Raw genomic sequence first — 120,784 nt, forward strand, 5'->3', positions numbered from 1 at the left:
CACGCTGCGGGGGAAATGGGCGATCCTGGGAACAAAATACAGTAAGTTGTCACAGACGCCCAGCTATCAGACACAGGTAAACGTACAGAAATGCAGGAGGAACTGATCCCGCCGAGATGACCACTGCTGGACACAGGATGCCTTTGCTGACCTCGGTCATTTTATTCAAATATGTGTGCGGTTTGGAGCTGTATGTAAAACCTCTGACACTGCTGTAGACATACCAGGTGGTGAATTAAACTGATAACATTTCGGATGGAGCGGTCTCTGTTTGGAAGGGCGCTCAGTATGTTTGCGATGTTGGAGTTCTGGTAGAGTATGCGTAGTATGGAAGTGTTTTGTTTACACATTTAAGGAAGGAATTCAGGTTTTCTTATTTTTCTATGTTTAAATGTAAGCAATAAATACTGTGTGTATCCACATGTGAGATAGACAGGTTTCCTAAACAAACACCAAACACAGGTCAGTGGAGGCATTATTTTATTTGGCCATTAATCTTTTCTCATAACTGTAACATCACAACAGATAGCATTCTCACAACAGCACATCCACAAACACAGTCTCTGTCATTACCACCATCACCACCACCGCCACCACCTCCAACACCATTCACCATCATCACCAACCCCAATTGATGCTGTCGACAGAATGACAGAAGTTTCAGGATGGACATGAGACCAGAATGGGACACTGCACAATGTATAGGACAGGACATCATGGGGTGAAAACCACAGGGGATTGTGGGACAGACGGCAGCTCACGGAACAGCCCCCCTCCACCACACCACCCAATTTCCAGACCCTAAACTCCACTCCCAGAACAAACACTACAGCGATGGCTGCCGGTCTTCAGGTGGATTCATTTGGCATGTTCGAAGGCAGGTTTCAACACGTCCAAGCAAACATCCACCAGAATTCTGAGACCACCTGAGATTCTTCCAGCAAAAACTGTCCAGAGTTTTCAACTGTTCGGAAACAATCAAAATGGTAGCACTTACAGATTGAGAAACTAATGAAGAAATGATTCGGTTTTTCAGTCTGGAAGGGCTTTGCCTCAGTAAAGAGATTGAAAGCACACTGTAAAGATTTCCGTAATAAGAAATAAACAGACGAAGAACACTGGAAAATATACACGGCCACGTAATGACACAGCAGATCAAAATGCTCGCGCTGCTGTAGGTGGCGGAAGAGACTAAGAGATTGTACAGAGAGGCACAGACATGTCAGAACTGCATTCTCTGAGCAGAGCTTCCAGTAGATACTTTTCCTGAAAATAATGATATCTTCCAGTGGAAATTCAGGAGCCACTTTGATCTGTCCAAATGCCATCGCATAATTGCTCTACCTGCTTTTGAGGCTTGGTGTTACTCTGTCCAGGCAGAAAGGCTGTGGAAGTCTGCCATACCTGTTTATAAATGAGCTTTAACAATGGAAGGTGCAGTAACATCAGCTGCTGCCTCCTGAGCTCATCACACCCAGACACTGTAACATTATTAATGAGGTGGACGGGGCCATTAACTCCACCACACATGAAAGGGGGAGGGACTAACGGTGGGTGTTTCACCCTGATAAAGTGCTGTTCAAGAGTATGGATGGGTTTGGGATTGAATGCTGAGCAGAGCAGCCAGTATCCCTGCAGGGCCAACGCATCGCCCAGGGTGAGCAAGGGTTCAGTCAGCTGGGATTTGTGCTCCCATCGCTCTCTAGCGACCCCTCTGGCGGACCCCCAGGGGTCTGCTTGCTAAAGCTGTGGATGAAGTGCCTTTCTCCGACTCGTGTCTGTGTATTGACGTGTGGGCTGCGGTGTGAAAAGAAGCAGCTGGCAACATGAAGCGCTTTGGAGAAGAGAGAGAGCGCTTGTGTGCACTCCTGAATCGGCCACAGGGCGACATGCAGGTGACTGTATGCAATTGGCCAATCCGAACTGGGAGAACAGTCATTAAACACAAACTAAAATGCAAAAATACCGTATGTTCAGCAAATTAAGTTTAAAGAATCATTAAAAAAAGGGTATATCACAAAAGAAAAATCAAGCCCGATGACAAAAGCATAAAGCCTGATTCACAAACATCCAGAGCAGGAGTCCATGGTCCCAACAGCTAGATGCCTGAACAGGAGACGGCAGCAGGAAGGTATGTCACATCGCGCAGTTCCTGAAGGATAAACACAAACTGGACCAGCAAGCCAAGAGCAGTGAATCCAACATGTACTGAACCACAAACCTGCCAACACCCCTTCCACACACAGAAAAAGACCAGCATGTAAAGTGGGATGATTGAGGAGGACAGAGGATGCATGAGTGAGTGACAGATGTCGGGGGTCGGCCTTAGCACACTGGGGTGATGTTCAGGTGCCAGCTAAGGCCGAGATGGGTGTGCGGGTCAGGCCAGCACAGCATTCACACACCAGGACGGTTAAAAGCACACAGTGCAATGAGCACCCCGATCCCTCACACAGACATTAAACAGAGCCAGCTCCCACAATGCACCTCACCCAGCCTCTCCCACACCTGAGTCCCATCTACTGCCTTTCCCGTCGTCGTTTCTTTGCGTAGGGGAACGCCGCTCAGCCCCTGAGTGGCGGGCGTTCCCGGGGGTCTCTATAGGCGCACGGTGTTGATCCTCAGGGGCTGAACGTTCTTTCCGTTGGCATGGCTCTGTCCCGGGCTGAAGTAGGGGTAGAGCCTGGCGGGGAAGCGCTCCCTGTAGGTGTACAGCCAGGACATGTCATCGGCATTGTAGAAGACCAGCAGGCCTCGGGGGTAGTCCAGGTACACGCCCACCTTCTCCAGCTTGCTCTTGACGTTGAGGCGGGTCCAGGGCTCGGTGCAGGCGCTGTACTGGTTGCCGTCGTGCATGACGATGCAGTAGAAGCCGCGGCCGGGCTGGATCTGGATGCTGCCCTTGCGGGCCACCGTCTCGCTGGCCACGCCCATCATCCACTGGGTCTTCTCCGACACCATCACCTCCCAGTAGTGCACGCCGCCGCCGAAGCCCTCGGCCCCCAGCACCGACACCTCCACGTCGAAGCGGCGCGGCGAGTCCTGCAGCGGCTGCGGGTGCAGGTTCCCGTACGCCACGATGGTGCAGTCGTCCGACAGGATGAGGCGCTGGTGGGCCGTCAGCGGGTCCAGCGTCAGGGAGGCAGGCACTGAGGGGGGGAGACCGAGGCGGGGTCAGGCGCGGGGCGGCCGCTCTACCGCTACCAACGAGCTCATACACCCCATCCTCCAAAGCACATCGCTACTATTTTATATTCATGAAGGGCTGAGAAACTCTCATCCAGCCTTCGGACAAAAATCTGAGCTTCTGAGACTGAGGAGAGGACATGAAACATCTGTGGTGTGAACTTCTGAATATATGTGCAAAGGTAAAGTTTAAGTATATATCCTCTGAAGCTCTGACCCCACAGACACTGAGGAAATTAGGGAAAACCAGGCCCTTTCATTATAAAATTTAAAGCCCTGTTACTCAAATCACGGTCCTCAAGGGCCTTGAAGTGCTGGTTTTCTACCTTCCCTTTCCTTGGGAGTCAGGTGTGAAGATAGTCTAGCCAATCAGTAGCACTAATTGTTCAGTTAATTACCAGGGAGAAAAGAAAATGTGGGCCAGATCTGGATATGAGGCCTACTCCGGTGTGTGTGTGATAACTGCTGGAACTTGGATCTGCAGCCTCTGCTGCGCCAGTGATCCAGTAAACTGCAAGCCGCTCGAGGGCACACGGTACCTGGGGTTATGTCCTGGAACAGAGACTTCCAGATATTGTACTGCAGGGGTCCCATGTACTTGGAGGTGGGGAAGTCTTCATAGGTGAGGTTGGTCTCATGAATTTTCCCTTTTATTCTGAGGGTAAAGTAACAGTGAGTGAGCAGCACCCTCTGCATGCATAGGCCTTTATTATTCACACCCACACCATTTAACTGTAACCCAAACCCTAACCCTGCACGCTGCTCTGCCACACCCAACGCTTCTGTCCCGCCCGGCCCCGCCCCACGGTACCTCTCGGAGGTGAGGGCGACGCCCTCCAGGAAGTCATGGCGACCGGACTCGTTGAGGCGCTCCTGCAGGATCTGGATGCCCTCCTTGACGTCGCGCAGCTGCTGGCTGTAGCGCTGGATCTTGTGCTCGATGTCGGCGAGCGTGCGCACCGTGTCCGCCTCCAGCTCCTCCAGCATGCTCTTCTGCCGCTCCCGCAGGAAGCGGTGCAGCCGCTCGAACGCCTCGCCAATCGTCGCCCGCAGGCTCTTCGCCGACAGCTGCGGGGGGGCGGGGGGGGGGGGGGAGAGAGGAGTGAGGCTGACCAACGCATGTTGTATCCCCATGGCGCCCGAGTCCCAGGCTGAGGGGATGACACCCAGACACTGATCTGCAAGGTGGGGTGCGTTGGAGTGGTGGGGTGGGGTCAGGTTGGGGCCATGGCTCAGAGGGGTAATTATGATGCAGAGTGACAGGAGTTGGCAAGAGAGCTATAACACAGAACCGTAGAGAGTCATCACGCACAGAACTGTGGAGTGTTTACGCACAGAACTGTAGAGACCCTTTACACACAGAACTGTGCAGAGTCTTTACACACGGAACTGTGCAGAGTCTTTACACACAGAACTGTAGAGACCCTTTACACACAGAACTGTAGAGACCCTTTACACACAGAACTGTAGAGACCCTTTACGCACAAAACTGTAGAAACCCTTTACACACAGAACTGTGTAGAGTCTTTGCACACAGAACTGTGTAGAGTCTTTACACACAGAACTGTAGAGACCCTTTACACACAGAACTGTAGAGACCCTTTACACACAGAGCTGTGGAGAGTCATTGCACACAGAACTGTAGGGATATTTGTGAAGTTCCTTCATGGCAAACAATTTCAACCACTTTAAATGCCCCAATATATTGTGATACAGACAATGGCCACACCCAACTACACTACACACAGATCACACCCACACCCAACTATGCTACACAATTACACCACACAAGTTCAGTTGGGGGGGGGGGGGGGGAGTAGGTGAAAAGAGGAAAGGAACTAGACTGGGAGGCCTCTGAATTGTGTCATTTCAGAAGATGACAGCCTCTAAAAGCTTTTACTCCGACGTGATATAGCAGAGCCGGCTTTCCTCAACTAAACACTCTGACTGCTAAACACAAATATCCCCACATCCTCTCAGTCTCAACACAGCGCTGATAGTCCTGCCTAACCAGGGCCACAGCCTCTGTGTTTCTAAAGGTGTTTCTGCAGTGTCAGTGCTGTCAGAGTCAGTCAGCTTCAATGGACAGCGCCGGTCCCCTAACGTCTCAGTTGTGGACGTTATAAAATACATAATATACAGTTCTACAAATTAATGCATTAATCGGTATGTGCAGAAAAAGCTTAAGAATTAAGAGTAAATTTGCTATTTACTAATAAGACTACACCCAAACACCTCAGAAAATTCACCCCATTTTTTGAAATGTATGCCGTTATGTTTACTGTAGTAGTAATTTATCTAACTTGATTATTTTTCTTCATATAGAAAACTAATGTTCACAAATCCGGTCTGTTGATTTTGCATTGTACAAAACGCATTCAGAGTTTCACAGACATCTCCGACACGATACACACAGACTGCATTGAACTATGGGAGCTTGGGAAGCATGAAAACAGCTGTGAACACTGTTTCAAGGTAAAGCTAAAATGACAGGAAGACTTAACATGCTGCCTCCTTGATTGACAGAGGACAAGAACCTGTCCATTTTTATATGACAAGCGGCTGAGAGGATGAAGGCTGGTGCATATATTCTATTCATATTAAACATGAGTGAGGTTCTTCCTGACTAAATTGTCAGGAGCATGAATCTAACTTTTAGTAGTGCCGTTATAAAGCAGGAATGCAGTAATTTCAGGGGTGAAAGTCTACTCCCAAGAGAGACATCAAGCGCAAGAATTGCAGACTTGATTGACAACTGGTCAACAACCCTATTGGACATTAAAGTAAGTTCTACAAACCTACACGTAATCAGGTTGTAGGGCTGGGTGCAAGTGCTAGAGAGAGTCAGGGTGAAGGAGCTGAGGTCAAGAGGTGGATCTTCAGACTGCATCAGAACATAGCCAATGTCTCTGCTGTAGGAAGCTTATTCTCCCATGAAGCAGCCAGAACAGAGAGCAGACGTAACCAGGAAGTGCAGTCTCAGAGAGAGGGAGGAGCTAGAAGGAGGGGTCTGGCTGGTGTGGACTTCCTGTGCACTTATCATGCCCTGGGTATTTGTATTATCATCTGCAAACAGTAGAAACACCCTCCCCCCTTTCATTTAACCCCTTGGCATGTACTCCATAAAGAGCAAAGTTTAAATGTTCACCTGCTCCCATTATCTATGCTGTAGAGTGAAACCCATGGTCTCAGCTGCTTCTGTGCTGTTCAGTTTGGGATGCAGTCCAGAGTCCAGCAGGAAGGAGGGGGGTTTACAGAGTGCCTCTGTTTGCACTGAGGGCTGCATGTTACCATTTACCACAGCCACCGTCGAGGGGGGGGGGAGGGGGGGCTGAACTGGGTACGTTGTCCCAGGCCCTGGAAGAGGGAGGCCCTAATGGTCCGTGAACTAGGGGGAAAATATTGTCTTGGGCCCTTCACCTGCCAGCCTTTATTCAGCCCATGTTCTGAGTATGTGCCATTTAGGCCCATAGGGTCTGCCACAACAAGACTAAGGAAATAGTGCTGTTTGGGGTGGAGGGCGTGCATCTCCTGACTCTTTTCATGATATCTTGGGGGTCTGTGAGCAGCTTGATGTAGGGTGCAACTGTATGAGCTATGCCTGTGAGAATTACAATGTGGGAGGGGCCAGCTCTTATCCAGGTATCTATGGGTAGTATGATATGGGAGGGGCCAGCTCTTACCTTGGTCTCTGTGAGTTGTCTCTGGAGCAGCTGCAAGGCTTCTGTGTGTCCCACCTCACTGTCCTGGAGGCTGGCCAGCTGTTCCTTCATCTCCCTCTACAGAACACACATAGGAGTATAATGATTAGACACAAGCACCCTTCAGTACTGTGTACACCCTGCAGAAAAGTAATATCAATTTCCTTTCAGCAAAAGGAATGAGAGAATGAAGAGTCTTAGATAAAAACCAATTAAAAATCATAACCGGAACCTGAAACAAACCGTCTCTCTACACCCACATCAGAACCAGAACCAGAACCAGGCCACCTCTCTACACCCACATCAGAACCAGAACCTGAACCAGGCCACCTCTCTACACCCTCATCTGAACCAGAACCTGAAGCAGAACCGGGCCACTTTGTTTTCAGTCTATTTTGCACCAGTCATCAATGCTGCTCCAAGACGATACAATTCATATTCAGAATGCATTTCAGTGATGCTCCCAGCTCAGTCACAGTTTAATAAGTAATGTACTGTATGAACTCAAGCAAAACAAAACTATTTCAGCAACTTCCCAAGATAAAATGCTGTTCTTTAAGGCTCACTGTACAAAAGCACTGACACGATTTCCTCAACAAAAGCAGATCTGGTCCTGAACTTCAAGTCCTCAAAATCCAGGGAGGATATAGCCTACGTTATTCTCAGAGCAACTCGATTGAACTTTTATTCGTTTATTCTAACTTTTTAATTCATTAACAAGTGTATCCATGAAGACTCTGTTGAGAAACATGGATTGGAGAACTGGGACAAACTCTCATAAGTATCAAAAATAAGTGTGACTTGTATTGTTGCTAGGAGACCCAGGTGATGTTCATGCGCATGCATATTTATATGCTTCGCGGATATACACATTTCTTTTTTCCATCTTCTCTGCCCAAACGGGAGGGTGAGAATCACACCATGCTTCCTGATTTTTATGCAATGTAACGTAGGTTACTTATTAGCATTAACGTCAGTACACTAACCATTTTTAACACATTCCCACGCTAATTGTATCTCAGAAGTTGAATGAATGCATAAATTAATATTTATAGTCACAGCTAAAAATTAAGATCTCTTGTGTCATCTTTATCTCTTAGTCACAGTCTGTGCGTCAGCAATGTGCCTGAAGCTTTACTCAAGTCTGTCGCAAACAGAAGCCCTGTCTCATTTAACCGCCATTTTCATATAAATTAGTTGTCATCATCGACCTCAAAAGACTCAAAAGATCAGTCGAGGGTGAAAGCTGCTTGATTTTTGTACTTAAAACATGCTGTCCTAACACATACACTTCCAGAAAAAGTGCTCTCAATGAAGTCTGTAGTCATTACCCCTTTAGTCATAATATTCAGCTTTTTTATGAGGAATATTAATGTCCAAAAAGGCTTTATGAAACACCCAGAGACAAATCAGCAAGCTCAGCGCAAGGATTACTCCGACTCTTCAACCTTCTTTATCTTCATAACAGAGTTTTCATTAATGTGATTACTGTTTGTTGCCGCCTCACATTCTAAAGAACGACAGTAAACATGCGACAACGCGACCGCGTCTCGGGACCGGCCGGTGTCAGCGCTGAGTCACATGTTCAGGACGCCAGTCCGTGCGAAGAGGAGCAGAACTCCCCCCCCCCCCCCCCCATAGGGGCCATTTGGATGTGGGCGGAGCTGAAGCCGCCGTGTAGCGTGATGGCCATCGGCTCCGGCCGTTATGAACCGCTCACTTTTATCACCCTTTGATTGGTGTGAGCCCTTAATGAGCCCTTAGTGGCTTTCAGGAAAGAGAGGAGGCATTAGTGCCGAGTCAGCTAAAAAAACACCATAAAAACCAACATTTCAGTAAATCTGCTTAGTGCTTGTGTATGTGCGTGCATATTGTGTGTGTGTGTGAGAGTGAGTGTGTACACGTGTGTCTGTGTGTGTGTGTGTGAGAGTGAGTGTGTGTGTGAGAGTGTGAGTGTGAGTTTGTGTGTGCACGCTTGTATCTACACAGGCAAAATCTCCCAGTTGACTCCAAATATCCTGTCAATATGTAAAACGGCAACCAGCTGTAACCCCTGCGCACGCCCCAGTCCATCTCAGCCCTGACCCTTTCCCAAGATGCACTGGGGCAGGGGCGGAGTCTGCAGCCAGGCGATTCTAAACCGCAGAATGCGCATGGTGCCTGCCGGCTTCCCGCTGGCTGCAGGGCCGCGCGTTCAACCCCAGTCCGAAGTGCGGAATCTGCGCCTGCCTCTTCGGGAGCGTACGCGCTCCTGCAGGTTTGGAGCAGCCCCGTCTCCAGGACGTACCCCGCTCAGCTGCCGGCTGCGCCGCCGGCCAGGAGCCATTACCGCCCCGCCGCGGCGCCCATGGAGGGATGCAGCAAACGGCATCGTCCAGACAACGGAACAAATGCTCAAGCGTCAGAAAAGCCGCCGGCTGACAGCCGTGAAAGGGGGAGATTCCCACGGACCAGCAGGGACCCGCAGACCGATCCCCGGCTCAGCTGATGCTCCACCCAGCGCAACCGCACGCGCTCAGTCAAAGCCTTATGCCTTTTACGCTACATAGAGAGCACACGCGTGCCCCGCGCCAACTTTCCTCCGGGAGCGCTAGTGTCGATGTCGCCGATCGGACGATGATTCCTACAGGTAGGCGAGCGGTTTCGCTTCCTCACACCCTCACTGAAGTGTATCCCCGTTTATTTTATTTTTTTTTACATCCCAGCCACCGAATGGTACGTCACGACTTGAAGACACTGCTCCTACCGACTGCGCGAAGCCACAGAAAACCCTCAGTTAAAGCAGTTACATCCTTAGCAGAGTTTTAGATTTTGCGTAATAATAATATATCCTTAAATCAGGTTTACACTGAAAGTCTAGAGAGCATAACACTAAATTATAATATTTGTGTTTTTAAAAAATGAAAAACTTTATTGGCAAAAGTTCCACCGGCAAGCTCAATACATCCACCCACACGAGCTTCACCCTGATGTTACAGATTGGTACTTGTGGCTTGATCTGTTTCGCATCGGTGTCATGATTCTCCTCAGGATGGAGATGGAGGCTGAAAATCGGGCCACAGGAGAATCGTAGGCGATGACGTCACGTTTACAGCCCCCTGCTGCAGTGTCACTGCGAAGGATTACAGGAGTCAGTGTGATACCGGTATCGATCAGCACACAACAGCAAGGGCAGGCTTTCACTCCACTGAGCTCCTGACACGCTGTGAGGAAGGGCAGAATACACAGGAGCAAGAGCAGAATACAGGCCGACCCACACGCACCTCCACCATACACACACACGCACAGACACACACACCTCCACCATATACACACACTCATGCCTGCCCACACACTGGCTTCATTAACATCATGGATTCCAACGTCACTGGGTCATGACTGCCTCTGTCACCAGCACTCACTGTCTAGAAGCACGAGGCAAGCGCATTGGAGTGGGATGGGGCTGGGGCTAGTTAAAAAGACAGGAAGCCTGCCTGTGAGAACCTCTCTAATTGAGCGCTGTCTGCAGGGGGCAGTGGTGGGATTAAAGCTGCGTCTCAGCAGCCAGGATTATAGAGCGGGGCCCTAACAGGATTACCCCCAGACAACAGAGACCATACTGCTGAGACCCCAAAACACGTTAAGAAAAATCCCTCAGGGAAAAAAACTCTGAACAGTCTGGCACCACCGACATGAATTTCACAGACTTCACTGAGAAGCGTGTTCCTGTCAGTTAAACTGTAGGACGATTAGAAGGCCAGTTTTACTAATTTGACACTCAATAAACACTCTCTCAACAACTCACACAAAGGATGTCACCTCCCACAGCGCAGTGTCCCATCAACACTCTGGGGAAACTCGCTCAACTGCACTTTGTCTAGAAGCAGGAGTGCCCCCTACAGGTCCACCGGAAAATACTTCCAGAAGAAATCTGGACTCTATAGGTCACCTCCCGCTCATGTACTGTCCAAGCACGGCCCTGTGTAGCTGTGGCCAGGAGGCAGGATAAGGCTACAGAGTGGCGCAACTGCTAACGATCCCTTAAAATTCACATTCTTTTCTGATCCATGGCAGACATTCGTTTTGGCCATTTCATTCCATCGAACGCTCAGACATAAATGCTAAAATCAGGACTGGGCACAAACTGGGGATAAAATAAAATGGCACGTTCTCCTATTGTGATTCCGCCTGCAAATCCAGGCGATTTCTCACTGACTTATCTTTCCGAGTCACTGACCTAACCGACCCCGATACTAAGCCCAGAGTTACCTCAGCGGTGACCCGAGCGTGACTTTCGCCTTCTGCCTCCGACCTGACAGCAGATGAAAGGCGGACGCGGCGACGCGGATCAGAGAGGTCAGAAGAGGCCGGCGGCCATGAGTGGGAGCGGTAAACCGGCGCAGATGTTGGGATGGTGGGATTCTGGGTTTAAATCCCGCCGGACTAATTTACATAACGACCCGGCCGGCATGGTAACAAACTAAACCTCATCGAGACTCTGCACACCGGGCGGGAATCCAAACGGTGGAGTGAACGCGGACACGTGGGTGCAGCACGTAATTCGCCATTCCCATATCTCATACCGGCATTCCCAAAACTCTGTATCACGCGGGGTCACCTGGACCTCCTGTTCACAAGCAGCGTGGTAGTGAGAGGAGGCTCCACAGGGAACAGCGTGCACAGCGTCTCTCTCCAGGTGTGACAGCGGAGGGAGGCACAAACATTAACTCCAGACGGCCATCTTACACCCACTCTCTATTGAAATGGAAATACCTTCTGAAGGTTTTAACGGCTTAATGCATGGTGGCCTTTAAGGAGTACTGTATTTTCAGATTCACGCTTCACCATCTAAAATATTTAACCAACCGAATCGGGGAAAAAGGCTTTGATCCACTTTGTTCTCTTGAACATAAAGAGGCCACAAAAAAATCTTAATTAATCCACTCTAGTGACTAAATACAGTATTTATAAAATAGATTTTTTCATGTCTTAATTCACATGCGCAATCTCCACACTGAAAAAAATATCATTTGTATAAAATAAATATTTCACACGCGGAGAATACGCAGTATCCTGATTATGCAGCACATTAATCAGACATGACGTCACATAAATTAGTGGGGGGGGGGGGGGGGGGGGGCGGGGAATTGGCATTTGATTGAATTGCTTACATAAGCCAGACATTAAAAAGAGCGTGGCTGAGATTAAAACAGCATGCCATATCAACGTCAAACAGGCAGAAACACCCCCCCCCCCCCCCCAAATTTAACGTTTTAACGGACCAGCATCCAACAGCTTATCCTGCAATATGAGATTATAAGAGAACTCCTCACACTTTAAATGACTTCATACCACATAGAAGGGTTTATAAAATTTATTTTGAATCTGTAAGCCAAAAAAGGACAACAAACATGGCGAAGGACAGGAAAAGCTTTCGAGGAGAGACCGTGCGGCTGACTCCCAGCCTATCAAATCCGCGCGCGCAGACAGGGGTTTGACTCTTAGCCGTCACGCTTTCTGCACTGTGATAAGCCTCTGGGCGCTCCTGAACAGCGATAAAATGTTAAAGGAGGGCAAACTTCCCACTCTCCTCCAAAAAAATTGAGAAAAAAAAAACTAAATAACTAAAAAATGATGGTGCTTTGCCCAATTAAAAACATTTTAAAAGAGTGTAATGAAGCAAAGCATGTGTTGCTCTGAAAGCGGTTCGGCACCTTCAGGAAAGTACCACTCAGAAGAAAAAAAAAAAAGAAGTCTAATGTGAACACGGGACAACCCTGTTTGCGGTTCTGTATGGCAACACCTGAGCTCTGCTCAACGGCATCAAGAATAGACTCTCACAAGGAGTCAGGAAGACGTTAGGAAGAATTATTTTCACACAGAGAGCGGTCAGTGTGTGGAATAGCCTGCCAGGTCGCGTAGTAGAGGCAGAAACTCAGGGGATTTTCAAGACTAGGCTTGATACGGTGTTAGAAACTATCGAGTCTATAGGTAATAAGAGCATTAAAATAAGGAAATGACAAGCAGGGTTGGGCTGAATGTCCTGGTGTTGCGTTGCGTTGCGTTGCGTTGCGTTGCGGTGCGGTGCGGTGTGGTTTGGTTTGGTGATGGGACCAAAGAAGGCACAGTAGCCTCTAACAGCTGCCTCAACCTGCCAAACTCAAATTAGAGAGTGGCTAACATGGCTGCTGGCACAGAGACCCAGGTCTCAGCCACGTTCTGAAAATGCAAATGTTTCTACAAAAACGCAGGGCAGTTGTCCGGTTTAAAAAATCAATGACTTAACTTTTAACATTACTCATGTTTTAATATACATGTTTCTTACAGGCTATAGCAAAGCTCAACAAAGATCAGGCTACATTAGGGTGGATCATATGTCAGCTATGATCCACTATTATATTTTTCAAAATGCTGTTGATTGGCTTTGCATAGGACCAAATTAAATGGGCAAAACTTGCCCCACTAACTGATAAATGTATCTGAGCCATAAGCTTCTTTGAAGACACTTGTCTCAGTAGCTTGTTTGGAACCCCTGCAATGCTCTGTACTCACCCTACCTTCAGACTAGCCCTGCAGAAACTTAAAAAGGGCAGTTTAATTCCATGGCTGTTAATTTATAAGGTGTGACATTTTCAGTTGTGAGAACCAGGCTGAGGTTCAATAGGAAGCCCTGCTGTGACGGAGGGAGCACGGAGAGAGCCAATGAAAAACAGCCAGAGGGTCTGATGGTGACTGAGCACTAATGAAAAACAGCCAGAGGGTCTGATGGTGACTGAGCACCAATGAAAAGCAGACTGTGGCTTTGATGGTGACTGAGCACCAATGAAAAACAGACACCGGATTTGATGGCAATTGAACACCATCAAACACACTAACATCAAGTTAACCATGTGTGTGTGTACATTTAACATTTTTTCTGTTGCCCTTTTCATAGTCAAACAAAAAGTTTTCCTACCCACAGGGAGAGAGGCAGAGATAGATGAGTGTGATACATGTGCACATGCACACCCACACCCCAGCCCCACCCCCCACATCACCAGATCCTGCCCCATTGATAATTAAACATGATTACATCCATGTGTGGGCCCTCCTACACAATTTTATAATCTAGGCTAAATCCCCTTAATGAGCAGCACGTGTGTTTCAGAGCTAGCATGGCATGGCTGGGGGATAGCTGGTGGTCATCTTGAAATGAACTTGGGAGCCAATGAGATTGAGAGGGGGCAGAGGACAAAAGGAGCATGCACTATTTATATTTCCCTATATATTTCTTAACAAAATTCTGACTCAACTGGAACCAAACGTAACGATTATTTATTTTCTTGAATTAAAAAGGAAGTTGCTTTAAAAACAACCAACGCTACAGGTTAGAAATTTTGCAAATAATGTCATGAACCATTAAAAGCAATATTTATCTGCTTCCCTGCATTCCACATTTGTTGTATCCACCTTTGACTTCAATTTTTCTAAATGTACACATACATACAATTTAGCTGATGCGTTTCCATGGCAACGGTGGTACTTTAACATGGCTTGCCTTTGAAGAGGAAGGGAACAGGTATTCAGAGGCTGGAACTGCAATCCCCCATAGGCATGACACTGCACGTCTAGGGGCTTAAATAAAACACAGCAGTGCGACAGCAACGCACTCTGTCAAATTTAAATATGCAGTGATGAGTGTACTATGAATGGGCTGACAGTTCACTTCACATATTTGCTTTGCATTTAAATCAATGCATTTTCAAATCAAATCACATGGCGCTGTTCTTAAACTGTCTGGATGACAGTGAACAGCAGCAGTCTGGTTTTGTGTGTTAAAGATTCAGATGGAAATGAATAACATGCTTTTTTTAATGATTACCAAGCTCTCTGCATTTGCCTACTGAGAACCAGGAAACAAGTAATCTTCTCCTTGTCTGAGATAATTGCTTGAGTACAGTGAGCAGGGGGCAAAGGGACTGGCCGAGAAATGTGGAAATGAGAGCCAGTGGTTAAAGGGGTTTGACCGCCCTTCTGGACAGTGTCTGGATTCCTGGCTGGCTACCAAAGCTGCTGTTGCCAAATTAAAAAAAAGCTAAGTAAGGAATGAGCTTACAAGCTGGTGCCCTGACGGGCAGGGGGTGGGTGGTGGACTGTATGTTGCCTCAGGACTGGACTGGGTGGGTGGAGGGTCCATATCTTTGCCCCGTTCCCCTCCCATCTCTTAAAGCGTGTGTGTGTGCTCTAAGACACCCGCATGCTCTGTGACACACACATGCCTGTGAGATGCATGTGCATTATACAGGAGTGCACAACTAACCACTCTGCAGCACTGCTGACTTTGCCAGCCTGTAGCAACCAATGAAATGTAGTCTCAGAAATATATCACCAAACCCCCCCCCCCCCCCCCCCACCAAAAAAGCAAAAACAAGAGACCATGAAAGACACTAAACTCTCCAATTTTCTGTACTATGACACACTGCCCCCAGATGTCTGCTGTATTCAAGTAAACATACTTACCCTGAGATACATATACAATGAGGCAATGGAAACAAACAGTATTGAACTCAACGGCCATGGAAGGTCTAAAAAAAAAAAATCTGAAATAGTACGTATGTTGGTCAAAATGTGGAAACAGCCTGGAATCAACACGAGAAATGGAGGAAACACAAGTTGGAAAAGCGTACGAGAGTACAGTACGAGTTCCTCCGTGTGGCTGAAGAAGCCACTCCCTCTACGAGAGCCCTGTTTCCCGTCCTCAGGATCTCACTGGGCACGCTGCAGAATCTTGCCTCAAAGTCCTAACCTTTCTAAGTGTTTCTCCCAGTCGCAGTCCTAAACGTCAGCCAGGAAAACTGGTCTGCCCCTTCCCCGTTTGAGCAACTCCAGACACCAGCGCCGGGGGCAGCAATTTGGCCAATTAAGAAAAACCCCCACCTTACCGCAGCTGTGTGCTCCAAAAGGCCCTGAAAAGCCACTTCAGGTCTTTCATGCTATTGTTCTTAGGGGAAGCTCGATGACTGAAACCTGCTCAGAAAGGGTGCGCGCATTTCACTTAACACAAAGGCAGCCAAGAAGAAACAACACTGAAGGAGGAGACGATGACAATGAGGAGTGAGATCCTGTAGGCCAGCACTAAAACTCAGGCATTTTAATAAGCCAATTAATAATTAACCAACCGATTAGCCCTTCACAGGGATCCGATGACTTCAGCATCAACCCACGCCAAGGCTACAGGGCAGCTTCTGTCCTGACTGACCCAACAACAAAAGACAAAAACGCATCGCTTCAACACAGTAAACACAAGGGCCTTAGGAGAAACTTCAGACGGCAGGCCTTGCAGCCCAGCAAGGGCCAGTGCTGGGTTATTATTCATTTACAGCGCGTCCTGCACGACGGCAACAATACAGCTCAAGAATAAATGCGGCGCATTTAAGATATTGCACCCATAAGAATAAGTTAGAGCCTGACCCGCACAACCCGCCTGAATATAATTAAAACGGCGCAGCGGTGGGCACAACCTTTAGCGCTGCCCGAGATAACATTTTTCACCGCTGCAGAAAATAGGCAATAAACGCTCTCCTTTGTGAGGCGGAGGCAGAAGGCAAACTTTTAACTGCGTGCTGGAGGAAAATACAGAGCGCTGATCTGCTAATTACCGCCTGTGTCCCTGGGTTTGTGTCTTCTTGACGCCTGTTTGTTTCTCCCTCCCTTTCGTTCCATGCTTCAATATGCACGCAATATTTTTCTCATGCCCTTTAGCAATAAACGGAGCGTACGTCTTCAATCGCGTTCTTTCTCTCTCTCTCACACACAGGCACACGCACACAAACGCACGCATGCACACACACACACACACACACACACACACACACAGCATTTTACAAATGCGCATATTCTTTTACTCAGGAGGAGGTGTGTCAATGTTTGTCCAATGCTGTTTCACCATCATTAAGACCACCACAAAACATGGGAAAGCAACATGTAATATGCACGGATACAAACCCCATGCAATACATAATTTAAGGTGCATTTTGTGTATGGGGCTGGAAATGTTTCCCTTTTATAAAAATTCCCTGCGGTTGTGCTTACGCAACAGTATAAAGTTCTAGGGAAATAAGAGAACTCGCAAAAAAAAGTCTGTTCTCAATAATCCACAGACTGCAAAAATAACGACCTCAGATAAGCGGGGAGGCCGAGAGGCACGGGCCGATTTATCACCCGGAGCACAGCCGCAGACCAGCAACTACGGAGCCCCAGAGACGAGGCAGCTCATTTCACACCAGGCCAGACCAACATCTCTAAATAACATCCATCAAAACTACCAAGGTTATCCAATAACATCCACGGGCTTCAGCAATGTATTAATATCCCTAATGTGCATTAAACGATAGCAAATATTAACCGGCTTGTTTTGGCAATGCCCGATTGTTATGCTGAGGTAAAAAGCAATAACAAACAGAGGATATGCAAATGGCTTTTTATGAAATGCAAAGTTGATGGATGAGCTGGACAGTGAAGCCAATCACAGGCAGCTTCCCTGGGCGTCTGTCCTTGTGCAATAACACTGTCTCCAGCAGCTCCTTTTTTCGCACGCACGTGCACACTCTTGTTTATGCTCCGCTCCTTCACTGACTACAATTGTATCCCATAATCCTTTGATGTCAAACAGGTTCTTGGAGTGCAACTGTGGCATAATGCAGCAATCCTAGAAGGGAAAGTTTGAGTACAAACTTGAAGTTGGCTTGACTAGTAGAAGGAGTAAATAGACTAATGTTAACCAAGCAGCCTAAATTAAATGAAAACACATCTAGCTCTGTTATAAATATGAACAGACTTTTGTAAATACACCATATGACCAAAAGTATCTGGACACCCCTCAGTCTGGGGCTGTTTTTTATGGTTTGGGCTGAGCACCTTAGTTCCAGTGAAGGCAAATCTTAATGCTACCGCATACAATCACATTCTAGATGATTCTGTGCTTCCCCAACAGTTTTGGGAAGGCCCTTTCCCCCGGGCACACAGTGAGGTCCATATAGAAACTGTTTTGTTGAGAGCGGTGTTGAAGAACTTGACTGGCCTGCATACAGCCCTGAATTCAACCCCATCCAACACCTTTGGGATCAATTAGAAAGCCAAGCCAGGCCTAATCGCCCAATCAGTGCCTGACCTCACTAATGCTCTTCTGGCGGAATGGAAGCAAATCCCTGCAATGCTCCAACATCTAGTATAAAGCCTTCCCCGAAGAATGGAGGTTGTTATAGCAGAAAAGGGTGGACCAACCCATAATTTTGAACGAAATGCTGGATGTCAAGTGTCCACATACTTTTGGCCATATAGTGTATCTTGCAAGAATGAACATAATGTTGAATGCAGAAATACACGTATAACTAACAGAAAATGAACTAATATTAAATTGGGTTAAACTTGCATCAACATTATTCACCTTGCCAGAGATTTTGTCCGTTAGAAGCTTTGCAGGAGAGACAGTCTGTAACTGTGGCAGCAGCAGCGGCCGATTGTGACGTGTCGCTCACATTCTGAGCGTTCCACCAACGTTAATCAATGGGTAATTTTTCAATATAACAAATAATATTTGAGCTATTGACACAAAAAGCACAAGCTACGCACAGCGTACAGGAGGAGCAACGTGCAGAAAACTGATAAGAGAATAAGAGTAATAAGAGTAAGAAGAACTAATAAGGAGTACAGGAAGTTGGCTTTTTCAAGCCCACTTAATTACTTTTAAGTTGCCTACAGGTTTATTAGCGGCTGTCAGTGAGAAATGAGGCTGCTCTGTAAGAGCTGTTGGCAAAGACTGGCCCTTGAGGTGAGTGCATTTGAGTACATTAGAAAAGTGCATGGGCTCAGCTGCAATGCTTTCTGCGTGAGTACAGATCACTCAGTGGGGACACGAGACATACGTAGAATCGGGGACTTCAAATGGGAGAGAAACAAGTAAAGCAGAGAGGGGAAAAAGAAAGAGAGAAAGAGAGTGTGAAGGAGAGAAAGAGATGATAAGTACGGCTGATGAATACGCGCTCCAAAAGATCACTTGGTGATCCAAATGATGTCTGTTGCCAATCGTTTGACATTCTGGTGTTGACTCACTCCTTTGAATTGGAATGATTTTCCTGAACCGTTCCATCGTTCGCGGTTGAAGGCGCAGCTGATGGTGAGTGACTCACAGCTGCAGTGCTGGTTATGCAGACGGGGGGGCACCGAACAGGGCGTGCAGAACAGGAGCCGCTTCTCCAGCAGAGCACTCCTCTGTTCCCCTCACTGACGGAGAGTGGTGCTCGCGTGCCCATCCGTTTAGGACCAGAGAAATACATGACCGCCCTACATCAGCCCTCTTCTGTATTCTGTGCAGTTATAAAGCGTACTGTAGTCGCAGTGCTGTTAAATCTCATGTATTTAAATTCTGCATTGAAAGGAATCCCTTCTCATCCTATCACCTGCAGAGCAGACACAGAAGCTTAGCTGCCCCGAAAGTTCACCTGCCGTTTCAAAAGATACTCCCGATTCTAATTTCCCCAGAGCAGGAAAGGAAGGGAGACGCAGAAATGCCCCTAACGCTTCCAAAAGGACATTCGGCAAATGTAACGTGCGTGCCGAAAATGTGTGTCAGCCAATGGCCTTCCTGTTTCGACCGAGCCAATCAGCAAAGCTGAGAAATTCTCAGAGACCTGAGTGGAGGACTGAGAGAGCTAGTCACAGCGTTGAGGCTTGCTGTCCATCACAGGCAGTGAGATGTTAGTGGGAGTCTCCTCTGCGCAGTGGGCTGTCCCAACAAAATACACCTTAAATGCTCAGTAGGCTAAACTCCAAGAAAATGGGCTGATTTTACTTTACATAGTGCTGACAGCTCACAGTGACGCTGCTGTATTTCCTCAGTTGAAAGGCTTGGTGGACTGCTCCAAAGCAATCAGCCATTTTCAAGCGTCAACAAGTTTCAGAAGAAAACCAACACAAACAGGGTGAGCTTTAGTCTGTGAAGCAGGACCAAGCAATGATTCTTCAGCAGGGACCTGGTGATGTCACGCCGTGGACATGTTGTGGTCGCGCTGAGGTCGCAGAGAGTCTGCAGAACAGCGCAGTGGCTTCCCAGCTCGGGGCGCCAACCACAGCAGAAGCTTCTTCTGTAATGACCTCAAGCACTCCCACTCCTGTTCCCAGTGGCAACCGGACCGCGCAGATCGCGGTCACGAGCGCGGGCACAGCTGCCTCCTCATCCTTCCCCCTGTTAAAACCCCTCCCGCAGCCCACACACACACGTGTCCACCCCCACTTTCCCCCTGAACATACACAAACACACACATACACGCACCCCGCCCGTCCTCATAATCCACATCATTACATCACTACTGGCCATTAAGGTCAGTTCTTTGTATCCAACATCTTGTGAGAGAACAGTGTATTGCTGTGGTATTTGTTCCAGTACCATAGTGACCGGTTGCCGTGGTGCTCGTTCCTGCAGTATTCTACGAGGGTGCCTGCGGTGTTTGCTCCAGCGCCGCGCAGCGACTGTCGCAGTATTACTTTATTCAGAGCAGCCTGTCCCATTACGGGCTGCGTTTCGGTGAGCGCTCGCTGCACAGAGTGTGCCGCGCGCTGCCCTGAGCGCCCGTGGCTGATCTGCGATCGCGCTCGCCAGCTGTTCCGCGGGCCCCAGTGCACTGTGGGAGCTGCTGGGTGCAGTAGACGCGGTTACATAAGCCCTTTAAGTGGCGCGCGTCAGTCTCTGATCTCTGCCCATTAAGACCGCACTTTAGGGATCACGGCCCATCGCGAGTGCGAAGTGACCGCCCTTTGACTCCGCCCACTCCCGTAAATGTATATCAGACCGCAGCTATGCGTACCGGCCTTAGAACTCAAGAACCTTCAGCTCTGAGGCAGTTTACGCAAGATCCTATTTCACCGCTGTCCTATAATATCGAGTCACGTTCAGAGCCCCAGCTCTGCCATTAGTGCCCTTCATAGCTCAGTTTGTTCAGTAGCGTAGCGGGCGAGCGCAGCGCACAAAACCACTGCAGCATTGCTACCTGACCCGTTCGACATTTGCATGGGACGTTCTTTCCACCCCTTTTGCCAAATGAATAAATGCAATGTCAATGCAAACGGTGATCAGTAAAACGCATGGACCCAGACTGTAAATGTACGCCGGGGGGAGACATTTTCTCATAATAATTCATCTTCTCCTCGCGGCCCGTGTTACAGTTCAACTGTACGCAACTTCAAAACTAAGGGGTCACAATGGACCATTGGCATGGGGAGGAGGTTCAGACAGACTCTGCTCCCAGTGGGAAAAAAGCCCCCCCCCTCCCCCCCCCCCCCCCCAGACACCACGCAGGCGTACATACACAAACACTCCAAACTGTGTGCGGTCTTCGCAGGGCCACTCCTGTGTTTTGGGAGATCACTCATTTTCTCTGAGGAGCGTGTATGCGTCTGTGGCTTTTATAGGATCTTTTAAATTCAGATGTTATTGTATTCACTCGGCACGCGCTTACATTGCAAGCATTTTTTTCGGCCATGCAGAACAAACATCCATCCCCTTTTCCAAATATTCTCCAACAGAAACGACTTCAGCTCAGGGCTCCATGTTGTGTAATCTTTTTTGTCACGGCAAATTAAATGTCCCTGGACCAGCGCGTTATGAACCAAATTAGTTCTCAGTTCCATTCAAATCAAGCCATGTAAAACTCGAGCCGTCTTCTCGCTTAATTGTTTCTGGGACAGCTTACTGTCTGAGTTTCATCTTGAGACATGAAATAAAAAGAGCTGCAGAAAAAAAGCCCCGCCCACTGACGTGTCACCGTGGTCACAGTGGGGTGGACCAGCCCTGCAGGCTAGCGGCCACGGCCAGAACAGCCTTCAACCGAGACACGGGAGGGCGGTTAACCTGCGTGACAGAATCTGAGCAGATGCTCAATTATGACAACCTCAATTGCAACATCCACTTCAGTGACCGATGAACTTAAAAACACTGTGCAAGAAATATATCGCCAGAACTGAAGGGAAATGTAGTTCTGCACATGTGAATCGCATTCTTCACTAGCAGCGTAAGACCAAAGAAATCTGCCAGAACATCGCCAGGGAAGACCCCTTCTTAAACATCTTTCCTGTAAAAAATAACTGACTCCAATGGATCGCCCTATCGCATTGTTAGCCTAACGCAATCAAACATTTCAGACTTGTGCCAGTTTCAGTTCCAGTCCTGTAGGAAAGCACATCGCCCCCCCTCCTCCATTTTCCTGAGCTTTATTTAGTCAAAAGAGCTAAAAGGATGAAGGGAGGGGGAACTATAGTTCCATTAGGGAACACCTTTCTCTTTGAATGTGCTGACTGAAGACATACTGCATTCCACAGGTTTTCATAAGGATTGAAACCCAACCACAATATAATCACATGGAATTCTAAAAGAAACACGCTCACAGGAAAGGTTTAAAAAATGAATCAAAATATGTATATATTATTAAGTAAATCTTTACACCCATTTCCTTTCGCCAACAGCACACCCAGACATTTGGCACAGAAGTGCACCGGTAAGCCCAATTCACTTTACACAATAATACACAGGCCTGCCCATTCAATCCCACAGAAGGAGCTTTTCTTCATAGGGGAACCACTTTCATCTGCACATGAGAGCAACAGTGGAACGCCCAGGGAAATTACTTCCACTGATCTCCACTTCCTGTGCTGCGGGGCTGCTGGGTGGCTCATCCCGTTAAGACACTGTACCACTGCATGGATGAGCCCCACGGCTGGAACTGAATCGAGACTGGACCACACGGGGCGGCCATAACTCCTAGCAGTACCGCCCAGGTAAGGTGGGTTTTCGGTAGGCAGGACCACCCGCGCACCTTGCTAGCGGTATCCAGCATCACATGAGCGACACGTTCACTCGGTAGAAAAAATAACCACAGCGACCATGTCCCCTCGAGCTGCGTGGCAAGGGTGACGGTTTACGGCAAATTAAATCAAGTCCTGACACCGACTTGAGTGATAATTATGCCACGGGTTTACGGCACAGGGAAAGCGGTAATGGGAAAACCAGGACTGACGTAAACCAGAACCACGCCCGACATCTCTTTGAGCCCTAAAGTGCGCACAGCACACATTAGTGAAGTCTCTCCAACCAAACTGTCTGATAAATGTAACACCAGCACCAATTAACACAGCAGTGAGGTTAAACCTCTGAAGCTGTTCACACTCACAGCATGCAGAGTTTCTGGCCTGCTCACCCCATCTACAACTGTGATTACATCAGCGACTGGCCAGATACAAGGCAGCAGACAGACAAGTGAGTGAAAGCAAAACTAATCCGTGTAAGGCTTCAAACCTCCTAGAAATACGAGAAAAATAGAACTATGGACTCCATAGAGGGAAACTCTCGGTGGCAACAGTATGTATGGTGTGGAAGCCCATTGGCAATAATGGAAGAATTCTTTCTTTCAGGCCAACGGGAAAACGCTTACTGTTTCTCTTCTAAACAGGTTCTAAATGCAGAGCCTGTTCAGATGCCGGTGATCCTTATCACCGCGCTTGCAATCAGGATGTTTGGGACATTTATGTTTGTCACCCACGAAAGACAACTCAGGATCAAACATAAAAAACATAAGTAAAATACTAAAACAAACGTTTACTGTTTTCTCCTAAGCAGTTGAGTTCTCATGTAGCCTAGCTGAAAGGACACTTATTCGCGCGCAGACACAAACATACACACACACACACACACACACACACACACACTCTCTCTCTCTCAAGCTCATCTCTTATCCTCTCCGCATCCCTTGCCCTGTTTACACCTGACTCAATGTGCTGTACAAATGAATCACAGCTTTGTCGTCAAAACAAACATGCTGTTTCTCCCCACGTCTCTACAATAGTAACATTTACATGTTCACACACATATTAGCCTACCTCAACCATTTTTAACCTAGACAAAATTCATATAGTTATGTTGGTTGATATAATCGACCACGTGAAAATGCATAATTTAGGACACCAATACGTTTCAACAGAACTGCTCCATATATCATTTTTGTATAGATGCATGGCAATGCATGGTAAATTGGGAATTCTCTGGGTCGCATACGAGGTTACTGTAATTCACTGATAATGGCAAAGCAGCACCAATTTCTTGTCCCACAGGCAAAAAACTTGGATTAACGTTATCAGCAAAAGAACGATTTGGGTTGTCGCGGATTAGCACAGAGGAGCAGGCAAAGAGGGAGGCCCACCTGTATTTCTTCGAAGGCCTCGTCCACCGTGGTGACCTGGTGCTGCTCATGCAGCGCGGGTTCGTCACAGAAGAAGCACACGAGGCTCTTGTCGCTCAGGCAGAAGAGCTTCACCTTCTCGTGGTCCTTGCAGGGGTAGGGGCTCCGCTGTGCGTTAAGGATGGCGTCCAACGGGAAAGCGGAGTATCTCTCCACGATGTTAGACAGCTTCAGGCTGGGAGAGAGCAACGGGTCGGCAAAGGTTCGGCGGCACTCTGGGCAGTCGCGGACGCCGTGGTGCTCCTGTCGGCTCCAGTGTTCCGTGATACACTTTCGACAGAAGTAATGCTCGCACCCGAAACTTACTGGGTCTTGGTAAATACTCAGGCAAATTGAACACAGGAGCTCGTCCTTCAGACAACAAGCCATTTGCGGGAATAAAGACCAAATAGAACCAAATTATAACGTAAGTAATTTTAAGTTCCAATAAGATATTTAGATGCAACTATGCTATTGTACTACAGCACCCTGTAAATGTATTTCTTTGGTTAAATATTATTAAGACTGCCGTTTTACTGGCATGGACAGTGAAATGGGCCAGGAGATCCTGTGCTGAACCACATTGGTTTAAATATATTAGAGGTAATTATCCATCTGTGCTCAAGGGGATTCGGTCTTCCTGCAGGAAATAAGAAAGATAAAAGTAATAAGCATACAAATCCTGTCCTCTGGGGCAATTTAACAGTTTTGTGATGGTGGGGAATTTGAATGCGCAACTGCAACAGACGGCGACGCCGACTCCCTACAGTGTATAGAACTTATTTCATGTGGTTGCCTAGGGTGTACCAACATAAACATATGCTGAAGACCACCCTCCAAAGCGCCCATGGCATGTGCAAGACTAAATAAAATGGATCAATTTATAATGAAGCATGACTGTCAGATTTAAAAAGCAAGATGTAATTACAATAGTGATGGGACAAAGAGGTAGTTTCGGCGCATTCATAATTTTTTTCAGCTAACCGGCTAAAGGAACATTTAGAATACAACAGCACGTTGGCTAGCGTTCTCTCTTCCTCTATTAAAATAAGTCTTGATTGAACAAAATTACATTTTTGTATTGTCTTTTAGCACGAGAACTAAAAGTGATGTAAAACAAAAAATGTAATCAAATCATCAAGGACATTTAAAAGTCACAGAAAATATCATCTATCACGGACATCAAATTTACTGACCTGCAGTTCCTCTTGTTGAGCACCTTGCCCGCAACCAGATCTGCTTCGGTCACAGCTACCTAGCTAATCAGCCCAGATATTAGCTATCTTAAACCTGCCACTGTTCTCATTCCTTCTGAAAACAATTTTGTCGTTTTTGCTTCTTTATTTTACAGTGCTATTTTGTTTCAGTTGCTCAGTTAGTTTGTTCTATTTTCAAAGCTGTTCGCTTATTTTTTTTTCTTTCAATTATTTCTGTCCAGCACTGCAACGTCCACGGAATCCAATCGGCTGCTTCACTCCGAAACCTGCCTCAATCCAGGAAGAAAAAGAGCAGGGCGATGGAGCAAACCAACTAAACACCTGCAGCCTCTGCGGGGAGGGGAACGAAAAATGTCTCAACTAGTATCGAAGTCGAAACTTTCTTTTGTCACAAAGACAACGAATCTATTTAATGTATTTGTATAAATGTCTTGTGCGTTTTAAACTAGACAAACTAATATATGGGTGAGGAAATTTCCGCTTTTGAATAAATCGACGAACTGAAGGTACCCTAATGAATGATGGAACAGTCTGGACCTCCACATTTCCCCATTGTTTGTTCGGCTTTACGCTGTATGCCTTAGATGCAGGTCACTGTTGATGTCGACGTAGAATTGCCGAGGAAAGTCATGCATTTGTATTTGTAATTATTCGCATATGTGCATTTTAATCCACATTAATTTTCAGGTTACTAGGCTATACGAAGCAGCTAGATGAACACCAGTGCCGATTAAAAAATACCATTGAAGCTCTATAAAAATGTCACAATAAGATAAAACAGAAATGTCATCGTGTCACAAATCGATTATATATGTTCGATAAAAAACAAAACACGCACACACGTACACAAGTCCCGGATTGCTTGTGCGGTTATTTTATCTGTTACTGAAATCACGTTTCTAACCTTTCCTGCGGGGAGGGGGACGGTTCCCAGCGCCTGCCCATTTTGCCCGAAGTGCTCGATGTGCCCCATTCATTTCATAATAAAATAACATCTGTCTTATTATTGTTACTGTCATTCATTTTCATTAATTCATTTTGTTAATATATATTCTGTGTAATAACTGGTGTCTTAAAACAGTTTATCTCGATTGAGGCGCCCATTTCTTTGTTTGAGCACCTGCCCCTCAAAAAGACTGCATGGCCCTGCTTTTCAGTCATTACATTTTTTTTGGTATGCTTTGAGTTCTAGGGCGCTTACTGAGCACTTTAAAAGCGAGAACTCTTGTGAAAATACTCAACTTGATAAGCGCACAATTAAAATACTCTTATTTGGAGTGAAAGTAAACATATTCATGACATTGGGATCACAAAGTGTCATTCAGACTTAATTTACCATACCAAAGCTTGTGTGTTAGTGTCTACGCACACTGCTCTCGAATCACACCCAAGTACAGTTTCTTTTTTACGTAGCCTACAGCTGACACCGACCTATCGAGCCAACTGCCTGAATAATTCACAGCGTCCAAAAACTAAACTACAGCTAGGCTACAATACAGTAACATATGTTACGTTCAAGAATTGGGAATTCAGTTCCAGTTTTGAAGGTACTGGTTTTTCTGTGTATCAGTCTTACTGAACAGAGATCCTGTTTGCTAAACAGTGCAGATTCCACTGTAAGACTGAAGTTAAGCAATCCAATTGAAAATCTCTTTGGAAAAAAGCCGAATGGACTGTAGCTGTAAAATTGTATTGCCTGTGGTTCAATACAAAGCGAATAAGCATCTGCTCAAAGAGCATCTTCACAAAACCTCACAGACCTCACAGCAGGATCGTGAGAGCATTTAGGAAATGTCTTTAGAGAAGTTGAAATAACCTGAGTGAATTCAATTAACATTCCTGGAAATTAAATGCAAATTGCTTCAATAAAATTAACAATCTTGAGATTTTGCAAGCTGGCAGAAAGACATTGAGGTTAATGTACACTGTTTAGAGGCACAAAACACTGCTGATCGTGTATAGGTTGTCTTACAGAGAGCATTACATTTAGCATTGGTCTGAAACTTGGAAAAATTGTAATAACAGGAGATCAGTAATCACAGTTTTGGTTTATTGAAAATGCAAAATGATTTTGCTTAGATTCACTGTCATGGAAAATGTACTTAATCAACAAGAAAATACATCTTGATAAAGGTTTTACATTTCTATTTTTGTTTTTATCTCTTATAATATTGTTATAATGTACAGTATCAAAGATTTCAAGAAGACGCTTGAAAGATGACATAAACACATCTTATCTGTTGAGAGCTAATACTTGCTGCTGTCCTTGATATGAATGTTGCCATGTAAATACATTCTCAGAAAGGTCACTGGAAGAGGAAGTTCCTGTCAGCTTGAATGCAAGTAACATTTTGCTGTGTAATAATCATCAAACTATCATTAAAGTGGACTTATATCTCAGCAGCCAAAGTAAATAGTTTTCAGAGAATATATATGGTACATTATAGATTCTCAATTTTGCTCAATGGAAACATGATCAATTAATTATTTGTGAACAATTTTATGTGAAAGCATGGTAGATCAGTCCACTGAAACTGAATGGTGTATTGTTGACTGTGAATGTTGCAATGTATGTATATGATGACAGTTATTGGATGATATCAGATAGTACTGTATATGTTATGTTTTAAATCCATGTTGTAAATTTTGAATGATTTGTTCTCACTGTGTACCAGGTCCAAAATGAAATTGCTGCTAGAGAGCTAATACATTAATATTATATTGAATTGTAACTGAGGGGATTATTGTGATTTCCCTGCTTGTTCATTTTCACCTGAACCAGTCCTCCTGAAAAAGTCACACTGCTTTTCTCAGATTCAGGTGCATATGCCATTCACAATACATATACTCTAAAAACAGCACTCTCAGCATGAACATCAGTGCACATCGATCATTGCTCAGGAAGAGTATTAACTGACTGTTAACTATTACTTTTACCCTATGTCTCCCTCTGCTGGATTGAGTATACCAATGCAAATGTAAACCAAGGAATCTAAACTGGCACCGCTCACAAACTTCAAACATGTCCATTTTCACACAGAAATCTATCAGATCAGTGTTGGTTCATTTTTCGCTGAGTAAAGCCAGCACTAGCGGGTGGGCAGTACAGGAAGCAAAACCATGCATGACACAGGAAAGCTGGGAATAACAATCATGCCATGAATTACAAGCTGAATAGAAATTTCCATTTACTTCGATAGTACAAATTGCGAAAATGCCTAAGAAATTTAACATGAGAGTTTGAAACTAAATGACACATCAGAATGGAAAAACAACAAAACAGACAATAGCTAAAAAAACATGGTGCATGCAGTCACACAGATTATCTCTCTTTCTTTACATAACGAGGACAGCAACCAATGGCAACGACAGCCTATTGGATACACCTGCCACAACAGCACCCACTGGATACTGGCACTCAGGGGACACAAATCAGTTATCATAGGGCACAAAAAGCCAAGGAGAGTGCAAGAGAGTACCTAATATAATTTTTAAAGTGTTTTTTTCCCCCACAGGTACAGTACAGTTACAGTATCGGATACAATTTAAATAAGAAATTAATGAATTAAAAGAGTACACTACTGCTTACATGTGTTCGTGGAAACTTCCTGAAATTTATTGTATCTCTTCTGAAGCTCAACATACGAGCATTAAACAAATCAGAGAGACAAAGAGTGGCAGGACAACAAGAGACCACTGCAGTTCCATGCACAAATACTTGTGTAAATAACAGACGGCACACAAACATCTCTCTGGGGAAACAAGGGTTTTCTCTTTGTTTATGTCATCACCAAGCACTTGAACAAACACACTGGACTAAGTACAGAGAATCTGCACATTTACAGAGGTAGGGGCTATCCAACCTGTAACTTTCCTGGGCCTTCGGTCCCCACTGAAGGCCAATATGTTGTGTCTGCCCTTGGGAATAACAGCTGAGACTGCATAAGCGCAGAGAGACTTCAACAACCCCCATTCATTACCCAGCTCAAACAATAAAAACTTCCAAACTCAAGCACTGAATCATTTTTTATGTCATTTAGGTATGTGATAAGAAGAAACCTTGCAAGCATTGTCAAAGCAAAACAAAATTATACATGACAATTACATCATAAAATACCACCAAAAATGTCCATGATGCATTTACTATTATTAGAGAAGAAAAATACACACTCCAAAAAGCTCTAGGCATAAGGTGCAAAAATCTTATAAGAGAATCTTACTGAAAAATCACAATATTACTTCTGCCCCAAAGATGAAGTGATATGTTTATGTTAACCATTTATATGAAACATTTGACCATTAATGTTTCAACCCCTTGTTCTGATTTCCCCATTCTAGAGTTACCTGTCTGGAAAGGCTTTTAGTCACCTGACCAAGATGACCCCCAATAGCTAAACTTCTTCAGACATGTGCCTCACAGAATTGATATTAGATCTATATTGGTAGAATATATGATATGTGATAATACAGAATATATGTGGAGTCTGACCCCCGGGTTTTCGGCAAGGTTATACATTCTCCAACAATTTATACGTGTTTTTTACACAAATTATTTTATAATAGAGGCATGCACACATCCAAAATTTAGGTAAAAAAAGAATAATACAAAATAAGCAATCCCAGCACACAATCCCAAGTGATATGCTTAGGTAAATATGTGAGCAGTGACAATGTTTCGACTAAATTGGTCTTCGTCAGGTAAGGGTTGTCACATGAGCACATCTGTATAAACAGACAATAGTGACACCTCAGCAACACCTCCTTAATCAATTCAGGATTATGTAACAGTACTTGTAGGACAGCAGTCACAGGATGTCAGTAATCCTAAGAAGTTACACACTGGTAATTAAATACTTGGAATTTACAAATGATACAAAAAGTTAAAAATTGTAAATTTAAGTAACAATACATTTTTCCATGTAGGAAGTTCTACACTTGTCAAATGCTTTCTTACATTCAAATATACCTGTTACATTATAGCTCAAGATAATTGTGGAGGGGTGGTGTGGTTAGGGCGCCATCTGCAGGCGGAGATGAAGTGGGCATAGCTGGACTGTAACCACAGCTATTGGCAATTTCAGTAATTGCTAACTCTTTATGTGCTTCTGTTGGCAGCGAGACCGGGGGCTGGAATGAGGTGCACGTGGGAACTATATATGATGTTCCCTTCTCCTATTTGGTATAAAGCCCATGTGTGTCTGAACCAGAGAACTGTGTGGTTTGTGGGGAGAGGAACAACAGAACCTGTTACAATAATTTAATAGGTGTACATACACTTGTCATAGCTCATGGAGTATCATAAATAAAGTTAAAAAGAATACCAATAATATTAAATGCTTAGACTAAGACCATCCAAGTGGCCTTAGTCTACATCCAAGGCATTGTCACTGATAAGCCTAAATATCACTTAGGATCATAAAAGAACATGATTTACACTCATACACACAGACAGAAGCTTCAACACAAGACACACAAAGACAGACTGGTGAGGAACACTATGGATATTGTTATCATGATGATAGAAACTACCAAGAGGTGGGACCAGCTTGTGGTCCAAATGGAAACCCCTTACATTACTTATTGCTTTGAATAGTTCTGAGTCTGATGCTCACAGATGTTGCCTGGTAGTGTTGTAAGAGACTTTGTGCTGTGCTGATGCACCAAGAAATACTCAGCATGAGAACCAAAGAAGCCAGGTCATTTTAGTTGCGATATCAGAGATTACTGGCAAGCTAGGTTTTCTATGGTAATGTTAGTTCAACTTGTCAGGAAACAGTAGGAGGGGACAAGCCAGATGAACCATCGCATTAAGGGAAACTGCAGAAATCTTCATGCAAATTCAATTGCAAGTGCATCTCTGGTCACACCATCCACAAAAACTCCCTTTCTCTAAACTTATGCCTGTTTTGCGAAGACACACACGCACATGCACACACGCACACACAGACACACACAGACACACACACACACACACACACACACACACTCATTCAAACCATAATAAATCCTTCAGACACATACTCATGCTCTCAATGAGGAAAACTGAAGAATTAAAACAATCCAATTTAAATCTTTAATATGTATAAATATGTACATGTTCCCGACAAAGCTACAACAGGGCACAAAATAAAAATAAACTACTTCTATGCAACAATTTTCAATGATGGTAACACTATCGGTTGTAAATACACAAATGTGTGAACTTTCAAGAGGATATTTGAGGTTGTGCCAAAATGGTGCAGATCTTCTCCTGTATGTGCGTGCATGTGAGGTAATCACCATATCTGTTCTCGCAGTTCACTTTAAATGTCCTCTCCTAATTTCGAATGAACCTAATCAGTGGTGCAGCCCACACTTCTCAGGAACTGTAAGCGTGTAAGAAAAAGACTATTGTGTTGGACACTGAAAAATGACTGGGTGTGTCCTTGTACGTGTTTGTGTATGAGTGTGTGTGTGCGTGTGTGTGTATGAGTGTGTGTGTGGTTGTGTGTGTATGAGTGTGTGTGTACGTGTTTGTGTATGAGTGTGTGTGTGCGTGTGTGTGTGTGGTTGTGTGTGTATGAGTGTGTGTGTACGTGTTTGTGTATGAGTGTGTGTGTGCGTGTGTGTGTGCAGAGTGAAGATGCTGCTCTGTGAAGGAGCTCTGCTGCCCCTGAGCTGGCAGGAAGTGACACATAGAGACATGCTGCCCTTGTATGCTGTCCTGTCTCCACACATCTGTGACTTTGCACAAGGGGAATTTCAGTGAGCTAACTTTTTGGGTGACTTATTGTTTTAAACAGCATTAAAATTAGCCTTATGGGCTCATTTTAATGAACCCGTATCACCCTGTTTCTCATCATAAACACATTCACATGCACATCCCTGCTGTTTTTCAAAGTTTTTCTCTCCCATTTTATTTATGAAGCATTTTATGAATGCAGTTTATCATCTCCACCGTTTTCCTCCTTTTCTCAGTGGCAGTTCTGTTCCCCCACTGCTCCATTGCCCTCTCTGTGGGCTCACTTGCCAGTGGCTGGGACCGGGTAGCTCAGTCCCTTCCCCTCCTCCTCCTGTACGCACACTGTCTCTGGGAGCTCCGAGGGGCCCTGCTCCTGGTGAGGGGTGCCGAGGTGGGCCGACGCCTCCCCCGGGGGCTTCTCCTCCTCTCTCTGCTCTGCTGTGTTTGCACCAAGAACCACCATTCCGGGAGAGTAGATGTATATAGATCCTGAGGGAGAACGCGACAACCATAAAAAACCATTTACCAGCATTTACACATGTATTTGCTTAGCAGCAGTTACCTAATGCAACATACACATTTTAAATGTTTTAGACAACATTCATTTCTACCACAAGGAGGTAGGAGGTTCAAAGCAGTCCAGGGTAAGTACTCGGCTCAATGGTACGACAGCAGTTTCCCACATGGGATTTGAACAACATCTGAGTTACAACATAAGCCAGGCTGTTTAACTGCTACACAACACTGGTGCTGCACACATACAAAACATTTAAAAAGAAGAAAAACAAGATCCATAGGTGGTAAAAACAAGAAAAAATATTAAAACAAATTAAACAGAATGCAAACACAGTCAAATTAATATGGATTAATACAGTTTCCAAGTACAGATCACTATGTATTGTGCCTGTGAAACTGTGAAACAAAACATAATTAAAAAAAAAAATTATGGCAAAAAATAGGTATCTTGGAAGAAGAGAAAATGTATTTTGGTATACTATAAGAAAGATATGTAGAGCAGTATATACTATTTTATATAATTAATAAATATTGATGACCTGTCAAACTGTGGGATTTGTACTGTATGTCTCTCATATTCAGTCCTCCAGTCCGATTAATGACAACAGCAAGAGACTGAAATCTCAGATTCTATAGGACAGCCAGATGGCCAACTCAATATTCTCATCACACATTAAGTTAGGTTTTATACTGCAGAAGCTGAAATGCTGCAGTTTGGTGCTCATGGATATTCATGAAGGGGCATGATAAAGAAAAAAACTGGTGGCAAAAGGTGCACAGTTCTTTACATGCTTCTCTATTCATTGAGCCTATTACAGTAAGAGAAATAAACGGAACCAAAAGTAAGGAAGCAGAGAGGATGGATGGAATCTGACCAACTGGTTACCATAGACACTCTGTTGAAACATCCAGCAGACTCAAATTATATGTCCTGAACTTCCTTTCCCCTCCCATGCACATCTGATCTTTTGTCCTGAAAAGGACAGAGCTACTGGGCCTCAGAGATGATGGAAACCACAGCTAAAGGGAACCTGGTCCACCAAGATAATGTAACCCAGCCACACAGATGAAGGGTCATAGAAATCATAGAAAAACAGAGTGAAGGCCACCTCATTGTTACATTACATTACATTACATTACAGGCATTTGGCAGACGCTCTTATCCAGAGCGACGTACAACAAAGTGTATAACCATAACCAGGAACAAGTATGACGAAACCCCTAGAGAGAAGGTGTTGTGTGCTTAACACTGCATTAACTCTATTCCTACAAACCAGTGAGTTACAGCCTGGAGTGATGAGTCTTGCTGGGCGGGGTAGTTCAGGGTAACTGTTTGTACAGGGTTATACACTGGAAATATCAGCACAGCTGTGGCCTGTCAATGTGTGTAGTATGAGCAATGGGGGCCCACACTCACCCACAGTGTTGCTGACACTGTCTCCACTGCCGCTGTGATCCATTGCGACCTGCTGTTTGGGTGGGCCCACCGGCTGTGCCCGCCCCGTCTCACTACCCAGAAGCCCTTGGGACATATCGGAAAAATACCCTCCCTCTGTGTCTTCCTTCCTCCCTTGCTCCTGCAACTGGACACAGTACGATTACTCTGTCACGTTCTAAAAGATGGTAAAAAATGAATGGACAGCAGTTTAAGCCATTCCAGGTCTTACCATAAGTAAGTTACCTCACTGTCAAAATGCAATTCCTAGTGCACAACCCATCATATAATAAGACCTTGACTGGCCCAAACTGCTGCACATCATTTACCATTATTTTCATCTCAGCAATTTAATGTGAGCTTAATTTGTAGAGTATTTTCATTCGGTATGCATGCTACACCATGATGTTCCTCTAGCTTAATTTCTGTATCTCTTGTAATGATTCTTTTTGGTTTCTCAGTAGAATCTCTGGCCCTAGATCTTGTATTCGTTAACCAAGGGTTTGTGATGTGTGTCCTTGATTTTCTTTTGTTTGTAGTGTGTTTATTTTTCGCATGAGTGTGCACCTCTGTGATGTTTTGAAAAATGGTTTGCTGGTTTCATCTGAAAGAAATTGCATCCTGATTATCTACCTACTTCTAGAAATAATGCTTTTATTACCAGTTAGTACTGATATAGTGTTTTTTTTTTAAATTTTAACATGTGATTTGGTGAAAGGTGAAGCAAAAGTATCACTTATTTTCCACAATAGGAAAGTACTCACATGTTTCAGAAATGGCCAACCTGAAAAAAAGATCACATTTTTTTTAAAGCTCCATGATGCTACACCACTAACACTGCTAGGTCATTTTCACATTTTCACATTTTCACATTTTACAATAACTGGAAACCAGATTTGTTTAAAGCCCTGTCAATTTTATTTTGAGAAAAATGAAACGTATAACAGAGGAAACACCTGCAGACATTCCTCTCATTTTTAGTGATAAATAATATTTTCCTGGTTGAAAACTACTTGAGTCTTCAAAAAACTTTTCAAAGCCAATAATTCAGTCTGTAGTTCAGTGACTGTATGTAAGTGCAGCATGATCAAGTGTGTTACAGTCCACAGTACAGTGCTCAGTGTGCCTGCAACTAAGATTCAGTGCATCAGAGTCAGTGGTTCAGTGCATCAAGATGTCAGTGCTTCAGTGTATCAGTGCAAAAGTGTCAGTGCACCAGTGCGTTACTGCGCCTGCCTCACCTTTCCTCTTCAGCACATGCTTTTTGTGCCACACGCAGCACACCAGAAGCATGGCAGCTGCCAACAAAACAGCCACCAGGACCACTGAAGAGGAGGCTATGCCCGGGGAGAGAGGTGATTAGTGGGATCAGTGATTATAAAATAAATACAAAAATACATTAAACAAATCACTCCCATGAATCCAATAAATAATTTATTTACGTATATATTGATTCATTTATTTGAGTATATTGCTCAGTACTTATTCATTTTACTATTATTAAGTTATAAGGTTTAGTTTGTAATTGTATTGTCCATACTACTGTAGTATCACCTTGGTAACATTTGAATATTATAATAATAATAATAATAATAATAATAATAATAATAATAATAATAATAATAATAATAATAATAATAATAATTGAATTGAATTTGAATTGAAATCAAAGCTCTGTTGAATTATAAAGCTTTTATAAACAGCAGTGCATGTGCCAAAGAGGTTCAGTTTGCATTTGTATTTGGCAGGGAATAATGTATAGTCTCTGAGAAAAACTCCTTCAAAGACAATTCACATCTGTGACACAAGATTACAATGTATTTTCCACCGGTGGTCTTGTGTTTTAGAGGGTTGAAGGTGGGTGTATGATACAGTTCACGATTAAAAAAAAAAAATTATGGGAAGAGAAGCTCAGAAATCATCTAGTGTTGAACTTTGGCAAAGTGAAAATGAGGAACAACTGTGAAGTTAGGATTTAAGAAGCTGGTCTAATATGTGCCAAAGGGTGCTGATCAGCATTCAACTACCTTGAATTTAGTGTTTCATTTAAATGAAGTAGGAAGCTACTGTTTTCTCATTTCACACTAGGAAGGTCAATCTGTGACAAATTCAACATTCAGAAATTGAACTGGATTAAAATAATCTTTTACATTTAACTTTAAAATAGCAGGATACTTTTTCATGTGCACAGTTTGGTTTGCAGGGCAAGCAAAATACTTCCAGAGAAAAGAGTAGTATATTCATAAACTTGTGAGTCATACTTGAGAGGAATTGTTTACAAAACGGCTAGTTTCATTTCAGTCAATCAGAACAGAGAAAGAGAACAAGAAAGAAAGAGAGAGAGGGGCAATGGAAAAGGAGTGGGATAGAAGGATAGGGAGCAGAGTGAAAGAGAGTGAAAGGCTACATTTATGAAAATTATTTTTGAATATCTCTTACACTCTTCAAATCTTCCATTGACGGAGCTGGGGGCAGCAGTTGTGCGGGGCATGGTTAGGCTGGTGTTCTGGGGTTTGTCGGTGGTGACAGGGAGAGGAATGGTTTGCTCAGAGGTAGAGAACTGTGTGGTTTCAGCATTGCCAACGGTGGGATTAATGTGAGGGCTGAGGTACAGGATGGGATCGGCACACCGCTGGTCCTGGGTGGGTGTACCACTTACATTCACAGCCAGTCCGCGACCAGCGCAACTGAAAGAAACATAGACAAGCACGTACACATTAAAATGCATTTGCATACACACAAACACGTTTAATCCAACCCTCATGACAGACAGCATTTATAATGTTCAGCTCATGATGGCCCTCGCTTCAGCAGTGGAGGGTGGTAAGAAATAACATTCTTGGTTTTTGACTCTGAATGTTGCTGTCCTGTAGTGCATTTCCCGGACGTAGTCTTGTTCAAGCACTGTACTTATCATCCTTATTTACAATTACATGTAATTGCATTCTATTGTGTAAAGCTGCTACAGTAAAGCATGTGCAATGCTGCTACAGTAAAGCATGCCACTCATATAGTTTAACATTAACATTTATATTTACATTGAGTAACTTTACCTGTGAACTGTTGCTGCACTGACCCTCTCTATGCACTGTCGATTGAGTGTAAGATTTACAATTAAATAACTATGTTAAAATTATTCTGTATTATAACAACTATATTGTAACACTTTAACATACCATTCTCTGTGCAATGTTGCTGCAAAGTAGCATACTCACTCAGTGTATGGCCGACAGGACTCTTCCATAGATATTTCGCTGGAGAAGGTTTGAGCAGGGCAGGGCTTACACCTCCTGCAGCTGAACTGTGCCTTGCTCTCGCAGAAGAAGCCCCTGTCACAATGGCAGACTCGATTCTGGGTGGGGCCACAGGGAATTATCTCCTTAAGATAACCTGTTGGTGTACACAGATATACCAAGAGGGCACACGTGTTCAAGTGTTTCAAGCACTGAAGGACCAATCTCAACTGCTGAAGGACAGACAGAGATTCACTTGCAGTATTCAATGAAACGGCTACAAACTTGTTGTAGGAAATGTTGGTACAGGTTTATGGGGCACTGGGACTCCTTTTAGGAATATAACATGAAATATATAGGGGCTCTGGAATAGTTTCATAGAAGGGCAATGAAATTGGTTCCTGGTATGAAAGATAAAAGTTACAAGGAAAGACTTAAGATGCTTAATCTCTTAAAGCTTAGTAAAATGAGACTTAGGGGCAATTTGATTGGGGCTATTAAATTCATAAAAAGGATTAACAAAGTGAACTGCAAGAGATTCTTCAGGTTGAGTTCTGTTGGTAGAACAAGGAGGCATAAATGGAAAAAGATTAATTCTCCACAGACATTAGGAAGCATTTTTTCACACAGAGGGCAGTCACTGTGTGGAATTGCTAGCCAGGTCATGTAGTAGATGCAGAAACTGAGGGTTTTGACGACCAGACTTGATGTGGTGCAAGACATCCAGTTCGTAGGTAAACCAAGCACTAGGTACACTTTAGAGGCAGGAAAATTGTGAGCATTGTTGAGCTAAATGGCCGGTTCTCGTCATTATGTTATGTAATATTACAGCGTGTTATGTTATGTTATGAGATATAGCAGTCTGACACAGAAAACAATGTAAAACATATTGATGAGCAGTGGTATTTGTCTGTGAGTGGCCAGCTGCATTAGCACTCAGTAGCAGGGTGGGGTTCGTTAGCCGCAGCAGTTCTGGTTACCTGAACATTTTTCTGTGCAGCGCGCACACAAAGTAAGCCCGCTCTTCACCACCCAGTAGTGGTCCTGAAGACAGCGGACACAAACACAGTTTTTCAGGCCAAAACCTGCAGAGACAGACGTGGAGTAAGGACCTTGCCGCTCATCTCAAGATAAAAAAAGCCCTTTACAATGGAAATAGCTTCAGCGCATAACTTCTGGACTTCTTGCCCTAGGCCACCTTCCCATTACTGTGCAGTGACTGTGTTCTCATCTTGCTTAATGTTCATGGCCTCGCTGTTCCATTTCAAGCTTGCCTGTGCCATGTTACAGTATTTACCAGAAGCTTCTCCAGACGGAGACAATCATACAATGAGTAACAAATAGTCGGCTCACAAAATCTGCCCCTGAGTGCCATGCCAGTTGGTCCTCAACAGATTTAGCCGGAGGCCTTCTCCCACATTTCCACATGCAGTATTCTGATAGGTCATCAGTAGGGCCACCAGTTTGTCTCAGCTCGTTTTCTCACATTGTACTAGAGCTGGAGGTCATGATAGCCTTTTTCAAGCCCCTTCTCAAACCATTATCCCATTTTCACCACTTCAATAATCTAGTTTGATAAAGTAATTGCCACTAATTAAGCACAAATGATGATGGACAGCAGAGGTTACTAATGTCTGTCACTTGTTAAATCCAATTTGATTGCTACAGTGGAAATGCTGCAATATTTTTAAATGTTGTACAGGGACATGATAGATTTTGTTAGAAGCAGTGGGAAATGCCCACATTAAAAATGAGAGCAGTTATATAACATTTACCTTGTACAAAAAATTTAAATAAAAAAATGAATTCATGATTTGTCTAATTAACTAATCGTGGTCTTCAATCAAGACTAAGTAGAATCAGGTGTCTTTGTGCTTAATTATTTTCATACATTCGTCTTAATTAGAAATTCAACTGCACAATTACTTGACTATGCCATTGGAGTGCCTATGGGGACCCCTGGAGGATGGGATGCCAAATGCAGGCCCCCAGAAATTCTGCAGCAGTCTGAACAAACCAGTGGGCACAGAGCGTGTGCTGCTTATTTGGTCGCCCCTGTCGCTCAATCCTCATTTTCCATTACCTTAAATCGTATTTGGATTACATTTGTTTATGATTGTATCCAAAGCAACCGCCTGCCCAATATTGCAATAAAGCCTGATTTTCATCTGGTTTGGAGCCATGCCTTTTCTTTCCCTTGAATGGGGAGAGACCGGTGTCGTGTGTTAGCGCTCCGCATTCTTAAAGGGCTTCATTCACTTGTCCTTCCTGACTGTAACTGCTGTGTAGTGCATTGGCCAACAGGCAGACGACTCTGGTGTGAAAAGGGAAACCCCTCTCTGCCGTTCTCTGACTGAGAGGTGACAGGCCACCAGTAAAAAAAACCCATCTGTGTCTATAAGCTGGAGTTTCCTGCCTGTAAACCACTTCCTGTTGTCCTGGTTTTATGATCTATTGCAGAGTATTGTCTTTGTTCTTTTTTTACCCTTTCACTGAAACAAAGCTGAACCTCCCTCTGAGCCAGCTATATAGTTGAAGACATACTTCACAGACTTTGATTTTTCACACGAGAGTCAACTTTTGTTTACTACTCCTGCATATTCCCATCCTCTTGTGGCCCTGTTTGGCAGTGGTGCTCAATCCAAGTTCCGGAGAGCCACAGGGTTTGTTGGTTTTGTTTCCTCCTGAAAATAAACTGACAAGTCGGACCCCTTGAAAGCAAGTAAGGACAGTCTCTATTCACCTGCTTTAATTGATCAATTAATTTCTGACCAACAAGGACAACCCACAGACCCTTTGGCTTTCCAAAGCCAGGGTTGAGAACCACTGCTATATGACATTAAACTGCAAAGGACAAAGTAAAGCTGGAGGAAGAGAAACAGGTGCAGTGTTTCACCTTGGCCACATGATGGAGGACTGGGGCAGCTGCTTAATGAGGCCGAACACACCTGAGTGAGAGAAAAAGAAGGGGAGAGCACAAGAGATGAGACAGGGGGAAACAAACAGGCAGTTATCCAATGGTCTGCATCTTCCCTGCCGAATCATAATATTAATACCTACAGTAATGAGTGGCAGAAGGACGGAGGCTAAGGAGGTCATCACAGTATTTACTAATACATTACTGATACCTCGCAGCTTGCTTTCTCTCTCTTCCAGTGTTTCGGCACTGTGTGCAACCTTCACAGAGTGGATTACTCTGCAAGCAGATAAGCTATCCTGTAAGCATGCCGATCGTTGATCCATTGTTGGAAACTGGTGGATGTGATTGGTGAGTAGGTCTGCACATTTAAACCAGATCAAAACTGGAATAATTTTGTAGCAAACCACATCAACAACACCACAACGTTTTTCCCTTTTTAAAAAATAAATTTGGTTTGGTACCATTTACAAGAAGTGATTGGTCAAACTGAAAAGCCACCAAAGCCACATTAGACAGAAGACATCACTCCTGTCTTTGACCCCAGCCTACACATCCAGATATTTATCGCAACACTGGACCAATGGAAAGTTCCAGTAAACTCAAAAATATCTATCATACAAAGGGCACTTTACACAGAAATTATTACATATCTATGTAATAAAGCAAAAATTTCATAAAGTGGTAAAAAAAATGTGTGAAAGATAATAAAAGGCAAAAGAAAACATTCACACAAACCCATTTTGGCTGGCTGGTACAGGTTATTTGGAAAAACACCGATTACAAAATACATGCACAATAAACAGAAAAATGACAGGAATACCAAAGGCATTTTGTATCTGTGTGTCAAAGAACAACAGATACTGGTGGATAATGACAAGGATTCTATGACAACGTGTGTGACAGGAGAGGGAGTGCAACTGTTACATACTGTATTCATGAAAATCACAGAATCTTAATTTCCACACTTGTGAGACGTTCAGTTAGTTATTAGTCCTGGCTTGAGTGGGCGGCAGTTTCAGAACTACACTGCCTGACAGAGTGAGGTTTCTGTGCCTTAGGCCCAGTAAAATGTCATTTAAAATCCAAACGGTGTTCTGCTGGAAAACATCTAAATCGAAACTGCGACAGAAAGACACAAGAAACTGGACTTCGTGGTACAGATATGCGTATGGCTGGGTTTCAGTACAGTCCCAGGACCAGAGGCAGAGAGATAAAATGTGTATAGAGATGACACAGCGCTCATTCTGAGTGAGTAACTGACAGGAAGTAGACTAACAGGGACTTCCACAAAAGGTGGGGCAGAATTTAGTGTTAATGTTTCTGAGTGTGGCTTACCCGTAACCACTGCTCCTGTCCCAGACTGACCCAGAAGGCATCTAATGACCTTAAAACATTGGATTATGGTTTTTTTCATTGTATTTTTGTTGCAACAAAGGAAGAGTGGATGCCACAACTTATGAATTTGAAGGCTGCATAGACATTCATTAAAATATGATGTTGCAATGTGCCATAAAATAAATTTAAAAACTGCTGCAATCAGACAATGTCAAAAAGAGAACCAAGCCAAAAGTTTGTTGTAGATTGCCAAAACACTATTATATAAAAAAATCCCTTTTTAGCATGTATATGACAAAACCAATGACAGAAATCCAGGCAATCACAACAAACAAGCTTTCATTCTCAATATTCACATAGCACAATAACAAAAACTCCCATCTAGAAAAAATAGCAACAAAACATTTGTTTACAGCCCTCATATGCTTCAAAACTAAGGTTAAAGTATGACTATCGAATGTCATCCAAAACAGTCAATCCTTGCAATCCCACAGCATTGCATTGCAACAAAAATGTGATAAACACTTTTTTTTATTATTCCTTTTTGCAACATCAAACCAACGTTAGTTGTTTGGTTGTATTTGCAACAATTATTAAACCCAAATACACAACCAAAAATACCCGAGGGGAAGTCTTGTTATCAATTTGTGAAAATCTGTGGTATTCACTGGCAGGGAAAGTACACCTTGTTTTGGAAAACTACATTGCTGAAATCAAAATCTTTGATTAGTTTTGAGATCTGCCAGAAGAACCGATATAGATTGTATTTGTTTTTCAGTTTACAATAAAAAAAAACAGAGCACAAGACAGAGTATAACAGTTCAGATGTATGCAGTATTACATATACTGTATGCATGAGTTTTCACGCAGATTTGCATATGCATGCATGCAAGTGATGCTCTTTTCTGAATTACTGTATCTTAAACTGTGCAGTTATAATGTAACACACATCAGAGGTAATGGAGCAACCCACTCCTGATTAATACTCCGTAATTCACCATTGATATTTCTCATACGCGTGATATTACTTTGTTACTGCACGTTAGTAATGGAGGGGGAGAACAAACATAAAACGAACCTCGCAACAAGAGGTTCGTTTCATTCCTACATTCTAGTAATTTCAGGTTTTCCGTAAAGCGAGCTTTTCAAGAATGAATGAAATATAACTAATATTAACATATTTATTCTGTTCAGAAGAGGACCAAATGGATTTTTTTTTTTGTCCCAAAGAATAAAAGTTTGTGACGTCCTCTATTGACAGCAGATATCACCCAAAATCCAGTTGGACAGGCAGTAGTATTTCCGAAGGACAACAAATTATTTCCATACCTACATTCAAAGACACAAGCTGAAAAGTGAACTCCCACCATGACTCCCACGCGACACACAGACAATGATGCGTAGTCCCGGTGACAGACCCCAATAACGTCAGCGCGCTTCCCAAGCCCTTCAACTCACTCACACGCACACAAAAAACTTCTCCTTACTCACCGGAACGAAAAGACCAAGCAGAGTTAAAGAGGCGAGAACACAGCGATACCATTCCATTTTATAAGGAATGATGGGGATAGGTTAGTTATTTTTGAAGTAGTTTAAATTTAAAATACTGTAAACATAAAACGCCATACGCATGTTTCAGAAAGATGTGCACATTGCCTAATTGACACATGTATAGTTCCAGGAATGCGATGAGCTCTTGTAGCTGTGGTTGTGTGAAATGCGTCCATGCGCTGAGTGGTGTTAAATAGTTCTGTGCGTAGGAGTTTCGATATAACAGACAAAGGATATTTCGGCTGCACATACTACCTTGTAGACTAGCAAAACAAGTTACCATTGGGCGTGAAATTGAGAATAACCTATAATTACGAAATGTTAATATTTCCCGCACATAGTTACCGTTTAGGAAGAAAAGACAAAACATTTCTAAACTCAAGTATGCCAAATGTAAGAAAGATAGGATAAAGATTGGTTTGATCACATATGCTGCTGATAACGTTTCCACAGCGTAGAATCGTAGGTTGTTGTGAATATAAACATCCCAACTGTGCTTGAGGTCCAAGTAGGATTTTAAGAAATGTTTGGCAGTTGTAATAACCATAATTAATCAGGACAGGTAATTATTTAACTTTGTTTTACACACAGACAAATAAAATTAGATTAAGAAGAAATGTTATTGATCTGGTGCGACTGAAAAATTGGCTCAGAGATTTGGTGTTGGTTAAACTATAGAAAAAAATTTGAAAGGCAGAAGATCATAAAATAGGCAAATGCAGCACACCTAATAACAAGTTGGCTATATTTTATATGTATAACAAAGCTTTTTCCCAGTTTTGAAAGCAGGCATATTAATTAGCAGTGCTCATGGCTATAACCTCCTGCTATGGATTTGAGAGTGCAGGTAAACATGTCCTCTCCTCCATGGCATACTGTCACACCGCTGTCTGAAGTTTGGTTGGAGGAAGAGTTTTTACACACAGCTGAGGCCGCACAATGGACGCTTGATCCCCCTGCCAGCCAGCAAGACTAGACATAGTTGACAGAAACTCAGGTTTGACAACTGGACAGCGGGACCAATCCATGTTGTAGAACAGTACCTTAACAGGATAAGCCACACCGTAGCCTCAGGATTTATATATCACATTGTTTACATGTGCATCAAAGGCATCTTTTAAACCAGGTGGAAAAAAAAAATAAAAAATACATCCTAAAGCATCAAGTACCATATGAGCCCTCTGTTTATGAAGCAGGACAGATGGTGATTTGGGGTTAGATGCACATGCTATTTATCCAGATGAGCGTTCATTACACATCATAGTTTGACTAGAAATACAAATAATTGTAATGTGTAAAATGTTTTAACAAAAAGAATATTAACTACATTAATGACTGGCAACACAGGTTGTCCTAACACACGTTGGCACTTTCCGTTTGTAGAGTACAGTGCTGATATTTCATTTTGTTATGAAAGAAATGATGAATGGATCTAACATTACAGTAAAAGGCAAAGAAACTACACAAAGCAGGATTCTCAAAATGTACACTCCCAGAAATGTGTTTAGATATGCAGGACAAAAGAAAGGAATTACTCTCCAAGGCAACACGCAGTATCTATGTAGACAGGTTGTTTCTCACTCCCCTGACAATTTTCTCAAAACAAGCTCTCTTTAAATCATGCACAGCAAATTTAAGGCGTGGTTCAGTCACTAAGAATTATGCACCCAAATTCACATTGATCAAACATTGATTTTAGTTTCATAATTGTAGAGAAAGGTCAGGACAGGTTGAAGTAGGAGTCATTTGTTCATCACAGCAGTTACTGATGATTTGAAAACACAACATTTCTAGTAGTAGATAGAAGTATCTGCTTCAGTTGACCAATAGTAGCGGGTTTATTATTTATATCACTACTGAGCACCTCACAGGAGGTAAGACAGCATGCAATCACGAGGAAGAATAGGATGGAGGGGACTGTCCTTAGCCCAGTCCTTATTCGCTCAATGACATGTATGTAAGCTTCATAACACACCAAAAACATAACCCATGTTGATTAGATGCAAGAAATTAGAATAGTTATAGTTTAGAACCTTTAGTTAAAAACCAGACAGCAAATGACAATGCGATCATGTAGGACCTTTTAGATTTTATAGATGTCCAGTTTTTACATTACCACTCATTATTCAGGTTCACACGCACAAACATTTCCTCCTCTCAGTGCCACTTTCCACTTTCATAATTTGACATGACAAAAATTGGGTTTAGCAAACAATAGCAAAAGATAAATATTTTACAGAAACAATCAAGATCTTAACCATACAATATCTTTGGAGCATTTCCTAAATCCCATAATTTTACTTGTGTTAGAAGATGGCTTCCATTGCTCAGATTTCATAAGCATTATCAGTGTGTCCTCAATGATGTCGCAATTACGACCTTTGCCGTCAGGCCTGTCTGACAGTCTTGCAGGTGATGGGTAAGGGATGCTGTGCGGTTAAAATTCAATTTGGCGATCTCTCATGGCTGCAGTTTACAGTTTCGTTTGGAATGCCCTCAGTACACAGGGTGGGCAGCTCTGCGTGTTTTCGTCTGTTTGGGAGCAAGACGTGGGAAGCGGTAACCGGCCAAGCGTGTCGCATCAATGAGCTCTTCAGAGCGCTGGCCCAGTGTCACTCGAGAGACAGGGACATCCTGAAAACACAAAAACTATTTCAGGCAGGTGTACACGCACAGCATTCACTGAAATGCGCACAGACACCCCTGCCACATTGCCACTTCAAATTTGTAATACTGACATTTACAATCTTTTATTTTACGACATGGTTCCCTCGCAGGATGTTAAATAGTGCTGCAGTTTTTAAGACGTTCACAAATTTGACAAATCGGCCATGTAAGGGATGTCGTCAGTTATGCGTCCTGTGATGCATATTAGTTTAAGAAATGAAACGTTTAACTGAACATGTTTTTCTGTGATTTACCACCACCGCTGACACGCAAACAAGTGGCTGTTTTCTTTCTAATGTGAGCAGAGGAAAGGTAAAAATGTCACAGCAGCAAAGAAAAGGTTACAGAACAGTGAGATGCAGCTGAATGTGTGGCCTTCTGCCACCTGCCTGCACAGCTTCCCTCAAAAGAGCACAAACAGACCTTATGCATGTCTGCTCCGTCCTCATTTCCGTTAAAAAGGATAGCACTCATATTTATGCACTGATTTATACAAAAATATAACGGTTTGTGACTGAGACACATCGAGTTTTACTTATTTATGTACGTTCACTTGCATGCAGTAAATGATTGCTTTACAGTTTGGTGCTGATATACACTGTATGACCAAAAGTATCTGGACACCCCTTGGTCAAGAGCTGTTCGTGGTTTTGACTCGGCCCCTTATTTCCAGTAGCATTTCCAAGGCAAATCGTAATGCTACAGCATACAATCACATTCTAGACGATTCTTTGCTTCCCCAACAGTTTGGGTAAGGCCCTTTCCAGTTTCAGTATGACAATGCCATGAGCACACAGCAAGATCCATATAGAAACGGTTTTGTCAAGAACAGTGTGGCCTGCACAGAGCCCTGACTTAAACCCCATCCAACACCTTTGGAATCAACTGGAAAGCCAACTGCAAGCCAGGACTAATTGCCCAATCAGTGCCCAACCTCAACTATTGCTCTAATTCTGGCTGAATGGAAGCAAATGCCTGCAGAAATGCTGCAAACATCTAGTAGAAGTCTTCTTCCCAGAAGAGTAGAGGTTGTTATAGCAGCAAAGGGTGGACCAACTCCAAATTAATGCCCATAATTTTGCTTGAGATGTTGTATGTCAGGTGTCCACATACTTTCAGCCATGAGGTGTATAATAAATGGCACACTGACATAATTATAGGTGCATCTGAAGGGACCAGTGACTGTGTAAGTGCTCCAGCCCAAAATTCAGAAGTCACCACTTTCTGATGACAAGAGAAATGTGTTAAGTAAGCACAGTGTTGGGTCTCACGGGTGGCTGCTTTGACTGTGCAGCAGGCGGCTGCTTGGGCTGCGCAGTGGGGATAGCCGTGGAGTGGTCCGTCTTCAGACAGCTGCGCAGATCCAGGCTGCTGAACTGCGGGGCTTCAGCTAGGGCCACGTTGGACCAGCCCGACATGCAGTGCTATAGAGACACAGGTCACATGGTCACTGCTACAATTACCGTTCCTACAGTCAGTCACTTTTGGTTGGCATGGTAAAAATTCAACAGCAACAAGTCAATTTAAGACTCCACTGGATATCCTGGAAACCGGTTTTCTAGCACTTTATCTATAGTAGATTACCGGTAGTAACCCAATGGTCAGCCCAAATTTGCTCCCATTTTCTCACATTCCTTACACTAGGAGGTAAAGGTTTCTAGTTTCTATTGCTATCTTACAGTTCTAGTTTCTAGTGCTATATTACAATTTTTGCACATTACAGTAGTGTTCTCTGACTGAGCGTCCATTGCCATGAGTATTGTCCCGAGTCAGACTGGAACTTTTGAGCTTAAGAGAGACCTGAACTCAGGTAACTCCAAACATATCCCATACGTCTCTCCACCTGTACCGCTTGTAAAGGGGTAGATACAATCAGCCATGTAGACAGGCAGGTTAAATGAGGGCGAGGACAAACACCGAAAAGCGGAAACCTGCACACTACCGAGAGCATACTGACATTTAATGAATCATCTTCACTGAAACCATCTGTAGAACAGCGTGTTAAGGAAAAGATGCGGCAGATAGGCAGACGGTGTGCTGTTTTTCTCAGAAGTCAGGGGCAGGCAGGTCAGGCTCACCGAAGGCAAACCCAGGCTGTCGGACGGGTCGAAGCTCAGCCGGCGGTGAGCTCCGTAACAATGCGCCGGCAGGAGTGCGGATCGGGGGATGCTCACCCTGTGATAAAAACGCAAAAAACGCAACCCTTTGCTGCTATACCAACCTCCACTCTTCTGGGAAGAAGACCGGCAAGAGAAACGAGAAGCCACTTCACTAAAATGCACAACACGCACTTCACTGAGACACACAACACACACTTCACTAAAACACACAATACGCACTACACTAAAACAGAAGACAGATTGACAATGATTAAGTGACGGCAAATGAAGTGTTAGTGATGTTACAAGAGATTCCCAGATAGCAAGGGCCAGAATCAGCCAAGAACTGGCCCAGAGTTGGAGTGACAGGTGTGTTATCCAATGAAGACTGTATCAGGTGCAGTGACAGGTGTGTTATCTAATGAAGACTGTATCAGGTGCAGTGACAGGTGTGTTATCTAATGAAGACTGTATCAGGTGCAGTGACAGGTGTGTTATCTAATGAAGACTGTATCAGGTGCAATGACAGGTGTGCTATCTAATGAAGGCTGTATCAGGTGCAGTGACAGGTGTGTTATCCAATGAAGACTGTATCAGGTGCAATGACAGGTGTGTTATCTAATGAAGACTGTATCAGGTGCAGTGACAGGTGTGTTATCTAATGAAGACTGTATCAGGTGCAGTGACAGGTGTGTTATCTAATGAAGACTGTATCAGGTGCAGTGACAGGTGTGTTATCTAATGAAGACTGTATCAGGTGCAGTGACAGGTGTGTTATCTAATGAAGACTGTATCAGGTGCAATGACAGGTGTGTTATCTAATGAAGACTGTATCAGGTGCAATGACAGGTGTGTTATCTAATGAAGACTGTATCAGGTGCAGTGACAGGTGTGTTATCTAATGAAGACTGTATCAGGTGCAGTGTGAGTTGCGTTACCTGATGAAGGCTGGCTCAGAGGTCGGGTGGTGGGATTTTGGAACCTTGCACACAGGACACGCAGTCTGGGGATCCAGAGGGGCAGGGAACAGGCGGCTGTTGATTCTGTAGCAGAACGTGCCTATAAGACAACACAAGGGACTAACTGCACAAACGCAGCTCATTGGCAAATCAGCAGTCAGCTCAATTGAACAAACAAGCCCCTACAAACTCACAGACAGGCTAACAAGCAAGCACTAACATGCACACACACAAGCACGCACACACACACACACACACAAACATGCACACATGCACGCACTCACACGCACACATAAACATACACTGGTGCACGTCCTCAGGGAGCTGTGCCTTCATTTCTTCTGTTGATAGGGAAAGGTTGTGAGGTGAAAGGTCATCTTCCCCTACTCTGTGAACACAAGCACAGAAATGGTACAGAGGGAAAAGATGATGGGTTGCATTTAAATAGCACTTTCCATAATCTCCATATGCTTCACAGTAGGGGGGGGGGGGGGTCACTTCAACCACAGTTGAAATGTACAGCCCCACCAGGTAACGTATGGCATCCATTTTGTGCCAGAATGCCAGAACCACAACTCAGCTGGAGGTGGACAGGAAGAGAATTATTAAGCTACTTATACTTGGGGATGATTAGGCTGGAGATGGAAATCAAGCAAGGCCGTGGGGGAAACCCATGGGGAATATATGGGGAAACCCATATTCTTTGAAGTTCCATGGGATCTAAATATGCGCAACAAAAACACATTCATAATTACTGCCATGTTTTATTAACATAATGTCACTAAATAAATCTGTTCTCATTTTGTTAACAACAGCAGTAATAGCACCATGAAATTGATGCAATGCTGCATCTGAACTTAGGCTAAATGTATTGCAGTCAAACTCAAACAAAAAAATAGATACAGTGGTATTCTCTAATACTGCCAAATTATTCTAAACATAGAGCCAAAAATTCCCCTGCATCTAGGTAACTTTCAAAATGTAGCCTAAATGAACTGTTTCACTCACATTATTTAGGGATTTGGGAGCAAATGCATAGCAACATCAATATTGTTTGATAAACCTTTCCAGTGCTACATAATTACTTCAGTTTTTAATTAATTAATTAATTTTTAACGCAAGCACTACTCTGAAAAGTTATGTCTGCCACTGCTTCTTGTTCATAAATCTGGTGAGGAGGAGGAACTGACTTGTTGTCAAGAAAAACCGTTTAGTTTTATCCTAAACACACAAATTCACTTTCTGTTCACATGTGAAATTAACGCTATGCCATGGGGGGGTTGGTTCTGACCCTGTGCTCTGGCTGTGGACACACTCCTCCCTGTTGACTTGGCGGAAGTTGCGCAGCTCTGTGAAAAACTGCTCCGAGCGCTCAGTCAGAGAAGTCTCCACATCCAACAGGCCTGAAGAGGAAGGTGAGAGGTCAAACAGATTCAAAATAAACACACGCCTGCAGCAGCAGATACATGAATCATGGCATCTCCAGCACCTTAAACAGGGTTTTCACATTTAGTTATGCAACCGGCAGAAGGGTTTGAGAGTTCTTTTAAGGTCCCCGAGTCATGTTTCCGACCATAAATAATTATACATAAAATTGAAATATCAGTGTCCCTGAATGAGTGTCCCAGATTCTGTTCTTTCAACACCAAATCACAACCATGAGAATGTGGATTCTGATCGAGGATCGGGTTCTGAGAACATCATTTACATAAAAGGTAGTTGAACATAAACATCAACTAAAAAAAGCATCTAAAGCTTATCTACCAGTTTTGTCATTTTAAGGAAACCTAAAGTCCTTACTGTTACTGCATAAAGCAAAGGAGTGCAGGAACCCGAAATTAGTCATAAGGAGATATAGTGTTGACGTTGCAAATAGAACTTTCATAAAATAGGGATGGAAAAGTTCATCTCAAGAACTGAGGGGCAGAAGAAAGATGAGAAAAAAATTTTCATTAATTAAAAAAAAAAAAAAGAGAGAATAAAAATATTTTTCAGCATTCAAAACACATACAAGTAACAACAATGGCACTGTGAACACTATGCTCCTTCAGTCACGGTAGTTCATTGGTCAGATAAAGGCCGCAGTTTATCAGTCATTTTTTTTTTAATAAATAAATTTGGCATCTCAAAACCCACCTGAATTTGTAATGTCCAATTCACAAACTATGTATCAGTGTGCTCATACACGCCCCCTGCTGCAATGGTTATCAGTCATTCACTGGTCATAATATTACAATATTACAATGGTGCATTTTTCCAAGAACTGTGTCTGTTATTGGCTGGTTTTTGGCATCCTATTGTTTACTGATGAACAAAGGATACACACCAGCTGGATGACAGCCCCCCCCCCCACAAAGTAAAAAAGCAGCTCAGGGCCTGTGTCCAATACTCTGAAGCAGTGTCCTCCCTGTCTTATATCATTTTGCTGATCTACTCAATGAGGTTCTAGCCATATTGCTTTCACCTGTCCATGCTGTTAAATAGTTATAGGAAGGAAGGGAGTATGGGTGGATGGATGGAAGCAACTTCAGAGTTTTTGGACTCACTCTACCTGAACCTCGCTTGCTGTTGGCCCTTTCTGTACCTGCTATCCAGTCATATCCCAACAGGGGGTGCAGGCGACGTCGCTCCCTGTCCTCATCTTGGTCCTGGTCCTGGTTCAGGTCCTGGTCCTGGTCCTGGTCCTGGAAGGTCACCTGTCCCAACTCCCTCTGTCAAAGCACAGTCAGGACCAGTGAAAATTCAGGGTATTTTAGCCTTAATTTTAAAGGTACACATAGATTGTTCTAGAACAGCACTGCTCAACTCCAGGTCCTGCAGGCCACAGTGTCTGTAGTATTTGCTCCATCCATGCACTACATACCAGATTTCACTAATTATTTCATCACCATGGTTCAGGAAGCAGTGGTGGCTGCTGACCTAAAAACTGATGGGGTAGAAAACCTTTCCCTAAACTGACTATTGGTCGCGATCCATTTTCAGTCATTTCCCTTGACTAACAATACAGCAGTTAATTTACAAAATACTCAATACCATCGGGTATAGCCAGTTCTCCTGAATAAGGCTGAGGAATAAAATTGTTTTTATTTGCATCGCAAAATTGTGCACATTTTAGTGACATTATTTAAAAGTGTGGATTTATGTACTCTTCGTTCTCCACACCCACACTAAGAGAATAATGTGCAGATTTCATAATTAAAATGATCTTGAAGCGCAGGTTTTGTTGCCTTTAATGACGGTTGTGCTAAAATCAAATGCAATAGTTAACAGAGTGGGTATCTTTTTTCTGTTAAGTGTACATAGTGATTAAAACTGATTTTCCTAAATTTAACATTTAATCTCCCGAGCATGATGTGAAAAAAGAAGCTGCGTGTTTACTTGCCAATGGAGGACTCAGATTGTTGACACACATGTTAATCAGTGAAAATGAATGAAAACAAGTTGAGAGCAATGATCAGTTTAAAGAGAAAGTTTCAGTCCCATCTATTTTCAGCTCAGCAACTGCAACTGTCAGGAAGTAAGCTCCTTAGAGAAATCAGGTGGTGGAGGGCATAGCTGGAGTAAATACTACAGACACTGTGGCCTGCAGGACCTGGAGTTGGGTATTGCTGCTCTAGAACATTGTTTTTTGAGGACCACTGTTCTAGAGTGCTGTGCTGCCAGCAGAGGAAGTAACAAGCTACACAAGTCTCCATACATGCCACAGTCATTCGCACACCGTCATCTAAGGCTCCAACTATGGAGAACTGGCATAATGATTATGGCATAATGATGTTTACATAGCCATGTAAATGAAGTGGTTCATTTTCAAATAGTCATTTTAGTTTAATGGTATTTTTACATGCTAGACTAATTGCAATCTATAATTGAAAATGCACTTTCAATGTTTATTGTGAGGATAACTACCCAAACTCCTAAAGCTTGACTATAACTTACAATTTCTCAAAGAACAGTACAGTTGCCCTCTCAACAATCTATCAACAATACTTTAGCTGGAAACTGGTATACATGTCTTCGCAACAAATAATCAAAATGCAACACTTTTTTTTGTCAGGTTGCAAGGTTTCTCACAGACACCATTTTCTTGGTTTCAAAGGTAGCTTGGTAATTTCCCTGGAAGTGGAAACCTTAAAGCAGCAGTAACCAACTTTTGCAGTTGTCTCAATGTTGAGAAAACATTTTCAAAATCATAAAACCTACCCACAGAGAAAGAGACAGACCCCACCACTTCTCCACACACCTTGTCGTGAACGTGCATCAACGTTTCTAGCTACGACTCCTTCTCAGCAAATAGAATTCTAACCAGTTCTAGTTAGCTTACCTAGGTAGCCAAGGTAAACTACCGAACTTCAGCCATGATAGATTACGTTAAACATTCCCTTCCAAGAACATGCTGCAATTGGCACACAAATCTTTTTGATCAGTCATCTTTTTTTGCCCTTTTCCCCAAGTGTGGAATGACAAATCATACATCAGCGCTCAAAACCTGAGCCCCGGCTACTAATTTGGGAGAATGCAAACAAGTGCCTGCTCTCCTGTGAAATGCACCATGTCAAACACTGCTTCTTATCTTATGGCACCGCCTAAGCCAGGCATGCACAGAGATGAGCTCGAAGCTCTCGCTCCCTGTGGAGCTTAGCAGACGGCGCCTGATTGGCCAATGGGGGTCGCCGGAGAACAGAGACGCAGATTACTGCCGACAGAACCCTCTCTAGCCCTGGGCGATGCAGTTACCCTACCGACCACAGTTGTCACTGGCGAGGTTGGGATGTAATCTCAGACCGTGGGGCTCATCCATGCACTAGAACCAGAATGGTGTCTTAACCAGATAAGCCAGCCAGCAGCCGCTGGTCAGTAATCTTTAAAAAAAACACACATCAAAATGCGATCACTGGGCTTGTTGTTTATCTCGTGAATGGATCTCAATAAGTAAATGCTGAACCAAACACAATAAAACTACTTGAGTGTGGGTCCTGCTGGTTGAAAGGCATTATAACATAATGTGGTACGAATAGTCTTATATACACATTGTCACTCTCAGAGTTTGAGCAAAAGGCAATACAAAAACAGAGCAGGGTCCTTTTCCCTACTAATGAAGCTCAGCACCCTACTGTTCAATATATGGCAATACAGCGCCCCCTACTGCACGTGAACATCAATGCAGCACATGAATCGGCACAGATATGGCAGGGTGGTCATGATCCTTAATGAACAGGGGGTCTTCACTCTTGGCCCTGGAGAGCCACAGTTTCTCGAGTCTGAATTGCTTGCTGCTTTAAGGTGAAAACAAAAACCAGCAAGCCCTTTACCTCCCCAGGTCTGGGATCAGGGACCCCTGCCAGAGAACAGCAACTTACCTCAAAGCTGTGCAAGTACAAGTTTTACAATTTATCCCTACCCTCTTCCTCTCTTTGCTACCATGTTCCCAGCTTTTCAGCTAATCCCTGAATTGTTATACATTGGCTGAATTGTCACTCATGAAATATTGCACTAATTTTTGAAAATTAAAATTCAACTGGCATGTCAACCTTTGATGCCCCCCTTACAACTGATATGCTGAGTTACAATTGCAAGCTGAACTTGTTTCTCAGGAAAAATAGCCTTATATGCATTTCCATACTATACTTTGGAAAGTTTCGTTTGGGAATTTTGAAAATGGCAGCTGTATCCCTCACTCTCTCTTGCCCCCACTCACCTCCTCCCTGTGCTGAAAGAGATGGGTAGGTTTGGACCTCTCGGTGGTTGCTTGTTTGGCTTGTCCAAGGCGCTGGTTTCCTTGGTCCTGTAGGAGCCCACTGTACATAAGGCTCCCCGTAGAGGACGTGTCCAGTGAATGAAAATGCAGGGGTAATGTGGTGCTCCTACGAAGGTCTGTCTCAGGGTCCACTGCTTCCTCTGATGTGACAGTAAAGTCTTTATTTAAAAACAATATGCTACAGTATGATGCAATTTGGCCATATGGATATGTATATTACGGTATATGAAAACTTATGTAATAACTTTTGAACTATGATATGAAGAATAAAGTACAGGGGCTTGGCAGTGACCCATTGCAAGGGTATGACATCATTTGCAGATGCTATATGAAACGAACGATTATAACTATTGAACCATTGCACAAAGAGCAATCTTCTTCAAAGGGGAACTATCCTCTATGGCCATATGTTTTGTGCAACAAACTGTGGGAGTTTAAAGGAAAAGGAAATGAATGATTGGTTGTGTAGGCTACACTTATTTCACAAGAAAAGTGAACTGTAACCTCCATATTGAACTTCAATCAATCAATCAAATTTTATTTGTATAGCATATTTTACAGCAGTTGTTACAATACGCTTTACAGACAACCCTGGCCTAAACCCCCACAGGAGCAAGCCTAAGGCAACAGTGGCATGGAAAAACTCCCGGCAGATGGGAAGAAACCTTGGAAGGAACCAGGCTCAAGGGGGAAACCCATCCTCCTCTGGTCGGCTCAGAGTGTCGACTGGTGACCAACTTACTTGGGACTTACCCTGATCTACATTGGCCAGCAGCTCTATCATGTGTTGTGCCCTGGGTTTGCTCAATGCAGCTCGGGCCTGGCCCAATCCTCCTCCGGGTAGGGTGACCACTGACACAGAATGACCCGATGCAGAGGACTCTGTTCGTCCACGATCAGACAGAGTCACATCTCCTTGTCTGTCGTTCAAAGTCACTGCTGCAGTTTCATTGCTTCCAGTTTGTGGTCTGGGCTCTTGTGAAGCCTTTATCGTAACATCAGATATCAGTGTTTCACCCACTTGGGACGATCCCAAGTTAAGACTTTGCAGTCGCGCCCTTATATCACTCAGTTGTACCAACAGACCCTTATTCTGTTCTCGCAATGCGTCTAAACGCTCAAAGGAGGACATTTCACATGAATAGTGTGCAATACAGCAAACAGCGAGCAAGAACAAGTTGCTTTTCTTTGCTAACGCTAACCCAACTACGTATAATCCTACGTTAGCTAACTGTGTTAAAAACTACCTTTTCGTAACAGGCTCCAGGACATCGCAGACCCAACACGATAACTACCCAACAACTTTGCAAACAAAGTAAGAAAACTAGCTATAGCAAGCTAGTTAACAACATCAAGTGGTTTAGACAGATAGCAACGCTTAACAAATCTGACACTGTCGAGACAATGAGCGCTACCTATCATAGCTCTATTAGCCAAGAACTTATGTTTCCTAGATAGCTAGTTACCTAGCTAAACATTTTAAAAAAGGTATCTGTCGTTGGTTTCACCGTTTCTATGGTAACCTCTTGTTTGGAACGCTGATCTCGCTGGTGCTGATTAGCCTCTTGCCGTGAATTCTGGATATAATTGTTTGTAATCGGTTTTAAATAAATACAAATACCTATTAATCTTAAATTGTCCACTGTACTGTCCAATAACTTAACATGTTGTGAATTCGGAACTTGTCTTTGCCACCATTACGGTTCGACTGCATTTCAACCTCTTCGATTGGCTCAAAAAATTTCAATAAACCGTGTTTTATTGGCTGTTTCAATGTTTCCCATAATGCACAAGTCCACCATCGATACCTAATCTTACGAACCATAGATATAGCCACATAAAAATATTGCGAAATAGGGAGAGAAATCATATGGCAGATAAAATAGTAAAAACACGGTCAGCCTTAGATAAGTTGGATTCGTTTCAAATATAGAAACAACCTATAGCATCCAAATGTGTGAAAATATCAGTTCAGTGCATTAAAAAAAATGCTTTTTGAGCTGTGACTGTGAGCATAAATGTGATCACGTAGCCTGCTGCAATGTATAGACAGGGATGTGATTATTTCCATAAAGATCGAAGAAGGGGCAGTTATATTAACCTTGATTAATTAATTATTAATGAGAGTAATACATATTTAATATTTTGAAGCCTTGTCATGTCAGCCCTCAGAATAACATGGATTATGATACTTACAATGACTCACTGATGTTCAAAAATTCCACTTGGAATTTTGTTCCTTCACAATTCAATAAAATAAAATCACAATAAAAATTCTCCAATATATTTTTGATGTGAGATGCTAAATTATTACATAATGTAATACACCACATCAAGCCCTCTCACAGATTAATGCAGCAGATAACGTCTGTGATGGCTGCTGTATCCTTAAACCTAAACACTCTCAAGATGATTTTAAAAAATGGCTAATTCTGTGTAGGAAATAAATATATTTCAATTACATGAGTCCATAATGGTTGTTTTAATAAATTACATTACATTTATTAAATACATTAAATTTATTTCACAGTGGTGCAAAAGACAAGGATTGATTAAGTATATAAAATAATTATTCTATATTTGAAATACATAAAATATTAGTCCAATTAGTGCTTGTACAGTTCACATGAAATCATTTATTCAGTGCAAACACAGCACGTTTAATGTTTCCATTCTGCAAATATACTTTTCTGAGTTTGACTCAGAAATAGGAATGTCTGTGAGAAATTACCTTACAAAATTACGTTTTTTACAGCTTTTAAAAAAAAATCTGATCTGCCAAACTGAAGAGATATGGCTGATATTGCTGTTGCTGTGTTAATGGCAGGTGATCTAACTTAAGGTAAGCATTTTCTTTCTCTCCCATTGCATTGTTTCCTGTCTATTCACAAGATAACTTTGACACAAAACATTTTCTGTGAACTGAAGCTAATGCAACTGAACTGATTTTCAGCAGACACAAGTTAATCAACATATACGCTCCTTACATTTTCATGGAAACAGACTGGTACATACTATATACTGTAGTGCAGTGGTATCCAATCTATGTAGAGTAACTGATTTGAAAAAATACAGCCCTAATCTTCACATCAGTCCTGTTCACGGAAGTATGAGTTAATGTTAATGATCCACATACAAGCAAATGCAAAACCATTGGACACAGTGCACACAGTTTAAATCACCATTTGCGGACTGTTCCTTAAAGCAACAATGTGGCAACTCCCTCAGGCTCAGAAAATATCAGCTGATGTCCAGTCTGGGGAGAATGAGAGTGACACATTCCCCAACCCACAGCACTCCCTGATGCAAGACAACCATGGCATGTTATCGTGTACACACGTCATCATTGCACTGGAAAAGAAACAGAACAGCAGGGACAGCACATGTTTAAATTTCAATCCATAAAACTTTATTCTCCTGTACATATGGTTTCTGTCCTCTGTGTTCTCCCTTACCTGCGGTCTTTCCCCCTGCTGTGCACTGGTGGTGATGCCCAGGGCCTTAACGATATTCTCTAAAGGCACATAATCCCCCGGAGAATCTTGTGCAAAATGCAGCAGGACCTTTTCCCCACCTGTGCAGAGTAATACAGGGAGAAGTACATTTTGTTAATGTGGTACCATGCTGCCCTCTGGTGGCGAAGCTGTGCATAAATTAAAAACTAAAAGATTATGCCAACACAGCTCTCTCTCACCTTTGGCTATGATGACCATGCCACCACTCTGGAGGAGATCTCCATTGAAGTTTCCCTGGATCCCTTCAGCATTTGCCTGAGAAACACACACACAGATATATAGTTAAAATCATGACTGTGTGTACTGTAAGAAAAATGGGAAAGATTGACTGTTTTCATCCTACAGGAATCTGTTCATTTATTTTGTTAATTCAGCAAAGGTATTGACCCATTATATGGCATGGGGTGTACCCTATCAGTGGTACCTAGCGGTTATGACTCACCCGTAGTTCACAAAATGCAGGTCTGAATTCCAATATCACACACATTCCCCCTCATAAAAGCAGATTGCTTGCAGTGTGCCTGATTCTAGCCTGACTAGCATGGTGAGTGTAAATATGTCACTCATTTTACAAGAAGTCTTTGTTACCTTGGTGACAACGTTTCGTACTTTCTTCCCCAGGGCTGCGGGAACCAGGCTGATGGCGCTGTATCTGTGAGAAAACAGTTTAAAGTGATATATAGTCCACTTAAAGTCCTCAAAAAGTCCCTGTTCTTATAGTCCAACAGAGGCAGTCACCTTGAAAAAGTCATGTCAATATAGCATTGATACAATCCCAAAGGTGTATGAACACAAAGTCACACAAACATACATAGTTCCCCAGAGCACAGGCCTTCAGGCCTTAGACTCAGTCCAACAAGGCACTCCTGGTGAGACAGTGAAATAAGCAAGGTCCCACAGCCCCAAATATATAATACCACTGACTCAGCATAAAATATACAGTCTAAAAGTACCATAACAGTCCCTCTCTCCCACAGACACAGTGCCACTGACAATGTGACACTTGACATAATCCCACAGTATCATTGATCAAAGTACCAATGGCACAGTCTCACAAACACAGCTTACCTTTTGAAGCCGAGATCCTTATAGGACTGTTTCTTATCGTCAATGTACAGCTCTACAATAAAAGAAAATAAGGTCTGTTCTTCCTCTCTTCCTGCTGTTTTTACCTAACAGTTCAAATGACAGGTAATATGAATAAAAACCACCCTGCCATCCAGCAAAAGGAGATGTGAGATTAATTTTGGGTGGCTCATAAAAGCACTCCACAGATGGGACCCACATGACCCTGATTACAAAACTGACTGTGTGGCCCTTTGTCTTTAAAAGCATACTATGCAGGGTGTTTTAGCCTTGCTGTGGTCCCATGTTTACAATCAAAGAATTCACCTCCTCCGTCTTCAACCCCACCCACTCACCCCAAGTACCTAACTTCACCAATCTAGCTACCTAACATAGCTAGCTGGATAGCTAGAGGTCCAACAGAAAACAAGCCAACTCCACGCCACTTTCCACCCCCTTGCCAAACTTCAACTGCCGCCACCGAGGAAAAGCAATTCCAAGGCTAACTCTAGTTCTTGAACGAGCCCTGTTGGATTGTCTTTTTGCTTTGCTGTATCTGAGCTTCTTCCACCATTGCAGCAACTAGCGAGCTAGTAACAAACACTCCACTAAAATCTGATCCCAAACCACAGGCTCTGTAGCCACACACACCCCTCCCCACATAGAAAAGAGTGTCACACCCAGAAACGTCTTGATCACATTTTAGACTAACAAATACAGGTAAAGGTGCATGAATTTGGCGAAAATGTGTAAAGACTGAGATTGCCTGTGCATCATAGGTATCCCTTAGCATGCTTATTTTATACGTTCAAGGTAAAAAAATTTTTTTTAAAAAATTCCTATATAGTATGCCTTTAAGAAGGGTTGAGTTATGGATAATCAAAACAACCTAGCTTCTGCCATGTACACTGATAAAACTCCTCCCAATCACACCCTCTTTTACATGGCATTGTGCAAGGCCGAGTGACAAAGGTTACTCAACAAAATGAAACAAGAGCCACTGCTCTGGAATCTCATTTACTGGACTTATGTCACAACCTCAAGACACATTTTAAATGTTCTAAAGCATGAAACATGTTGATAATTTTTTCCAAGAAATGAAAACTGAAAATATACACCCACGCTTGCTGTTTGTCCTTGCAATGCCAATATTCCGAAATTACACACCCATTAAATGCTCATTGCTGCATAAGTGATTTTTTTCCACATAGGCTTGACGGTTTTTGGATACTCACCTCCCTTGAAAAAACACCCATCCTGGAATTCCTTCAGGCCTATCTCTTCTGGACCAACCCCGACCAGCGCCACATTATTCGCTCTCAGGTCCTCCTTCAACTTGCTTACCTCAACCGCGGTCCAACGGCACACTTGGCAACCGAACCTGCGCAGGAAGAAGATGACCACCGCTTGGTCTCGCCAGAGAGACCGCAGCTCCACGCTCTGACAGAGGCATACAGGACAGTACGTTTGTACCAGAGACGGTTTGTACACGAAAACAGGACTCACATGAGCACTCCTTCCTCACGTCACAAAGCAGCCTCGGCGTCGACAGAATCACAGATGGAAATGTGACAATTCTTAACGACTAGTTATTCTCAAACCGGAGTTTATATTTACCTCTCCAGACGTAGCATTCTTCAACAAGTTAAGACCCAATTTAGCCAGGTCCACAGCGGCCATTCTGTAAAAACTTCGACTAAAGCAAATTTAAAACACAAGAATATCTTTAAGTCGTTCGAAGCTGCTCTCATAACAACGCAGTGCACGGTCGGTGTGTACAGTTTTGCAACAGTCGAACTCACCAATCAGAGAGCAGAGCGGACGTAAACGTTTTTGCTGATAGGCTTGCATGAACTGGAGGCTTGAAGTTGCATAAAGACGAATCTTCTTGACGATATTTCTGACCTGGCAGATATCTGACCTGTGTTTAGCAGTTGTCTATGACCATGAAATGCACTTTTTGTACGTCGCTTTGGATAAGCGTCTGCTAAATAAATGTAATATAATGTAATGATATAGTCTTGCTTGTTTGTTATTGCCTCTGTGAAGCACTGTCTAACGTAAACCAATTTAACTGGATTGTTTCCAAGATTGTTTCAAATCCTCATTTGATGGCCGCTGGGAGTCATCACAGAACAGATTTGAAAATCCTGACTCTTGGATAAACATGAACAGTCAAGAGAAGATGATAAAAAAATAAATGGTTAAACAAACAGTGAAAGCAGTGATTAATTTAAGTTGCATGCTTAATTTTTAATTTTACCAGAAAGCTTTAAAAAAAAAAAAAATTCTGACTCCAAAAAGGAACATTTTACAATGGTTGACCTGGGTTGCCCTTCTTGAATCATATGTGTCATATTTTATGCATATATACATCTATGAACATTCTAAAGCACCTGGTTGTGGCACCGTCTGCTTGGATTGTAGTTTGTGTAATCACTGGAATTTGTAATCGCTACCTTGCCTTTGGTTGACTGTGGCGGTGCTATTTTGTTCAGCCAGATGTGTTTGAATTCCAAGTTATTATTAATTCACTACAAAGATGGCATCAAAAATAACAAAAATAACATTCTTTTTTGTCACCACACAGGCTGGGTGCCACAGGCATGACATGACAGTCAGCATGTAGCAACACACATGTCGAGAGTTCCTTGAGTTACCATTCAAGCTGAATTGAGGGCATTGTAAAGGCCAAATGTGTTTCTTGAAAAACGGCAAATTACGGACAGTATCTGTGAAGTTGTGTGATGTGTGTTGTATGAATTCTAAAAAATGTCAACATTTAAAAAAAAAAAATGTGTTTTTTCTGTAACATAATGCAGAGGGAGTAGGATGTAGATTACTTCATTTTTATGTTTACCTTCGTTTTTTTCAGATAGGGAACATGGTGAATGAGCGTTGTCATGGTTACAAAGGCGGGAAGCAGTGCTGGCAGGATAAAGTGAGCACGCGCGGCAAGACGAAAAGACAGGCGCGCGACAGGGCTGGATCGGTGCTGATGTTGCAGGTCTACTCGAGAACGCGAGAGAAGGACAGATAGAATGACGTCACTTCTGAGATATGGGGAGACAAGGGAGGGGAGGAGAGAGGGGGAAGGCGCAGGGACGGAGGATGAAAACTGAGAAATGCCTGCATCAAAGACACGGGGAGAAAATATGAATCTATAATGCATCTGGAAAAATAATAATAATAAAAAAACGTAACGTAAGATATACAAATCTATCCAAAGGGTATGCTGTAATAAATGTGAACAGAGCCCCTGAAAAGGTAAATTTCTTTCATGTTTCCATTTGCACGCATTGTCCATTTTAAGAACATAGCAGTCGATTGTATAATCTTCACCTTGCAAAACAAATGCCAAGTTACTGAGCTTCCACGGCCTATATAAGGTGCAAATTATATACGTAGATGTAAGATACCACAGTGGTGGAAGAAGAGCTGCTGTTCTGGTCTTATGACTGGAATATGTGTCTTCGTGTATTAAGTAAATGAAATTCTAACAAATAAACGTTGGTAATACATGGCGAATTACGTGTGTCGCCGTGGCACTGCCTTTTCAGTTAATATTAACGATCAAGGTACTGTAGGCACATGGCTGAAATGGAAATAAATAAACCTCCTTTTAAGGGAATGCTGCATGTCACACTTGAGGTCTCAGCTCAAGGAAGCACATGGTGGTTTTTCGCACTTTTTTACGAGCCAAAGATACAGCACATTTGTCACCGCTCTTCATGTGCACGAGGTGTACCGTCACGACATTGTATCTTCACACGTTGCAGACTCCCATCGACTGCCTTTGCTATAGTTTGTTTTACAAGGTACAACATTTACGGAATTGCGATAATGTATAACGGATCCCCTTTTGACACTGGAAGTATGTGTCAAGTCAGGTCGAAACTGTAGGATTTCCCTTTTTTGTGGCGATCCGCAGTTTCCCCGGCTGTCAAAGCTTGCGACAGTTAAACTGAAAGCATATGCACGTATCTTTCTCTGCTGTTAATACCCAAAATCTAATTAAACCAACAGGCACTGTGACGGTCAGACTGAGATCTTTTGATTGCATTAATGCAGGGACCTATTGCATTGTTTGCAGAAATAAGCAGGCAGAAAGTAATGTCATCCCAAGGGATGGGCACCCCCAGTGACCCCCTTCTGACCAGTCCAGGAGGAGGTGTCAGCTCTGCTCAGGACGGGACCTGGCGAGCATCGATCCCCAAGACCTCCAGCTTCCCGTCATCCTCCACTCGCCACCTAAGCCATCGCGCAAACAATTTCCAGAGGCACCCGAAGCGTAGGAAGCTGATCCGACCATCCCCGCCACCTCCCCCAAACACGCCTTGCCCCCTGGAGCAGCTGGACTTGGCTGAGCTGCCCCCCCGTCGCACCTTCCCCGAGCTGCTGTTCAATGGCTGCATCCTGTTTGGAATTGAGTTCAGCTATGCCATGGAGACAGCCTATGTCACCCCTGTCCTGCTGCAGATGGGTCTGCCTGACCAGTTCTACAGTCTGGTGTGGTTCATAAGCCCCATACTGGGTAAACATGAACACTGTCTGTGTAGACTGTGGCATGAGATGTAGAGTACAGGATTGATAGCAATAATGGAACCACCAGCAGACTTTTAGACAATGTGCATATTAATAGTCATCTGTTGGGAATGTAGTTGTCTAAGAGGGGAAGATTCTAAGTAAAGGACTCACTGAATTTTTGTCTGAATTAATAGATTTCGGAGCATTGCCGAAAATTGTCTCAGGTGAATCAAGGTTAAGTAAAACTCCCGCAGGCTCAAAAAAGCAATGCTACTGGTGTAAAAAAAAAGCGTTCTGAGCCTCTAAGTTTCTCTCCCTCCCTCCCTTCTCCTGTCATGCTGTGTTTCTGTAGCTCTGTGTAATTCTGTGTCACCCAGGGTTCCTTGTTCAGCCCATACTGGGAGCTTGGAGCGACCGCTGCACCTCCCGATTCGGCCGTCGACGCCCTTTCATCCTGGCCCTTGCCATTGGTGAGAAATGCTCAGCCTAAAAGCAAAATAACTGGACATAGGTGTAAAATCACTGAAAAGGTAATTCCACAGTGGAAGTATGTTGTTACACACTTTGGTGTCAATGCATCGGCTTGCCAGGCCAGTAAGCAGTCGAGACGGAGACACTGTAGACGTGGAAGTCAAAGCTCATGCAGTGCTACTGGATACTGTCGAGCCAGTAAGGAAGGTGCATGCCTAGATGGGCTGCCAGTATATGGGTATTTCTGCGACTACAGACACTTTTAGATCCCGGGGGTACATTTTTGTAAATCATAACAAATCGAGGGAATTTTACATCAAGTAAAGATTCTTAGTATGATTTATCTTAAGAAAAAAATTAATTGCTAAATTATGTGTTTTCCTGTCATTTATGTTGCATTTTATGGGTCAAACTAAGTTCCTTGCTTGTCCCACACCTGAGCTTGTACTTTTTACATGCATATTTTACATTCAATAGGTCACATAATTTTATACTTCCAGTTGCAATTAGATTCCAGGAAAATAAAAATGAAAGATAAAAAAAGAAATGTTGTGGTAGGTTAACACTTTTATTTTTTTTATATAAATATTTTTTTCTGCACCTCTGGGTCCTTTCCATGACCATGAGGATATTCCTTTAAAATTCAGTTTTTAAAAGCCAAACAAATTTGGTTTCCATCTAAACTGAGTTCAGAATGTACTGTTCACTTCGACCTAGTTTGTCTGACAGTGATTTGTAGAATTTATTTGGCTTACTCTCCTGGGAGCACAGGTTTTGTTATTCAAAGACAACCTACTCTGTATTCCTTGTTTCATACAGTTCGTTTTTTACTGTTTAAATAATGTTTTTGCTGTTCTTAATTTGAGTGAAATGTCATTACCGCCAACAACATGTCATTACTGAAACTTGATGTCATTACCGCGACAATGTTCATTTTTATGAATGTTATATATTTTTGTTTTAAATTTCATTTTATAAATATCAGTTATATGTAGTGCAGTATTTGATCTGTAATACTTGTGGGAAAAAGGCCAAAAATATAATAATTTCTAACAATAATTGCATTCGATGTAGTTGTTATGGAATAAGATTTCTCATTATTACTAGAGAAAACACATTCTTTTTAAATAATGTCTTTTTAAACCTTTTTTAGTTGAATTGGCAGTACAGTAAATTAAATTTTTATCAGAAAATACTCTAAGAGATTAAAAATACCCTAGACATGAGAGGAATAAATATTTATAATATAATTTGGTGAGGACATTTTATAGAGGGACATGATGAAAATTCATGAAAATAATATGTTCCTTATAAAAATCTTGGAGACTACATGTGATTTAGTATCTTATGTCTTGCATTACAGACTCTGATGCACAAAACTCAGTTTCAAAGAAGTTAATTTTCCAAAAATTTGCAAAGCCAAAGGTTTCTGTAATTGCTGAACCACTCATACATATCTTTGCTGGCTTTCTGATTGGCTGGTAAGGGCATACCCATGCTCTGATGGAGAATGAAGGAGGGGGATTGATGTCAGCTCACTTCAAGCAGAAACAGAGTGAGACAACACCTGTTTGTTCTCTGTCTTTCCAGGAGCTCTGATGGGACTGACTCTGGTGTTGAATGGGCGGGACATTGGAGCTGCGCTGGCTGACACTGCATCCAATCACAAGTGGGGGATCGCGCTGACAGTGTGTGGGGTAGTCCTGATGGACTTCAGCGCCGATTCAGCGGACAACCCCAGCCACGCCTACATGATGGACGTGTGCAGCCCCGAGGACCAGGACCGTGGGCTCAACATACATGCCCTTTTGGCAGGTCAGACAGATGGACGACAGTCACTAGGGAGAGGGGGTATCCTTTCTGTCTTGCTGGGTGTCTAACTCCACTTGTTTCCCACTACAGGGCTGGGTGGTGGTTTTGGTTACATCGTGGGCGGGATCAACTGGGATCACACGGAGTTCGGGAGGTCATTGGGGGGTCAGCTGAGGGTCATTTACATGTTCACCAGCATCACTCTCGTCGCTGCCACGGCGATGACGCTCACCAGCATTCCCGAGCGGCCCCTGGCCCAGACGCACACCTCGAAGACCTCCCGGAACGCCTTGAAGAGCCCCAGCCTCCCCCTGCCACCCTCTCCCCCCGCCGCCCTCGGAGCGGGCCCTGGGGAGGAGGAGGAAGAGGAGGAAGGTGCCCGCAGCTACCAGCGCTGCGAGCCGCACCCCTGCCAGCCCGACCTGCTAGCGCACACGTCCAGTGCCAGCGCTCAGCTGTACGCCGGGCTGACCAGCCCCATCTCTCCCTTCAGCCCCCTCACGCCCAAATACGGCAGCTTCATCAGCCGCGACAGCTCCCTCACGGGCATCAACGAGTTTGCCTCCTCCCTCGGGACGTCCTACATTGACAGCGTGCTCATCGACTGCTACACGGGCCAGCAGACGCCCCAGCCCCTCGATCCCGATGCCACGGCACCTCCCATGCCCCCTGGAGACACTCCGCCCCCCCAGGGTCCGCCGGGTGGTGGGGGGTTGGTGGGGGGCGGGGCCTCTGGCATCCTGAAACGCCCCCAGAGCCTGGCCCTGCTGGATGACCCCCTGCTGACCACCACCGTGGGGACGGAGAACGGCCGCAGGCGGACGGTCACCTTCAGTCAGCAGGTCAGTGTCAAGCCCGTCTTCTCCAAAGGGGAGCCCTTCCCTTACCTATGATCCCCTTGCCAAATTTGCACACTGTCCCCCAGAGTGGAGGAACTCCCCCACTAAGATCATCGACTGGGTGTCCGCTCTGCAAGTCATTCAGTTCTACGATTCAATTCTTATGTTCTGTGCATTTGGGCATTAACTGTTACGTTTCTGTCTCTCTCAGGGTCTGGAATGGCCACCTGGTGTCTCCACCATACCCTTAATAGAATGGTTCTAGAACCAGAATGTTTCATTGTAAAATTTCCTTAACTCTTAAAAGAAAATACAATTGAAACTTGAAAACATTCAAGACTCCCACTAAAGTATTGAGAGACATTGAGCATGATTCACTACAACTTTCATTGTCTGGGAAGAGGCGGTGTTATTAACTGTGTTACGTTCCTTGGTTTTCTTTTGTCTCCCCTGCCACTTGTTTCGATTTGGTGCTGCCGTGTGCTCTTGTTTCTTTTTGCAGCTGGCGTTGAGGATGTCAGGGCTGGATTTTCTGACTCTCTCTCTCCTCTTCCAGGTAGCCAACATACTGCTGAATGGGATGCGGTATGACAGCGATTTAAGTGACAGCACAGACGCCGCAGACACACAGCTGTCTATGAAGCTACTCTGCATTGCCATCTACAGGATGCCCCCATCACTGCGCAGCCTCTGCACCAACCACTTCCTGGGTGAGAACCACTGCATTAGCAGAGGCCCCTTGGTGCATTCATCATCAGACTTGACACATTGCTGGATACTCTCTAAACTGGTAGGTCCCAAAATCTGGGCCCAGATCAACAAGGGGTCCATGGAAAAAAAGAAACAAAATTAACTTTATATGGTACACTCTCTATGGATAATCCCACTAATATAATGAAACCTGTGGCAAGCACTGAACCTTTTATACTGTACATTCAGATGTCTTGATATATGCTAAAAAACAAAAACAAATGCATGTCAGGCTAGAATATGTATATGTAATATAGAAGTAATATAGAAGGGGCAACAGGAAACACATTTGTTCAGTAAGCCGTATATGGCTGTGGGGTCATAGGATTTCAGAACCCCTACTTTAGACAGCAGGCAAAAGCCTCTAAGAGCTGAAGTGCCTGCTCTTGTCAAAAAAAAATCTGATGTTACATCAGACTGTGTTTCAGTTTGTGTGAATGGCAGTTTGAATTGATTAAATTCAAACTGAGAGGCAATCCCCTTCTCCTGCAGGCTGGCTATCCTTTGAGGGCATGCTTCTGTTCTACACTGACTTCATGGGAGAGGCTGTGTTTGGGGGGGACCCCAAGGCACCCCACGACTCCGAGGCTTACCGCCGCTACAATGCTGGGGTCAGCATGGGCTGCTGGGGAATGTGTATCTACGCCTTCAGTGCAGCTTTCTACTCAGGTGAGTTGCATGCATCTTTTTGCTCCTATCTGAAAGTCAACACCTAGCCCTCCTCCAGCTACATCCAGGTTTCTCAATTACTGTAATCTCCTCCCTCTCTTTCCGTCTTCTCTGGGCCTCTCTAGCTTCCGCTTGTTCATTTTGCTATTTCTCGCTCTTCCTTTCCCGCTCTGTCTCTTCCAGCCATATTGGAGAAGCTAGAGGAGCGTTTCTCCCTGCGCTCTCTGTACTTCTTCGCCTACCTGGCATTCGGTCTGGGCACAGGCCTGGCCACCCTCTCCACCAACCTGTACGTGGTGCTGTCCCTCTGCATCACCTACGGAGTGCTCTTCTCCTCACTCTGCACCTTGCCCTACTCCCTGCTCTGTGAATACTATCAGAGCCCACAGGTCAGACCCAGTCCTGCTGCGTGTGTGCGTGTGTGTGTGTACATGTGTATGTGTGCATGTGTGTGTGTGTGTGTGTACATGTGTGTGCATGTGTGTGTGTGCGTGCGTTTGTGTGTGTGTGTGTGTGTGTGGGAGACGGATACAAATGGGCTTCCTCCCAATTAATATTAATGTGAATCTGACGGTGCCTTTATATAGAAAGTAGGAGACTGCCCGGTGTCGATTTAGACAATGATTAAATGATTAAAATGTGGTCAGAGCTCATAGTATGTGAGCATATTCTGTTTTATTTTTTACAATACATTGAGATGGATGAGAACTTTTAATGTGGGGAAGTAAATCCCTAAAATGTCGAAAAAGGGACTTTGTTTTGCTGATACTGATGATATGTTTGCTGACATTGTATAGATATTGTCCTCATATCATATATGTATGTTTTCCCTTTCTCTTCTTGTGTGTGTAGTTCTGTGGCTCCTCGGAGGGAGGGACCAGGAGGGGGATGGGTGTGGACATCTCTCTGCTCAGCTGCCAGTACTTCCTGGCTCAGATCCTGGTCTCCGTGGCGATGGGACCCCTCACCTCGCTGGTGGGGGGGGCGCAGGGCGTGATGTACTTTGCGAGCGTGATGTCATTTGTGGGCTGCCTGTACTCTTCGCTGTGCGTGGTGTATCAGCTGCCCCCCCCTGAGGGTGAGCTCCCCCAGGGCGAGGCCCAGCCGCTACTCGTTCAGATCTAATGCCCCCCCCCCCCCCCCCCCCCCCCCCACAAGCACACACGCGCACACGCTTCGCCACCTCCGGTGCACTCCTTACCTCCTATCTCCCTCAGAGCAAACAGACAGACAGACATCGCTTTGTGTATGTGCATATGCTGCATGCATTTGTGTGTGCGCATGCATGTATGTATGTATGTATGTGTGTGCTTGTGTAGGCGTGTGTGTGTACGTGTTTTTGTGTGTATGTAGGTCTGAAACTGACTCTAGTCTCACATTGTGTGTCTGTACAGTGCTGCTTGCTTCTGTCTGGTTGTGCTTGTGTCTTGCCATGGACAGGAAGTGTGTGTTTGTCTGTCTGTTCAGCTGCAGTACTCAGTGAGCACAAAAGCTACACCGTGGCTGATTTATTGGAAATGATTATTTAAGTGATCCCTCCTCTCTTTTCCAAAGGACCACAGTCTTCAAAGTGAAAATTACTCATCAATTAGGCCATGGGTGACAATCTTCAAATTTCCAAGAGCACCGTGTGCTCTCATGTTATCAGTATAAGAAATGTTACTGAGTCTTAGCTCTCCAGTGACTCTTCTTGCATTTATACATTGGGCAGTATTGCTTTGGTGGTCCTGCATGAACAGACTGTTACAGAGGGATGGCCCTACTCTGAGTACCTATGAATCCACAACTGATCAAACCTGAGTCCTGAGGGCCTGCACTTTCTGAAAAGCTACTCAAACTCTCAGCCCAACCCAAGTATGAGTAGCCCAATGAGTCTGTCTGTTTGTCTCTCTCACCCACAGTAGGTAAGCTTATAAGGATAACTGTTTGAATGTGTCACAATGACCCACCCTGTTTTGCTGCACCAAACACCAGTAGGCGCACAGACGCATAAAACACGCACACGCTACATGTAGCGATACGCATAAACACAGGAGCCATGCATGTGCACTTTCACACGAGCCAAGGTTTTTGCCCTGCTGTTCTTGGGTACACGAGAGCAGAGCAACAGTGAGTGAGTTCCAGGAATTGTTGCCAGGATACCCACTGAGCCGAATAAATCATCGCATCACCAGGGCTGTCCACCTTCAGAACGTGACACGCTCGCACGTGGCCGCACAGTCTCATAACACAAGGTGACCCCCCTGACCTCTGCCTAGCCCGACCGGGATGTTATTATCATTAACATTATCAGGTGAAGGTTAATGAGTGTCATGATAATGGTTATTGTCATTATTATCAGGTGGAGCTGATGGTTCCTGAATCTTCTGAATCTTTTTTTTTTTTTTTTTACTTCAAACTCAAATCTGTGCTGCACTCCCATCTCCTTGGGAGGAGAGAGGAGACAGGAGTCCTGATCCAACACCCCACTAAGAAAGGATGATGAACTGTGCTGCTGTCTGGAGCCCAGAGACCGGAGAGGAAGCTCTGATTGGCAGTTCCACAGACATCTGCGCTAAGGGAACCCGACACCAGCTGTACCGGGGATACTCCTCCTGGGCACCACAAGGGGGCATTGTTTCCCCATGTGTTTTTTTCACATCATCACTCTTGGACCTCACTGCCCAAACCACTCTCTGAGGCCTGCTCTCTCTTACTAACCTCAACTCAAACACAGCTTTATGTATGTCTCTCATCACGGAATGCTTTCTATTAAAATGTCAGTCCTACTCTGGGGATGTGACCCACCCCACTAGATATAATGAAGTGTTGTGTCATGCCTGACTGAAAATGTCCTGTTCAGCAATGGCGCTCCATAGAGGTACAGTTAAGCAATTCATTAAAGGCTGTTTCCATAAAGCTTTTTTAAAAAATAAATAAGGAACTTTATTTTTTTATTTTCTTTCATTTGACGTTTGATGCTTTCTATCAGTATTACAAATGACTTCATTTTGTGAAATGCAGATAAGTTTTATTTTTTATTTAAATTAATTTGATCTTATAATAAAAATCAAAAGCAGTTTAAACACAGGCCCCATTTATTGTGGTGAAAAGCTGTATTGAAATAGAGGCGGACTCTTCATAGGGGATAAGGCAGCCGCAATGTATACTGTGTCAATTTAATGAAGTATAGTGGGTGGAGCTTGCATGCACAGTCCTACATAAACTCCACAAAAGATTTGTTTTGTTCCAGTTGCAAGCTAACTGTTTCGATAGCATGAGACAGAGTTTGAAAATGAGCTTTGTTACTTCAGCCTGCTGGCCCTAAAAATTCCTCAAACAGAAGACTTCTGTTTTTCATCTACAACTTAGGACAACTGCAGTTGACCTAATAAGGAAAGAATAATGATTTCACTTTACATATGAGAGGGGAGGGGTATGTCAACCTTGCAGTTTAATCTTTAACCAATAGGGGACAGACATTACTGTGGTCCAGGAAGTACTTTTATTTTCTTCCCCTGAATAAACTTTACGAAAGGCCAGTCATTTTTACACAAGAACTTTAACCAAATCAAATTTCCTTGCAGTACAATTTCTGCACATCCTAACTGACGTGGATTCATTAACATTTCTTTTCCAGGTTACCTGGAGTTGGGACTGGTTTGTGGTTAGTAACCACTTAATTTTAAATATGTCAGCACTAAACATTTTATAAAACATAAAACTAAAGAAGAGCCCTTTTTGGATTGCTCTGAGAAACCTTGGATGTGCTCAACTGACCACATTACCTAAAAGTGGCCTCATGGTGAAGCTATAGGGTGTAAAGAAAGTCTCCAAACACTCAAATAAAAAGACTGATTTATTTATAATCCAGAACCAGAATATACAAAGCAGTGGTCAAAGCATCAACAAAACAAAAAAAATTAACCGTAAAAAAAATAACTGTTCAGAAATGTAAGAGGTACACCAGGGCAGGGTGTGGGCTGCTGTATGAGGCATTTAGAAACCTAAAGTTGGTCATCCTGACCAAAAACCAAACCAAATCTGTACACAGAATATGAAAAGCAACTGTTCATAAAGATCACAAAACACCCAAAAACCTTAAGATTTAAAAGGGGATAATAACTACAGGTCTCATCATCAGGAAAGCCAATGGTTTTTATCATTTACAAACAATAAAGGACCATTAATGCACACTTGCACCATTTGCTGATTTAACTACTAACACAAAAAAACAAGGCTGAAGAATTATCCCCACAATAAAACTCATTTTTTGGTCTCGAGTGAAATTGAGGTCATTTTTATAGTGTATAAACAGTAGAGGGAGGACACAACTGTTGAAAGAGGGTGGCAGCAGGTCAGGTAAAGTAGAAAACGTGCTCAACAACGGTTACTTATACTTTTAAAAAGAAAAAGCACTGTTTTTTTTTTTTGAGTGGGCCCCATTTGCAGCAGTAATAAAAACTGGTCATACGGGGGGACCAATAAATAAGATTTTACAAAAAAAGGGCCATGGTGTTACAAAACTCCAGTGCAAATACAATATCTGAGGAGCGGGAGGTGGGAGGAGAGAAAAATTTCTGTAAAATGTACACATGAAAGCACAGCCTTTTCTTTGCCAGGATACCTCCACGGATAAGGCTATAAAGGTGACAGGCTAAAGTTCTAGGCTTTCACTTCAGCTTCTGTGGAGTCACCGTTCTCTGTCTTCTGCTTTTTCGTTTCAGCCTTTTCCTAGAGGGGGGAGGGGCAAAAATGCAAGTGTAAGATGAAGATAAACATGAGCACAGACAGGGAGAACTAAGAAAGACTAAGTTGAATGTGTGTGTAGAAGATGTTTAGGAAGGTGAAAGAGTGCCACTTATAAGACCCACCTCCTCCTCAGCTGGACGTTTCACAGGGTGTCCATCTGCCTCCTCTGCCCCATCTTCCTCTGCACCCTCACCCTCCTCTCCCTCTCCTGAAAACATACAGACCACATGACTTCCTGAGGGAGAGTCACCAAAAAAAGCCACACACAGGTCCTCAGAGGTTGCAACACGGTTGAGGTCACAGCCCTTAAAGGTCAAGGCTGAGGTGTCTCACCATCCTCATCCTCATCCTCTTCATCCTCAGGGGTTTCCTCTTCGTGGTCTGCACCGTTTGTCTTCTGTGGATAAACAAACTTTTTCAAATAACCCCCTAGTGGTCTGGAAAAAATCACACGTACCATTTCACACTCTAGTTCTATTATGTGGGCCATAGCCATCCAATCCCCTTTCTTCTATATTTTAAAATAATAATTACTTTCAGTTTCACATTTGTCTGTTTTGCACATAACTGTCCATAATGAATTCCATGCCTTAAGTGAACTCACAGTTTGCAAGGACAATAAAAAAAGTAACACATCGGATTTGATTATCAAATTTAAGGGCAAATCAAAGGTTAGGTCAGTGTTCGTAATTGTAAATAATATACAAAAGAAGTGTAAAATAAAAATGACACACTTGTGTGCCATTTCACATTGTACTTTGATCAGCCAGACTGTTAACTTTTCTCAGCTGAGTGTTTTTTCCTAGACACACATCTGTGCCATCTCAGGACTCACACAAAGAGCTCAAGGGAGGAAGAGGGGGAGGGGTCAGGCCAACACCTGCGCACCGCAAGTGCACAAGACAAAGGCCTGGGGCCCAAGAGGGAACGAAGCCACACTCACTGTGCCATTGGCAGGTGCGTCTCCACTGCCGTTCTCTTTCTCCACCTTCTCTGCCTCTTCTGCCACTTCTTTCTTCTCCTTCAGATCCTTTAAAAAAAATAAAAATAAATAAAAAATACCAGCGTTTGCTTCAGCATCTACGACTCATGGAAACGGGCAGTTACCACACAAAACCAGTGAAGTGAGTTTGGAAACACTGAGCGACCAAAGACTTTCCACCACCCACTCTTTCCAAATGAAGGCCGTTCTAAACACAAAACCTCAATTCAACTTGACTGCCTATCCCATTACAGTAAGAGGACTAGCCAACTACGTATGCGGAGCCCTGCACTCCCGCCCCCTCACCACCCGCCAACTAACTGACGTTAGCTCAACCACCACGGCTGAGTAGAAAATCAGTAAACGGCGCCGTTAGCAAACAGTACGCTTGGGTTTGCGGGTGGGAGAAAACTGTACCAGCCTAAACTAATTCAGGTGTGCTCTCGGCTGGATTGAAGTATTAGCCGTCCGCTTTGTGTTGCTGTAAAATCCTCTTATACTATCAAATAACATCGGATTTGAGATTTAAAGGACATCATTTACTACCAGCAAAATTAGGTGACCTTGCTACCATCAATACAAAATACAATATGTGGTGTTGACTATCGCTGCGATTTGGTACCGGAAAACAGAACTGGCGCGCCTCTCGGCCGAGAACCTGCAGCGCGTGCTCTACTCGCAGACAAAAGAATCCAAAGAAACGTAGCTCTGAACTGTGCTGTATATGGTGCGCGCGCCCCCTCGCACTGAGGGAATAGACGCGCGTGCTTCCCGCCGTTTCGCCGTGCCTACTCCGGTGGGTTTAAGTTTTCGGTGGCTCGTTTGGTTCCAATCGAAGTCCGCAAACGGCACGGGAGTAAAATACAATATTCACCATGGAAAAGTTAATTCCCATTCCGAAAATGCGCATTTACAATGACTTTTCAAAAGCAACTACTTGCTAGATATGAACAGTTTAATAGGTTAACACACAAAGACGCGATAATTAACGATTTCTGGCACGAGATAGTTTATTACCAAGGTAGTAAGACATTTGCTGGTCAAATCGCCACAAGCATTTCTCCACAAAGAACGTCTTTTTCTAACGTCACTTAAGATAAACGAACACAGTACTTTAAGGAACTGGTTACAATACTCAAGAGCACGTTTAACCCAGTCCCAGTCATATAAACCAGCTAGCAAACTGATATAGTCAGCTACTCGGCTAAAAACGACACGATAAATGACTATGTTTCAACGAGATGAAGAAACATTTAGATCAAATTAGTTACATTACAGTAACATTAGGTACCTCCAACCTCTACACACTCCGTCATTAGCAAACGTATATATTAAATAGGTAATGACTACAAATAATTTCCGGGCTATTAGCGAATTTATTAGCAAGGCTGCTTGTTACATCAATATAAACAAAATTTACCTTAGGTGTAACCTCGGTGGTGGTCGTGTCAACTGCGGTATCCGCCATAGTTCGATAATGTGGAGAAAATTATATAAAGCTTGCTGATTTGCCTTACTGTATTTGCAACCCCTTTGTTGGATGGAGTTACCGGCTAGGAGGAGTGAAGAGGAGTGAAACAAATTGCTTTCAACCTAAGAGTTGAATGCAGTCAACTTGAGAGAGCATGTCAAAGCAACATGCAATTGGGCAAGGACAAGAACTAAACACTATTTAAAATTTTCTATTGGATAGACTCTTGTCAATCTTGTTGAATTAATCCCGCCTTAGAACTCCTCCCCAACAGCGGAAGCCTCTAGCTTTCTAATTGGCCGAATGCAGCAGAGAGCGGACCGTTTCATTCGAAGTGAAAATAAGTTTGTCATTCATCATTTGTCATTGTATTTTGAAACCCTCACAAATCTTCATAAACAATGTCTTTATTAGGCAAGCCAAGTCCTGTTGACCGTTAATCTTATCACTCAATCCAAGATTTCGGAGGTTAGCCTACATTACATTTCGTTCTATTTGGTAACCAAGACCATGGATGTGTATCACCTTTAAAATTAACTTCTGCTTGCGAAAGCTTGCGCGGAGTAACGTTATTACGTTTTTGCAAGCAGGACTTCCGTCTTTAAAAATTTCAGGACAAATATTATATAAAGCACATTTCACAGTTACAAATATGAGAAAACGTATTACATTATAACTAGCCTGCCAGACAGTTGTCATAATAACACAGAACAGTGATCGTTGGCAGACGGTTTAAGTTATTTGAATAGCAGGTAGGGTGCATGTATGAAACTTGTTAGATTAAGACGAGACATATTTCTCTTTGACTATGACTTTTACTTAAAAATCAGTTTTTGCGTTACTGGAAAATTATACATCCTTTGTGTACTATGGACATGCACTCCCCGACAGCCCAAATAACAGGGGTGTCAAATTACAGTTTACGGTGACTGTTCTACCAACCATTCATCAGACCACACCTCCTTGGCACCGGTTAACCTGGAGCACGTGACACAAAATCAAAAATTTGTGTACAGTCGCGGTATAATCCTTATGGATAGAAATGACAAAAATGAGTTACATTACATTACAATCACGTAGCAAATAGGCTTAATCTTATTCAGAGTGATTTCATACTTAAAAATTTGGAACATCAGATGGAGTCCCGTCAGGCCTCGCAGTAATACAAAGATAAGAACAAGGTGTATATAGTAATATTCACTTTTCAGTTAAACTTTTGTTGAATGACCATAAATCAAATAAATAAAACCACCATAGCAATTGGAGGTGGATGTGTGGTGCTGTCTGTTTTAAGTTCATTTTTTCAGCGACATTTCCAATCGAAGAACTGGAACTGACTCAGAATTTAATGTTCAAGAGCATTGTGATGAGCTGAAGTAAATTTATGCACATTTGTATAATAGGGCTGTATAGGTTGTACTGTACTTGTGTTTTAGTGGTAGCCAAAAAGATCAGGACTCCTGATCATCTCCTGTAGACATACTGTTCAGAAACAAGAGTTCTTATTTGAAGAGGTTCCACAACCGCTGATTTGGTTTTTCATTTTAAGCTATTACACTATGTTAGTTGATGAAGTAGAGTAGATCCGCAAGAGACAAAATTGAATTTTGAATATTAGACTTGTAATAACTGCATTAGTCATCAATAAGAAAGAGGCCTGGAATTATAAGGGTCATAAACATTTGTTTTGGCATCCATGAGAGAAAAACAAATGAAATAGGTTGTTCTGATGAATATGAGAGGATACATGTCTGTGTAATTATTCACTTTTTGTCATTGTGGCTGATGTCAGTGGTGTCATGTGAGTGGTTCTTAAGCCGCGTGTCTGTTGTGTGTGTGCGTGGCTGGGTGCCTGCTGGCAGGCTCACGCACACACTGAGAGGGGGCTCTGGGGTCTTTGTTTACGGCCACTGTTTCATTAGCATGTTTGTGGGAGTCATTGTGTTGCAGATGGAGACCGAACAGGCAGCTGTTCCATTCAGGACAATGCAGGCCGGCCCTCTGCAATTTTTAATCTCTTCATCCCCCACATATGCCCCCATCCCCTCCCTAAAAAATAAAATAAATAAAAAACCATAAGGCTCAATAGCCCAAGATTGTTTTAACCTTCAGTGCCCCTGCTTTGCTTGCTCTCACTTTCCATTTTTAAAACTATTATTTTCTCACCACCTTGCTAGTTTTATTTCATACACTAGAATGAATGAGCTTAAGAATATATTTTGTGTGAACAGGCCATCCAGGCCATCTAGGTTCATGTTTTTGCATGCTTTATTGAGAGAGTATCCAGCACTGTTTCAAGTCTGGTCTTGAACACTACAATGTTGTAGATATCTACATTTTTATGGGATGGGAGCATTTTGTCTCAGTTTGTCAGAAGAGAAAAAAAAACATGTGGGCCAAAATGAAAACCACAGTGAATTACAGACACCACCACAACAACTGACAATTGACAAGACATCCAGACAGAGAGCCTGAACTGTGTAAAGCCTTCTTATAAGAAATATAATATATAAGAAAATATTATAATAATTTTATAAGACAATTAGTATCTGAGGCAATGCAACACCAATATTATTTTGTTTATGTATTCTGAATTTAAAGTCTTTAATGTCTGATTGTTGCAGTTCACCAAGCCACCTTCCTGCATTATGTACACGTGTCCAGTAGGGGGCAGTATTTTCACTGACACCTCCATTCAGGTGTAGGGAGAGATGACTGCATTTTGTTCTCCATACTTTCTTGGATCCGATCTGCCTTTTAATACACCTTGTTTTTTTCCTCATCAAGCCCTCTCAGTGCTTGCAGATGGTGTGTGCCCCTGTCACAGTCAGTGCAATACTGTACCCATTGTTTCACCAATTCAGATGCAAGCCAGGATGGAACTGAAGACCAGAACTGGAATTCTAGCCATCGGAGTGGATTATTGTCATTGTTGCTAGTTGACAACATAGTCATATTTTCTGTTGCTGTCTTTTTTCTGTACATGTTGTGGGCACGTAGGAATCATCCCCTCAAGAATGAAAAATAAATAGTCTGAATTATAATGGAGCCAATTTCTTTGTTCTTAATCATTTATAGCACTGTAATATAAACATGTCAGAATCAACCATTACTTTTCAAATAATTAAAACGTGATTTCCATCACAGCAGTAGCCTTTGTACAGTATGTCTCACTAAATTGTTCTCAAAGCTTTCTGTTCCTCTGGCAGACAGGAGGTTAGGCTTTACTTGTGGTATTCTGAAGGGTCAAAGAGGATAGTTGACTCATTTCAGATAATTCAATGTTTTTCCTTCAGAGAGAGTTAATTAGCCAGGTATCAACATGTTGTTCTTTACAGAATATTTGTTGCCTTATCCTTGAACATCTCTCTGTGTTTTCCTGAGAGTAGTATGAATAAGCTAAAGTAGGAGGAAGTATTTAAAATGTTTGGTATGCCTTCTCTGTGCATGTTTTCAACACGTATATCACACGCTTTACACACGAATACATTAAAAAAAACACCTCGTCTGTCAGTACTGTGCCGCATTGACCAAACTCAGCCCCTTTAACACAAACCAAGTCCATCAGCTATTCCAGAAACAAGTGTCTCATTTAAGCCAAAAGTAGGGGTACCTGGGAGCTTAATACACTGTGTAAAAGGCATTGTGTGATTTGAACTGTAAAAGCTATGGTTGGAAATACCATTTTCTCTGTGCAACACTGTAGTCAATTATGTAGCGCCCCTTGGGGATGCTAGCCACAGTCAGCCCTGGCGTTGGCACTGGAGTGTTTATTTTGCTCTCACACAGACTCAAGAGCAAGCGTACACAGAAACAAATTTGCATCAGAGCATCTTGTACAAGGAGACAAAAATGGCCTTAATTTGCGGAGTTGACAGGTGTAGCTGGTTAATGTGTCAGGTCCCTCGGGTAGAATGATCCTGAAGCCAAGATCGTCACTGAGATTGTTAACAATTGCAATATATCCAGTGTTAAACCAAACACATTGTTACGGCATGTGTGGCATCAATACAAGAGAGATTTGTGCCAAGACTGCATACATTTCTTAAGTACCATGGACTAATACCACAGATGGCCTTGGAGTTGACATGGAGCTTTCATCTTTTGTTGTGAGAAAAAATGCACTCCATTTTCTTTCCTTCTTTACAGTGATGAAGGAAAAATAAGTTATCTAAAGTCCAGAACAGTCAATGTCACAAAGGAAAGAGGGTGCATGACTATACATTGTGTCAAGCAAGCATTTTAATAAAATCTCAACCTGGAGTGTCAACTGGTACTGAGAGGTACATTACAGCCTGCCTGGAGGAAATGTGCAAGAGAACAGACTGATGACAGATAATCTTCAAGACAAATTCATTCATTTCGTTGAAGTGGTTGACTGTTCTCTGCCATAGGAAAGAAGTCTCATAGTGTATGTTTCTAAACTTGAGCACACATCTGTCTCTGTTTGCAAATGAGGACCATCTGGGGCACAGAGAAGGAAGGGGCACAGCACAGAGATATGTTCATCTCCAATCCCTCTGGGGCATGGAGAAGGAGGGGGCACAACACACAGACATGTTCGTCTGTAATCTAAGGCTCACAGGCTGCAGATAAAGACCGATGGTCCATGCATTACTCATTCCTTGTTGCTGGAAAATGAGTGCTGGTGGAGAGGAGAGAGCCCTTTATGAAGTCATTTCCCGTCATGGTTTTTCTTTTCTGGTGAGCCTGCCACCTTCATTGGTTTCCATGGCGACTGGAACTCTTCCAAAAATTGCCTGCTGGTCTTTAGCAGATTCCTCAAAGGGAGGAAGGGGGGAGCATTTGGGCGGGGGGTGGAGGGTGACGGCGGGGGGGGGGGGGGGGGGGGGGAGGGTGTGGGGGTGGGGGGGTGGAGCTTTTGGACTGGGGGGTTTGTGGGGAATGTAGTCAAGGGAGAGTGAAAAAAAGAATGGTGGGCAGGAACAGAAATGTTCTGTTTCTGCATTCTCTTTGACATGAAGAATAAACGTCCTTTATGAGCCTGCATGTGTATTACAACATTTTCATTTTGTTCCATGAATATGATAATTGTTTCATGTGCACCAACTGTCCTTTCTACTACCACCACCACCACCACCACTACAACTGCTACTACTGCTACCACTACTAGTACTACATCTACCACCACACTACTACTACTGCTACAACAACCACCACTAATACAGCTACTACTACTACCACCACCACTACCACTACTACTACTGCCACTACAACCACCACTAATAATGCTACTACTACCACCACACTACTACTGCTGCTACTACTACCTCCAATACTACTACTACTACCAAAACCACCACCACCACCACCACCACCACCACTACTACTACTACTACTACTAATAATAATAATAATTATTATTATTGTAATCACCATTGTTATGAACATCATCATAATAAAAAAATATCATAGTATTATTTGTATATAGATTTTTATATTTTTATTCTCTGTAGAAGGTCTTATCCAAAAATGGCTGGTGTGGGTGTTGGTTTTTGTTCAAGCTCAGCAATATGACACAATTCAATAGACTTGATTGATCAGCGGATAGACAAACATACTATAGAGACTTGAGGGAAATCAACAGATTGGTCAGTTTTCTGTCAGCCACTTTTTGTCAGGTTGGGCGAATCTAATCATAAGAGTTGTGGAGGTGTTAAAATGGGATTGGACCCTGTAAGCTTTAAGTGTGTTCAGAACCTTTGATTGGTCATGCATAGTGTGCTCAGTCTCAGCTCTGCCTTTAATCTCATTCTTCTGCTCCTGGCCACTGAGATGTGGGATGAAGGTACAGGACCTCCAGGCTAGGCCCATCTCCCCTCTTCCAAAATGTAAGTGTTTGCAAATCTTGCAGCTCTTAATACTGTAGATTTTAATGGATGTCTTCCATTGTAGTCTCCTCCCAATATTTTTGTTGACCCATTGACACCAACAAGACAAAGAATAGTGTTGATGACAGAACATAAATATAGGCAAATCTTCATAAAACAGACCACTTCGTATTGTGACGACTGGCGATAATGACACAATTATCATGCTGAATGTAACTCTACATATTTCCAGGCTGCCAAGTCGAGGGCGGCGGCGCAGCGGACCTCTCGGTGACCAAACAAAGGGGGGGGGAATATTCCACAGCTACCTGAATAAAATTGGGACAAAAGAGTGCAACCTGACCCAAGGAAAGGCAGTGAGGAATGGGTGGGGTGGAGCGGGGGGGTTTGTAAAGGTCAGAGCTCAGGATTAGGAGGGGAGGGGTCAGTGTAATTGGAAGAATCAGTGGGGAGTGCTCTCCAGGTCAACTCAGCTCTTTTGTTACTAACAGCGGTATTCCAAATGCTGTGAATGGATTTCCCATGGTGCCGTGCCAAGTCTAGCAAAGAGTCACAGTGACAGAAAAGTGTGTTTCTGGATGAGGCCAAATGATTGTGTTAATGCCGCATGCTGTGGGGAACGCAGAAAATGATGGCTGCAGTCAGATCTGTCAGTGTCTACTGCCTTCCCAGAATCCCGTACTCTGGAAAGACCCTGAACAGCTGACAAGACTGTAACCTACAAGCTCTGAGATTTCATCAGTAAATGATAGCATTGATCTGCGTTGAATTAAAAAGTTTCATAAGTTTTAATTACATTGCTTAGAGTGCATATTTAATAAATGGTTGTGAATTAATGCTAAGTAGTCATATGTGTTGCTTGAGCCCAAAACCTATTACCCAGTTATACATACTGGTCTACATGTGACCACCCTCTTCAACACAAAAACTGGATCAATATAGGAAGAATAATAACCTCTATAGGCAAATTCTGTGCAGAACCACGCAAAAATAGTCATTATTAATCTAAACCAAATTGACCATTTTAGTCCTGCTCAACATATATTCAAATACATATTATTTCAACATAGGTTCAAATATAACATTACATTAACTACATTACACAATGATAAGTACAGTAGATTAACATATGATATAATGCATCATTATAATCACTTGCAGTTCAAGTCAATGTACTCAATCATGTAGCACAGTCCTGATCACTATCAGTACAGACTTGCACAATGCATTTATAACCTTGATCCTGGAGATCCAGTGTATAGGCTGTATGCTGACATATGCGCTGGAAATATACTTGAGCTACCATATTTTTCATATTCTGAACTCAATTATCTTTGTAGCTAGCTAATACTATAGCTAATACTATGATGTCGTAGCTGATAAGCTGTTAAGCAGGATCTTTTCCAAGCTACTGTTCCACATATCTTATTCAAAGAGCAACGTGTTTCTTCAAACTCCCCTTGGCCCCCTAGGTGTGAAGTTGATATCAGGGAAGACTCAGCCCACAAATATGTAAGCATTCTGTACAAATGGTGCAAAACTGTCATTTTCATTTTTCATTCTTAATTATTTACTTTAATAGCTTGCAATTCTAAAAGGGTGCACTTTCTCAACACACCAATATAGAGCCCAGCAAGATGGATAAAGTGCTGTATCTTGGCAACACACGCCTGTAATCCCTGTCGTACATTTCATGCAGGAGAAGTAATAAAGATTCTGACAGGTTACAATAGTCCTGCAATATTTCACATGCAGACAAATGGCAAAAGAAGATTAATAAACAGATTACTTATTAAGGACATGGTGGATGATTGGTTCCAAACCCACTGCACATGAGCACAGCTGAGACAGAGAGATAAAGAGGCGGAGAAGAAGAGAGTCTAAAGTCCGCGGAGAGAGTGTATATCTGTAACCTGAGACTTCTACAGCCTGCTATTTTTGGTGTGATTTCCTGAGCCCCATACACCCCCTCCCATGAGTCAAGACAGAGACAGAGACAGAGAGAGAGAGAGAGAGTGGGGGGAGGAGGGGAGAGGGAGGAGAGAGAGAAAGAAAGAAAGAGAGAGAACCTATAGTTGCACACACCACCTTTCTCCACTACCTACATGACCACACCTCCCCTCTCCACTGTGAAAATTTCCAGAAATTCAGGGCCATGACTGTGCCTGGTGCCACCCATCACTACACACCTTTCTCCTCACCTGTTCTTGCAGTGGGTCCTCTCATTGGCTCTGTGGCTGTGTGAACTCACCTTTGGAGCTGCTCATTGGTCAACACTCACACTTCTTTAATTAATTTTTGAATTTATTTGTCATGAATGCAATAATTGTAGCCTAATAATAAAAAAGATGACTGCATGGATGTGCATGGATCCATATGTAGTAGAGCAACACTAGTGTTCCAGACTGACCCCACACTCATTCTTAGTTATTACCAAGCCAAGTATTGGGACTTTGCTGTACTACATGTGCATTACTGTAGGTCAAAATAATATTTTAGTGTCATTAATAATTGACATATATTGACACATGTCCCAGTGGGTCCTTTCCTTACATCTGTAGAAAAATTAGTTCTTCCTTTTTATGTGTTTGCCTGCAGTGCTGAAATTAACAGAGGATGCTCATGGATAGCGAGGGGATGGGCATATGGACAAGATTGGGCAGTCCAGATTGAGACAAAAAAAAAAAAGCCTGGAATAATTGCTGATTCCATAAAAGCTAGGTGATATATGATCACAAAGACTTGGACTCCATGTAATGTAACATAATATAGAAAACAGCGATATTTATCTTGGGGTTTAAAAAATTTCAAATACATGAGCCTGAAATGATTTTAAAAATAATTATTTTTTGTATGATAATTTTGTCCTTTCCTTCTAACATAGTGTGGTGACCGAGTCAGAGGAGAAGACATGCTTGTCCCAATGTAGGGAAACAACACTAAATTCTGAACTACAATTTATTCCAACGTAACTAAGGTTTTTGTGCTTTAGGCAAACACTATCAATAACCAACTGGTATCATTGCATAATAGGTATGAGCTGGTTCTGCTGTTAGTTAATCTGCTCCCTATGTATCCATGTGTCATGTTATCCCATTTCTCTAACACGGTCCATTTGTGATGGACACAATGCCCCAAACTAGCATAGTTCACACCCCAGCCCAGTCTACCTAAACTCAATTGTTCACTTTTCACTTTTTTCCGTTTTCTTTGTGTGTGGGTCAATAGCGCCGTGTGCCAGACATCCAGAAATTAATTGAGGAAATGCTGAAGTGCACTCTGATTTACGACTTGTGGAGGGAAATAAACTGTTTATAATCAGATGGCGGCAATTTCCAAAGAGTCAACAAGTGTTTTCAGAACTGGCTCCCATGTCACTCTTCAACCACAGACCTTAGGCCTATCTGGGGTTTTAATTTAGCCGTCCAGCCCAAAGCACTGCCTATACAAGTAACCCTCTCTGATGATTTTAGGAGACGTTTCCCCTGCTTCATCGGTCAATAGTGACCCCTCTGGTCAATCGGACCCCAGCTGCCAGCCTGCACAAGCCACTTTGTTTGCACAGTCACCCAGCCCAGCAACTGCAGCAGCTCAATGCATTTTGGGGTGGGCGTTAGCACGCATTCTTCCCCAGAATTGACTGAAGATGTTGGAGCAATGGGATACAGCTGCAACCAGGAATTCCAGCTGGGGAGAGAATTTGGCATAATAAATAAATAAAACTGCTGAGAGGCAAGGAAAGATATTAAGGAAAAATATTAATGAGACAGAGACGAAGAGCGGCTCAGAAGGAGAGCGTGTCAGTGACTGGGTGCTCTGACCTCAGCGACCCCTGTGGCACATTGTCACGCAGCAACAAAGGGCCATCTGCATGGCAACTCAGGCAGAACCGGCAAAGACAGAGGGAGGAGAGAAAAAGAGAGGAGAGAAAGAGAGAGAGAGCAGCACAATACGAGCAGGAGAAAGAAGGAGACAGAGAGGGAAAGCGGGAATGGTAGAGAGAAAGAAATAAAGAGAGAGCTCTACATCCTGGATTTAACCAAAAGGCCTACAGAAACATACACACACATGTGCATACACTCTTTTGTCAACTTGTTGCTTCTCTCAATCTCCCATATTGTCCTTGGCCCAGAGGCACATGTGCATCCTGCATTTATATTCCTCAGCTGGGGGCAGCAGCCATTACTACAGACGCTGGTCAGTGGAACAGCTCAGTACGTGAATGCTGATAATGTAGTACTTAATAGCTCTGAAACGAATGATAATAATTAAAGGAAAAACTGAAGGAAACAGTAAGTGATCGCAATGTTGCCTAGCAACAAAATCTCTCAACTTCAAGCTTTCATCCATTTGACAAGCCAAAGTTTGCATGGAACAATTAATACGATTGTCACATTGTGCTTCCCTGATGATTCTGGGATTTTGGTCTGTGAGTTGATCTGCAAACAACCTGGAAGTGTAGGATGAAATTCTGCCAAGCAGGGTCATCACATAGGAGAAAAAAGTTGTGACAACAGGAGTGCAGTTGAATAATATGGATAGTGGTTGTTTATCAAGTGAGAATTGATTATGATGAGGAAAGCTGTGATGGTGAAACTGTTGTTACTGCCATCTAGTGGTACACCAAAAAAGCCCTGCCCCTTGGCCCAGGAAGAAACAGGATGAATAAGAGTTTCAAGCAAGACAAGCAATGGTTGTTGAATCCAGGTTTAATATAACAGGGTTAGGCCACACTTTGACATATTTTCCAGACCTGGGTCAAATAAGTAAGTTACATATTTTAAATACAGTTGGGACACAAGATTCTTCCAGATTATGAGCTATTCCAAATGAAAAAAAAAAAAATTCATCAACACAATTTATATGATCTACAATCAAATGAAAGAAGACTCTGGTTCTGAATATTGGTTAGTTATTTGCTTTAGTTAGTGACATCTTTCATTGTATTTCAATGTTTATTTGACTTTGGTCTGATATCCACACACAGTGTCAAACTGCAACTAAACTCACCCCAAAAGTAAAAGGAGCCACTGGCTGGTTTGGGACCAACGCATGGACAAACCCCAGACTGATATAATCCTGTTTTGTTTACCCTGATTGTTCGCTGGAAGACGCTTGTGTACTGGGCTACAACAAAAGCTTTGCTCTGCTTGTCCTTTGGCCCCCATCCCTGTAGAATTCCAGTGTTACTTTATAATGGCTAGAACACTGTTCACATTGCAGGAAAAACCAGCATTTTTCCAGCTTTATGCACCATTGGACACCTATGGACACCCATTTCATTATTGTGAAATTGGTCTGCTTGCTGTCAACAGCTTGCTTTCCTGGAGACACCTTTCATGCAACCTCAGAGGTGATTCATCATGAATCACCAGCTTGTGTTTCTCATGGACAGCAGTACAGATATGTGGTGCAAATAAAGCTTTGTCGGGCACAGAATTAACATTTTTTATAAGCACTATTTCTTGCAAGTGGGTAACTTTAAATATACTCTGTTCAGTTGGTGTTTTAACGCTCTTTATTCAGGTTCATACGGCCTGTTTCTCTGTAATGTAGTGCAATCAGTCTCAGCATTTTGTACATTTGTAGCATCACACAATTCTGTGATGTTGTAATAAGTATTATAATAGAGTCAAGCATTTCTAATTTAACTATCCCTGATAAACATATCATTGAAAAATATCAATAATATGAAAATATACTCAGTGCAAATTTCTTTGAGTTTTGGACATATTGTTGTCTGCGCATAAGCACTGCATTTATATACAGTACACATTGAGCTAACTGTTGTTCAAAACTACCTCTGAAGGGCACTATTGGAAAAGGCTCACACCAACAACAATGAGAGGAGAGCTGGTACGACCATGTGAACATAAATCAAAAGGATTTAATGCAACATACACATTCCATGCAAGAGAGAAAAGGACAGCTTTGTCTCTGCTGTAAAGAGAATAATATCACATATTATTTTATTTCTGGAATTGGACCAGCCATCATTTTAGAGACTGAAAATGTATTTTGTTTTGTTGGCAAAGGGATAAGCTTACACCCTAATATAACAGAACCTGACTTCCCGACACTTTCTGAATGATATTCCACACATTTGATGTCTCCATGGCTGATGGCATGTGACCTTCCAGTTAATGCATATGATAAATTTGAATCTGAGAGCTTCAAAAGAAAAAATTTCAGCTTAGTGCCTGAGGAAATGTTTTCCTCTGTGACATTATTTAGTTCATACAAGAAAACTGTGCATGTGCTGACTTGTTGTGTAAATGATACCAGAGTAAATGGTTGTCTGATGATGAGGTTGTGTGTGTGTGTGTGTGTGTGTGTCTGTGTGTGTGTGTGATGAGTTCAGAGGAAAGCTGCGTTCCTCCCTCTCTTCACCTGTTTGAAAGTAAACACAATTCTCTGATTGGCCAGACCAGGAAAGAGGTTGCCTGGTGACAGGCCAGCATACATGGGGAGGGTGAAGGGGGGACTTTGGGTGGAGGCTAGGAAAACCAGAGCAGGAAAACACCCGGCACCTTGCCCAAACAAACAAAAAAAAAAAAAAAAGACAAAAAAAAGAGAGACAGAGGTTGGGAAGGAGATAGGCAGAGAAAGAGACACGGGAAAGTAAAGAAAGAGAGCGAGAGAGAGTCGATTTGGAAGTTGCAATGAAACACTCACACTTATATATGTGCATATGTAAGCCACAGAACCCATTGAATCATGCCCTATTAAAAATATATTCTCACAATTGACATCAAACGTGTATGCTTCACAGTATTATACATACTGGATATATAGTATTTCTTGCAGAAGACATTTTGTGTCCCTTTGACAAATTGGTGTTTGCTGCTTTTATGTAAAGAAAGCCTGCTATTAAACCACTATGTCAGCCAAACCGGATATTGACTGTAGGGGGCTGATAAGACTGCAGGATGAGGAAAACAAAGACAGTGAACAAATTAACAAGATATACTGTGACCCTGTGTGTGGGTGTGTGACTCCTTTGATACATGCAAGTGCTTGTACTGCACTATGAGCTAAAATGTGTGTTGAGGCCCTGACCAATTGAAAGCTTATGCATCCAGGGATTTGAAGATGGCTAATAAGCAGATGGTAATCAGAGCAAAAGAGACAAAGGAGAGGTAGATGGTAATGGGAGAGTGAGGAATTTATAGGTGGAACAAAGTTAAAAAAGAAAGGGAGAGAGGGAGGTGAAAGAAAGAAGAAACAGATGAGAGTGGAGGGAAGGGATGATGTTGAAATAAAAGGAAATGCAAAGAGAAGAATTGCTGGCCAGTGGTGGGTGGAGCCTGCAAGAGGGGGGGTGGGGCCTGCAACAGGCTGGATGCTGAGTGGTGGAGGCAGACTCAGTGGGCGACCTGGCGCCGTTGTCAAGCCAAGGAAATGAGATTCTGGTGTGATTAAAAGGAGAGTTTCTATGGTAACGGAGAGGGCTGTGCGCACAGAATAGGGCTGGGGGGAGCAAGAGAGGATTGAATTTCAAAGACCTGCCTACCCCCCTTCCCCCTCTCTCTGGTCCCCTTTAGCTCATTCTCTGTCTTCATGTGTGTTCATAATTGCACAGTAGAAGCCTGAAAGTCTCAACCAAAGTCTATAATAGCACACAATGCTTACAGTTCAGCTCTTTACCATCTTTTCTACGCACTCTTATACTAATAGACTTGTCACATGCACACCCAAATACACAAAACTATGTGTATATGCATGTGATCTCTCTCTCTCTCTCTCACACACACACACAGAGCATATTAATCTTTTTAGACTACTATGAATGTCAGTGTATAACTATACAAAGTGTTGTATTTTAGTGTTTACATACTAGTGCAGTTTGTGTGTTTTTATATTAGTTGTGTGGTATACTAGCATTTATCAGTTTGTATTTTATTAAGGCACAACAAAGGCCCTGACTTAATGGCTAATTATAGTCTTCAGTGTCAGTGTAAAAAGAGTCGAACAATTACCACAGCCCAGACTCTGAGTTCCTTTTATAGTTTCCCATTGTCTGAACTTTTATCTGTGTTTTCCCTGCCTATTGTTTTCACTAGCACTGCATTTGACTTGTGTTAAAATAAAGTTGTACACACAGACCTTCCAAATTTAGATTCACAAAATCGTCTGAACTATGAAAGAAAGGGCTTCTACATTTCCTGCTGCAAACCAAGGTGTGTTTTAAGTGATAGGTTTGAGAACGCATGGGATGTGTTAATGAGGCCCTCAGTGCTGCTGGTGGCAGAAGCAGAGGCCCTGAAGGCCAGAGTAGTAAGGTAACCTACCAATCTAAATAACTACTGCACAGCAGCAAAAATGCCACCTTTGCTAGGCTTCATGATTACAGCAGCCCCTAACAGGGAATCTCTCAGTTTACATTCACCCCAAAACTCTCCATGTCTTTTGTGGTTCTTCTGTTCACAGACGAGACAGTGACACAGGTTGATATCTCCACAAATGTACATAACCCTGTGCAAATCAGCCACAATAATGAGTAGCAACCCTAACCCTAACCCACTGCCATTCTGCAACCAGCAAAGGCACTATGTTCTGGTGCAGAGCTGACCACTCCAGTGTAGGTTTAAATCTTGCTGGATCATTTGTCAGTTACAGGACATCTGGGGACGTAATAGGCCACGTTCCCAGAGGAGGGATAGTTGACTGCCTCATTTCTCCCCCGGTGACACGTACTGGCAATGTGGTGCCTGTATGAGCTGAGCTATGCAAAATAGGGCTCTCCTCCAAGCGTGATATGTTGCCTAGTAACTAGTAACAACAAACCTGTCCTTACTAGCATTGTAGGAGTCTAGAGCAAGTCTTTTGGGATATGGTAGATGAGCTATCCTCTGAGGATTGGGAATTGGTGATGAAAACAGTGTTGAAAAAAGACTCTTACAGAGTCATCTTCAGACTAAATACAAGTCTCAGATTAACTATTCTAGATCAATAATGTTTTCTAACACATTTAAGCAAAATTGGTCTCCAACATTCAATTTGGAGCTGTTCTCTGAAATGAAAAGAAAAATGTGAAACTGCATATCTTTTTTGAAAACCCATTACACTAGCAACAACATCAGCAAAACTGTTGCGTCATAACCTTTATACCTTTTAGGTCAAACAACAATCTACCATATACAGGAAACACTAATCCTGCGGGTACAGGGCTATAGTCGGACTCACAAGACAAGTTGAAAAAATGGAGGCAGTTACACATTCCTCTGAGAATCATACTTAGACATCATAGCAGGAAGAAATGAACTCATGTTTGGAACTGAATGTTTTACTAACTGTAACAAGAGCACAAGGAAGTACAGAAAATACCTAGAAGCTTAATCACCTCAAAGGCTCTGCTGCCCCCTGCTGTTCTGCAGTACAACTGCAGGGACATATTTAGAGAAGGTTGGGCACATATCACTGTGTCCAATATAAAGCCTAATGTCATATGCTCAGAGCAATTAGGCCCAATGAATTTTCCCAAACAAAGGATGTTGAATAAGATTTCAAAATAGGCAAATAATACATTGAGGAATATAACGAAAAACGAAAATCTTAATGCTGCCCTAAGCTCCAACCTACCCAAGAGGAAGGAGTTGAGACTTTTAGGAAAATTTGGACATACAATTTCCGGATACATGTCCAACATTCTCTATCAAAGACAATAAATTGGGGATAATTGCTGTGATTGCCAGTCAACATATCAGAACAGCAGGGTTGGAATCAAACTGAATTCTTTTAAGAGGAAAACAACTCAAACAGCATTCCTCAGTTCCTGGCTGGCCCTAACATTGGAATAATTTATGCGCAGGAATGTAAAAACCGGCCAGTTGTGTGAACTTGCCCTTGGCAAAGCTAAAAGTTAAGACAAAAAAGCTGGTCAGCTCCCTCTCACGTATTCGCACATACCGAAATAAAAAAACACAAAACCGCAGACAAGCTGCGTCAAAACACAGGAAGTTGACGATGAATTTCGGATATATGATGTCTGTACATGAGGGAAGGGGCAGTGGGCAGCGGCTTCTTGCGTTCAGTCTGTGATGCGTCCTGGGTGAGGGAGGAGAGCCTGGCTGGCAGCTGGCCTGGGGAGTAATCCCCATTCAGGCCTCTGGATGGCGCCGTTGAGTGCTGGGTGCCTTATTGGATTTGGAGGGTTTCACCTCCCTCCCCCTGCTAGGCCCAATGATTCCCTCCCTCATCAGTATCTGGGGCAGGACAGGGGAAGGTTAGATGATGATTTCAAGATCACATGATGCTCAGTACATGTGTGTGTGCGTGCGGGTGTGTGTATGTGTGTGTGCAAGAGTGAATTTGTCCATTCCGGAATCCTCACCTCCTTTATCATTTGCTGGCGGAGCTCTTTCTCAGTCAGAGGTCTCTCCTCCTCACTAAATAAAGAGTTTTCTGTCACACAGTTGTCCAAGATGTACAACCCCCCCACCCACCGCAGACAGAAAAACATGCAGTAGACATTAATCACACTGATGACTAGGATCGATCTGACAGGTAACATACCAAATTGACGGGGACTTGACTGATTCTTTCTGTTTGGGAGCACGGCCATCTTTTGTATCATCTTTGTCCGGGTTCTGTGGGAAACCAATACTCTCACAACCGTAGAAAGACTCAGATTGCACAGTAACGACCATAATTTGTGCACCTTTCATCCTTCTTACCAGTTAGCGGGGCACAGCACTGCCCTACCAATGTAGGGCTGAGGGTACAGCACAGGCTTTTCTTAAATGAGCACTTCTGAATTCTTACTAAGATTTGGCCCACTCACATCTAAACTCATGGAGCCGCTACTGTTTATTGCCTCTCATGCCTGTGCAGTCTCTCTCTCTGTGCAAGTGCTTGCGCAGCCACAGTAAATTACTGACAGGGTTATATGTTGTCTTTCCATTCTGTGTCCCCATCTGTTCCTCTCCTCTAACAGCCTATTATTGCTAGTTTCCCTTTCCCACTGGTGGGGTGGCTACTGTTTCCTGGTGCTAGACCGCACATTAAACTAGAGTATGCATGTTTTATTCAGTTATGCCACTACTGCATATGATATGGGAAACAATGTTTTGTACGCATGTCTCCCTGTACATCTGCAAAATAAATAAAAACTTAATGTAATTTGTTCACTTTAAAAGCCGTTTAAACGTAACTTATTTTAAATTATTTCTGGCAGTCCACTGTATATCTAAACAGCCATTTTAGTTTTTAACAGAGAGAATGAGACTACAGCAGGGCAGGAAATAAGACTTCAGTGAATTCTAACAGGCTGTACAGATAAGTATTAGATCACAGTGAACTGTAATAAGCAGCGCATATACATTAATTATATTGGGGTGAATTCTGCACACAGACACAAATTACAGTGAAGTGAACGGTATGAAGCTGAACACGAGTGACACTTTTAGGTAGGGGTGCTTGGGGCATACCTTGGACTTGAGGAAGGCCTGGATTCTGAGCAGGCCGTTGATCTTCTCATCCAAAACGTCCAGGATGTCTACTAGGTTCTTATCTGTGATCGAGGCAGCGGACGGCAAGTCCTTCATTACGTTCCGCACACGCTCCAGCTTACGAAGCACACGCTTCATGCCTGCAGCAAAGAAAGAAACACACACACACACACACACACACACATGCATGACTAGTTCAGCAAGAACACATACACAAATGGTCATGCACACAATGACCGGTGAAACAAGCATAGAACCATCCAGACCCACGGCACAACTCACTTCCGCAGACACATTTTAGCTGGCACCACCTGCGCATGCGTCCGACTAAACGTCCATGAGTGAGTGACCACAATTTGCCATGCATAGCCCACGGCGGCAGTCCTGCCTGCGCACCGTGGGAAACACATGCACGCATGCACACACGTAGTTGTGAGAGACCCGGAGTCTTGACCCTGCTCCAGGGTGTGCGCGTGTACCTGTCCTGACTTGGTCCAGGATCTTGGTGGCTGCGGTGGCCTGCGCATTACACGCATGAGCCCTTTTCTCAGCGGCCTGCTGCTGCGCCTGCAGGTCCCGCATCAGGGCGTGGCGCTCCATCTCCCGCCGCTGCCGGCCCTCACGCAGCTGCTCAGTGTCCTGCTGGATCTGAGTCAGTCCAGAGCAGCCCACCTGATACCTGACACACTCAAACACACTCACCTATAGCCAGACACCTTACACACTCTCTCAAAAACACACTCACCTACAGCCAGACACCTTGCACACTCTCTCAAAAACACACTCACCTACAGCCAGACACCTTACACACTCACACTCAAACACACTCACCTACAGCCAGACACCTTACACACTCACTCAAAAACACACTCACCTACAGCCAGACACCTTACACACTCACTCAAAAATACACTCACCTACAGCAGGACACCTAACCTATCCTGGGAGGAACACACAGCAACCAGGAAAGGATGCCAATTCCCCCAAATACATTGCAGTACAGACCTCATATTGACTTGATTGATTAGCTGTCTTAGGGTTAAATATTGTTAGTTTGATACGTTAGAGTTTAAACCTCTGATTGACCTGATTCACTTGCTCTCTCAGGGCTTAGACCTCAGACACAGCTGATTGATTTGACCCCTCTGGACTGAAACCTCATACTGACCTGGTTAATTTGGTCCTTCAGTGCCTTTACCTTGGTGCTCTGCTTATTTACATAATCGAAGAGGGCAAAGTTTTGGTCCTCAACTGCACATGCACAGAGACAGTGGGCGTGAGACTCAGGGAACAGTGCTGTCAGCTCCAGCCGTGAGATTATCAAAAAAACATGATTTAACATTTGCATTTAATAATAATACGCGTTATAATAATACATAAATTGTTTAAATGTCAAGTACAAACATATTATTTACAATAAAACTAAGAAACATTTCAGAGTTCAGAAAAACCTTCATTCCTGATGCACTCGTATCAGAAGTTGTATGGTGCGTGAGAAAGTGCGCTGTGGGGCTGTGTCTGTGTGAGACACCATGACAGCGTGTGTATTACATATACTCACTTTGGAGGAACCTGCGCACCAGCACATCCAGGTTCTCCTCACCAGTCAAACTGTGGATCTTTAGGAAGGTATCGTCCAAAACAGCCAGCATCTCGTCTGTCATCTCTTCTCTCATTTCCGAGTCTGAGAGAGAAATCTCCCGATCACTGTCCCTCTGGTACACAGATGCTTTTCAAAAAAGCAGCCCAAACAGACCTAATGCCCTGTGACACTCACATACTCACAATCACACATCCTGTACACTCATCATCTCTCGCTCACTCACACACACAGTCAATAACATATTATTTTTTGGGACCATGGTTAAATAAAAGTCACAAAGTATTCCAAAGTCACATGTTTTTGATGGCAGGGATGCCTCAGCCGTTGTATTTACCTGATGTCAGTCTCAATATAGTTAATAAATAACAAACTGCAGTCAGTAAGTCGATTTCACTGGTACCACATAAAAGTACAGGGGTACTTAAAGCAGCGCATTCTCCAAACTTAGAGAATACCCACCACCACACCAATATGCACCACTTGTACAGTGTTGTTGTTCTGGCCACTTAAGAGAGTTCACTGAATGTTAGGAAACACACCTGTTTTTTTCCAATGGTTCTCCCTCAAAGTAATCCCTCAAAACACGAAAAGCGTCTGATTAAGCAAAATTTTAACAAGCTGTTTAACAGCTTAAACAGCTTGTTAGAATTCTGTGATTGCAATCGTGGTTGGAATGAAAACCAGCATGCACACAGACCACAGGTTTCAGTAATATAAAACTGAGGATTTTGTCACTCACAAACTTACATACCCCACAAAAGGCAGCAGTGAGAATGTACCTTGTGGACTATGGGGGTGGTCCTCTTGTCCACTCCTACTGTGACACTTAATGGTCAGGAAGTCTTGGAGGTGGCGCTCGTCATGAATTACTGTCTCAAGCTCCTTCATTTCCATGCTGTAATGTGCCAGATCCTTTACAGCCAACTCCTTAATCCTCATCATCTTCACCTGCACCTCCACCCTGATACGACATTGGGGATTCATCACAGGCACACAACACACACACACGCACACAGAAACACACACACTATGTACGGCAAGATTTCCTTACCTAGCATTGTACGCTGCTGTGGAGATGTTTACAACATCCCTGATGTCTTCACGTATCTCCTGGAGTTCCTGAAAGAGGCAGCAGAATGGTCTTTAGCTGAGCCCAGGTTCTTTATGGCTTGTTGTCTTGACTTGTGTCCGGATGACCTCTGACCACTTCCAGTCTCTGACGCATCTGCTGGAATTGGATTCTCTTGATGCGCAGGGACTCAAGGTCCTCTCTCAGTTGGCTGTTCCGTGTCAGGTGCATGTTTAACCGGATCAGGGCCTGCAGCAGGTACAGACAAACATTTTCTGGCCAGTAGCTCTTGGGGATGTTGGCTGTCCCAATATGGCAGAGGGATAAAGATTACAGGAACAGCAGCAGAGGTTAAGCTCACCTGGTCCAGATGGTTCTCCAGGACTGGTGTGGACTTCTGGGTTGGGGGGGCTCTACTTCTCTGGCTGTAGCCCCCCGTGCTCCCCACCCTCCGCAAAATGACCAGCCTACGGTCCACTCTAAGGATCTGCCCTCACATAGATGCAGAGAGGACATCGTGGGTCACCCAAACAAGCCACTGCACACATGGCTTTACTCAGCAAATCAATAAACGCTGATCCAGGAGAAGTAATCTTATGCAGCAGTATAAGATATAAGATATCAATACTATCTGCGGCATCTATGCTACTGTGAGTCAGCTGTCAGGGCACCTCCTTGTTCAGCTGTTCCAGGGTCAGTCTCTCAGTCTCCAGCAGCTTGTCCATCTCGTCTTTGTGTTCCAGCAGGATGAGCAGGTCATGTGTGACCGCAGCGTCTTGCAGCCTGTGAGTGCGGCTCTCACACATGCGGAGAATGCGATGGAGCTCTGCTTGCTCCGCCTGCAGCCACTCTATCTCACGCCTGAGTCAGGTGAAGACTCATATAAAGGCAGGCACACACACACATACACACACATGTGCACATGCATTCATGTACAAAAAGAACACAAATATATGCTGTGCCCTGAATCGGAGAAGATATGTTTTTCTGATATAAACTTACAGTACAGTACCTTTGAATGCAATCGATACATCTTCACGTGCATGCTGCAACTGCTGTGACACTCAGAGCATTATTTTACTGCATTCCCTCAGTGAACGTCCTCACCTTGTTGCGGCAGTCATTTCGTGCATTTCTCCACTCGGCCCAGAACATGATTTTATGTGGATTTATGCTGCTAACAGTAACTCAGGGATGCTACTCTTCTACTGCTAGCCTGTAATGATTTAAGGGCTGTTAGCAGAGCTGGGGGGGGGCTAGGCTCACCGCTGTTTGCGGATCAGATCCTGAGACTGGAGAATGTAGGCCTGCCGCTCTTCCTCCACAGTCCGTAGCTGTATTTGCAGCTTGCCCATCTCTGCCTCTGTAATGTGCACGTACATTCATTTATACACAAGAATAACAAAAACAACTGGCTGTCTGCAGTGGTAGGACACAAATTGGCACTACTATTCTAGGGCTTAGAGTTTAGAGGCCAATTAACATATCCTGATGGGAAAAGAATGTTCATACTTATAACATCCATGTCGAGCTCACTGCTGGAGTTGACATTAGGCTCAGACCTTCCACGAGACATTGTACTGATCCGTACTGAAGAGGGAGAGAGGAAGAGGGAGCGTAACAGACGAAAGAAGCAAAAACACAGTCAACAAGCCATTAATACAATTTACAGGCATTAATTCATTTCACAATTCTAATTTATAAATATGATTTTCAGAATGCTGATCTTTTGGAAATTGTTGTGTTATGACCTGCTAAGCCATAAAAATACAGGATTTTTTTGGGTAAACTTTTGATTTCCCCCCAGAACATTAAATAATCATTGTGTGGACATAGTCCACAGCCTGAAATCAGAACTAGCCAAAGCTGGCAGTCTCCAACAGCCCCCGTGGACTAGATGAATATATTTGCAGTTCCGTAGTCCAGGGAGAGTTTAAGAGAATTCCTGAACTCCAGAAACCAGTTATTCTGAAAGCAAAACAGCTATACATACTTATCTTATCCACCTCGCTGTCATTGCTGTTGAAGGTGATATTGGGTGCTGACCTTCCACGAGGCATAATGCAATTTTTGACTGAGGATAGAGTAGGAGACCGACGAAAAGTCAATAGTAATATAATACCCTAGGCTACTTAATTAAAAACATATGAATTAAACACCTTTTCTAAAGGCTTTGCTGCCAAGAATCGTTGCACTGTGCCCTACGTAGGCCTACTGACTACATATCACTACGTTAATTTCTTCTCGCATCAGATGAAGTTATGTTGTTTAATATTACCGTAGACTATCGTTTCTACAATGGTTTTGCTGGAAATTACCTAGTCTAACCTACAGCTAATTAATTTAGCTAGTCTAGCTCCAAACGATCCTGGACACACAAAACACTACATTAATAGTTATGCTAAGCCACCGTTAATTGGTAACGTTATTTGGTTTAACCCCTTGATTTCACCAGAATAGGTTAAATTATGCTCGTAGCCTACTTAATATTGTGGAAAGTGAGAAGATTTAACTACGACTAGCTGCCTAGATAAAACAATCCCCCAAATCTAACGCTTAATCAACAACAGCCATTCAAAAGTAACGGTCGACTTGGCTTACGTTGCAATGTAGCTAGTCGAGAAAATGGGAAACTATTCTTAACTAGGGTCTATCTGTTAGTCTAGTCTAATATCAGTCTAAATTTTCTAGCTAGAAAACTAACGTTAACATTTCACCAGTTAGCTGGATAACAACTAGAGCTACAGAGCATAACAAAATGCAAACCATGTAAACAAATATTAACTATTAGCTAATTAACTGCTTTTATGGCTTAACTAGCCAACTCACTTCCAACGGCTAATTTCCTGCCTGACGCCCAGCGGCCCTATGGTTTCTTAGCTCCAGGCACAATGCCCTGGTTCTAACCGTTTATGAGGAAATGAACTAGGAAATAATAATAATAATAATAGTAATTACTATTGTTGTTGTTGATGCGACTGTAATAGGGTCATTTGCTGAAGACAACGAGTTTTAAAATGGCAAAACTCTTAGAAGTCATCATTTGCCTGACATTTACTTTATTTTGGTACTGTACCCAGATAGCCAAGGAGAATATCTGCCTGTGAGCTGAAATTGAAGTGCATTTGGGTTATGCAGCAAGACAATAATCCAGAACACAAAAGCAAGTTGTTTTGTGTTCTGTTTTTCAGCCATCTGAATGGCTGAAAAAGAAAATTACAATTTTGGAGTGTCCTGACTTGAACCCAAAATCAGTTTGTCTGAATTAAAACAGCATTGCAAAGAAGAGTGGGCTAAAATTGCTCCACAGTGACGTGAAACAGTGTTATCAAATGATGGGAAGTATTTGGTTGCAGTTATTGCTGCTAAAGGTGGTGCAACCAGTTATTAAGTTTAAGGGAGCAATTACTTTTTCACATGGGTGATATGGGTGTTTTTCACTTTTTTTTCATGAAATAAACAAAATAGTAATTAAAAAAATTACTTTGTGCTTACTCAGGTTCCCTTTGTCTAATTTTCTAATGATCTGAAATCATTCAGTGTGACAAATATGCAATAATAGAGGTAATCAGGAAGGGGGCAAATACTTTTTCATGGCACTGTATAACAAAAGCGCCTACTACAGCTAAGCATGTACAACTATGTTATAACTTGGTGCCATTTATTAATTTATTTATGTTAAAAAAGAAAAAAAAACATATAAAAATAGGACATTTCTTCAACTAATATGAACAGAATAAAGCAAATATTTTGAAACATGTTTTGATTACAATTATGCTTTTTGTTGGTAAGTCCTTGTATAAGTGTCCCAGGGGCCGAGCACTACGTAGGTTGAATGCCCTGTGCACAAGGAAATCCCTTGAGGCAAATTTAGGCTACAACCTCTTTCAATGAAAACACACGTTTCAAAATATGCTACTTGTTTTTTTCCCTCTTTTCATTGGTGATGAGTGACCGACCGCATGTGTGAGTTGGGCAGTGGCTACTGCGATTGGTGCCATACAGACCACAAAAATGTTTCCAAAACACCGCAGTGAAATGAATGGGAATGTGAGAAATGGGCCAGTGCCAAATTGGAAGGGCCAAGGTTCACAAAACTTTACACGTGCATACCTGATACCCAGACAAAGCAGGAAGCTGAGTGACATGCAGATGCTCAAAATTCCAGGTGCTAAAAGCTTTTAGATTGGAATAATGTCCGAGCTACTGGTCATGTTCTGGCATTATCTATAGAGCTCACAGGTGATTGTGAATCCTGAGTTTTGGTTTGAACAGATGCTCAGAGCCCGAGCTACACGCATTTAAAGTGTTCAAAAATCACACTTTCAAGGGGGTGGTGTGGAGCCCATGTGAGATCTAGCCATGTGGAATTCGAGGCTCAAGCTTGTGGCCTCAGGACATAACTGAAAGACGTGCTACATTTACTTAAAAATAGTGAGTTCAGCCAAGATCCAAGATGGGGGGGGGTGGGGAATTCAAATTGTCTCAATTAATCTGGTGTGTGTCAGCCTCACTGAACTTAAACATGAAACAGCAAGTGGAATGAGTTAGCATAGGACTAAACTTCATTTGCACTTATGTGGTGAGTAACTAGCATTACTTTATTTTAGTCCCAATTGTACCTGTAGACAGTGCAAGAACAGTGTTTTATGCTGAGAATTATCATCCTTAGAGCACAGCATAACCAGCCCAATCACCAGTAGATGAAGAACTATGTAACAGGTGACAGCTCAACTTTCATTCTGGCTACTTGGGAGATGTCCCACAGAGAACAAGGCATGCATGCATGTCAAATGAATGCAGTTATGCACAGTGGGGTAGATCATGCTTTGATCACTGTCACACGCTAGCCTGACACCCCTGGGAGGGAGATCACCATGCGGGGACCACTGTTGGTTTCTGCATGGAGAGAGAGAGCGCACTCACACAAACCTGAAATCAAATAAACGCCATCATCACCCTTCCCCCTCACGGGTTCCAGGCAAATACAATAAACTAAAACAAGCTAAAATAACAAAGATAAAAGAAAGTAAACTGGCGCGACCACTTTCCCATGTTCCGCCCGTAGCTGCCCCGCTTCCAGCCGGTGCCAGCTCCTCCAACATCTTTCTTTTTCTTTCCTGTTAAATACTCTTAAACGCTCACTAAACAAAGACATGAAACTCATAACTGCACTCTCGGTGTGAGCTCCCAGTCTCGGCCCCAAACTGTGGAGAGCAGCACACCTTTAAGCACCTGGGCTGATTAGTTAATGCAACCCAGGTGTGTGTGCTCTCTCCACCAGCCGGCGCAATCGAGACCAATCCGCCTCTCCGGCGGACTGAATGCTACAATCACCCACTCTAATATTTGGTGAAACCAACAACTAAACCTCTTCTTGTCTGCATGTTTTAAATATTGAGTTGCAGCCACATGATTTGCTGTTCGGAGAGCATTAATGTAATGAGTATTTGCATTAATGAGCAGGTGTACCTCATAAAGTGGGCACTGAGTGTAGCTGTGCATCATATTAAGCCTGCTTCATCTAATTAACTGGGACTTGAAGTCAGGCTAAGTGAAATAAGCCCAGCCCGCTTTGGGAAGTACCCCCCCAGGTGTGATGGGCACATGTATACACACCTCCGAATAGTGACTACATACTCAGGTGTGCACATTAAGCATTTTATTTTGCTCACATCTTACATTTTCTACAGATCATTGTAATCCTTTCTAACATATTCAAACCACTGAACAATATCTAATTTTTATTCAGGTCTAATTTATTGTACATATCATTTTAATCACAAAAAGAATATATCTGAATATATCGTAGAATATTTTCAAACATTTGCATATGGACAATAATGGTATTTTTTGTGTGATTCTGTAACTGTGACAGAAGTGGTTTTTAGACAAGGGAAGTGTTACTCCTCCTGGTCTTCCTGGGTTGTGAGTGGGGTGCCCTCCAGGAAGGTGTGGAAGTATTCGGCGGTGTTGAGTTCAGGGTTGGTCAGGAGCAGGTGACACTTGGGGAAGAAGAAGGAGGACAGCAGTCCCAGATTGCTGATCAGGATGGCAGTCATGTGACTGATAGACTTCTGCTCGTTGGTCCAGCCTGCATAGATGGGGATGAAGACCACCCACACCACACAGTACGCCAGAGTGGAGAAGGTGATGTCACGAGCCAGGTTGTACTGTTTGGCGGGTTTCTGCGCCATAAAAGTGCACATAAAGGAGACCAGGCCCAACAGGACATTGAGGCCCTGCATGAGGCCGAACCCTATCATAGGATCAACAGGGCAGCGCAAGAACTTCCTCACAAATGTCACCTCCATGTTAGCCACATAGAGAGAAAGCGATGGCCCTTCATTCACAAACCATCCGCAAAACCCAACTTGCACGCCGCAAAGGGCCAGCACAAGCAGCCAGCTGCCTGGGCCGCGCAGGTGGTCAAGGTGAGCTGGAGCCTGGTCAGGAAACTCCGTCACACAGACAACCTAAAAGAGAGAGAAAGGAACAAAACTTGTGACTTGGGTTGCCATATTTAGAATTTGTCAAAACCATTACAGTACATTACATTTATTTGGCAGATGCTTTTATCCAAAGCGATGTACAATACATGCATGCGAAAGGTCATTGGAGCAACTACAAAACACAAGTCTGATAACGTACAATTTTCATGTAGCAGTTAACCCTAGCCAGAACCAGACAACAGGTGGTTTCCGATACCACTGGAACCTTTTGCGGAACTTTTGCGCAAATTTATTACAATTCATTATTCAGACCTGGCATTATATTGTCTGGTTGGGACCACAAACCGGACCTGTACAAATATTGAAAACTAGACATTCTGGTTTAACACCAGGGATCTGGCAAATTTTGGTGCTTTTAGGCCACACAAAGATGGACCTGCAAGGTCTGTTTTATCAGGCTGAGCTGTAGTGAATATTGAGAATACTCATAACATTTAAGCGAAACTATCTGGATGGATAGATACTAAGTGGAAACAAACCTTAATAAAATTTTTGGTTGGAACTGCCTTTTTAATAACTGAGTAAGTTCATCAGTATTGTTGACTGTATTAAACAATACAGTTTAATTGATCACTTCTTGGCTACACTCTTACTAAGACTGTCATATTCCTTTTTTGCAGAACCTTAGTTTTTAAAGGTCCTCTACAGGCAATATATTTATGTGTCATTCTTCACATTTTGTCTGGTGCTACTTAATCTCAAAGCCTCAAAAGAGAACAGAAAGGGCTTGATTTTGGTGTACAGTAGGACCTTTAAACTTTCAACCTTTGTTTAGTTGCTCTCAATAAGTTGCATGTCTACTAAATGAACATAATGAAATTAAGTGTAATATGGATTACCTGCAATGACAGGGCCAGGATGGTTGAAAGGGTAACAGTGGGGAAGAGGGCATTGAGAGGCTGCTGCAGGTAACACACCCAATCATTTGGCTTGCCCAGGAAGAGGACCACGCTGGCGCAGCCCCCCATCAGGCTGAGCAGGGTAAAGGCGCTCATTGCTCCCCCTGAGGCACGGACCAAGGGGGTACCACGGTTGCACAGGAACAGCACGCCCACTGCCCCCTGGCAGGCTAGGAGCACCAGTCCCGCCAGCAGTAGTGCTAGGGATTCAGGGCTGCTCCATGACAGGTAGTCGTAGGTGGGAAAGGTGCAATTGGTGCTGCTTTGTGTAGACCACTGACCCTGAGGACAATCGGTGCACTGGATGTCCTCTGCAGAACCAAGAGACGGTCAGAAATCAGCTACTTTATCATTGTTGGATGAGTGTGTGTGCCTGTGTCTGTGTGTGTTTGTTTGTGACAGAGTAAATCACCTGTGTTGTTGTGGAATGTTCCCTCCTTGCACTTGATGCAGTCGAAGCAGCAGGAATGGAGTCCTTTGACGCGACGAACCTGTCCAGGCTCACAGTCGGCAGAGCAGGTTGAATTAGGTACCTGATGGAGACAGTCACCAGGTCAGTCATGACATACTGATGCAGTATGTATGAAGTATTTTGTTCCTTCCACATCTCAGTTAAGAGAGAGAGAGTTTAGCCTTGTACAGTCATCTTCATTTTTGCAGGAAGGGAGTGAACCGTTCCCTTTTTTTGTATAACTGTGTGCTCAAACGAAATGTAGTTCCCAGGCTAAGCACAATGAACAAACATTCACATCTTTAGTGACTATACTAGTGGTCTGCAACCCTGATCCTGGAGAGCCACAGGGTCTGTTTGTTGTTGTCACACAGCACTTAATTGATCAATTAGAGCCATTGATTGCACCTTACTTGGTTTCTTGGGACTGAATTGGTTGCTGAATTTAAGGTGAAAACAAAAACCAACAGACCCTTTAGATCTCTGGGACCCGAGTTGTAGACGCCTGGATGGCCTGGCAGAAGTAAGGCTTTTACCTTGGAATTAGGTGTGTACCATTTGATGCGCTTTTCATCAATGCTTAGAGTCTTGTCAAAGCTGCCAATTTCTTTAAACTGTAATTTGCCTTTCTGCCATTCCCAAGTGAATATTTTATATCCTATGTTGGGGTTCCCGTTACTGTCAAACTGAAACAACTTGCTGTTTACATTAAAGGAGACATTCTTGATCACGTTCAGCAACTGTGAGAAGAGAGAAACAGAGAAAATTTGTTTTTCACTTACTCATTGCACTGTAACAATGTTTTTGGGGAGACAGTATCATGTGTGATCCTCTTTTATTTAATCTGCCAATATTATTTGACCATAGTATCACACTTTCATTATTATTTTTATTATTTATTGACAATAATTACATTGATATTTACATGGCTATTTTCTCAATAATATTTGCTTATATTTTCATATTTGACTAATCAATATATTTTTGTCATATTTGCTTATAAAATAAACATATGTCCTTGATAACATGAACATTTGTTTACATGTTTAAATTATATCATGATTCATGCCTGATATAGAAACAGATGACATCACATTTTAGACTTCCATGTGCTCTTCCATGGGCAGTATTGGTGTTTAATAGTGGGTGTTGGGCAAAGCTATCAACCAATGGTCAGTTTATTGATACAAGGTCCTGTACCTGCCAAGGGTAGATATTGTGGTCAGCCCCCTTGTGGCAAGTTGTGGAGTTGCATCCTAGCAGGCGGTGCATTGCATGTGCCACAGTGTAAACGGCGGTGTACACACTGGCGGCTGTGTACTTGAGGAGGGGGTTGGTCAGGAGGGTTACGTTGTCCAGGGAGAAGTCTGAGCACTGAGGGCAGGGGTCAAACAGGCTAGGGGATGCTTTCATATTTTGTGGTGGTCGGCCCTGGCGTATCCTATCATCCCTCTGCTTCCCTAGCTTGGAGAACAGCTCTTTGGCATAGCCATCCAACTGATAAAGAATCTCGGTCATGTCAGAAAAGACCACCATGGTCCCGACGGTGTCAATCTTCTCCAGGCTGGTTACCTGATCATGCAGTCCCCAAGATGTGCTACCCACCCAAACTGCTCTCATGTTAGTTTTGATGACCTGCCAGAATCAGAACCGCATGGTTAGGTGACATGGTCAGATGACACGGTCACAGCCTCATGCTATTATTAATAGTTTTATTCCTACTGATGTTGTCATTAACAGTTATTCTCACATTCCCACTCCCACATAGGTTATCAGTACCTGTAGCTGTCCTTTAGTGACAACTGTTCCTGAAGGAACAAATGAACCTGAACTTGCACTGTGCGTATAGATTAAAAATATGCTATTTTAGATTCGTCATGTAGAATAGCTCTCATGTCATTGGATGCTTTGGTCAAAATCAGCATAGCTGCTGAACCATGTGCCTAACCAAATGAAGACAAAGAGGATGCACTTAGAATCTGTTGTATTTGTTTGCAAAGGCATTAGCCGGCAAAGATAGTATAACTGACAAATATGCTCCTATTCCTCCTTCACATCCATTTATGATGTTTGAAAAGCAACAGCATGCATTAATGGCCGAATGTAACATTGTGGTCTGGTCTTACTACACACTTGGAGAAAAAAGGATTATCTGGCACGTAAGTGCCATGTGGTATAGTACAGTGCAGTGGTTTAAGACCAATTTCTGAGTGTTAGGAGAGAGTGAGGTTGGTTACAAAATGATGCTAAAAAAATAACTTGCAATTCACCATTGACATTTACAGTAGTTTCATAAAACATTGCACCTGTAACATTCACTACACTTGTAACAGTGTACGTGACTTTTGCACTTAAATACTGATTGCATGGTTTATCAAAATCAGTGCCCTTCATATCGGCCCCCCTTCCCTCGACTGTAAAGCTGAAGAAAAATGTTCTGATGCATCACGCATCACTCATTTTAAAGTGAAGAAAAATAAGTCTGAGAAATAATTCTGAGGGAAAAGGGAAAACCTCCTTGCACTCACTTCACTGAAAAAGTCCCTGGCAGGCTTGAAGAGTGCGAAAACCACGACCACAGTAACCTCTGTCTCATTGATGCGCTGCAGGATCTCCTTCACCGTGGGCACGGGGTCAGAGTAGACGGGTATCAAGCCCTTGTAGGACACGCAGATGCCATTCTTGGAGGCCAGCGAGGAGAGCTCCAAAATGCCCTGCTTGCCATATTCGTCTTCGCTCCCCACCATGGCCACCCAGGTCCAGTTGAACCTCTTGAGCAGGTGGATTATGGCCTCTGCCTGCCGACGGTCGCTGGGGACCGTGCGTAGGAAGGACGGGTACAGGCTTTTGTCGCTAAACTTCTCACTGGTGGCGCCAAAGCTGATCTGGAAGCAGCAAAGCAGAAGATGAGTAGGGGAAATGTCCCTGTCAATAGATATGTCAGTACTTACTGGATGAAACCAACTGTTTTCATTTGCTTAACCTGCCACACATAATATTGTTTGTGCTTTTTTTATTTGAGAATGTTTCCCAGTTTATTTCTACATGTACTATATATGCCTGCAAAAGTCAGGCTATGAACCCATCTATGTGTTGTATACGGTAGATATCATACAGAGTGTGGACTCAACTTTATGCTGTATATCAGTGGTTCCCAACCTCGGTCCTGAAGTACCCCTGTGTATGCTAGTTTTCATTCCAAACAGAACTGCAATCCCAGAATTTGAACAAGTTGTTAATTAAAGGCAGGAATCCACCCTGGACAGGCCGCCATGCACACACACCATTGCAGGGCACACACACCATTCACTCACACCTATGGCCAATTTAGAGTCTCAAATTAGCCTACCTGCATGTCTTTTGACTGTGGGAGGAAACTGGAGTACCCGGAGGAAACCCACACAGTCACGGGGAGACCTTGCAAACTCTACACAGAATGGCTCATGCCATGATTATGAACCCTTCTTGCTGCGAAGCAACAGTGCTACTCACTGCACCACCATGCCGCCCATAAGCAAAATATGAACACGGAAATTTTATTCTTCATGCATGCTATTTCTGACATAATGTGGTTTAAGAGGGTAAATAATACCTCTAAACATGAAAAGCACCTAATTAAGAAAAATTAACAACTTAAAATTCTGGGATTGAAACTGTGGTTTGAACAAAAACCGGCATACACTGGGGTACTCCAGGATCAAGGCTGGGGACCACCGCTCTATATAATATTAATAAAGAATCCATCAACCTAGGTATATGCTGTATATAACAGTATAGGAAGGGCACAGACCCAACTATGTGCTGTATATAACAGTACGAAAGAGGGTACAGACCATAGACAGACGAAAAATATGGACAAAGTCACTGTGACGTCACACGACTCTCCATGGGCTTGGTGAATAGGGTCTTGAAACCCAGGAAGTGTAGTTCATGGGTGCCGCCATGTTGTACAAATTGGAGCCAGAGACTTCTCAGTAGGGACTTAAAGTCCAGTCGTCCACTAAGTGCATGTGATACAGTGACTCGGTAATGACGCAAACTGTCCCTTATTCATCCACAAAATATTACCGGGTTGTCCAAATAGCACAATAACTGAACAAATAGGCATGTGGGGAGATGTTAGACAAAGAAAAAACACCTATTACGACTACTTTGTCTTGTGAAAAAAAATTATTGACCATATTGTTGCCGTTGATTTACATTAAAATTAGTGGCTGAAACACCTATACTGGAGCCAACCGCAGTGGCGCTAGTGAGCAGTGTCCCTCAACAAGACAAGGAAGTGAGCTTCAAAAACGCAGCCCAGTTTTGGCCGCTTGGTACAGACCCAGCTAAATGCTGTGTATAACAGTATGAAAGAGGGTGCAGACCCAGCTAAATGCTGTATATAACAGTATGAAAGATGGTACAGACCCAGCTATATGCTGTATATAACAGTATGAAAGATGGTACAGACCCAGCTATATGCTGTATATAACAGTATGAAAGAGGGTACAGACCCAGCTAAATGCTGTATATAACAGTATGAAAGAGGGTGCAGACCCAGCTAAATGCTGTACATAACTACCAGTAGACTCACCTGAGGCATGAGGAAGAAACCGAGGAGTTTTCCAATGACAGAGGTCATGTCAGAGGTCTGGGGTCCAATAACGGCCATCACGCGGGTGGAGTACTCTGTGTAGTTGCACATAACGCTGACCTCCTTGGTGTCGCCCTTAGTTAGGAACAACATAGTGGGCTTCACAATGACGGAGGACTGCTTGCAGGTGTCAAACATCTGGTGCCCCATCCTGATGCCAGGGAGCAGCTCAGGGTTGCTGTTAACCTCATCAACTGCGTATTTCATCACCAGGGAGAGACCCAGGCCATACCTGCTGATCCTGTCGTGGGAGTGACACAATGTTTTAGCCTATGCCACACTGACTGCTGGAAGCATCAGTCGCATGACCAGTATACTAGGAGCAAACATCCACAGGCATTTAAGCCCTCCACCCTAAGTGTATATGTTACCTGTCACAGTGTATGTCATCAGGCTGCTCTCTGGTGCTCAGGTTGCTGGTGAGCTCATTGATGGGGAAAAGCCCCCCCAGGCTGAAGTTTCCAGGTGAATGAAACAGGTCAGTAGATATGTCCTGGAACCACTGTGGTGTGTCGCCACACCCTTGCCCAAAAACCCAGCAGAGAATCAGGAGTCTCAACGGCATCACCATTCTGACACCAAGGGGCTGAGAGACTGACAGAGAGAGAGGGAGAGATGACATAAGGTAATTGGGGCAAGAAAAGAGGGATGTTGAAGAACAAATGTGAAAGAAGGAGAGAAAAAGATAAAAGTGAGGAGGGTATTAGAGATATCAAGTGAGCTGGAAGTAGTGAAATAAACAGGGGTGGTTATGGGGTGAATGGCAATAAGGCACGAGTGGGACCAGAACAGATTGAGAGCCCGAGATAAAAAAAAAATGGGACAACAAAATACGCTGAAATACAGGCTGGTCACAGAGACGGTCAAGATGAGATGTGACACAGACTGGTCACACAGACAGTGAAAGGAGGAGGAGCAGAAGACAGGCTATAGCTCTGGGGAAGGGTCAGCGTAAAGAGACTGACCTGGAAAGCAGGGTTCTTCGGGGAGCACGAACAGGAAACTGCAGCACACAATCGGGAACGCTGACAGCTCTCTCCAGGTGATGACCACTCTGGACACTTCCATCTGGGAGGCACCCAGCCAAATCAGCGGTCAGCAGGAAGCACTTCAGAAACAAACTGCCTAGAATATGTAAATTATGCCAGCTGCATTTCCCTTTCTTGCTCTCTGGATTCACACCCCAGGAAAGATCACTACAGTAAACACCGTACCCATTGGTTTGTCCTGCAAACTGGAATTTATCTTAATTGATCTTAATCTTGCATGTTTTTGGAAAGTTTTTTTACGTTTAGACTTTATGTTCTAATATTAAAACTAGTAACAGAGATATCTCTTTCATATCTCATATCTGTCCTAAGGAAGCAACTGAACACCCCTGACCAATCAGAAACCTATGAAGCTATTTGTCCCAAACATTATGGTGCCCTGAAATTTGGGGCTATGTATAAACAGAGCAGCAATTTCTACATGGTGAAAACAAAATGTATGAAAAAATATCACACAGCAGCACTTTAACCATGTGTGAATTTGATTAATTGTGGAGTACAGAGCCAAATCAAGAAATAAAATGTGTCGTTATCCAAAGAAATTATGGAGGACACTGTAGCTGAATGCTATGTACAATCTATACAATATTAAAATGTCAATAAGCATGGTTAGCTTGTCAAGCAATGGACAACTTATTTCCCAATTTCCACATTGCTGAATTATGTCCTTATTTTTCCTGCCATTTTGAACCCTTGACCATATTATAAAGATAAGTAGGTCTTTTAGACCAGTGCTATTTATTTTAGGAGCTGCCAGCCAACTAGGTTTTTCTCTGGATGATAACACTTCCTAAGCAGTCTTGCGAAAAGCTTACAACATCATCACTGTCAGTATGCAAGACACAGAAAGCATGTTAGACTGTGGAGGTGCAGATAAAGCAGCAGGACAGGAACAGGAAAAAGACAGGGGCCACTATCAGACAGTGTCTTACAGCTATTCATTTGACCAACTGGAATTTGTAGCTAGAATTCAAAACTATTGTAGACTTGTGCGTGCAGGCAGGGTTACATGCTTGAGCCAAGCTGAGCTTCCTCTTGTGGGCAGATGTAAAACACAGGGAAATGTGACCTGTAGTAAACAGGTGATGGGAGAAAATAAGAGAATGAATGACCCAGGAGTGGTATGAAATATACACTACATAGCCAAGAGAATGTGGACACCTGACTTACAACATCTCATCCAAAATTATGGGCATTAATATGGAGGTGGTCCACCCTTTTCTGCTATAATAACCTCCACTCTTCTGGGAAAGCTTCATACTAGACGCTGGAGCCAGGGTTGCCACCAGGGATTTAGGGCCCCGTGAATAGATCTCACATTCGGGCGGGCATGGTGGCATAGTGGTTAGCACTGTTGCCTCGTAAGAAGGAGGTTCTGGGTCTGACTGGATCCTCTCTGATCCCAAAGGTGTTGGATGGGATTGATGCCAAGGCTCTGTACAGGCCAGTCAAGTTTGGCCTCACCGTTCTTGACAAAAAAATTTGTATATGGACCTCACTTTGTGCCCGGCGGCATTGTCATGCTGAAACAGGAAACAACCTTCCCCGAACTGTTGGGGAAGCAAAGAATGTCATTGTATGCTGTGGCATTAAAATATTAAGATTTGCCTTCACCAGAACTAAGGGGCCTAGCCTAAACCATGAAAAACAGCGCTAGTCATAGCGGTGTCTGAATACTTTTGGTCATATAGTGTACTTTACAATCTTTTTTTGTGCCTGCCGTGTGTGTTTGCATGCTGTTTGTCTGTGGCCTGCATGGTCCAAAATGGCTGCTGTGCATCACCAAGGTGGGTAATACACATTGTTAGTTGTTGGGATGAGGTTACCCCATCTTAACCTATTCTCCTCAGTCACTCTTTGAGAGCTGGAAAGTCGTTCATTCTTACGATAGTCACCTGAGACCTGTATTGTTTTCAGTGGTAGCTGAATGCTGGATGTATGTTTGAAGAGAGTCAAGCGACGAGGATGAATGTTTTTCTCTGATTAGACACTTTGCATTTGTGGTTTTAACTCTGTAATATTAGATGTGTGGCAGTACTGCATTAGAACCAGTTTTGCATGAACCTTTGCATAGTTATTTCTTGGTTTGCATTTATATAGAACCTTTCACTGTCTGAATATTATTCTGTGTGTTAAGCTTTTTTTATTGTTATTTATAGTTATTGTTTGCTTTGCATCCTGTGTTTTCCCCTCAAAACACCAGATCCATAGGTAAAGGGGAAGTAAAGTGAACACCATACCTGGGAATCAGTGTGACCATTGTAAACAGTACTGCTAAGTGATTGACAGCTTTTACGGAAGAAACATTTCTATGTAACAGGAAAATTTCCACTATCATTTGTTGATTCCGAGGGGCCATATCATCCTTGTTGGGGGCTCTGGAATGTGCCATCAGGAATATTATTTTATTTCTCCTTTATTTAACCATGGTTGTCACATTGTGATTTACTTTTTTTTTTTACAAGTGAGCCCCGGCCAGGAAAGTAGCTTTACAAAAAGGTTCACACATAAAAATTACATTCCTCAGTGACCTTAGGTTTTAATTTTATAACATATTTATATTGATGTAGTTATTAGCACAGAACTCCATGGTCATGTTTCTGCTTGCAAAAAACCCCCACAGATGTGGGACAATGCCTTGTAATTTTGGTTTTGTGGTGCTCATTCATTCAACATTTCCTGCAATTCAAATGACATTAATAATAACAATAATGACAGATTAAAAATGAGCTGTGGGTATTGAATGTTTTAAGGCGTGTTCAGATGATGTTATGGTACAGATCTCACACACTGTGAACATGACATTTACTTCATCTACAGATAGTTGAATCCTTTCACTGGTGCCAAGGAAGAACTTCCACAGCTCTTCCAATGCTGGCCAGCAGGTGTCAGTAGTGGACCCAAAGAAACATTCACAGTTTTTGCTTAATCCTTTTCAGCAACATTTGCCTTTGTCTTCTTCACAGGAATGTCTGATCCTGATGACCTGTCTAGGAGTGGGTAATGAAAAGGCAACCACCTTCAGGCAATAGAAATAAAAACACATTGGTACACTGCAATGGGCAGCACTGTCGCCTCACAGCAAGAAGGTCCAAGGTTAGAAATCTGGGCCTTTCTATGTGGAGTTTGCATGTTCTCCCCGTGTCCGCGTGGGTTTCATCTGGTACTCTGGTTTTTTCCCAAAGTCCAAGGACATGCAGGTTATGCTATTCAAAGTGTGTAAGTGAATGGTGTGTGTGTCCTGCGAAGGATTGGTGATCTGTCCAGGTACTCCTGCCTCTTGCCCAATTCACCCCCGTGACCCTGACCAGGAATAAGTGGGTATAGATAATGGATGGATGGTGCACTGCAGAATAAGATTCATTTGGCCAGATCTTCAGTATTTTTGTAGTCTATAATGGGTGAAAAGTGTCAAAAGTATTATTTTTGAGATGTTACTCCACAGATGTTGCATTTTAGGGAGATTTTGAGATTAAAAAGTATGGAAACCCTATATATGTTAACTTATTAAAATGTGAATAGGAAACGTATTAGTCTACTTAACAACTGCCACCCTCCATCTGCATTGCTTACCCATAGGATGCCAGGAACAAAATCTGAATTGTCAAATTGCTCCCTGTTGTGATCTTCTCTCACACACTGATTTAAGTTCATAGCAAGATTGGATGTGGCAGGACCTCCAGGAACCCAATGGTCAGTTGATGCTGAGGATACACTGGGTCCCCAGGCACCTGGGCATGACCTGACCATATGAAAGGGAGAAGCAGGAGCACAGAAACATCTGAACTGAACATAGCGATCAAAGATGGGCTGTCATAGATACAGAACGAGGAAATTCAATGGGTGATGACATGTTGAGTTGTAACATAAACATCATTAGCTGAATATATTTGAAAGAACATCTCGAAAGGAGATGATATTACCCTTTTCCAGGACACACTTTGTTTGGAAAGCTGATAGTGGGCACTGGTTGTCCTGTTCATGAGTGAACATTCAGGTGCCATGGGACGTGGAGATGAGAGCTAACATTTCTTTTAGGTTTCCATCTTTTTCAAAGGTTTAGAACAGTTTTTTGATTCATGTAAATATCATCAGCCTAAAACATGCATAAAAAAGAAGCTGCTTCATAGTGTAGTTGTTAATAATAGTCTACGGAATAATGATAAGCTTATTATTTACTTTTTCACCTGAATGTTTTGTTGAACTTGGCATGTCAGTGGTCATCGTTCTGATTGAAAATTGTGTTTCGTGTGAGTCGGAGAGAGTATGTGCTTTGCTTGAGTCAATTAGCACACGCGCACGCTCTCCCGGCGCGGAACACTGACAGGTTCTGGAATGCCACCTATTGACCTTTGGCAGTAGACTTGCCCTCAGTCAGTGTTCTGGCAGAGTGGAAGCACAGGGTTAAGAATAGAAGTGGGGGTCCAGTAACGGGAGACACGCTACATGGGTAAACAGAAACTGTGTGACCTCCTGGCAGGCGTGCAGCAGCTAGCGTCGCGATATGCGTCAAGGGACTGCGTGGGCCTGAACTGGCATCTCAAAGGCAGACTGAGCCATTATGTGCACTCCAACTACGTGTACACAGCTCTGAAAGACATGCCTTATGTTGTGCTCTTACTTTAACCTTCATGTACGTTTTTTTGTGCCTCAACAAATCCTCACTGTCCTGGTTGAGTCTTTTTAAGCATGTGGAATATGTCCTTTCATAATTTATCTGTTTTCACAATCTAAAATTTGATTGTCTCAATTTGAATGTATGTGGCTACATGTGACAGAAAGATATAAATTGAGAATTTGGTGAAATAAGAGTACCCAGATGTATTTCCACATACACACAGCAGCACCCACCCATATGCAGACTTGTCAGCCTGTATCACAATGGATCAGACTTTTTGAACTCATTAGTACAATGAGTTAACCTTACTACTTTGCCTTTACTTTACTGCCGTTTAGTAGACGCTCTTACACAAGTTTCAGGTGATGTTACACAAGTTTTTTACATGGCATTTACATTGTGTCCATTTGTACAGGTGGATATATACTGAAGCAATGCAATGCTTTCTTTGATTCGTGGCTTGATTTAAACTTCAGTTAATAACAAGGTCATTCAACCATGCAAGGCCTTCTGTCAACATGAATCTTATCGACATGTACCACACAACTAATAAACTTCGGCAAATGCTTCACATTGAACTCCTTTTCCTTTTCATTTGCATAGTAGAATTTACATATCCTAAAATGTGAGTTTTCTGTAAAACTGAAAGTGAAGTGAGACTGTGAAAACCATCTAAACCTTTTTATACAGTGGAATGTATGTGTGGAAAATATGATATATCAACATCCTTATTGGCCCATCTCTGTTTTTCTGACCCTTAAATGCTGCAGGTTATTGCTCTGTGTTTTTGTGTTTGACAGTAGAGTGTTCCCTGTGGAATATTATTTACCATATCATGGAATACCTGATAAGCCTGCTTATCAGCCATGCTGTCCAGGAAGTTACAGGCTGCTCCACATAAAAGATATAACATATGCCAACACAGTATGCAGTAGCTGTCAATAATAATTTTACTAATGATACTACTACTACTACTACTACTACTACTGCTGCTACTGCTACTTGCTACTTCCACTACTACTACCAAGAATACTAATACTACTAATAATAATAATAATAAGAAGAAGAAGAAGAAGAAGAATATAACTGTGAGAGTGCTCATGTTTGTGTGTGTGTGTGTGTGTGTGTGGATGTGTGTGTGTATCTCTAGTTGTAAGAAGAAACAAGTGCTGCAGGCATAAAGAGTGGTAAATGTAAATTACAAAATCACATGTAAGTGTTTGATTTTCACAGATCTATCCAGCACTTCAAAAGATATCAGGGTAATTAGAATAATGAGCTTGGCCTTGTATATGTTCCTCCAGGTCCAAGATTTAACATGCATATTGCACAACAACTCAGATTAACAAAAAAGAAACCCCAGACTGAATGTTGCTCTGTGAGCGTGTGTGCATTGCCACTGTATATCCAGCTAATGAAACCAAACAAAATCATAAATAATGATTGCATCCAATTTCAGGCTTTTCACTAAAAAAAAAATACCATGAAATGAGAACATAAATGAACTATTGCATATGATTCTCACATGCGCTTGAAACACATGCAAGTTATGTAATGTAATCAGTGGAAAGTTGTGTCTTTCAGACCAGCAAGCTAGTTTTAGTGAATAAGAACCCAGCTTGGAGCAGAGGCTTCAGAAGCTGCTAATTAGGCAGCGGTGTTAACGAATGTGAGAATCCAAACAAGGTGAAGCCATCGGCATTTCTTCTGTACTTAGCAGCTTTGATCTCCTCTGAGAAAAACATATCAGACAGTCAGGAATAGAACATGTAATACCAGACAAAGTGTACTTGCCAGAAGCCTCAGGGAACCATATGCTCTTAGCACTTCTTTTAAAGTTTATAGAAAGTTGTTGAACTCTCTATTTCTATGTTTTTGGTAGAATTAGAATAGCTAACACTTGGGGAGGGTGGGGTTAGTGCTAATTAATTCATGGCACAGTTAGAGGTGGTCCACACAAAACCAAGACTGGCTGTATTAGGAGCAGTTTAAATATAAAATGCAAATAATGCATGTATGTCCAGTCCCATTACAGCAGAACAGCTCAGAAGGGTGTCTCCCTGCAGAGGAGGAGGCTCAGACTGGCGGAGAGATAAACTCCTTTTTTGGCTCGCGGTCATGCACTCCGTCTGTGGGACGTGTGTTCGCCATGCTAACGGGGCACTTCCACACTTACAGTGGCCTGACTTTTGCGGGTGGTGGGCTGAAAGTGGCAGTTTCTTTGCGAGCTCGCTGCATTAGGAAATATTTTCTGCTGCGTGCTGAAGGGAAATCTTCCTGGATTGACCGAGGTGCCACGGAGCAGGGAGGACAAACAGAGTGCTGACTCAGCACATGAGCCTCTTTAACACTGTAGGGCCGAACGGTTACCAGGGGCGCTCCGTGCCATTCCGCGCTGCTAAGGACTCGTGGGAACGGTTACCATTTCTGTTTCCATCTGTCGGGCTGCTAAAACCAGGACTAGGAAGTATCTAAGAAAAACTAGTGACGACAGCAAGTGACACAGTGGATCAGCGCCCAGTCACAAAACTGACGTAAATGTGAAACCAATCAGTGAATACCTACGTCATTAAGCCCGCTCACCCGAATGGTTCTGCTGCACTGAGCACGGTTGTCTAACCGTGCCAAGAAAATCGTGCTGGGCACGGTTTGTAAGCGTTCTGCGCCAAACCGTTTCCAGGTGGAAACACCTTTGGAACCGTTCCTCTCCGTGCTCAGAACCATTCGGCCCTACAGTGGAAAAGGGGCTATAGTGTCCCCTGCACAGGACACAGGCTGTGAAATGGCATTAGGGCTGCTTGGTCATGCTGATCTCTGCGGCACTTTAGCGTGTTTCTGTCATTGTGGCTGTTCTGAGCTCTCTGTCTTTTTTTTCTTCCTCCATTGCATAAAACACAAATCATTTTGCCTCAATAGGAACAGCAATGGTACAATAAATGAGTAAAACCTTTACCCTTGTCGTCTGCTTATTTATTAATGCGGAGGTGAAAAGTTTGTTTATTACATTCATTTATTTCAATGTTAATTGAAAGTTGAATATAATTAGGTGTATAATTTGCATTAGCCTGGGTTACAATAACTGAATTTGGTTATTGTTTGTATTTCATTTACATAGTCTGCAGATCCAGTACCGATGATGTAATGTGTCATCGTTTGAATAGGCTGCCAGTAACTGTGTCTGACGTGGATCTGGGTACTAGAGTACGCACACTGACATCCCTGTGACCTGCACATCTCTCCTGCCCTGCTCCCCTTTATTATATGCCTGTGTGCTTCATTCATCCACGCTCTGTCCCTCCAACCCACTGCACAGCACCACCCCAAGCTCCACCCTTTCCTGCTACACCTGTCAGCCTACTCTACAGCACTTCACTGTGCCACTCCTAAACTTCCCCATCGCCCCAAATGATGTTCTGATGATTGGTAATGGCAGGCCTCGTAAAAATTAGCTGTGACATAATTAAAACGGGGTGCAGTGTTGACTTTCTCTTTATTGTAGTTCTTATTGGAATGCAAGTACATGGGGCGTTTTATGAAATCCCTCTGTTTCCAAGCAATCTTTAAATTAAAAAAGACTGGAGGAAGTCATTCATTCTGAAGAGGGTGGAAAAACACACTAAGCAAGTTTAAGCTAGGTTATTGCCTGCAGTGCTGTAGTGGTTTAATACTTATCTTCTTTTTAATGAGCACTGGCTCCATGGTGTGTTTGCAGGGCAGTAACAGAGCTGTACAGTCAGTTCAGTTCAGTACCTTTATTGTCCCGTGAACAGAAATCCTCTTTGCAGCCAAAAGTAAAAACTTAAACCTATGTAAACTATGCAAAAACTATAACAGGAATTCACAATACGCACAATATATGTTTTCAAGTCAAAAGCCATTAGCGGGCCTAAGTATTAGAATCACTGAGAGATACATTGAGTGCCATAATGTTCGTGACAAAGACATTTTTTAATGATTTGGCTCTGTACTCCACAAATTTATATTTGTAATAAAACAATTCATTCATGTGGTTAAAGTGCACATTCTCAGCATTTATTTCAGGCATTTTCATACAACTTTTTGGAAAATTATAAAGGTTCTGTAAATTCTGAGCTCACTAGGCCTCTCTTTCTTCTTAATTATGTTCCAAAAAGTTTGTTTTGGTCAGCCTAAGGTTTGGCCAATGTCTCTGACTGTTTTTCTTATTTCCCAGCCTCATCATGGGTTCCTTGGGTTTCATTGGCAGAACTCCGGTCCTCATATTAACAAATGCCTATAATAGACTAAAAAATAAATAAAAACTAGATTCTGAAAGCTCTCTTGTACCTGCATTAAGGAACCTGACTGATCAGAAACACCTGTGAAGCCATTTGTCCAAAACGTTATGATGCCATGAAATGGGGAGACTATTTATAAAAAAGTTCTCTAATGTCTACATGATGAAACAAAAATGTAGAAAAATACTCTTAAAGGTCCAGGAAATTGAAATCTGTGAAGCCTTTGCTGGTGTGCTGTTTTAATACTTTTTAAAAACCAAAATGGCCAAGAAATATTTTTAAATGATTCTAGCAAAAAAAAAAAAAAAAACTGCTGAAATTTGCTTATTTTCCCCCGTGGGTAAATAGCAGGTTTTCCGCGGTCAGGATTAACTGGGTATTAGTTACGTAACAAAAACCATAAGTCCAGTGAAATCCTTTCTACATGTATTATGTAAATGATGCTCTTGCAACTTTTGTGTGGGTAAAGCAAGTTAAAAATGCCTTAGCATCCCCCCTCCTCTGGGTGCGGAGAAAGAAATATTTATATAATAAATTTACTTTTCACAAAAATAAAGAGACCTATAAAAAATGGATTTTATTTCTGGAGCCCACAGGCCATTTTCACCTGGAACTTGTCGAAGAACGTGGTGGATCGGTAAGTAGGCCTACTGTTAGCTATCGACAATTAAATAGCTTTCAAGCTAGACATGTGGAATCAAAGGCTTTCTTTATTCGGGTGTAATATCCACAGTGTTAAATTGCTATAGAGTCTAATATTATTGTACAGTAGCTCAGTGTCACAACTTTATTACACACTGAATGATCTTCAGGTTTTACTATTCAATGGTAAAGCCTAGTTCATGTGGCTTTCTTTCATTTTGTCGGGTAGAGTAAGGTTACTGCTCTAACCGGCTCTAACCTAGCTAGCGATGAGGAATGGTTCACATATGACGTGTCTTACGGATATGAATGTTAATGAGTGCAGGATACATGCCCACCCTGGTCCATGACACCAGTCTGTTGGGTGTCCAGATGGTGACCACAGCCCTGGCACAGCACTGCAGTAGGCAGTGTCACTGTCCTGACAAAGCACTTCAGCACAGACACAGTGTCACGCCGTGCCTTAGCACCACAGTACCCGCAGTGAGTTGCAGTACTGACACGCCTCTGCTGTGAGTCAGCTGCTGCATGATAATGTCACAATCTTGTCCGTGATGCAAACCAAACCCTTTTTCTATTTTAACTTTGATCTTGTAAAACTACTTCCTCTCTGTCGGGATAGACTGGAATAACCTGGTGATATCTCTGGTTGGACCACACCCAGAAGCAATCAGCTGTGTGTGTGTGTGTGTGTGTGTGAGAGAGAGAGAGAGAGAGAGAGAGAAAGAAAAAAAGAAAGCAGAGAAAGCAAAAGAGAAAAAGAGAGACAGCAGGAGAGGGAGAGGGAGAGAGACACATACCAAACAATGTAAACTTTTTTTCTCTGACAGTCTGGCTCTTAGTGTGGATAGACTTGTCAGAGCAGTCAGTGTAAGCCTGCATGAGAAACCCCCTGCAGGTGTGCTGGGTTCTGATTTACTCGTAACATCAGCGTAACTTATCCTATCTGATCCGGCGTAATGCGTAACTTATCCTTGCGGCTCTAAACTCAGCGCAGGGAAGCAAGCACTCACAGGAACAGCTTGGTTTGTCCTGCCAGTACGGCTGTGGTTACTGCCCCTATCTAGTCCCCACACACTCAGTGTGCTTCAGCATTGACCTTATTAGGAACTTCCTGTGTACACTGACATCACGTTGGGCTCATGGTGAGGGTTGGGCACGGAGTGTGTGTTATTATGCGTGTGCGCGTGTGCTGGAACTCACTAAGAGGACAAAAGTTCATGGCCGAGTTTCTTTCAGCATACAGAAATCTTGGCCTGGATCATATGTGCATTCTATTCCCCTCTTTCTGAACATAACATTACAGCATTACACAGACATGAGATAGAATGACGCATTTTCAGCATGTGCAAACTCACAGCGCACACGACCTCACCCTCTTTTTCGTAAACACACTTATCGTAACCCTCTCAATCACACATACAACCCTAACACACGTGTACGTACACATCCTCACACTCATGTGCAGACAGACGGACACACACACACACACATTTTCCTCCAGCTGTAGTTAGCTGAATGGAATGTGAGAAATGTGCAGATCATGAAAGGGGATTACAGGGATACTGCTGTGACGATAAGGTTATTAGGTTTGGAGCCAGAACCACTGGTATTTACTGACCACAAGCACATTCTGTTCTCCCATGCACACCTCCATTCTCACTACACATTTACTTAATTCTGTAGGTGCCTATATCTATGTATTTTAAAAATATCTTACCTGTAGGTAGGTTCATTGAGAAAAATTAAGTAAATGATAAAGCAGGCATTTTGAAATTGACCACATAAAGGGCTGCTTGGCATGTGCCCAATGAATCCAACAAAATTCTGATATTGATAGACTCTAGACTCTAGAAACCAATGTGTTTCAAACGTACCCATCTCAGGGGCCTAGAGGATATGTATTAGGCTACGTAGGTAGGAAAACAGCAGCCATCTGGTAAGAGGCAGCCACTTTGCCACCCACCTCTCTCTCTCTCTCTCTCTCTGTGAGTATCAATGGACAGGGAGACACACAAACAGAGATTGGAGAGAGCAAGAGTTCCCTTTCCTCTCAATTGTATCATTCAATTATTTTTTGTTTAGGCCTATATATTTTTGAACATACGTATGTATGCCCATGTTATATATATATACCAGAGTTTTTCTGTAGCAACTGTTTATTATTGGTGTTGTAACTGCTTTGGCAATGCTGTTTTGCTTATATCCGGCCAGTAAGGCACAACTGAATTGAGTAGAGCATCGCAGCTTTGTGTCAGGCAGAGGTTTCCCATACATGCATCCTCAGTCTACCCTCACACTAGTGTGTCGACAGTGGGGCACAGACTCTGTGGCGCCGCACGGCACGGACGGCAGTTAAGCAAGATTAATCCTAAACAATTTCAACATGTAATGT

At 43.1% G+C, this 120,784-nt stretch overlaps 8 protein-coding genes across 19 annotated transcripts; 1 reads left to right on the forward strand and 7 right to left on the reverse strand.

Annotated features, from left to right (window-relative positions):
• Window positions 1-463: 463 nt before the first annotated feature.
• Window positions 464-25,596, reverse strand: LOC118211940 (E3 ubiquitin-protein ligase TRIM62-like). The gene is made up of 6 exons (XM_035389529.1): window positions 25,306-25,596; window positions 24,092-24,749; window positions 6,870-6,965; window positions 3,998-4,254; window positions 3,726-3,841; window positions 464-3,149 (listed from the first exon to the last, which is right to left on the reverse strand). Exons 2-6 carry the CDS (start codon window positions 24,497-24,499, stop codon window positions 2,599-2,601), a joined length of 1,428 nt encoding a protein of 475 aa, XP_035245420.1. The 5' UTR covers window positions 24,500-24,749; window positions 25,306-25,596; the 3' UTR covers window positions 464-2,598.
• Window positions 25,597-32,194: 6,598 nt separating this feature from the next.
• si:dkeyp-61b2.1 (tumor necrosis factor receptor superfamily member 3) lies at window positions 32,195-43,183 on the reverse strand. 3 transcript variants are annotated; one of them, XM_035387345.1, is made up of 9 exons: window positions 42,978-43,183; window positions 40,128-40,179; window positions 38,212-38,316; window positions 37,214-37,388; window positions 36,438-36,685; window positions 35,240-35,335; window positions 34,763-34,782; window positions 33,981-34,140; window positions 32,195-32,536 (listed from the first exon to the last, which is right to left on the reverse strand). In XM_035387345.1, exons 1-9 carry the CDS (start codon window positions 43,032-43,034, stop codon window positions 32,328-32,330), a joined length of 1,122 nt encoding a protein of 373 aa, XP_035243236.1. In that variant the 5' UTR covers window positions 43,035-43,183; the 3' UTR covers window positions 32,195-32,327. The 3 variants fall into 3 exon arrangements, with proteins under 3 accessions (XP_035243236.1, XP_035243235.1, XP_035243237.1); XM_035387344.1 differs by having other exon boundaries at window positions 33,981-34,146; XM_035387346.1 differs by lacking the exons at window positions 40,128-40,179; window positions 42,978-43,183 and adding an exon at window positions 38,585-38,726 and having other exon boundaries at window positions 33,981-34,146.
• Window positions 43,184-43,768: 585 nt separating this feature from the next.
• On the reverse strand, window positions 43,769-56,989 carry miip (migration and invasion inhibitory protein). 2 transcript variants are annotated; one of them, XM_035389096.1, is made up of 9 exons: window positions 55,271-56,989; window positions 54,458-54,657; window positions 51,347-51,473; window positions 50,054-50,165; window positions 49,065-49,150; window positions 48,742-48,862; window positions 47,783-47,879; window positions 46,976-47,128; window positions 43,769-45,671 (listed from the first exon to the last, which is right to left on the reverse strand). In XM_035389096.1, the coding sequence occupies exons 1-9, from the start codon at window positions 55,647-55,649 to the stop codon at window positions 45,534-45,536; spliced, it is 1,413 nt and encodes a 470-aa protein (XP_035244987.1). In that variant the 5' UTR covers window positions 55,650-56,989; the 3' UTR covers window positions 43,769-45,533. The 2 variants fall into 2 exon arrangements, with proteins under 2 accessions (XP_035244987.1, XP_035244986.1); XM_035389095.1 differs by having other exon boundaries at window positions 46,961-47,128.
• Window positions 56,990-57,133: 144 nt separating this feature from the next.
• Window positions 57,134-61,093, reverse strand: prxl2b (peroxiredoxin like 2B). The gene is made up of 7 exons (XM_035389097.1): window positions 60,715-61,093; window positions 60,333-60,537; window positions 59,101-59,152; window positions 58,621-58,684; window positions 58,212-58,287; window positions 57,973-58,091; window positions 57,134-57,868 (listed from the first exon to the last, which is right to left on the reverse strand). The coding sequence occupies exons 1-7, from the start codon at window positions 60,775-60,777 to the stop codon at window positions 57,842-57,844; spliced, it is 606 nt and encodes a 201-aa protein (XP_035244988.1). The 5' UTR covers window positions 60,778-61,093; the 3' UTR covers window positions 57,134-57,841.
• A 938-nt stretch (window positions 61,094-62,031) lies between these two features.
• Window positions 62,032-70,966, forward strand: slc45a1 (solute carrier family 45 member 1). Of its 5 annotated transcripts, none has more exons than XR_004762044.1 (10): window positions 62,032-62,364; window positions 63,191-63,631; window positions 64,002-64,094; window positions 65,686-65,910; window positions 65,998-66,749; window positions 67,303-67,456; window positions 67,989-68,165; window positions 68,349-68,554; window positions 69,018-70,399; window positions 70,507-70,966. XR_004762044.1 is itself a non-coding variant. In XM_035388989.1 (10 exons), the coding sequence occupies exons 2-10, from the start codon at window positions 63,211-63,213 to the stop codon at window positions 70,524-70,526; spliced, it is 2,274 nt and encodes a 757-aa protein (XP_035244880.1). In that variant the 5' UTR covers window positions 62,033-62,364; window positions 63,191-63,210; the 3' UTR covers window positions 70,527-70,966. The 5 variants fall into 5 exon arrangements, 3 of the variants coding, with proteins under 3 accessions (XP_035244879.1, XP_035244880.1, XP_035244881.1); XR_004762045.1 differs by having other exon boundaries at window positions 70,602-70,966; XM_035388989.1 differs by having other exon boundaries at window positions 62,033-62,364; window positions 69,018-69,243.
• A 1,024-nt stretch (window positions 70,967-71,990) lies between these two features.
• Window positions 71,991-75,493, reverse strand: si:ch211-222l21.1 (prothymosin alpha). Its single transcript, XM_035388991.1, has 5 exons — window positions 75,299-75,493; window positions 73,840-73,926; window positions 73,230-73,293; window positions 73,019-73,104; window positions 71,991-72,878 (listed from the first exon to the last, which is right to left on the reverse strand). Exons 1-5 carry the CDS (start codon window positions 75,344-75,346, stop codon window positions 72,810-72,812), a joined length of 354 nt encoding a protein of 117 aa, XP_035244882.1. The 5' UTR covers window positions 75,347-75,493; the 3' UTR covers window positions 71,991-72,809.
• A 14,782-nt stretch (window positions 75,494-90,275) lies between these two features.
• Window positions 90,276-98,360, reverse strand: ccdc114 (coiled-coil domain containing 114). Of its 5 annotated transcripts, none has more exons than XM_035387403.1 (16): window positions 98,282-98,360; window positions 97,317-97,397; window positions 96,836-96,913; window positions 96,590-96,686; window positions 95,995-96,184; window positions 95,685-95,810; window positions 95,459-95,572; window positions 95,306-95,373; window positions 95,034-95,215; window positions 94,213-94,335; window positions 93,820-93,902; window positions 93,131-93,299; window positions 92,631-92,791; window positions 91,717-91,790; window positions 91,535-91,589; window positions 90,278-91,406 (listed from the first exon to the last, which is right to left on the reverse strand). In XM_035387403.1, exons 2-16 carry the CDS (start codon window positions 97,381-97,383, stop codon window positions 91,302-91,304), a joined length of 1,692 nt encoding a protein of 563 aa, XP_035243294.1. In that variant the 5' UTR covers window positions 97,384-97,397; window positions 98,282-98,360; the 3' UTR covers window positions 90,278-91,301. The 5 variants fall into 5 exon arrangements, with proteins under 5 accessions (XP_035243296.1, XP_035243294.1, XP_035243292.1 ...); XM_035387401.1 differs by lacking the exon at window positions 98,282-98,360 and adding an exon at window positions 98,153-98,209; XM_035387402.1 differs by lacking the exon at window positions 98,282-98,360 and adding an exon at window positions 97,925-98,144.
• A 2,866-nt stretch (window positions 98,361-101,226) lies between these two features.
• Window positions 101,227-108,395, reverse strand: LOC118211395 (taste receptor type 1 member 3). Its single transcript, XM_035388573.1, has 8 exons — window positions 108,196-108,395; window positions 107,765-108,065; window positions 105,714-106,070; window positions 104,386-104,820; window positions 103,722-103,925; window positions 103,147-103,267; window positions 102,675-103,045; window positions 101,227-101,799 (listed from the first exon to the last, which is right to left on the reverse strand). The coding sequence occupies exons 1-8, from the start codon at window positions 108,393-108,395 to the stop codon at window positions 101,227-101,229; spliced, it is 2,562 nt and encodes an 853-aa protein (XP_035244464.1).
• Between the last annotated feature and the right edge of the window lie 12,389 nt (window positions 108,396-120,784).

The sequence above is a fragment of the Anguilla anguilla genome, chromosome 13 (genome assembly GCF_013347855.1).
Source record: "Anguilla anguilla isolate fAngAng1 chromosome 13, fAngAng1.pri, whole genome shotgun sequence".
Taxonomy (NCBI): Eukaryota; Metazoa; Chordata; class Actinopteri; order Anguilliformes; family Anguillidae; genus Anguilla; species Anguilla anguilla.

Coding starts and splice junctions, on each gene's coding strand:
- LOC118211940 (XM_035389529.1), bottom strand. CDS start 24,499: ATGGCTTGTTGTCTGAAGGACGAGCTCCTGTGTTCAATTTGCCTGAGT. Junction 4,255..6,869: donor GACAACTCACAGAGACCAAG/GTAAGAGCTGGC, acceptor GCCCCCCCGCAG/CTGTCGGCGAAGAGCCTGCG. Junction 3,150..3,725: donor GTTCCAGGACATAACCCCAG/GTACCGTGTGCC, acceptor TCCCCCCCTCAG/TGCCTGCCTCCCTGACGCTG.
- si:dkeyp-61b2.1 (XM_035387344.1), bottom strand. CDS start 43,034: ATGGAATGGTATCGCTGTGTTCTCGCCTCTTTAACTCTGCTTGGTCTT. Junction 40,180..42,977: donor TGCTTGGTCTTTTCGTTCCG/GTGAGTAAGGAG, acceptor TCTCTCACTCAG/GTGTGTTCGGCCTCATTAAG. Junction 36,686..37,213: donor TCCTGTCGGCCATACACTGA/GTGAGTATGCTA, acceptor TGTTTCTTTCAG/TTGCGCTGGTCGCGGACTGG.
- miip (XM_035389095.1), bottom strand. CDS start 55,649: ATGTCCTCCTTTGAGCGTTTAGACGCATTGCGAGAACAGAATAAGGGT. Junction 54,658..55,270: donor GCTGGCCAATGTAGATCAGG/GTAAGTCCCAAG, acceptor CTGTCACATCAG/AGGAAGCAGTGGACCCTGAG. Junction 50,166..51,346: donor GGGATATGACTGGATAGCAG/GTACAGAAAGGG, acceptor CTTCCTCTTCAG/GCCTGTTGGATGTGGAGACT.
- prxl2b (XM_035389097.1), bottom strand. CDS start 60,777: ATGGCCGCTGTGGACCTGGCTAAATTGGGTCTTAACTTGTTGAAGAAT. Junction 58,288..58,620: donor TACGAAACGTTGTCACCAAG/GTAACAAAGACT, acceptor TGTGTTTCTCAG/GCAAATGCTGAAGGGATCCA. Junction 58,092..58,211: donor CATGGTCATCATAGCCAAAG/GTGAGAGAGAGC, acceptor TACTCTGCACAG/GTGGGGAAAAGGTCCTGCTG.
- slc45a1 (XM_035388988.1), top strand. CDS start 63,211: ATGTCATCCCAAGGGATGGGCACCCCCAGTGACCCCCTTCTGACCAGT. Junction 65,911..65,997: donor CATACATGCCCTTTTGGCAG/GTCAGACAGATG, acceptor TTCCCACTACAG/GGCTGGGTGGTGGTTTTGGT. Junction 66,750..67,302: donor CGGTCACCTTCAGTCAGCAG/GTCAGTGTCAAG, acceptor CTCCTCTTCCAG/GTAGCCAACATACTGCTGAA.
- si:ch211-222l21.1 (XM_035388991.1), bottom strand. CDS start 75,346: ATGGCGGATACCGCAGTTGACACGACCACCACCGAGGTTACACCTAAG. Junction 73,927..75,298: donor CCACCGAGGTTACACCTAAG/GTAAATTTTGTT, acceptor TTTTTTTTAAAG/GATCTGAAGGAGAAGAAAGA. Junction 73,105..73,229: donor AGAGGATGAGGATGAGGATG/GTGAGACACCTC, acceptor GTATGTTTTCAG/GAGAGGGAGAGGAGGGTGAG.
- ccdc114 (XM_035387403.1), bottom strand. CDS start 97,383: ATGCCTCGTGGAAGGTCAGCACCCAATATCACCTTCAACAGCAATGAC. Junction 91,590..91,716: donor GTCAAGTCCCCGTCAATTTG/GTATGTTACCTG, acceptor CTCTTTATTTAG/TGAGGAGGAGAGACCTCTGA. Junction 91,407..91,534: donor GCCAGCAAATGATAAAGGAG/GTGAGGATTCCG, acceptor GTCCTGCCCCAG/ATACTGATGAGGGAGGGAAT.
- LOC118211395 (XM_035388573.1), bottom strand. CDS start 108,395: ATGGTGATGCCGTTGAGACTCCTGATTCTCTGCTGGGTTTTTGGGCAA. Junction 108,066..108,195: donor GATGACATACACTGTGACAG/GTAACATATACA, acceptor CTCCCACGACAG/GATCAGCAGGTATGGCCTGG. Junction 101,800..102,674: donor TCCTGGCCCTGTCATTGCAG/GTAATCCATATT, acceptor TCTCTCTTTTAG/GTTGTCTGTGTGACGGAGTT.